Source organism: Megalobrama amblycephala, linkage group LG22 (genome assembly GCF_018812025.1).
Source record: "Megalobrama amblycephala isolate DHTTF-2021 linkage group LG22, ASM1881202v1, whole genome shotgun sequence".
NCBI lineage: Eukaryota > Metazoa > Chordata > Actinopteri > Cypriniformes > Xenocyprididae > Megalobrama > Megalobrama amblycephala.
This window is the reverse complement of record NC_063065.1, coordinates 31,915,586-32,032,652: the sequence shown is the minus strand read 5'-3', so window position 1 is coordinate 32,032,652 and position 117,067 is coordinate 31,915,586. Positions and strand designations below refer to the sequence as shown.

The 117,067-nt window shown below is 35.4% G+C and overlaps 3 protein-coding genes across 4 annotated transcripts; 2 read left to right on the top strand and 1 right to left on the bottom strand.

Annotated features, from left to right (window-relative positions):
* Positions 1 to 9,042: 9,042 nt before the first annotated feature.
* On the bottom strand, positions 9,043 to 25,739 carry acbd5a (acyl-CoA binding domain containing 5a). Of its 2 annotated transcripts, none has more exons than XM_048174510.1 (13): positions 25,596 to 25,739; positions 25,259 to 25,362; positions 24,796 to 24,916; positions 22,051 to 22,123; positions 21,830 to 21,947; positions 18,745 to 18,945; positions 18,455 to 18,649; positions 18,241 to 18,323; positions 16,114 to 16,330; positions 12,941 to 13,140; positions 12,793 to 12,852; positions 12,418 to 12,527; positions 9,043 to 10,453 (listed from the first exon to the last, which is right to left on the bottom strand). In XM_048174510.1, the coding sequence occupies exons 2-13, from the start codon at positions 25,338 to 25,340 to the stop codon at positions 10,441 to 10,443; spliced, it is 1,473 nt and encodes a 490-aa protein (XP_048030467.1). In that variant the 5' UTR covers positions 25,341 to 25,362; positions 25,596 to 25,739; the 3' UTR covers positions 9,043 to 10,440. The 2 variants fall into 2 exon arrangements, with proteins under 2 accessions (XP_048030467.1, XP_048030466.1); XM_048174509.1 differs by having other exon boundaries at positions 18,241 to 18,326; positions 25,596 to 25,738.
* A 1,825-nt stretch (positions 25,740 to 27,564) lies between these two features.
* Positions 27,565 to 106,594, top strand: abi1a (abl-interactor 1a). Its single transcript, XM_048175346.1, is given in 13 exon segments — positions 27,565 to 27,776; positions 51,820 to 51,987; positions 73,601 to 73,777; positions 80,192 to 80,206; positions 81,307 to 81,410; positions 83,335 to 83,475; positions 89,889 to 89,989; positions 94,503 to 94,547; positions 94,550 to 94,588; positions 98,211 to 98,408; positions 101,390 to 101,476; positions 103,694 to 103,879; positions 105,605 to 106,594. Coding segments are annotated over 13 exon segments (1,554 nt in total). The 5' UTR covers positions 27,565 to 27,659; the 3' UTR covers positions 105,781 to 106,594.
* A 3,168-nt stretch (positions 106,595 to 109,762) lies between these two features.
* On the top strand, positions 109,763 to 113,327 carry LOC125258218. Its single transcript, XM_048175113.1, has 4 exons — positions 109,763 to 109,854; positions 111,117 to 112,438; positions 112,877 to 113,020; positions 113,142 to 113,327. Exons 2-4 carry the CDS (start codon positions 111,470 to 111,472, stop codon positions 113,265 to 113,267), a joined length of 1,239 nt encoding a protein of 412 aa, XP_048031070.1. The 5' UTR covers positions 109,763 to 109,854; positions 111,117 to 111,469; the 3' UTR covers positions 113,268 to 113,327.
* The last annotated feature ends 3,740 nt before the right edge of the window (positions 113,328 to 117,067 follow it).

Below are 117,067 nucleotides of genomic sequence, written 5' to 3'. Positions count from 1 at the left end.
ATCATGGCAATATTGCGAGACTCATTTTAATCTCATGGCATGAGAACTCGTCACACCCCTAATAATTACACATCAAAGGTGATGAGAAGACTTTAAAAAGAAACAAACTAATGTACTCCTGGGGCCGTATTCACAAAACATTTTATCTTCCCACTAAGAGTTCTCCTAAATAGCAGTAAAAGTTTTCCTCAGCTGCTGAGACCAACTTTTGCTTAAGCTAAGAGTAAGGGCGGGGTTGACCTCGTTGCCATGGAGTCAGCAATTTAATCATAGAAATACTGTAGAATGAGGTGTCATGTTTCCATATTCAAATAAAGGTTTTAAAATACAAATGTTGCCCTATTAAAATAAATATTTTTTAATAAAAATGTTGCCATATTCAGATAAAGGTTTTAAAATGTAGGCTAAGTGTCGCTAATTAAACTAGAATATACAGTTAATTGTCCACCTCTTGGGTGTCTGCATCTCAAGAGAATGCAGAATTCAAGCGACAAATTATGTTTTATAAACAAAGTTTGGGAGAAACACATTCAAACGGTCTATTCAGCTCGAGAGGAGGAATATATACACAGATGAGAGCCGACTCGCCTATAGTTACTTTGACAGTTTTCTGCATCCCTCCGCCAACCCGCTCCTCACTCTCGGCTGGGGATACGGGGAGAACTTTGGGTTTGCACTAAATATCAAGCTCGGAGGCCTCGATCCCCTTGGACAGCACACCAAATACGCTTATTTTTTATTTTATTTTTTAACTCTATTCAATCATTTGTAAGTGTGAACTCATGAAAACCACTGCCACGGGTAAGCAGACAATATTTATTTATTTGTTAAAGATTTATTTTTCATCTCATCGTAGATTCAAGTCTATAAATCAAAATGTATTGCATTTATGAAGAAAAGGTTCAGCACCCATGGCTCTGTCACTATTGCCTCAATGATGTTCAGTGTCTTTGGGTGGATTAGGACTGTTTGTGATTTGGTCTTAGTGATTTAGGAGTCCTCTTGACTACTAACGTTTCACAGATTTAGGAGCTAGTTTTAGCACTAAAATGCTTTGTGAAATACTCTAGAGCAAAAATAATTTGTGTTATTTCGTTGATAATTTGTCATCATAATTTGTGTTAACGATATTTTTTTCCACGGATGAAAACATCAAATATGACAAGATCTCAGAGTTAAACTGTCATTAAAAAAATAAGCTTAATTATGTCAGATAACACTTAAGCAAAACATGGTCAGGTCAAAGTGTCTGAATAATTTTTGGTTACAAATTTTTATCAGTTTTACTGGTCGTCCACTGTATGAAGAATGTTTGGGTATAATATGTCACAGTTTACTTTATTTTGCTCTCCTCACTTACAGAAATGAACTATAGTGTCCTGAATCCACTAGTGAAAATATATAAAAAATATAAAAAATGTCTGAGTAATATATTAGCAGATAGATTATATATACTGTATCTGCTAAGGGGTATAACAAATCATGTAAAAATGTATCATCTTTTATTGGAAAATTGAACAACATTTTATCAAACTTTGATAACTGCCCTAATCTTTTAAACAACTGAGAAGATTCAAACTACATTTTATAAAAATCACCTGTCAAGTTTATGATATATTTTACATCAACATATGAGTCAAATTGGACAACTACAGGGACTCACCTTAAGATCACTCATTTAACAGTTCATCTGTTGCCAAAATTATGAAAAAAAAAAGAAAAAAAAAAAGACCAGACAAGAATAGAAAATTGAAAATATTCAAATCAGGAATGTCAGAATGTATGAAATGCATAGTTCGTGCATAAAAAAACAACAACACATTGAACGATGTCCACTAACCTGGCAACGTTTTTAAATTGGATTGGTGTTTATTCACTTTAGTGAAGTATTTCACTCAGTTCTCTGATTCACTACAGTTTAAAAAAAATGACTGTGTCAGATAAAATGAATCTTAATTATGTCAGATAACACTTAAGCAAAACATGGTCAGGTCAAAGTGTCTGAATAATTTTTGGTTCCAAATTTTTATCAGTTTTACTGGTATTTTTATTAAAAATAAAATCATGGACATGATTCGAAAAGGTTGTCACACTTGTATTGTTCGCGGTCAGAAATGACCGCACTGGAAACGAATGGAAAGCTAATTTCATCTAGTGGACACTTTTGGTACTGCGCCCAAACAAAGTCTTACTGAAAGCTCATTTTTTGAGATATCAACCTCAAATTTGGATCACAACTTGTTTAGATTTATGGTTTTGATTTTCTCATAGTTTTAGAGTAAAATATAATAATAATTCATTATTAATTAATTTCAGCGACTGAAATTAATTAATTGAAGTGACTGATGAACATGAGTGTGTCGATGTTTTTTAGTTCTAATATTCCAACCGACTACTAGTTTGGCATGTTTTCATGCATCTTGTCTTTCTGCAGAACTGAAGGATCATGCGTTCTTTGAGGGTGTGGACTGGGAAAACCTTCACCATCAGAGTATGCCCTTCATCCCTCAGCCCGATGATGAGACCGACACCTCGTACTTTGAGGCGAGAAACACAGCCCAACATCTCACTGTGTCAGGCTTCAGTCTGTAACACACACACACTGTATTAGAAGCGCTGATGAATACATATCCCACAGTCCTTCTTCCTTCTGTCTGTTATTCATATCAGATGTTTATGATCTTGAAAGTACATATGCAAAACAATGAGAAAGCATTCTGAATAGATTTGAGCATGTAAATGTCCAAAGCTTGTGGTTTAAAATCTTCAGTTATATTTGTTTGGAAGAAAGTAATATATATTTTTCAACACTACTGTTTGTTCGGTCTCATTAGTGCACGTTTAGATGAAGACTGCTGTTTTTAACTCATGTCTGACTGTCATTTTAACATGATAAATGTTTTAACCAGAGAATGATTCTGAACATGTTTGCTGCTTCAAAAACATCATTGTTCACGTGTAATTGTTTAATACCTACACAGCACCTTTAAAATGATTTGTGGTTTATAACTAAAGTCACTTACCTATTTTTAAGATGATTCTGATTCTGTTTCAAGCTTAATAAAATAAAATACAACTGTTGTATTAATAAATGAGCATTATTTGTTTATTATTTGATTTGGGTTCCCTCATTTTTGTGAAAGGGATACTACATCCCAAAAAATAGTTTACTTATCTTCATGCCATCCCAAATTCTTTCTTCAAATGATCACAAATGAAGATTTTTATTTTGAATCTGTATAATACGTGTTATACAGATTATAGAATTATATATTATATAAGTGTTACGGGATCCCTCAAGGTTGGAAAAAAAGCACAAAACGAACACGATGGTAATCCATACGACCAACTACAGGTGATGAATCACTTATGATGCGAAATAGGTGTAAGAAAAATACTAATATTTTAAACTTTATAAACCGTCACTTTCTTCCAACGGTCTTACACGGGTTGTCTGTCATGAAGGGGAGGGGCAAAAACACAGGGAATAAATTTCTTAATTCGTGATGATTAGATCTTTTTTTCTATCTCTGTAGACTAATATATATATATATTTTGTTTTTTGTCAAGGAGGTCTGGTAAAATTTTGTGATTCATGCTTGTGTGGGTGTCAAAAATTACCTTTTTGTACTACATTTTAGTTTTGATGTTTTTTATTTAATATTTTGTATTTTTAGGGTATTTTATGGTACTAAATTATATTTATTGAACACTTATGATCCATTTATTACCTGTTAACCACTTTTTGGGCATAGACTTTAGTTTGGTCTCATTTGGTCTCATAAGAAAATACTTCTTATAAGTAATACTTCTAAAATAAAAAATAGCACAGGTCCCACAGGCTTTTCTCGAGTGACCTGGATACCTTGCGGTGTTAACGAAAGGTTGCTTGGGGGAGCGGTAAGTCTCCAGCCCCCCTGGGTCCACTTGGACAGCATGCAGGGAAGGTGGCCTGGGGCAAACAGGCCTTAATTGGAGCCCAATTTTCTATGGGTGGTTAGTACCTCTCATGCAACAGCACATTCTGCACCATCCTACCTATACACTGATTACGTTTTTTCGGTTTCGTATTTTGGCCTCTTAGAATTGAGCAGGCTTTAGTTCAGAAGTCAACATGGCCAGCGGTTGTCCCTTGGTTGGGATGATGTCTGTTTGGTTTGTCTTGGTTTTTAGGGGGAGGAACTGGTAGAAGCTTGATGCTTTGTATCCGCCAGTCCCAATCTCAACCCATTGTGAGCTTTTTTCAGGTTCAGCAGTGATATCGGTTTGTGCTGGTTTCGAGGGATGTGAACTGGGGAGGTTGATGCTCTGCGTCCGCCGGTTCTGGCCCTCGACCCATTGCATGCGGGTTAGAAAAAATCATTTTTGGGCTAGGACAATCTAAGAAATGCCTTAATTTGGATTTCCAGGATAGGAGGTCTGCCAGATTTGTTTTAAATTGGTTGAAACCAGAACCCAACCATGTCCCTGTGCTTTTGGTCTAGTCCGACTAGCAATTGGGCATAAGACACTCGTCCCGGACTGATCATCCGGGATGGGCCGCCTCAGAGGAGGGTGTCTGGTGTTTGAAGGTCCGAAACACCCAAGGAGTCTGAGGTACACCACTGATGAGCGTCTTAAATATTTCCTTAAATATATAAGTTTTTGGGGGAGTAAGGAGAACAATACTGTTGCAGACAGTACCTGCTTTTAAATGAAATAAGAACAACAATAAAAATTGCTGGTACTGATACTTTTAGGTCAAGTTAGATCTAATGCCGTACCTACTCATACCCTAAACCTAACCATAGTAGCCCAGTGGGATTTGAAACCTAGTGTTTTTATCCCTTAGATCAATAGAGATCTAAGCCCGTACCTACACCTACCCTAACCCTAACCATAGTAGCCTGGTGTTTTTTTTTTTTTAACCCAGTGTTTTTAACCCTGAATGTTTAAACCCTTGGATCAATAGAGATCGAAGCCTTACCTACACACACCCTAAGCCTACCCATAGTGGCCCGGAATAAAATAGACCTGGTTGTTTTAGCCCTTGGTTAACTTACCCTAGATTGGTTTTAAGGATCAACCCAGATCTAATCCATACCTATTCTCTTCCTTAACCCACAGTAGTCTATTAAATTGATTCTAAGCCCAATGCCCATATGAGAGAAGCTCCAAGTCAGGAGGGTGGTATAGTCTAACAGGCATCGGCCCGTGCACTTCCTCAGTCTCCCTATTCCAAACCTTCCTAGACAGGTGCTAGGTTGGGGGGAGCTGTTGTAATTTTTCAACTCCTAACCTTAGCCAGAGCCATCAGTACTGACATACCATTAAACTCACTTGTGTCTTGACTAAGGGCCTCTCACTTTTTACTCAAACATTTATCTTTCGCCACTGGATTGTGGGAGGAATGCGATGCTGGGCTAGGATTATCTTGTGGCAACCCGAGGGCCACAGCCGGGTTCGCTGGTCTGGAACAGGTTCACTCAAAGACCTTGCATTCCTGGGTCAAGTTGGATCCACTTGGGTAATACACTGACTCGGGTATTGATTTATGTGAACAATAGTGCTAGGTGGAATGCGATGCTGGGCCGGGTTTGCTGGTCCGGAGCAGGTCCAGATGAAAACCTCACATTTCAGGGTCAAGTGGTACCTACCCTTAAGAATGCATACACAGGATCAGATTAGTGCATTTTTGCGAACAAAATCACTTGGGGGAATGCAATGCTGGGCCAGGCTTATCCGGCTGTGGCTTTCGGGTTATATGCTGGGTACGCCGGTCTAGAGCAGGTTCAGATGAAAACCTCGCACTTCGGGGTCAAGTTGGATCTGCTCTTGTAATACAGGCACAGGGTCCAGATTAGATTTGTTTGGGCAAACAAGAGTATTCAGAGGAATGCAATGCTGGGCCAGGATTATCTGGCTGGATGTGGGTAGTAGTGTTAGGACTATGGGGTTGCTTTGGTATTAGTTTTGCTATTATAACTGCTTATTAGCTTTACTTTATAATTAAATATTTAATTAATTAATTGATACTATTTTAGCTGGATCTGGTCCCCTTTCTAATGGTGAGTCTATTGTTTTGTAGGCTCAGTAGCTGAAATGTCAGCAGATCAAGACTTCAGAAAGACCATCAGGACCATCATCGTTTCACCATGCACAGGCGCTTCAGCTCGCAGACAGTCAAAATCGGCAGCCAGCTCGACTAGTGCAAATGGCAAACCAGATAGTGACGGGAGTCCAGTCAGCGCTCCCTAGCCTTAATACGAAGTGGCTGATCTTTGGAAATGCCAGAAATTGGCTGCATACAGGGGTGGACATCTTAAAGGATCATTATGAGGAAGCCTTGCAGGAGGCCAGGGCAGAATTATTGGAGACTTCACGGGTCCGTTGGGAAGAGGCGTGGCAGGTGGCAATTAGATGGGCCCGCCGCAACTTAAAGACTGCCCGGGAGGCTACGATCGAGCAGGCTACAACCACTGTTACGAGAATGATGACTAGGGAGGGTCCAAGCAGGGAAGATACTTCATTGCCAATAATAGGATTGAGGTAGACTCTTATCCAGGTGCAAATTTGGCCCAGGCTTATCATATTATCAAACACAAAACACCGGTGTCACTAGGGACCCAGCATGTGATCCTCTCGTTCGGCCTTAATAATAGGGAACAGGGGAACCCTACTATCTTGGGCAAGAGTGTGGAACAGTTCAGGGGGTGGCGTGCCAGACTTTTCCCTACGCGGTTCTTCATATCCCCTTGATTAACTACGATAAGACCCTGTCGGGGAAAGTGGTGGAGAACATCAAAACACTCAATAACATCTTTGAACAGACTGGCCACAATATTCCCCTGCTGCCATGGGAAGCATTCAAAACAGAGATGGATAAAATTCACTGGACAACGGCCATGGCAGAAGCAATGCTGAAACACTGGCTGGGGCATCTAAATTTACTGTAGGTGGGCCTTCGGGGCAGGGCCCTCTTTTGAACAATTCAGTTGTTAATTTATCCCAAGTTTTTCAGTTGTCCCCGGCACAGTTTCAGTTATTGGACAGGGGGTTATCTTTTGTTCCGTCATTTTCAGTTAGACCCTTTGATAGGGGATAGCCGTTTTGGCTGATCTGGGTAATTTCCACAAAAGAATGAAAAGGGCAGTTTTCTTTAGGTCTACGTCAGATTCGTCTCAAGCCCGTCCATTTTGTACCAGATCGGATTGGGTTCCCCCTCCCCAAGCCTTGCCAGGAGAAGTCTTTGACTTTTTTGATCTGAATTTGGTGAGTGTCCATGAGGTGGCCAAACCGGCACAGGCTCCGCCTCCTAATTTGTCGGCAAATGAGATTAAGGCCTTAGGTGAATTATCGCACAGGTGAGATATTATCAAGCCGGCTGACAAGGGCAGCGCGGTAGTAATTATGGACAGACCAGAGTACGTACAAGAGGCAGTTAGGGGATGTTAATTTTTATTCAAAGCTACAAGCCCCTATTTTTAAAGATACAATTCCCCAGATACAGAAGATAGTGCTGGATTTAGTTCAATAAGGTTTTATTTGCCAGCGACAGGCCAGGTATTTGGTGGGGGAATCCAATCCGAGGCCAAGAAGATTTTATTTGCTGCCGAAAGCCCTGGGACAAATGGCCGACCCAGTTTATGCCCCCAGGTCTCCCCATAGTCTCCGATTGTGGGAGCGAAAGTTATCGGGTGGCAGAGTTTATTTATTTTTATTTAAACCCCCTGTCCACTAAACATTTTAGTTATGTGAAGGACACTTATGATTTTTTGAAGAAGGTGAAGCAGCTGCAGGTGCCGTCAGAGGCCTTTTTATTTTCGTTAGATGTAGACAGTCTCTATACAAATATTGGGACTCCCCTTGGTTTGAACGTAGTGCGGGACTGTTTTGAATAATTTCCAGATGCCTCCAGGCCAGATAAGGCAATACAGCAGCTTCTTGAGACAACTTTGAGTTTGAGGGGGCTTTGGGGAAGAGATTCGCGCCATCTTATGCGAACATCTATATGGCACAATGGGAAGAAACACTGTTTCTCAAATTCCCCAAACTGCCACTTTGCTATCTCAGATTTTTGGATGATGTGTGGGGGGTCTGGCACCATGGCCTGCAGGATTTCCAGGTCTTCCTGCAAGTGCTGAATTCGCATCACGCCTCCATCAAAGTTAAATCAGTCATTGATAAACAAGCCATCGATTTTTTTTTTTTTATGGACACTACAGTTTACAAAGGACCCAATTTTCACTATATGGGACAGTTAGATTTCAAGATTTTTTTCAAGAAAACAGATACACACGCACTTCTACATCATCACAGTTACCACCCCCGCCATACCTTTAGAGATATTCACGCTTCACAATTCACAATTTCATGCTAACCCTGGCAAACACCATGGCGGGGGGTGATTTTTCACTTTTGGCCGCATATAAGTGTAACACCAACTTAAGGGATTGTTAGTCCATAGCCGGCTCCCTGGGGCCAGGGAATCTTGTCGGCGGGTCAGTAAGCCTCGTGTTATCAAGGCTTTTGGAGGCCGAGAGGTCTTTCTTCTGCCCAGGATCTCCTCAAAGACTGAAAATTGCATTTATATCATCAGATGCATTAAATGTGGCAGGCAGTATGAGGGCGAGACAAAAAATTCAATTAAGACACGGCTCCACCAGCATCAGTCCCTGATCCAGTCCGGGCGATCGTCATGCAAAGGACGGTCCCTGCTGGGACATTTCAGGAGGCATGGAGTTCAGTGTCTGCGGATCTACGGTCTGGAACATGATCGTAAATGGACGAAGGGACAGAGACTTTTTAGGGAGAGTTTATGGATTGAGAAATTAAATACCAGTTTTCCAAATGGTTTGAATGAACGAGTGGATCTTTGTGGGGGGTAGAGGTTTTTGTTAATTGATGGGGAATTACTCAGAGAATTTAGGACCAAGTTTGGTGTGTATCTTCCTAGGTACATTGCATTTATACAGTACAACAAATAAAAAAATATATATACATTTGATAATGCAAGTGCAAATATAGTGCATTAAATACAGTGCAAGATGGGAATAAACACCATTCAGTTTTTCAAAAGCTTTTAATAATGCTCAAGTCTAACATATTGAATGACAGTGGTGAAACATGCGCTGATCATATTTTTATGCCGTTTTAATAGAAACAGAAAAGCATCAAGAACCTCCTGCTCTACAGATGATTCATAGTAGTACAGACATAAATTATATATGCAAATGCTACATTACACTATAGTACAATTAAAATATAACTGTATATTTTCGCACATTTCTAATATACAGTTATTAAAGGAATTATTAACATTATTGACTATTTTACACAAACTACAATGAAACAACACACTTCTCAGTTAAAAAACAGTAAATGATTCATAATTATTAGTTTTAGGGCTCTAAACATTAGATATTATGTCACTGTCTTCACGTTCATCCAAAGTGCTTTACATTTCAATCTCAACCCTGTGAACGTAGACAGGTTTATGATTTCTCATGCACACAGACCTTGCAGTAACATTCAAATAATTCAGCACAGCCATAAATTAACTTTAGTAACGATGCAACCATGTTGAGATATGTGTGTAAATGTGACAAAATACACTGGACCCAAAAAATATTTGCACACCTGAATCACGCTAACATCCGTCTGAACGTCACTGCGTCTGCATCATGCTTTTCTCTATACTGTTTTTTTGTGAAATGTTCTTAAAGTGTGCTTGTTATTTTTATTTAAAATAAACTATGCTTGCTTTAATCTTCTGTATCTAATGCAGTGACATTTAGATATTTTAAATATGTTAAGGTCGGATCTTTCAGGAATCATGGGATATTGAGGGAATGAAGAACATCTTCTGACCCTTTCTATAAGTTTGCAAAGCAAAGGGTCACTTAAATATGCATGATTTTTTATTATTATTTATGGCTTGGATCAGCACCACAGATCACTTGAGCAAACGCCAAGTATAGATGTTAACATGTATATTAAAAATGTTACTAGCTTTAACAGATTTGCGGGTCCTGATTTGTTCCCATTACGGTTCAAAGCCCTGCTAAACGTGCCGAGATTCAGAGAAATGCACTTCTCATCAGTGCTCTACTCTTTGCTACAGTATTAATGACAGTTAGCAGCTATGTGCACAACACTGATGATATATGTGACATGAATGTTATAACTGGATTTTCATAACTACTATGAAAGATCGTAATTCTACTTTTAATTACCCAAATCAGAGATTTCTCGCTTAGTAAATTGTAAAAAAAAAAAAAGTACAAAACAAATCTTATAAGCTGCAATGCTGTACATTCACTCTGTCTTTCCGTGCGCTAATTGTTAAGAGTTGTCATCATCATCATAGTGCAAAAGCAGGAGTCAGAGATCACGGGACAGGCAGAGAAACGCCCTCCTCCTCCTAAATGCGTGATACGCTCTCCTCTGGATCCATTCCTTTCAGTTGATTCTTCTGCAACAAGATGAATATTGCAGTATTTTTATAAGTGATTTATCTGTGCATGTTTTTTTTCAATTCATGTTCCTCATAATCTTGAATCAGGATATCTTCTCCTCTCTCTTGCAGCATCTCCTCTGATGATGAGGGCGGGGCAACCTGTCACTCACATGAGATCCACCAATAGCAAACCACAACCATCCAATCAATTCCCCACAGACAAAAACAAGCCCTACATTTGTTCTTGTTTGAAAAGACTATCGCAACTTCTGTTTCATGCCAACTTTGCTCACATGCAAATTTGCCATCTAAATATTATATTTGTTCAGGAAATGTGCACAGTATTCATTACTGTTCAAAATTTTGGGGTGAGCAAGATTTTTTTTAAATGTTTTGGAAAGAAGTCTCTTCTGCTCACCAACGCTGCATTTATTTGATCAAAAATACAGTAATGTTGTGAAATATTATTCCAATGTAAATCAGCTGTTTTCTATGTGAATATATAGTAAAGTGTAATTTATTCCTGTGATCAAAGCTGAATTTTCAGCATCGTTACTCCAGTCTTCAGTGTCACATGATCCTTCAGAAATCATTCTAATATGATGATTTGATGCTCAAGAAACATTTATGATTATTCTGAACTCTTTCCCCACCAGCATTTTTTTTGGTAAAGTTGCCAGCGGCAGCATATTTGATCATTTTCACATAACTTTTAAGGCCCCCAGATTATTTAGTTGTATGAATACCTGAATGTGCAATATATCAAAAGAAAGAACAAGAACAAAGCAAACAACAACAACAAAAAAATGATTCTAGCTTCATGCATCCTTTTTTATCAACACTTGAATGTGGATGTTTCATTAAAAAAAAGCAACGTTTTATTACATTATTTTTATCAAAAACTACAATGTGCATTAGCAATGCTTTTATTGGTTGTTTTTGATCTGGAGATTGTGTACTCTTTCAGAAGATGCATAATAGCACCCCCTACTGTATAACAGTGAAAACATGGAAAGCATGAAAAATTCCGTTAAAATGTTAAATGAAAATTACCCCATGATTTACTCTCCCTCAAGCCATCCTAGTTGTATGTGACTGTCTTCTTTCAGACGAACACAATCAGATATATATTAAAAATATCCTGGCTCTTCCAAGCTTTATAATGGTAGTGAAGTGGGGGTGTGATTTTGAAGCAAATAATAAAAAAAAGCATCCATCTATCATTAAAATAATCCATACGACTCCAGGGGGTTAATAAAGGCCTTCTTGTTTGTTTTTTGTTTTTTTAAAGATAAATATTCATATTTAAAACTAACTATAATAACTGGCTTCCAGCAAATGGCCGTACACATCAATTTGCAGCTGAAGAGTGACCTCTGACCCGACGCATGATGCAATGACGAACGCAGAAGCACAAACGATAGAGCAAACAAAACACCGGTCAGAAATTAGAAGTCTAAAATGAGAAATGTTGGAGGAATTCGATATAAGAGAAGAGGAGCTTGAGTTTGTTGCACAGCCCTATAGTTTTTAACCGTGACAGTCGTCTAAGCTTACGATACTCCTACATCCTGCGTCACACATCACGTCACGGGTTACTCTTGTGGCGCAAGTTATCAAAGAAGCTAGTTATTTGAAATTATAGTCTTAAATGTGGATATTTTTCTTACAAAAACCCATCGCTTCACTTCCGAAGGCCTTTATTAACCCCCTGGAGTCGTGTGGATTACTTTTATGGACTTCAAAATCGCACCCCCTGCCCCTTCACTACCATTAAAAAGCTTGGAAGAGCCAGGATATTTTTAAATATATCTCAAATTGTGTTCGTCTGAAAGAAGATAGTCACCTAGGATGGGTTGAGGGTGAGTAAATCATGGGATAATTTACATTTTGGGGTGAACTATCCCTTTAAATTTTTTTTTTTTTTTTTTTTTAACTTTTGAAAAGTAAATATTGCACGCACAAATGACAGCGCTCACCTTCTCCTGCGCTGAAAATACAGCCGGATGAGCCACTGCACCACAAATGGCCAGATGACGGCAAAGGCCACAGTTCCAGGAGACACATCAAAAGGCCACCAGGATGGCTTCTGTATATAATAATAATAAATGCAAATATGTCAGCACTCATTCTATGACAATGGCATAGTCACATAAAATTAATAAAAATGATCTGGGAATGGCCCTTTTTATGAACAGGGTACAAAATAACATTTATACATGTATGCATTTAGCAGACACTTCTGCAAAGGGACTTACACTGCATTCAAGATCTTATCAGTTCATGCATTCAATGGGAATTGAACCCTTTAGTCTTGAAACTCTTATAAAAGCAGTTTATTATAAAGACTCTACCTTCTTAGTTTTATGTACAGGTGGAGACAGGTAGTCTGATGGCAGCGCTAAGGATCGGGCCTGAGAAGAGGAACATGACAAATCAAAAATGTTGTATTTCAGATTGAATCTGAGTTATCCTGATGTGATAAAGGTGACGGTTTGCGACCTGCGCGGCTGTCAGAGCTTCTAGCGTGTGCAGCCTCTCCAACACGCTCTGCATGTCTTCCTGCAGTCTGGCCAGAGCACAGATGATCTGTTCGTTCAGATCCTCCATCACAGGTCCACCCGTCCCCCAGCGCTCCCCGTCTCCCCCACTGCCCTGCTGCGGTCCTGCTGACCCGGAGCCAGACGCGGGTGACCTGGACCCTGAAACACAGGAGAAACATCTGCTCAGACAACATTCTGTAGATCATTGACAGATTAAAGAAACAAAGTTTACTTGAGAACTTCAGCTCTGTTCCAGAACCGGTAGGGAGGCAGCATTTTAATGTGCACTCTTAATCCAGAGGTCATTTTTTGTCAGGAAAAGTTTAAAATATTTCATTTAATTAACCCAATATTTGTGTATTTATATGCTCGTAAAGACCCTGATATGTTCACAGCAAAGTTCATTTTTGTTTTTCATTTGGGGGTAAAAAAGAAGTTTGAAATCTTTTTTCAGCAATATACTGTTAGAAAACATCCCAACACTGCTGAGATCAATGGTTAGATGAATATGTAAATATGTGCTGTGCTCTTTCCACTCAATAACAAACAACAAAAATGAGAAAACAGCAGTTAAAGGTGCAGTATGTAGGATTTCTGTCCGCTAGAGGCCTATTCAAAATTTTCAAGTTTGAGCGCGGAATCTTGGGACATGTGGTCTTCACCTCAACGGACAGTGCAAAAGAATAAGGATTGGACTCGGGCAGAAATCATGTTCATGGATGTGATTATTAATGTTACTGTAGTATGAAGCAGAGCAGGAGCGAGTGTTGTGGAGCTGAACGAGGAGCTGGAACGATGCCGCGAGCAGCGGGACTTTTATTATGACACAGTCGCCGGCGCCACTTCCGCTTTTCCGGTCATGAGTATGAGGTAACGCAGCTCTGTTTATCATATTAGATACATTTGAGAGAGTTGAAAATGATGTTATAACGTTACTCTGTGCGTTCGCTCAGCGGCTGCTGTGAGACACTGTTACACACTGCAGTAAGATAGATCGATTTTACAATATCATATTAAATGCTGGATGGCTTGTGTTGATAAATGGCATGGAAATAATTTTAAAACATTGTATGATGGAGAAAATGCTGTATTACTGTTACTAAAAATAAAGCTGCATCTGATTATGCTATGTTAGCTACTTCACAAAATAGTGTTTTTCTCTGAGGCATGGTAAAGCATGGTACTCGCAAAAAATCAAGAAAATTAGATTTAAACAATAAGACTAAACGTGTTGAGCTATATAACAATAATTAGTTTTATGTCTATAAATATATCAAAACAGTTGTTCCCTTGCCTATTAAAACATGTAAATATTAAAGCGTCTTTGGTGTTTCCATGGTTTCTACAAAATGAAACCGGAAACCGAGGGTAACGCGGGTATGACGCCATTGACAGGCGACTCCTCACACGTCCCGGAGCCTTGGTTAAAATTGCAATTTTCTCACGAATTACAGTTAGGGTTGGGTATCGTTTGAATTGTAGCGATTTTGATTCCAATTCTGCTTATCGATTCCCAGTTTTGATTGCCTCAAACTCCTTATTTATTGCTTATTAATAGTTAGTAAGGTAGTTGTTGTAGCATTTAAGTTTAGATATGGTGTAGGATTAAGGGATGTAGAATATGGTCATGCAGAATAAGGCATTAATATGCGCTTTATAAATATAAATAAGCAACCAATATGCAAACTAATAAGCAACTAGTTAAAAGTGAAAATTGATACTCAAGTGTTACCATTAATCCTTATTAAAGGTCCCATTCTTCGTGATCCCATGTTTCAAACTTTAGTTAGTGTGTAATGTAGTTGTTAGAGTATAAATAAAATCTGTAAAATTTTAAAGCTCAAAGTTCAATGCCAAGCGAGATATTTTATTTAACAGAAGTCGCCTACAATCGAACGGCCAGTTTGGACTACATCCCTCTACTTCCTTCTTTAATGACGTCACTAAAACAGTTTTTTGACTAACCTCCGCCCACAGGAATACACAAGAGTTGCGTTTGTAGAGTGTGTTTGTCACCATGTCGTCGAAACGCTGTTATTTTCATCCCGCAGTCCAATCACCGGGTCTGATTCCGGCTCAAATTGATAAGGTAAAATTAAAGACATGTTTACAATAACACTGAGCGCGTGCATCTCCACGTTATGGTAAGAGGCGTGACCTTTCCGGGCAAGATAAACTGCTGTCGAATCACAACACAGGAACCGCTGGCACAATCAGAACTCGTTACGTATTTCTGAAGGAGGGACTTCATTGAACAAGGAAGTCATCAGCCCGTTTTTATGACAGTGGAAACAGCGGTATACAGATAAGTAAATTATGTGAAAAATACTGTGTTTTTTTACACGCGAAACATGAACACATGTTATATTGCACACTATAAACACAATCAAAGCTTCAAAAAACCACGAAAAATGGGACCTTTAAAGTTACAAAAGTTATTCACTCAAGACCAGTCAGTGATTTTTTTTTTTTCTTTGAACAGTAATGACACAGATGACAGCATACTTATTAGGCTGCTGTCACTTTAAGACCGAATGCACAGATCCAATATACTGTCACACGTGTTTTCTTTCTCAAATCTTGCACTGCGTTACACATTACGTAATCACGTTGGAAAGGTCACGTGTGACGTAGGCAGAAGTACCGATCCAGTGTTTACAAAGTGAACGTGCAAAGACTAAGTCAAACGGCCTTTCCAAAAAAGATAAAACAACTGGATGCTAGTGCAAGACGAGCATTTGTGGTTAAAAAGTATATAATGTTTCTTTTTTTTTAGAAAATGTCCGATGGTTTCTCTAGATCAGACTCTTATTCCTCGTCTGGGATCATGTAGAGCTCTTTGAAGCTGCACTGAAACTGACCCGTTGAACCCCAGTGAAGTCCACTATATGGAGAAAAGTTTTCCTCAAAAACCTTCATTTGTTTTCCACTGAAGAAAGTGTGTATGCGTAAAGTGTTGTCAGTTTGGTCATCAGCTCTTAGCAGCGTGTGCGGTGGAGCGATGTTCTCTAACAAACTTCTTAAGTGAAGAGCTTCGTCATGAGTATATCGGGGACTAGCGTAGACAATAAAAGCAAGTTTGAAACAGAGCTCATATATGATCGCTACTGTTTTTGACTGCTTGGTTTTTACCTCTTCTCCTTCTGACCACAGAACTGTTACTTCTATTCACAGGAAGTCCCTGTCTCTGAGAACCTCCTCGGCTGCCCCGTCCATCTTCTCCACCATGCTGTACACCTTCTTCCCGTCCCAGCGGCTCCTCCTGTGACCTGACCTCCTCTGTGGACGACAGCCTGCTGTGCCTCTCCTCAGCCACGTCCAGTGAGTGGTTGACGTGTATCTCCGATCCCTGGTGTCCAAAACAAAAACACATGCATTGCTGACATTTTGCTGGAATTCTGGCAAACAATTGTTTCCTAAGAACTTGCGCAATAATATAATCCAGCTGGAAAACTTCTGGTGAAATGTCACTTGTTGGTGTGTCGGTATCTTCACTGTCCTGAGGTAGCTTTAACAGCATCAATAGTGTAATGCTCAGAATATAGTCAGGTCTAGTGTTAATTTAGTTATTCAAACGTAAGACGACATAAAAAAAGACATGTCTCAGTGTTCCTCCTCAGCGAAATTCAATTCAACCATCAGTTTTTATACTTTCGTGTGGAAAAAAGCATCAACACACAGTAAAGATTTATTGAGCACTTTAGTTATTCATTGAATAAAATGTTTGTTTTCACAAATGTGCTGAAATCATTGATCTTGCGCTGCACTGACTGACAGCTGCTGTGATTATAGAGAGAATAATGGAGAAATAATTCATTTTGAAGTTTTATTAAGTGTTAACAATGAGATGATGTGGTTTTTATAATCAATTAACACTGCTTTTGTCATTTTTTACAATATGGTCGATATTTTCAAACAATGCTAACAGGCTGATATCTAGCTAGCTAGCAAAAGGACAATCAAACATTTTATATTTAGTACAAGTTTTTAAAATATTACAACATTTTCCATGTTTTATAGCGGTTGTACCGAATGATGTATTAATGCATATGAGCAAGTGAAAACATGAATTTTTCAAATAGTTAAGAGGAGTTAGTTACTTTGCTTCATGACCATGTGGTCCTTTGCAGGTGTCTGAATGATGTCACATCCTGTCACATGATACTGACCACATGACTTGATCCAAAATGGTCCCTCTATATTAGTTACTCCGAATGACATCAATAAAATTCATTTTTCCAGACATTATTTCTCATAACAAAGCAACGACTTCCACACATAATTTAATACCATTTTCTATTTGATGTTATAAAATTATGCCAGAATATAAAATATAAACATGTTTTAAGATGTTTTAATCACAAATGAAATGGATGTATTGGTCTTTGGACAGTTAAACCGAATGACCTTTTGACACTTCAAAATCTTGCAAATGTAGCAAAATATAACTAAAACCTTTTGGATTCAATAAAAGAGATCAAGTTACACTACCTTACATACTTTGGATGTCATATCTTTGTTTTTTTATCATTTTGACACAAAAAAAATGAGCCGTCACATCATTGACCCTCACAAGAAAAGTTATTGTTTTTCATGAGATGTTGTGAGTACTTCATACTTCACCTTGACAAAATGTCTTTTTAAACCTAGTGATTTTATAATGTTTTCTATCAAATGTTGGATTTCCTACATCTTGAAATGCTCAATTTTACAAATGTGGACAATCTCAGAAGGATGAACAAATAATGTTTTTGGTCATCACATTAAAAATGACATTTAAAGTGCTGGAATAATGTTGTGTGTTTGTGTCTAATTACAGATAACGCGTCTCTTATTCAAATGTTCCCATTAGCTTCATCTTTATTGCAATCAATAAAACTGTTTATTAGCAAATTAGGCAAGTGTGATAACTGCATTAAAATATAAATACAACATTAAAAAGTCAATCATTGATGGTTTTGTGTCAATGTACAGAACGAAAGCTAACAGCTAAGCCAAAAAGCTGGCTTAACGAAAACCAGGAAGTATCCATGCATATGGTCAATATGGTCAAATTTGCATGGATGAAATCTGATATTGGGAATTTCACAACATGTTCAACAGAAAGCTGTTTGGTCATTGCTTCACTATTGACACACAACAGATAATGACCAACCTTTGTCCACAACATTTTGCCAAAATTTCACGAATGTGACCATACCTGTATCTGAACTTCTCAGCATAAAGTAAATTATGTTTAGGACATAAAAATCTGCTTACTTCTTCTCCACCAAACTGGTCGATAGAGTCACAGTACACCTCGCTGTCCGAATCGCTGGCCACATGGTGAGAACTGGACACATCTTCTGTTTCACATGCAAGACATTGAGTCTTTAAGAATTTAAGTTCAGACAACTACTGATAGTGTGTTCAGGATCTTACTTTTAAAATAATGCATGAAGTCTTAGTTATGTATATAACTCTTTTTCCTCACCTTTGATGTGTGTGTTGAGCTCTGTGACGTCTCCGTCATGGTTAATGCTTTCAGGGTCTTCTTCCGACTCTTGCCTGTTCAGATCAGACACAGACCCGTGTGTCCCATTGGTAAGGACTTTATGTTGACCGACATTGCCGTTAGATACCGGTCCTTTAAGTCTCCCTGTAGAAGACCTTTTCTTCGATTGTGAGGCTAAAAACAAGGTTGTTAACAAAGCAAATGTATTATTATTACATTAGAGTAGCGCTCACCCACAACAAAATAGCATCTTTTTTTTTTTAAATTACCTTTTTTCACCTCTTTAACCTCCTCTTCTTCGTCTTTCTCTGCTTCTTCCTCCTCATTATCATCTTCCAGCTCTATTGATTTAGACTTTGGCGTTTCTGCTGCTTTGACGGAGTAACTGTCCAGGCTGCCGTTCATCTCCATTGTCCTGATGATGCTTTTTGTGACACTTTTGGGTGGTGAGGTTAGCATGCTCCCGAAGCCTGGCCAAAAACAACAAGATGATGCTTTGACAGGCACATGACAGGCACACTTTCTAAAAGCTCTGTTCTATCGGGAAAGTAAATCTGCACCAGTAACACTACGACCCTGTAGAGAACCCAGCAGTCTACAGTAATGACAGCAGTGAGTGAACGACTGAGGCGTCTAAGGAAACTCCTGGACTACGGCACTATGGACTATGGGCACTGGGAGAACACACTGATATTCACTTGCCTTCAAGTTGCCTAGCAAATCTTTCCAAGCGGGCTGAGCATGAAACAAAGGGGTCATTAGTTAATTAATGTAAACAAGATGATATAATTATCTACATAAATGCTACAGTTCGTACGGTTTGGGTTGTGTTTTTGTTTTTTGAAACAAACACTTTATTTATTTGATCAAAAAATTAAAAAATAGGAATATTATTACAATTTAAAACTTTTTTTTTTTCTCAAAATTAATATATTTAAAGTGTAATTTATTCCTGTGATCAAAGCTGAATTTTCAGCATCATTACTCCAGTCTTCAGTGTCACATGATCCTTCAGAAATCATTCTGATATGATGATTTGATGATCAAGAAACATTTATTATTATTATCAATGTTGGAAACAGTTCAGATTTTTGTGAGAAGCTTATGTATGGAATCCCAAAGCTGCCACAATAATAAATAAATACATAAATAAATATACAAAGAAATGCATTTATACTTTTACTTATTTATTTATAATTGTATTTTTTTTACACCTTTTTATTTTTTCATTTATTTATTTATACATTTATTTATTTCCACATTTATTTGTGTGTATATCATGTATTTGTCTACAATTATTTCCACATTTTTATTTTTTTTAATTATATATTATATACATGTAAGAAATGTACATATATAAATGTAGAAATAAATACATGTAGACATAAATACATAAATACATGTGGAAATAAATAAATGTATAAATAAATAAATTAAATAATTGTGGAAAAAATCCAATTATACATTTTTCTTTACATTTCCTTAAAAAAAAAAAATTATATATATATATATATATATATATATATATATATATATATATATATACAGTACAGTCCAAAAGTTTGGAACCACTAAGATTTTTAATGTTTTTAAAAGAAGTTTCGTCTGCTCACCAAGGCTACATTTATTTAATTAAAAATACAGTAAAAAACAGTAATATTGTGAAATATTATTACAATTTAAAATAACTGTGTACTATTTAAATATATTTGACAATGTAATTTATTCCTGTGATGCAAAGCTGAATTTTCAGCATCGTTACTCCAGTCTTCAGTGTCACATGATCCTTCAGAAATCATTCTAATATGCTGATCTGCTGCTCAAGAAACATTTATGATTATTTTCAATGTTGAAAACAGTTGTGTACTTTTTTTCAGGATTCCTTGATGAATAGAAAGTTCAAAAGAACAGCATTTATCTGAAATACAAAGCTTCTGTAGCATTATACACTACCGTTCAAAAGTTTGGGGTCAGTAAGAATTTTTGTTTTTATTTTTTTGAAAAGAAATTAAAGAAATGAATACTTTTATTCAGCAAGGATGCATTAAATCAATCAAAAGTGGCAGTAAAGACATTTATAATGTTACAAAAGATTAGATTTCAGATAAACACTGTTCTTTTGAACTTTCTATTCATCAAATAATCCTGAAAAAAAATATTGTACACAAATATTTTGTACAATTGTACACATTAAATGTTTCTTGAGCAGCAGATCAGCATATTAGAATGATTTCTGAAGGATCATGTGACACTGAAGACTGGAGTAATGATGCTGAAAATTCAGCTTTGATCACAGGAATAAATTACTTTGTGAAATATATTCAAATAGAAAACAGTTATTTTAAATTGTAATAATATTTCACAATATTACTGTTTTTTACTGTATTTTTAATTAAATAAATGTAGCCTTGGTGAGCAGATGAAACTTCTTTTAAAAACATTAAAAATCTTAGTGGTTCCAAACTTTTGGACTGTACTGTAAATACATGTGGAAATAAATAAATGTATAAATAAATAAATTAAATAATTGTGGAAAATTGTTACATTTCCTTAAATATATATATATATATATTTGATTTATTTATTTATTATGTGTCCATACTGAATAAAAGCATTATTTTTTTCAAAACCTATTGAACGTGTGTGTATCAGTGTACGCAAACAAAATTATTAAAATATTAAATAGTCATATGCATTATTTTCTATTGATCTTTCTTCGTACGACAATGTAATTATTATAAAACTTCAGGCTTTCTACACGTAACTGACATTTTTACACGAATGAAACCATTGCTGTGAACAATTTCTTCATTTGATGTGGTTTTTTCAATTTGATTCATGTTTAATTTGAATTGATGCTACATCTTCATTACTTCTGATTCATAAGAAAACATTTTGAGGATTATTATATTTCAAAGAAAAGTCCAGTTATATCTCACACCAAATTTTAAGGGGGAAAAAAGGATATTAAGCCTAATTTAGAACTATAATTTTTGGCAATGTGACATTTACATGACAGTTAGGCACATTTTCCCTCAAAATTCTCATTACCATAATCCAACAAATTGAATGCTGAAAATGTCTGGAATTGACACATTTTTTTTAATTGCATAAATTCTAAAATGATTATTGACTAGATTACATCCAGACTCCATTGGTGACCATTTAAGGACTGTTTGTGAGTGATCTGAACCATATATTTCCATAATTTTCATAAAATTTATGAAGTAGACATCCTATTCAGAAGTAGTATGGCCAGTTTGGCAGCATTTGATTTGAATTCAATCACATAAAACACACGGAAAGAACACAGATGTGAGCTGTAGCTCGAGAGGGCACTGTTGGTCAGTTTACCTGTGCTCAAATCGGACACTTGCGTTATCTTCCTCTTTTCATCCACGAGCTCGTAGAACGGTCCAATGACCTGCAGAAGCTCCTCGACCTCGTTCGTCACAGGCATACTTTCCAGAATCTGTTCAGCGAATTTAAAACCGCGTTACAACAGAGCTGAAACACAAACAATCACATCACATACTACACTCTCAATCACTGCTCAAGAATCCAAAACATAATACCAGTTTCAAGTCATCCACGTAGGCCGCCATCGCCTCCTCTTTTGGCATTTCCCCAAGAGAATTCCACGCATCCCTAAACACAAACACCAGGAAAGAGTCAGTGATAATCTCCATGTCAACACTGATGTTGTCAGTATCTCTAACAGCAGATTACACATTTTAAAGCAGCTCACAGGACGAATGTATAAAAGATGGAGGAAGAAAAACAGCATGAACCATAATAAAATGGAAAAACATCTCAATGAATCATCTGACTCTTTATCGGTTACATTAAAGGTTTTCGACAGAAAAGAAAGTTTTTTGCAGAAGTACAAATGCAGAACTTTCAGAGTGATATTTCAAAAAGTTACTAATAATAGGAATCAGATGTTACTGATACTGATCTGTTATCTCACTGAACTTTCATCGGAACAACAGTTCACTTTCAGTAGATCATTGACACTGGTCTAAATCATGTCGACTCATAAGACCCCAGAATGACAGTCACAACTCTTGAATGTTTTGGAGCACAGACTTAAGCTTAGTCTTTTTAAAGACACTTTGCAGATTATTGTAGAAGTGAACAAAAAATTATGAAAGTCAAATAGAAGTTTATGAAAATGTAAAAAAAATAAAATAAAAAAATAAAAAAAATAATATATATATATATTTGATATAGAATATATATTTTACAAAACATGTTTAACTCTAAACCTGCAAAAAAATCAAGCCAAATTTCCAAATTTGAGGTTGATATCTCAAAATATGAGCTTTTAGTTAGATTTTGTTTGGGCGCAGTACCAAACGCTTCCACTAGATGACAGCCAGACTCCATTGATGACCATATAAGGACTTCTATTTCCATAATTTTCATACAATTTATGAAGTAGACATCCTATTCAGAAGTAGTATGGCCAGTATGTGCGCATTTGATTTGAATTCAATCTCTAACAAACGCATAAAACACGTGGAAAGAACACAGACGTGAGCTATTGCTTCTTTTACTCAAAAATATAGAATGGATGTTGAACTCTTGGCATGATTTCCCAAGTTCATTGCTATTTCAAAATAAGGCTCTGAACACGCATCGCCTTATGAGTCTGAAAATATTCTTGTTGCAAATAAATTACTGTTCCTCTGTAATTTGTATTGAAAATCAGACACAAACTTGAGTTTGTAAGCTTTCAAATGATGCACAGATTTTCAGTATTACTTTAGGTTTAGACTAAGATATTATTGTTTAAAAGGTGTCCATTATTATGATTTCAATTTTTTTTTTTTTACTTTAGTTAGTGTGTAATGTTTCTGTTTGATCATAAACATCATCTGCAAAGTAACGACGCTCAAAGTTCAATGCAAAGGGAGATATTTTGTTTTACAGAAATTGTTTTTTAAATGGCTGGTAGAGACTACAACGAGCTTCATCCCTGGTTAGTGACATCACAAACCCCAAAATTTACATAAACCCCGCCCCCGAGAACACACAACAAAGGGGGTGTGGCCATGTTGGGCTGCTTTAGAGAAGAGGAAGAGTTGTTGTAGTAGAGTGTTGTTGACATGCCGTCATTTTACGCCGGACTGCTTCACAAACGAGGGTCAATTCAACACAAAAGATGAACATGACGGCACATGCTAGTGGATGAGTTGAATCAACTCCACAGCAACTACATAAATTTATCCACTAACCATTCAGAAACGTCCAGTTTCATTCTAAAAGTTGTAACTTCTTCCTGAGTCTCTCCATCAGTGTCGACTCCGGTTTGAACAATGTAAGGCTGAACACTTTCGTCATTTTGGCTGCGTGAGATTCTCCAGCTTTGTTGTTGTTGAGCTGTTAAAGCTCCGCCCTCTTCTGGAAAGGGGGCGGGAGCAGCAGCTCATTTGCATTTAAAGAGGACACACACAAAAATGAAGTGTTTTTGCTCACACCCAAATACGGGCAAATTTGACAAGCTATAATAAATGACCTGTGGGGGATTTCGAGCTGAAACTTCACAGACACATTCTGGAGACACCAGAGACTTAAATATATAATGGCAAAAGTATGTTATTTTAGCACCAAGTGGAACTGAAAAAAAATATTGACTTTTTTTACTGATTTACCAAACACTCCCGTTCCACAAACTTACACCATTGGTTGAGCCATAAACTAATGTGAAGGGGAGCTCAAGCAAACAGAGCAATGTTTACACACTTTAGAAAGTCAAATACTTTTATTAAATTGGTATATTAGAAACTATTTTCAAGAGGATCGATTATGCTTTTTTCCATTTTCAGCGTTCTTCAGTGTGTAATGTTGCTGTTTGAGTTCCAGTTCTTCTCTATATCAGTGTCAGTGTTTCTGAACTCCATCTTGAGTTTTCTTCACAATATTCCTCATTTAAATAATTCATATGCAGAATAAAGGGGCGGGGCCTGATTGAGTTAGTTAGCAGTGTGCTGAAACTGGCGGTTATGGTAAGGGGCGGGACATTTCCCAAACACCAATCACAACACACTGCTTCAGCCGACCAATCAGAGCACATTGTGCTTTTCAGAAGGAGGGGCTTCATAGAGACAGGAACTAAACAGAGCGTTACTGACAGACTGGGAAGAGAGGAGCTGCAACAATGGAGAATATGTGGGGAAAAAAGTGTTTTTTGAACGTTTAAAGAATAAAAACCTATTCAAGTACACCAAAAAACTAAAATCAAGGCCTCTTTTAACATTTATAGCTAAACATTTCTTCATAAATGTAGAAAAACGGACATTCAGCAGGTTCAATACCATTTGGCTTTGCCAACGGGGTCCCAGAATCCCGGTCGAGGGATGTTGCAGGGGCCTTGCGTCGCTTGCTTGTAGTAGCTGTAAAATTTCAGCATCATGTCATTGGAAGGCTGAAATGAACCTGATTGAGAAAGTAAAATAATTTTAAAACACCAAATCAACAAAATATAATCCAATATTAGATCTTTTCAGAAAAGAAAAACAGCATTTGGGGTAAATTAACTCTACACAGAAATTCCACAAGCGTGTCTTTAGCATGTTGTCATATGGTAATGAATCACGTGATGCTATAGCACCAGTCACACACATTAATGGCACACACGACACGACCTACTTCAGTCCTAAACCCGCTGCATGTGGGCTAATCGCGCTGACCACAAAAGCCCGAGATCATTTGTGATTTAATGGTCAGGTGACAGTAGGTGAGGGGTCATTAATAACACACTGTGACCGATCTACTCACCGTTTGAAGGCAAACTTTGGATGACTTTGACAGCAGCGTTGAACCTCTGCTCGCAGACTGGTTTGTTGTCACCCTCCATCATGACAGCAAGATCTGGATCAGACCTACATGACATATAAACCGATTAATGTGACGACAAACCTCATTACAAGCTCATAAATATGCATATGTAGAAGTAAACAAAGCCAAAAACAACCCATAATGTCCCGACAAATCCTGAAGGACAAGTAAGACATGGCTGAAAGTGCACCGAATACTATTTAATGTGATATTTTACATCAAATAGCTTTAGAAACGATCGAAACGACGTTAAAAGCGCGATAATTTAATACTTTACCATTTGCTGCTCTAGCTGCTGTACTGGAGAGACTACGACCTCATCATACAGTCCTGACAGTCAACATACAAGCCTTCCTTAGTGTGTTTACTGGGAATTGTAGTTTTTTTTAGAAAACGACACTGCAGAAACGGCATTTTAATCCTACAAGTACCATAATTCTTTGCTTTCACGCGTAACATTCTGGGTAATCACCGAGGTAAGCTTTCCCAAGGGGGTTTGTGACATAAAAACAGCACCCGATTACGAATTTTAAAACTGCCTTGCAATATTTTGACGCGTATTTCTGAAGAAAAATATGCGTTTAATAATTTTATGCGCAAAGGTAATGCTGTAGCACTTCATGAAACGCATAAAATCGTTACTAAATGAATCGTACAACTACAAATCCCAGCCTTCCATTCGCTCAGCAACAACTGATAGGTGACGCTGTGACGAAAGCGAGGCCGTGGGTAATCTGAGTCGTTTTATAGAATCGGTTCTTTTGAACGAACCGAACCGTTTAAACGAAAGAAGTCACTGATTCTTTTGCGTCAATACGTAATTACGTCATTACGTGTCCCTGACATCCTGGCATTTCATTTTTGTTAAACTACATGTAGCCACGTTTCTGTTTATTGGTATGTTTTTTTTTCCTGAAGTTATTGGGAAAGGGTTGTATGTTGTAAATACTTTAATGCGGATTAAATTAAACTCATATGAATTTACATCTAACTTTTTTCCAGGTTATAACCGAATTCGTGCTGATTAATCTGTCATCAACATATTTAGAGTATGTTTTGTAATATTCCTGCTACTCGATTCACTCCAGCTCTTGAGAGTTATTACGAGTCTCGGTTCAAAGATTCAGTGAGTCAAGTGACTCGAGATTCAGATTCTTACTGCATACGAATCGTTTAAAAAAAACAACAACATACGAATCGTTCAGTCCTGTTTTGCGAACCGATTCATTAAAAAGATTCGACTCCGACATCACCACCAGGGCTGAGCTTGAGCTCTCATCAAATCCTAGAGACGAGGAAATAATTATTTTATTAAACTAAGAAACAATATTAATTTGATATATAAATAGCTTATTAAAGAAAAATACATTTTAGATTAATATATTATTTTTATTATGCAATATTAAATTTAGTGTATTTATTTTAATTGTATTCATATAATAAATGTATATGTATATAGTTGCTTTAAATATTCATTAGTAGAATTTTAATTTAATTGATATATCATATTTATTAATGCCTTTTCAAAAAATTAAGTAAAAATATTATTAATGGAAAAACATTAGAAGGATTTATGTATTTATGATCTGGTAATTTATTTGTTTGTTTTTTTGTTTATTTTATTTATTTTTATTATATTCATATAAGGAATCTTTATATGTATATAATTGCTTTAATTAAAAATATATTTTAATTAAATAGTAGTAAAAGAAACTATTAAATTACACTAATAAATATTTAAAGCAATTATATACATATAAATATTTTTATAATATGAATGCAATAATGCAATAAAAATAAATAAAATAAATTGGATAAATACATAAATCCTTGTCTTTTTGATTTAATGTTTCTTCCATTAATCTTTGTTTATTTTTTACTTATTTTTTTTAAAAAAGGCATTAATAAATATTATTTATTACTTTAATAAAATCATTATTTTAATTAAATAGTAATAAAAAAATAAATTAAATGAAACAAAATCATTATTTGTTTTTGTTTTTTTATTTAATTTTATTGTATTCATATAAGAAAAATCTTTATATTGCTTTAAATATTTAATAATGTATTTTATTTGAATTTTTTTTTTCATACTATTAAATAATATATATATAAATAAAATTAGTTTCATTTGAAAATCTCGAATCGTTGACTCGAGATCCAGATTCATACTGATTCATATGAATCGTTTAAAAAAACATACGAATCGTTCAGTCCTGTTTTTGCGAACCGATTCATCGAAAAGATTCGACTCCGACATCAGCAGCAGGGCTGAGCTCGAGCTCTCAGTCAAATCCCAGAGAGAGAGTCGAGGAGTAGAAGCTCTGCGGAGACATGTAAGATGGCAGAGCTGCAGATGTTACTCGAGGAAGAGATTCCTGCCGGGAAACGAGCTCTTTTAGAGAGTCACCAGAACCTCACGAGGGTCGCGGATTACTGCGAGAACAATTATGTTCAGGTAAGCGCGCGCGCGTCTCTCTGATCCCGGGGATCTGGACAGGAAATATGGTTGTAAAATGGAAAAGCTGGGACGAGACGCTCGTGGGAGAACATTCAGGGCGAGCTTGATCTTATTTAAGTGGTTTGTAGATCATTTGTGTAATCGTGTTGGGGATTTGTGGCGTTTACACTGAGGGTGTGTCTAGATTCGGTTTAACTTATGAAGTTTGCTCTTATCCTCCAGAATCCTCTCAAACTTCAGAAAGCAGGATGTGAGATTTGTCTCGTCTTCAGGACGACACGTTTCTGGCTACAATTAGACTCGAAACTCGTTCAACTCATTGTGTTTTCTTACACTTGATGTGAGAACTGGATTAATGTGTCATTTAGTCGTGTTTTATGGATCAGTTTCTCATCAAATCTGCTTCCTCAAAGCGCTGAACTGAACATGTTTTAATGCTGGAGCTCTAAAATCATGTCAGACTATTCGAGTTTATTGAGACATAAAACTGAGTACAAATAACTGATGATAAATATCATTGTACATCCAACTGTTAATATTTAAATATTTTATATTCATTAATTTGATATATAAATAGTTTGGTAAAGATAATTTTATATGAATATATTATTGTGATATTCATATTTAGTCTATTAAGTTTATTAATTAATTTTTTTTTTATTAAAATAATAAACAATACAAAAAAAATAAAAAGAAAATAAACATTAATGAAATAAAAAAGAGGATTTATGTATTTTTATTTTTTGTTGTTTGTTTTTTGTCCAGTTTATTTAATTTAATTTTATTGTATTTATATAATAAAGATATTTATATGTATATAATTGCGCTAAATATTTATTAGTATACATAATGTATTTTAATTTATTTTATTAAACTAATTAACGATATTAATTTTGTATATGAATAGCTTATTAAATAAAAAAACATTTTATATTAATATATTTTTTTATTGTAATATTAATATTTAGTTTTTATTAAGTTTATTGTTTTATTTTAATTGCATTCATATAATAAAAGTATTTAAATGTATATAATTGCTTTAAATATTTATTAATATAATGTGTTTCATTGAATTTATTTTGTATTACTATTTCAAACAATTATTTTATTAAACTAATAAATATTTATCAATGCCTTTTAAATAAATTAAGTAACAAATAAACAAAGATTAATGGAAAAAAACATTAAATCAAAAATATATTTATGCATTTATGATTTTTTTTGTAAAATTTATTTTATTTATTTTTTATTGTATTTAAATACTTGCTTCAAATATTTACTAGTGTAATTTAGTAGTGCAATTTTTATTACTGTTCAATTAAAATATACTTTTTTCAAGCTAATAAATAATATTTATTAATGCCTTTTTTATTAAATTAAGTAAAAATTGTATTAATGGAAAAACATTAAATAAAAAAAGAAGGATTTATGTATTTATGATCTGGCAAATTATTATTATTTTTTTTAAATCCAGTTTTTATTTAGTTTTATTATATTCATATACATAATGTATTTTGTTCATACTATTTAATTAAATTATTTATTAATTTATAAATTATAACTCATAAATTATATATTTTTTTTATTTGAAAGAATTTGACTTTTTAAAAATGCAAGTAAAAATAAGCATGCATAGAAAAAAATGATTTGAATTCATGCATTTATGATCTGGCAAATGATTGAATTGAGCATTTATCAGTATGACTGGGATTTTTCTAAGAGTTCGAACAGGATTGACATTTCAACAGCGTTTAATGATGCTCAAGAGAGTTCAGTGCGCTCCTGAATTACAGCCTGTAAGGAACATTTTTTTAAAAAGTGACACTCTGTAATCATTTGCGTCAGATGTTTGCAAACAACCTCACATTTAACCCTGTGTATTTCTCGAAGGAAACAAAACCTGTCAGACTGACCACAGGTGAGATCTGCCACACCAAACGACACAATCGAGATGTTTATCAGGGTTTAATTGCTTTGCAATTCCTTCAGAAGAAGTTGCTCGACAGGTAGCGCCACATTTGATGCAAAAGCTGCCCGTCAGGTTTGATGTAAAATGGCAACCCTTTCATCCACATGACCGAGCACGCTTCGAGTCGCACCGATACTACAGCAGCGACCGCAGAAGATGATGACTCGCATGGGAAACCAATCACCAGGTCTAGTGTTCAAGTCCCAGCTTGACGGTGTGGCCTGCAGGCACCATGTGGCTTTTTTCCACCCAGTCTACATCATGCCTGAGCGCAGGAAGAAAGCACTTCCTGTGAATGACTGTGTCGCTGCGGTGATGCGGCAGCAGATGGTGGGAGTGGGTCTTTGTAACCAGGACAGCCACTGCCCCACTTTCTCATGTTCTGTGTGTGTGTGTGTGTGTGTGTGTGTGTGTGTGTGTGTGAGGCATGTGAAGCATGTAAGGAGTGTCGTGAAGTCGATCGTCTCCTCCAGGGCCAGGGCAGGTCGCGCTGCTGTTTCCAGCCTGCATGTGGAAATGTTGATCTTTCTCTGTCTGGATTTAATCACGATGACATTCTTAGATTTTATGTTTTTCCCAGAATCCAAATAATGTGTCAGAGGAATCGTTGATTTACTCATCATCATGCTTGTTCCAAACCCTTATGACTTTCTTTATAAAGTGGAACACAGAAAGGAGAAGTTCAATGAAAGTAGACTGCGCTCTAAAAAAAAATACTGGGTTAAAAATAACCCAAGGTGGGTAAAAAAAAAAAAAAATGGACACCCCCAGCAATTGGGTTGATTTAACCCAGCAGTTGGGTTAAATGTTTGACCCAACATGCTGGGTAGTTTTATTTAACCCAACTATTGATTAAAAAATAATAAAAAATGAACATTTATTAATGATTGTTCACCTTTTGATTATATTGTTTCCTCTAGTAATTATGTGTCTGATTTTTAATTTCCAACATATTTTGAGTTCATTTTAAGCAATAATTTTAAACAATAGTTGAGTTAAATAAAACTATCCAGCAGGTTGGGCAAACATTTAACCCAACCGCTGAGTTTGTCTATTTTCAACCCAACTTGGGTTGTTTTTAACCCAGCATTTTTTAGAGTGGCTGTCAAACTCTAAAAAACATATGCTGTTTGGTCATGTCAAAAGACAGTTAAAGGGTTAGTTCACCCAAAAATGAAAATAATGTCATTAATTACTCACCCTCATGCCGTTCCACACCTGTAAGACCTTCGTTCATCTTCAGAACACAAATTAAGATATTTTTGATGAAATCCGATGGCTCAGTGAGGCCTGAGCAGTGACATTTTCCTCTCTCATGATCCATTAATGCACTAAAAACATATTTAAATCAGTTCATGTGAGTACAGTGGTTCAATATTAATATTATAAAGTGAATATTTTTGGTGCACCAAAAAACACAAAATAACGACTTATTTAGTGATGGCCGATTTCAAAACACTGCTTCAGGAAGCTTCGGAGCACAAATGAATCAGTGTGTCGAATCATGATTCGGATCGCGTGTCAAACTGCTGAAATCACGTGACTTTGGCACTCCAAACCACTGATTCGACACAAAAGATTCATAAAATTTGAAATCGGCCATCACTAAATAAGTCGTTATTTTGTTTTTTTGGCGCACCAAAAATATTCTCGTGGCTTTATAATATTAATATTGAACCACTGTACTCACATGAACTGATTTAAATATGTTTTTAGTACATTAATGGATCTTGAGAGAGGAAATGTCATTGCTCAGGCCTCACTGAGCCATCGGATTTCATCAAAAATATCTTAATTTGTGTTCTGAAGATGAATGAAGGTTTAGGGGTGTAGAACGGCATGAGGGTGAGTAATAAATGACATTATTTTCATTTTTGGGTGAACTAACCCTAGAATTATGCTTTTTCAGACAATACCTTTCATGTAGTGTGTAATATAGCTGTTTGTGAATGTAAAAATATAATACGTAAAAAATTTACACTTTACTGCTGTCCAAAACTGACAGTACTCCATATTTCTCTTCTTTCGAAACTGTACAATAGTTTTGTATAGCAAACAGACTGAAAGTACTCAAATAAATTAAGTAGTTATGCTGAATTTTGTCATTGTGTAGAAATGAGCAGCCTGGACATTGTGCCAAACTTATCCTTTTGTGTTCCACGAAAGAAACTAAGTCAGGATTTGGAAAGGCATGAGTGTGATTAAATTGTATTTTATTTATTTTAAAGGGTTCATATCATGAAAATCTGACTTTTTCCATATTTAAGTGTTATAATCAGGTCCACAGTGCATATACCAACCCAGCAAACGTGAAAAAGAACATCCCAGTAACTTTGTTTTAGTAAGGCTGAACACCGTTACTGACAATCCTCATTTTGGCTGCGTGAGATTCTCCAGCTTTGTTGTTGTTGAGCTGTTAAAGCTCCGCCCTCTTCTGGAAAGGGGGCGGGAGCAGCAGCTCATTTGCATTTAAAGGGACACACACAAAAACGGCGTGTTTTTGCTCACACCCAAATAGGGGCAAATTTGACAAGATATAATAAATGATCTGTGGGGGATTTTGAGCTGAAACTTCACAAACACATTCTGGAGACACCAGAGACTGATATTACATCTTGTGAAAGGGGCGTTATAGGTGCCAACTCAAACTGTTCCTTTGAGACACTTACATTTATGGAAATGCAAGTTGCATTGCTTCATGCATGCATTAAAGTAAAATCTCTGGTGTTTAATGTTTTTGTATAATGTGTTTAAAATACCCCAGAGCCCAATTTGCATGTTTGGCCAGCTCTTTTGGAATGCAAGACGGCGTGCTGCTGTAACCTCTGTGGACAGGTTGACTTCTGACAAGGATGCATTAATGAACACAAGCCATCTGGCTTAGCGAGAGGACGCAAACCAACAGAAAGCACTCGTGAACAGGTGGTGGACCGCCACTGCTGTGCGCACAAATATGAAATTGATACACGTGTTAAGTATAGTGAAGCAAGTGCTCTGGTACTAAAATGTGTTGATGTTTCCAGCAGTCGTTTTTAGGTTTTTTCCATCTCCTGACTGGATTTCTGTGGAGTTTAGGTTCTTGGCCAGCTCAATGGCACTTGTTAGCAGTCTCTCAGCGTTCTGCCCTGCATGACTCAAGCACTGTCTTCAGCAAACCAAGTGCACTGCAGACTAGGGTTTCATATAATAGGACAAGTGTGAAGATTGCTGCCCACTGTTCCAGCAAGGCTTCTCTGTGGAGGATGTTGGGTATTGTGTACAGAACAATAAGTCTGATTTTATTGTGATTATAAAGGGCCTACAGCAGAACTTGTGAAAAGACAGTTATTATTAAAGGGATAGTTCACCCAAAAATGAAAATTATCCCATGATTTACTCGCCCTCAAGCCATCCTAGGTGTATATGACTATCTCAGACAAACAATCGGAGATATATTTAAAAATATCCTGGCTCTTCCAAGCTTTATAGTGGTTGTGAAGAAGACAGTCCATAAGAGAAGAGGAGCTTGAGTTTGTTGCACAGCGCTATTTGTTTGAACCGCGAAAGGCGTCTAACCTTACGATGCTCCTACGACTTGTGCAGTATGCGTATCAAAGTTTTTTTAAATATGGATATTTACAAAAACCCATCGCTTCGCTTCAGAAGGCCTTTATTAACCAAGCTTGGGAGTGCCAGGATATTTTTAAATATATCCCCGATTGAGTTTGTCTGAAAGAAGATAGTCATATACACCTATGATGGCTTGAGGGTGAATAAATCATGGGATGATTTACATTTTTGGGTAACTTATCCCTTTAAGAGAGACACTGAAAAATGAAGCACTAGATTTTTCTAGTTGACTAGTAGTTAAGCTATTAGTTGACTGATCGCACGTGTACATTAATAAGCCATATAAAGCATAAAAATTTGGGCTGGGTATTGATTCAGATGTCCCAAATTGATTCGATTTCGATTCACAAGGTCTCAATTTGATTCGATTCTTGATTTGATTTTATGATTCGATTCTCGTTTTTTGATTCAATTAGCTTAATTCAATACATTTTCACATGCCCCACCACAAAAACATAATAAATTAAATGAAATAGTTATTGTTTTTGTTGTTTTTGACCCATGTATACTTATGTTGTAATAAATAAGTTTATGACAACCAATATTTTAGATATCAGGGAAATTTAACAATTCTCGATTCAATTTGAGACCACAGCTAAAGCTACTAATATAAATTTCAAAGATTATTAAAGACAAGTAAACTGTCATAAATAAAAAAGAACAAATAATTAAACTACAAGCAATAGCACAAATAAATAAATAAATATAATAGAACAAAAATACAAATGAAATAATCAGTGTCAAGTCACCTTTTATTTATATAGCGCTTTTTACAATGCAGATTGTGTCAAAGCAGCTTTACAGTGATAACTGGTACATAGTTTTGGCTGCACAGCAGCTCTTAAAGAATGGTGTCAGTGCAGGCAGATCAAAAGCACTGTTGAATAAATGTCAAGAATACTGTTGAATATCAAATGTCAAATCAAATGTCAAGTTTATCAGTGCTTTTAAGGTTTTTCAGGTAGGTCTAACAGTAGTTTTCAGGTACATAAATTGAATGAAGTAATCAAATGTAAAATAACAGGTTAATCTTTATTAAAGTTACAAAAACGTTATTCATTAGTCTTTTGTAGTCTGAACATTAAAAACAGACAGCTGCAAGAATATTCGGTTTCTGTCACTTTAAAACTAATGCACGGATTCAATAATGATGCACGAGTTCTATATTTACTGCTTACTGTAACCGACTATGTTTACCCAGATACTCCTAAAGGGGGGCATTTTAAGATAAATTTGTGTGAATTTGTCCGTTTAAGCGCAAATTGTCCGTTTTAGCACTGAATGAATGAAAGAGTCCCCGACCCGCTGTAACATCACGTAAGGTAAATAAGAGGATGACATCTAGTGGAGAATACTAGTAATAAGATTAACGACAATCAGATAATACTATGTTTAGTGTTTGCGGAAATAAATGCGGAAAAAAATAAATTCTTGGCTTTTGAGAATTGATAACAAATCAACCACATTTTAAAAAAAAAACAGTTAATCAAAAAATCTTTTTTTTTTTGGCCCAGCCCTAATAATAATGAGGCTTTAATTTTCTTTATATAATACGTAGCCTAATCAGCGCACTGGCAAAAGTAATGACTATGAATGTGTCGTGAAAAAAACGGCAAGGAAACGGTCTAAATATTAGATATATTTCTCATGTCTGTGAGGCAAGTATACAATGAGTTTTTTGACGTGCTCAAGTTCACAGAGACTGAGACAGTAAAAAGCACATCCTGTTTGTTTTCTTTATATTACAAAGGCACAACATTTTCTTGTTATTTTGAGTTTACACAAAGTTTTGAATGATGTATTACTCTTATCTGTATGACCAAAAAATGAGTTTTTTTTTAAAGGTCCCGTTTTTCGTGTTTTTTTTAAGCTTTGATTGTGTTTATAGTGTGCAATATAACATGTGTTCATGTTTCGCGTGTAAAAAACAGTATTTTTCACATAATTTACTTATCTGTATACCGCTGTTTCCACTGTCATAAAAACGGGCTGATGACTTCCTTGTTCTATGAAGTCCCTCCTTCAGAAATACGTAACGAGTTCTGATTGTGCCAGCGGTTCCTGTGTTGTGATTCGACAGCAGTTTAGCGCTCCTTGCCCGGAAAGGTCACGCCTCTTACCATAACGTGGAGATGCACGCGCTCAGTGTTATTGTAAACATGTCTTTAATTTTACCCTATCAATTTGAGCCGGAATCAGACCCGGTGATTGGACTGCGGGATGAAAATAACAGCGTTTCGACGACATGGCGACAAACACACTCTACAAACGCAACTCTTGTGTATTCCTGTGGGCGGAGGTTAGTCAAAAAACTGTTTTAGTGACGTCATTAAAGAAGGAAGTAGAGGGATGTAGTCCAAACTGGCCGTTCGATGTAGGCGACTTCTGTTAAATAAAATATCTCGCTTGGCATTGAACTTTGAGCTTTAAAATTTTACAGATTTTATTTATACTCTAACAACAACATTACACACTAACTAAAGTTTGAAACATGGGATCACGAAGAACGGGACCTTTAAGTTGTTTCCAGGAAAAGAAAATGCAAGTGATCGCGCCGGCGCCTCTTGCAGTAAGCGCGTTATAGCTCAGCTCCCGCACTCTGCACAAACACGGATATGTGCCTAATATTAACGCACATTTATCTAGGTTAACATTAACAATAGGGAGAGCGGCCATATAAAGTGGCTAACATTAGGCTACTACTTTACATTTTACGTTTTAAATGACAAGTCATGTTTGAGGTCACATCACCTTTTTGAGGTCATTCTTGACCCTCTCGAAATGTTCCCAAATTTTGGATTTTCTTCCTGGACCAGCATTGTTAACGATCTGTCACATGTGTGACTTCGGCCAATTTCTGTAGTTTTTTATTTTCTGTGACTAACTGACTGATTACAATTTAGTCGACCAAGCCTCTTTTCGTCGACAAATGTTTAGTCGACTATTAGGGGGCAGCCCTAGTAAAAACAATAAATGTAAATATTTTTTGTTGTATTTCTGCCACAAATATAGCCTTTGATGCTGATATGTCAATGAAAAATGTAATAAGTGCTGTTGCTATGAGGTTGCTATGGTGTTTTGGTGGTTGTTTAGTCTTTCATATACTGGTCCCTATTTAAATCCCTCTTTCAATGAAATCTATAGGATTTCAATTTTGTCATCCGCCCAGTAAATATAGTATTTTCTTTTTTTCCACAATAGTATCAAACACTAATAATAAAATGGACAAAAAAAAATAATACTTTTTTACATAAGTGTTCAACCACTGAAGTGTGACCAATCAGCTTGCAGAATAGATAGTGACCTGGATTCATGTTTGCCCTCATTGGCCGATGTGGTTTTTAAATCATTTCCTTTGAGAAGGACCTCAGTGCCAGTGCTGTGAGAACATATAGAGTTCTCATTCTCATAGATAAAAGTTGTAAAATACTCCTGAACCAGACTGAGGTTATGTGTGTTTTAGCTTTTCTAATCTAGCTGTTTGTCCTGTGGCCTTCATAGGTGCAGCTTGTTTCTCAGTGGATGAGTCAGTGAGTCTGGATAAGGGTGGTGCCATCCAGGGCAGATTGCTGTATCATGGGCTCTGTCCTTCTCAGCCTGGGCTTAGATTACTATTTTTAATACAGATTTGATAACTTCCTCAACATATTTTTAATTGTCTGGCCACTGTGGCCAGACCACCGCTAACTTTGACTGTTTTACATTGCACAAACATGAAGTACCATAAACTTGCTTCCTTTTTAGACAGACAACACTGAAAGGAATGATATATATATATATATATATATATATATATATATATATATATATATATATATATATATATATATATATAATGCACACACACCACTGTGGCTAGTGGTTTTCCAAAGTTACTAACCACTCAGCATATTCACTGGCCACAATTTTGACATCGATACCATGTGGAAAAACTGCCATATAGATATTTTTGATATTATCTCATAATTTGCATTAGGTTTATTAGGCTGCTGTCACTTTAAGACCTGACGCACGGATCCAATATACTGTTAAACATGCGTTTTCTTTCTCAACTTTTTCTTTTTACTGGCTGTGTTTATGTGAATACTCGCCAAGACCAGCATTTTGACATTTTGTGTGTGTTTGACTGTTTAAGCGCAATAAGCATTGAAAAAGAACTCAATTTAGTGCTGAAAGGCGGCTTTATGTGCACTCACTTTGGGTGTGAGCAGAAAATCTATGTGAATGAGTAAAATTATGCGCAATACGCGCAATCCCACATCCAAAATTCAAGTCCTGTAACACCATCAATATTCATCCATGAGCAAATGAAACAAGTGAGTGAGGGGAGGAGGGTTTGTGTGTCGACTCGCTGTCAGAGAGATGAGAGAGAGAGAAAGAGCAGCTGATATTCTGTGTCTATTCTTTGGAAAATGAGTATTTTGAGATATTTCAGTCTCTATGTATCGAAAAATCAACATTTCATCGCTCTTAATATATTATTTGATGCCTTTTTAAAATCCTATAATTAAAAAATGTATATATTATAAAATTCAACCCAACAAAGTGGCTAGTAGGAGTGACTGCGTTACACGCCGCATATATATTAGTGCTGTCAAATGATTAATCGCAATTAATTGCATCCAAAATAAAAGTCTGTTTACATAATGTGTACTGTGTATATTTATTGTATATATAAATACACACACATGCATGTATATATTTAACAAAAATATTAGACTATAAATATTAGAATTATTTTTTTTTTCAGTTTAACACGTTAAAATATGTAACGCAATTAATGCAGCATCAGTTTTTTTCTGTCATTACGCTTTTATTCATGCAAATGATTTTAAATCATTCAAGCACCACAAGACAAATGAGAACGCGCTGTCTGTGAATGTCGTGTCATGTGACATACTCGACTCGTGTGCACAGAAACGGACGCGCTTGAACAAACAAAAACACACCGGATTATGTCAATGTCCATTTTGAGTATCCTCATGAGAGCAGTCATAAATGAGTTAAATAACGTCTTAAATGAACTTGTGAGAAAATAAGACGCGCGTCAGATCTGCGTCATGTTCGGCAGTGACAGCTCTTAAAGTGACAGCAGCCTAATAAACCAGTTGATGAGATGTCTGTCATTAATGTTCATCAAAGAACAAACATAACAGAGAAAATTGTAGCTTTAATACGGATTAATCTATATTTCATTTATAATCTATGCAGTGAAGACTGTAAAGAAAAAACATCAGTACCAGTATTGGTATCATTCATAAAAAGATGCCATTAAACAAATCTTTAAAATGTCTTTAAATACTGATACTGATACTGATAAATACTAAATACTAAATACTGTCTTTAAGTTGTTTCTACATTAATTGGGAGAGTAACTGTGAAATTATGACAATATGAAAATATTAAAAACTCCAATGATTTTAATCGCAATATACATATATGGAGTCTCACAACTCTGGTCTAATGCAATGATATATGAATTTAAATGTAGCAATTTAAGCATCCAACTACTTTTTGGGGCCACTGTATGCTTAAGTTGTGCCTGAATCTCATTGAGGGTTGCCATGGAAATGGACACAATAACCCCGCAGATGTCTCTGTTTACAGAATCAAGGTCAGAGGCTAGTGCAGTTATCATGGGAGAGACGAGACTTTACCACCGCTAGCTCAGCTCCGGCTAACATATGTCCTGGAAAGTGGCGTTAGCATTGCTCATGCCAGTACCTAGATTACGCCACAAGACCATAATCCTTTTCTCGCTGGCATCCTCTAGCAAAGCCACATCAGTAAATCCTACAAATACTCATTATTTTTCCTGGAGGAGATCCTCAGCTGTCCCTTCACCCAGGCAGTGTTGCGGAGCAGTATGCTCTTGGGTGGGAAGCGCTCTAAAATGCCCCTTCCTGTGATCAGACACAGCGATTACAGTGGCTATAACAGATTAAAGAGCCGTCAGAGGCCTGTAATTACAACCCTGCTTCTTTGGCCTTGACTTCCATCTGTTCTTTTGCTTGAAAGAATTGACACAAAGGACACACAGTTTGAACTCTTTAGAAGGCTATGAATAAAATGTAGTTGTTGTTTTTTTTCCCTCCTTGACTATGAGTTCCATATTCTGCATATTCTCATGAGCCATAAAAGCCTGATCAAAACAAATATGTATCTATCTATCTATCTACCTATCTACCTACCTATCTATCTATCTACCTATCTACCTACCTATCTATCTATCTATCTAATATAAAAACTCCATCCATCAGGTCCAATAAACGGTTCCATCCATCCATCCTTTTGTCTGTAGGTCCAATAAACGGTTCCATCCATCCATCCTTTTGTCTGTAGGTCCAATAAACAGTTCCATCCATCCATCCTTTTGTCTGTAGGTCCAATAAACAGTTCCATCCATCCATCCATCCTTTTGTCTGTAGGTCCAATAAACAGTTCCATCCATCCATCCTTTTGTCTGTAGGTCCAATAAACACTTCCATCCATCCATCCTTTTGTCTGTAGGTCCAATAAACACTTCCATCCATCTATCCATCCATCCTTTTGTCTGTAGGTCCAATAAACACTTCCATCCATCTATCCATCCTTTTGTCTGTAGGTCCAATAAACACTTCCATCCATCTATCCATCCATCCTTTTGTCTGTAGGTCCAATAAACAGTTCCATCCATCCATCCTTTTGTCTGTAGGTCCAATAAACAGTTCCATCCATCCATCCTTTTGTCTGTAGGTCCAATAAACAGTTCCATCCATCCATCCATCCTTTTGTCTGTAGGTCCAATAAACACTTCCATCCATCCATCCTTTTGTCTGTAGGTCCAATAAACACTTCCATCCATCCATCCTTTTGTCTGTAGGTCCAATAAACTGTTCCATCCATCCATCCTTTTGTCTGTAGGTCCAATAAACAGTTCCATCCATCCATCCTTTTGTCTGTAGGTCCAATAAACAGTTCCATCCATCCATCTATCCATCCATCCATCCATCCATCCTTTTGTCTGTAGGTCCAATAAACAGTTCCATCCATCCATCCTTTTGTCTGTAGGTCCAATAAACACTTCCATCCTTCCATCTATCCTTTTGTCTGTAGGTCCAATAAACACTTCCATCCATCCATCCATCCTTTTGTCTGTAGGTCCAATAAACAGTTCCATCCATCCATCTATCCATCCATCCATCCATCCATCCATCCTTTTGTCTGTAGGTCCAATAAACAGTTCCATCCATCCATCCTTTTGTCTGTAGGTCCAATAAACACTTCCATCCTTCCATCTATCCTTTTGTCTGTAGGTCCAATAAACACTTCCATCCTTCCATCCCTTTTGTCTGTATCAATAAACCTTCCATCCATCCATCCATCCTTTTGTCTGTAGGTCCAATAAACACTTCCATCCATCCATCCATCCTTTTGTCTGTAGGTCCAATAAACACTTCCATCCATCCATCCATCCTTTTGTCTGTAGGTCCAATAAACAGTTCCATCCATCCATCCATCCTTTTGTCTGTAGGTCCAATAAACACTTCCATCCATCCTTTTGTCTGTAGGTCCAATAAACACTTCCATCCATCCATCCATCCTTTTGTCTGTAGGTCCAATAAACACTTCCATCCATCCATCCATCCTTTTGCATCCATCCATCAATCCTTTAGTCTGTAGGTCCAATAAACACTTCCATCCATCCATCAATCCTTTTGTCTGTAGGTCCAATAAACGGTTCCATCCATCCATCCTTTTGTCTGTAGGTCCAATAAACACTTCCATCCATCCATCCATCCTTTTGTCTGTAGGTCCAATAAACACTTCCATCCATCCATCCATCCATCCATCCATCCATCCTTTTGTCTGTAGGTCCAATAAACACTTCCATCCATCCTTTTGTCTGTAGGTCCAATAAACACTTCCATCCATCCATCCATCCTTTTGTCTGTAGGTCCAATAAACGGTTCCATCCATCCTTTTGTCTGTAGGTCCAATAAACAGTTTGTTCCATCTATCCATATTTTTGTCTGTAGGTCCAATAAACCGTTTCATCCATTCTTTTGTCTGTAGGTCCAATAAACAGTTCCGTTTAGAAAAATTCAGTTTTTCGGACTATTATTTCATATTTCAGGCTTTACAGGCTTAAAAAGATTTTCCAGATTCTGGCCCCTGTTCTCATTTACTTTCATTGTTCAAAGGAGCAGTGTGGGCATTCATTATAACATTTCCTTTTGTGCTTCATGGGGGAAAAAGTAATACAGGCTTGGAACAGAATGAGTAACTGATGAAAGAATATTCATTTTTGGACAAACTAAGCCTGTGAAGGCTAGATCACACTGCCTTAATGAATACCAAATTGGTTGAGTCAGTGTGGTTAAACCCTGGTGGCGTTTGTTGGGTTAATGTGAAAATGACAGTTATGTTTCCTGACATTCTAAATCTGACAACCAGCAGAATGTTTGTGGCGAGTTTGTTGGGACAGTGTGAACTGGCCTTAAGCAGAATGATAAATGCAAAATATATATTTTTTAAAAATGACTAGTTGGTGGGTTGCCTGAATGACTAATTAGGGGCCAAGCACCGAAACTACTGCTGCTTCTTCTTCCTCTTCCTCTTCCTCTTCCTCCCCACCAACTTTCCAAAGTTGCACTCACAATTTTTACAAAAATTGAAACGGATCATCTTCAGACCATGCTGACAAATAGTAGTGGAATTCACATTGATTTCTCAAAACATTTTTGAAAAACGCGCAAACGAATTTTATGTAGAGCTTGTGAAATTAGACATAAGGCTGTATCTCCTCAACACTTTATCGTACTCAGACCAAACGTTCTTGTCTAGTTTTTACCTAGGAAACTCGTATTTGCATGTGAAGGCAGCATTAATTGCTACTTGCAGCTATTGTTTACTAATTGGCTTTAAAGGGATAGTCTAAATAAAAAGTCTTTACTTTTAATAAAAAAGTAATTTACTCCCCATCATGCCCAGATGTATGTGATTCATTATATGGACTCTTTGAGTCCATATAATGCAAAAGTGAAATGACAGAAAAGAAAAAAATAGTAGTAATATACCAATAAATGCAAAGGGTTATCAAAAATATAAGATGTTGAATAACTAATTGACTAGATTAGTATAATAGTGAGCTAGTCTCAGAGCCGAGGTAATGGAATGCAACTACAACCACAAACACAAAGTCTTGGATGTGTCATATCCCCATATCCCTCTTCCTGTCAGGAGAGCCAATCAGCGTCCTCACAAGAGTTACGCAGTGTTAATAAGGGACATTCCTAACATTTTTTCACCTGATATTCCGAGTACATTTCCCTCAGGATATTTATTAGAGCGGCGTGAGCTGGGCTGTCAGCACTACAGGAAATCCAAACAAACCTCCACATTCTGCTCTCCAAGAGGAGAGTGTTTTGACTTGTTCTTCAGCATGAAGATGAACTCAACGTGAGCTAAACCTTGAGTGTTTTACCAAGTGAATGTTCTTCTAGGCCAGAAAGGAATTAATTCTAGTTTCATTTAAGCATGCCAAGATACTCTCGCCACCGTCCAAGACGGTACTATGCCTCAGAGCTTATTATGTCCAACAAAAGTGTCCAAAAGAGCTACTGTTCCTTCCTGTGGTCTCCTCCAGTGTGTTGGGTGGAGTGTCTCTCCTGATACTCTAACTCTTCTCTAGGGAGGAAACGTAGGCTTTTCCTTCCTGTGCACTCAGAACTAGGATCAGCCTATCTACCCTATGCTTTGTTTTATGAAGTTGTGGAGATGAAACTCTCTGGTTGAAACTCTCAACATCTGGTTGATAGATGTTCGACTGGTTGAAACTCTCTTAACATCCTGATAGCAATCAATAATAGAAGTGGTCTAAATGTTAAAACATGTAGTCTCAGGACCAAAAAATGTTCGTCCAGTCATTGCATTCAGTCCTAACTACCTGTCAACATATGTATTTCCATACCTCCGCCCACCCTGATTGCGCAGACATCACACGTCATCAATGTGTCCTGTAAGGATATGCAGAGTTGTAGACAGACGTCAGTCACAGAGAGCCACAAACAGCAGCCGACTTTTACAGTTCCTCCTGAACCAAAACAGTGAACATATGCTGCGTTCACGCCACGTTGTAACCATTAGATGGAGCTACCCGGAGCGGTTCACATCCTCAGACTCGGATTTATGCGTTTCTATGTCAACACTATCAACTCCGAAATGAATCTGCAGCAGTCAGGTGGTACAACTAAGTTGTTGAAGTTCATTATTATTGTAATGTTTTGTGCTTTGAGACATGAGGTTTAACGCTGTAGACTTTGTTTGTTTTGGAGGAGGTGTGGCTTTGGAGACGCTCTGAAGGGAGGGTGGGATCTTATTATTGCTAGCCTCTCTGAAATTGCCTACCCTAAATTTAAGCTAGGACTGCAGTGGTTACTTGTAATGGTAATGTTCATCAAGACTTATGATTGGTCAAATAAATCCCTTATGTTTGCTCTTATGTTCTGTCATTAAGTACACACTCTCAGACCTTCATTCATCTTCAGAACACAAATTAAGACATTTTTGATGAAATCCGTGAGCTTTTTGGCCTCTGATAGACTCCAACTTTATGACCACTTTCAAGGTTAAAATAGTGAACGTGACTACAGTGGTGCAAGCGACGAATACTTTTTGTGCGCAAATTTCAGTTTTGGGTGAACTATCCCTTTAAATAATTTGTATTTCCTTAATGAAATGATACAAGGAGACATTTACAAGCAAAACGCTTTAATTTATTACTTTATTACTTTTTTTATTACTTCCAGCTTCACATTCAAACATGAGGGAGATAAAATATGTATAAAATATGTAAACATTGTCTTGATTCATCAACAACAGATAAAAGCCGTCGCTTTACATAAATACGCAGTATTCACTGATTGTGAAATGTTCTGAAAACTGCGTTCACATTCATTTAATAAAATAATTTTGAAGTTTTCACTTGATTTGAAGCCTTTTGAAGTTCAATAATCCCATTAAACCGTATCGCGATTCCTCTTTTCTGCCCCCAAATTTAAGACCTCTTAAAATGATAAGACTTTAGTTATACCATTAAAGATATTTAAGATTTTTTTTGTTATTGCCCATTGTTCAACAAGGAAGAGTTTCCTTTCTCCTCTCCACCTTCTGCCTTTTCTTATCTCAGGGTGACCGTGGAAGAGATAAAAAGAGATTTTTGCCTTTGTCTTCTGGGAGTTTGCCTTTCTTTCTTGCTTCGTGGGAAGTTTTTGGTGATTTCTGAAGATGCCAATCAAACATTGTATCTGGGTGAAATGTCCTTCAGATAACACTGTTTTTCCAAAGATCTGCCTGTTTAGCCTTGATGGGCTAGTGTGAGATTGGTGCATTATGGGTCCCACAACAAGGCCAGAAGGATATTGATGTTTTTGTAAGGGCAAATATGGAAAGAAATGTAACAGCTGGACCAGAACAAATGACTCCGGTTGTTGACAAGGCCATTTCTGTTACGCCAACACACATTCGCCTTATCAGCTCCCACATTCTGGGGTCTTGAAGAATCAGATCCATGGGCCAATGTCAAATAAGATTGGTGATGATGATAAAGAATTCTTTTAGAAACTTACTTTTAGTATTCTCGTTGCTTTCATATGGTTTAGAAAAACGCTTCCCATTTTAAAGAAAAGTTTCAGTTCAATGTTTCTAAAATGGTGTCATGTAACCATCATAAACACTATCGTTAAAAAAGTGTCTTCTGCTCACAAAGGCATTTATTTGATCCAAAATACACTAAAAAAATGTGAAATATTATTCCAGTGTAAATCAGCTGTTTTCTATGTGAATATATAGTAAAGTGTAATTTATTCCTGTGATCAATGCTGAATTTTCAGCATCATTACTCCAGTCTTCAGTGTCACATGATCCTTCAGAAACCATTCTAATGTGATGAAAGTTCAAAACAACAGCATTAATCTGAAATAGAAAGCTTTTATAACATTATACTGTTCAAAAGTTTGGGGTCAGTAAGACTTATTTATTTAAAAATAAATAAATAAATAAGGAAATGAATGCTTTTATTCATCAATGATGCATTAAATTGATCAAAAGTGACAGTAAAGACATTTATAATGTTACAAAAGCTTTCTGTTTCAGATAAATGCTGTTCTTTTGAACTTTCCTTTCATCAAAGAATCCAAAAAAAACCTGACATTTTCTTCAAACCAAAAAGTGCCCTACTTATGTACATTACATTTAGCCAGATGTGGACTATGAGATTTACAGATACATCATAGGTATAATTCAATCAACAGATCAGCCATAAAACAGAATAATACCAGATTCTGATAACAGTCCAGACTGGAAATGGGCCAAATGTTCTGTTTAAGAGATATGAGATTACAACCTGCCTTTATATGGTATCTTTCGATCCTTTTTAAGTTGTCTGTGGAGAATGCTGGATCCTATTCGCACATCTTGTTCAGCACCATTAAAATGAAGTCTGAATCTTCTTACAGGGTTTAAAATGTTCAGCTTAGAGTTGGTTTTCAGCTACTGAAACTACTGTGGACACGCATTTATTTCCAACCCTTCCAGTATGTGTGAATTCAATGCTTCTTAAAGCAAGACTATGGGAAGTGCATCTCTAGTGTAACGACGTCCATTTCTCTTGCCAAACACTTGCTAAAAATAGCATGACTTTTGTCCGAAGAACAGCTGTTCCAGTGGAACATCTGTAAAACAATATTATTGCATACCTTCATCACATAATTTACAATGGGGAATGCCTGTAGAGCTGCCGTGTGTAAATGTCTTTGGTTGTACAGTATGTTGTATTTAATACAGAATTATCTGTCTTCTCTATCAAACGGCCTTTGCTGTTTTAATGTTTTCTGGAGGAAGCGCTTCTTCTTTCTTTCAGGCAGAAAATCTGGTCCATATATTCCTTACATAGAAGTTTATATTTTAACATGTGTTAAAGCAAAAACGTTTATAACTGATAAGCTTTGTAAGTTTTTTTTTTGCAATATTTTATTCATTTAAAAAGTATAAACAGGCTTGTAATTAACGAAATGCAGTTTTATCTGCACGTGCGTCAGGTTTTGAAGTTCTTTCTCTGAAGGCCTTGCATGATAGATAGTTTACCTCCGTGAGATCATGGTTTACCACAGAGGTAGGCCAATTCGAGAACTGAGAAAATACCACATATAAAAACTGAGTTTCAGTTCTGTGCGGTTGTGGTTTGAAAGGCAGATTTCATCATTCTGTTTGTTTCAGAGTTATTTAAAATCTTTGTAACTGAAACTTATATATATATATATATATATATATATATATATATATATATATATATATATAACAAAATTTTCCATGTTTTATAGCGGTTGTATATGTATGGCTGTGATATATGGGTCATTTATGAATAAAGTTTTTAAAAGCATAAAAAAAAAAACCATAATGGAGATATAATTAATTTTGAAGTGTTAAGTATTATTAAGTGTTAGATTATATGGTTTTAATAATCAATTAACATCGCTTTTGTCATTATTGTTGTTGTTGTTTTTTTTTTTTTTTTGTTTTTTTTACAAGATTGACAATTTGTCACCAAAAACATCATTCGGTTTAACCAAAATTTCAGTTTTACTGAATGACACTTTTGGTTATACCACATGACAGTATTTTCAAACAATGCTAACAGGCTGATATCTAGCTAGCTAGCAAAAGGACATTCAAACATTTTATATTTAGTACAACTTTGTAAAATATTACAACATTTTCCATGTTTTATAGCGGTTGCACCGAATGACCTGATGTTTTGGGACATGCGTATGATCAAGTGAAAATATGAATTTTTCAAATAGTTAAGAGAGAGTTAGTTACTTTGCTTCATGACCATGTGGTCCTTTGCAGGTGTCTGAATGATGTCACATCCTGTCACATGATATTGACCGCATAACTTGATCCAAAATAGTCCCTTTATATTGGTTACTCCGAATGAAATTCATTTTTCCGGACATTCTTTCTCAAAACAAAGTAACGACTTCTACACATAATTTTAATATAATTTTGCACTATGTTGATATATGATGTTATAAAATCATGCCAGAATAAAAAATATATATACATTTATTTATGTTTTAAGATGTTTTAATCACAAATGAAATGGCTGTATTGGTCTTTGGACGGTTAAACCGAATGACCTTTTGACACTTCAAAATCTTTAAAATACCTTCATATGTAGCAAAATATAATTAAAAACTTTTGGATTTAATAAAAGACATCTAGTTGTACTACCTTACTTACTTTGGATGTCATATCTTTGTTTTTTATTATTATTAAGGCCTTTGGACCAAAAAATTACCCGTCACGTCATTGACCCATATATATATATATATATATATATATATATATATATATATATATATATGTATATATATATGTGTGTGTTCCCCAATAATGCCATTTAATTTTGTTTAATTGTCTGATAACTAGGGGTGTGACGAGACAGGTATCTCACGAGACGAGACGAGACCAGATTTTTACACACTATTTTTAAGAAATCCTCAATGGCGAAATACACGACTAGAAAAATTTCTGCACGTGTATTTGAAATGTTTTAACTAATCATTTTGTAATGAATGTCATTTCAGTTCTACTTTCTGAGTATGAATTATCATATGCAGTAAAAGACAACAATACTCAAGCACTGTAAAAGGTTTTGCCACTAACTCAACTGACTGACTTCTCTTCTGTATGATTTCAGTCTCTTCAGACCTTACTGTACATGATTTATGAGCTTCTGCAACCTTTGACCTCCTAACTGAACTCCTTTCCACAAACTGATCATAGAAATAAAAACAGTATAAGTAAAAATGGTAACACTATACAATTAGGTCTCATTTATTAACATTAATGTATTAACCAACTTCAACTAACAATGAGCAATATATGTGCTACAGTATTTATTAATCTTTGTTTATGTTAGTTAATAAAAATAGTCATTTATTGTTAGTTCATGATAGTTCACAGTGCATTAACTAATGTTAACAAATGAAACCTTACTGTTTGTGCTTATTAGGATTAAGAGAAAACTGTTAATCATCTTTTATGGTAGCCTAACACTTTACAATAAGTGCAACCATAATCACACTCTCTCAATATTCAAATAAGACCAAATTTTTCTCTGATACAGAGCTAAGAGATGGTTACAACTACACTGCCCAGCCTAAAATAGCTTTCATATTGAGAGATATTTGCATTTATCAAGGAGCCGCTTTCAAAATGCGGGTATTGAAATCGCGTTTGAATGCGCGCTCGCGTTTACTTTCACTTTCAGCGATCGCGCGTAACTCGGTAAATATGGAGCGGCGGTGACCGTTATCCAACTTAATTAAATGTTTTTTATTTAAATACAAAGCAAAATGACAGTGGAGGCGTAATGTAAATGAAGCGGTGGCATATTCTTTCCTAATCATCCTAACACTCTGTCATGGCAACATCACGAGACTACTTTTCGCCTCGACGAGAAATCTCGTCACATATTAGTCTCGCGAGATCTCGTGCCACGAGATCTCGTCACACCCCTACTGATAACCCATATAAAGAACCAAAATACAGGAAAATTTGTATTTTATTTCAGCTTTGGACAGTATACTAAATACATTTAATTATAATATATAAAAACATACTTTATTATCATTATTATTAATAATGTTATAAAATATTCATGCAATTATATTTCTAGTTGTTTTGCAATCTAAATGTATTTTCATTGTTTAACGTCCTTTATTTGTTTTGAAATGTGTGATGTTATGCTATTTGTTTTTAAGATTACATATTAAGATTTAAGATGAACTGGTCCACAATAGAATTTGACTTTATGATTTACTGGACAAGGTTTAAGGATTTTTAAACATACTTTTTACTCAATTTCTACCCAATAGAGGGTGTGAATGTGACATCACCATTGACCGTTGTGAGTGCGGTTACAGCATTGGTTTTCAATGTGAATGCCACGAAAAACACACAAAAAGCATTCAAAATGGAAAAGAGCTTTGTGATTTGATTGTACAACTAGATTTGACAAGAAATCTGAGGTATATTTTTACAGACTGCTGAAAGCTACAGAAAAAAGAAGCAAATGGATCACTGCAATTCACAGAAACGGCTGGATTTCAGGCAGCAAAACGTGGATTTGCAGTTATCATTTTGTTTCAAAATGTTAGAACTTGGGGTAAAATCATACCCTATATATTGTATTATTATATTACTGACAACTCATCAATTAAATATTTACCATCTTGTATTCAGCATAATTGGGTGTTTTTAAATGAACACTGACAAAAACTATACTAATTTTAGGGCTGGACTATATTACGATATTGCGGTTGTGGTTTGAAAGGCAGATTTCATCATTCTGTTTGTTTCAGAGTTATTTAAAATCTTTGTAACTGAAACTTTATATATATATATATATATATATATATATATATATATATATATATATATATATATATATATATATATATATATATATATATATACAGTACAGACCAAAAGTTTGGAACCACTAAGATTTTTAATGTTTCTAAAAGAAGTTTTGTCTGCTCACCAAGGCTACATTTATTTAATTAAAAATACAGTAAAAACAGTAATATTGTGAAATATTATTACAATTTAAAATAACTGTTTTCTATTTGAATATATTTCACAAAGTAATTTATTCCTGTGATGCAAAGCTGAATTTTCAGCATCATTACTCCAGTCTTCAGTGTCACATGATCCTTCAGAAATCATTCTAATATGCTGATCTGCTGCTCAAGAAACATTTAATGTGTACAATTGTACAAAATATTTGTGAACAATTTTTTTTTTAGGATTATTTGATGAATAGAAAGTTCAAAAGAACAGTGTTTATCTGAAATCTAATCTTTTGTAACATTATAAATGTCTTTACTGCCACTTTTGATTGATTTAATGCATCCTTGCTGAATAAAAGTATTCATTTCTTTAATTTCTTTTCAAAAAAATAAAAATAAAAATTCTTACTGACCCCAAACTTTTAAACGGTAGTGTATAATGCTACAGAAGCTTTGTATTTCAGATAAATGCTGTTCTTTTGAACTTTCTATTCATCAAGGAATCATGAAAAAAAAAGTACACAACTGTTTTCAACATTGAAAATAATCATAAATGTTTATTGAGCAGCAGATCAGCATATTAGAATGATTTCTGAAGGATCATGTGACACTGAAGACTGGAGTAATGATGCTGAAAATTCAGCTTTGCATCACAGGAATAAATTACTTTGTGAAATATATTCAAATAGAAAACAGTTATTTTAAATTGTAATAATATTTCACAATATTACTGTTTTTTACTGTATTTTTAATTAAATAAATGTAGCCTTGGTGAGCAGATGAAACTTCTTTTAAAAACATTAAAAATCTTAGTGGTTCCAAACTTTTGGACTGTACTGTGTATATATATATATATATATATATATATATATATATATATATATATATATATATATATATATATATATATATATATATATATATATATATATATATATATATATATATATATATATATATATATATATATATATATATATATAATATAACATTGATAAAAGTGATCACTCAGATTTAGACCTACCTATTTTGTATTTATATGAAGCGTTCACACGTAGATTTGTTTTATGTATTTCCCCGCCGTCAAAATCAGGCACATCTAAATGTCAGGAACTGGCAGCTTATCCAGACATTACTGTAGCATTGGGTACAGTCACACTGGGTTGGCTCGCCAACTACCTCAGCAAACTCGAATTAAACTTTGATACGTTCCCAATATCTCACGTTTGACTTCTTTTACTCTGTGAATTGAGAGCAGCGGTGCTGAGTGCACATTCTGCAAGATAAGAAATTTGTTGTGCATGAATCCTCCGCCATGGTCTTGTCAGTCATCCCGTCACTTACTACAGTACGTAGGACTCTGCAGCTCGTGTTGGATGAGCTGGATGGGATTGAAGCAACCGTTATCTAACTGAATTAAATGTTTATTTTTATTTTTATAAAAAGCAAAACAACAGTGGAGGTGTAATGTAAACGTAGCAGTGGCATATTCTATCCTAATTTCACCCTCACGCTCCGTCATGGAAATATCACGAGACTGCTTTTCACCTCGACGAGAAATCTTGTCACATTTTCATCTCGCAAGATCTCATCACACCCCTAGTTGCAAACTTTGTCAAATCCAGTGTCTTGATCATTACTTTGCTTACTGTAGCACCATGTAAACATGACTTTGTTTTCCCAAGACTGATTAAAAACTTGTGCAGTTTTCCAGAAGTTACCAGGCAGTCAGATTGGAATGGATGCTTTTGTTTGCAGCATACTGACTGTGTGTGGGACTGTGTATAGGTTGCTGTTATTGTGAAAATGTGCATTAAAAGGTTTTTCTGACCTTGACCCGCAGGCACAGGATAAGAGGAAAGCCTTGGAGGAGACCAAAGCCTACACCACCCAATCCCTGGCGAGCGTGGCCTATCAGATCAATGCCTTAGCCAACAATGTCCTGCAGCTGTTGGATATCCAGGCCTCACAGCTGCGCAGGATGGAGTCCTCCATTAACCACATATCTCAGGTCAGAAATTTTCACTTTTGATATATCTCTCTCTCTCTCTCAATCTCATTTCCATTGCTTTGTCCTAGTCTGTCTAGAGTTTTAATTAAGCATTGTCTGTCTCTCACAGTGACTGACTAGTTAATATCTGTTTTCTGTTCACCTCTTTTTTTTTGCCCCTCTTCTTCGTGTATGCGTTTCCATGCGATCATCATGGAGACGTAAAACTCTCCCACGGAGTTCTTCTGTAAACCTCATGCTGTCAGTAAGTCATTACTGGCTTCAGTCAAACCCACTGGCTGCTGGTGCCAATATAAAAAGCTCTGCAACCTATGGCTGTAAGAGCGTCATGTTGATATTTAGAACAACACTTATTTGATATTGTTGAGACATGCCATCATATAAGATTTTCATCATATAGCCTATACCGGAGGTCGGCAACCCGCGGCTCTAGAGCCGCATGCGGCTCTTTAGCGCCCCCCTAGTGGCTCCCTGGAGCTTTTTCAAAAATGTATTAAAATGGAAAAAATATATTTTTTTTGTTTTCATGTGGTTTATGTAGGAGGACAAACATGACACAAACATTCTTAACGTTTTTCAATGCTGTAAAAATGTGTATAATAAATATTAAATTTCAACATTTCTGTCAACGAAGATTTGCGTCATAGCGATCGACGTCACTTTCCCGCCGAAAGCGCGCTCCCTCAGCTGGACTGATTGGCAAAAGAACTGCTGCGTGACTGGATTTAATAGAGGAAACTGCGAAAACGCGAGTAAAAACAAACGAATTACACTAAAGGTTGGACTCGAAAGTGTTTCTTACAACTTGTCAAATAAACCTAATCCATGGATATTGACATGTAGCCAGGAGTCGTGTTTCCTGACATTTATATGTGCCTGATTTGACGTCGAGGAAATACATAAAGCAAATCTGCCTGTGAATATTTTATATAACTACAATATAGGTAACTTAGGTTTAAATCCGCGTAATTACTTAACGTTATATCAATGTTATATATATCGTCATATTGTCCATCCCTAAAACATATAGTTTTATAGTATAGTTTTTGTCAGTGTTTATTTTAAAACGCACAATTATGCAGAATATAAGATGGAAAATATTTAATAGATGATTTGTCAACATAATATATAACAATACAATATATATGGAATGATTTTACCTCAAAATCCAACAATTTGACACAAAATGATAACTGCAAATCCATGTTTCTCTGCTGGAGTCCAGCTGTTTCTGTGGATTGCACCGATCCATTTGCTTCTTTTTTTCTGTAGCTTTCAGCAGTTTTTAAATATATACCTCGGGAATACCTCATTATGTATTTGTAGCCTATTTAGTCATTTTGATAGTAGGCTAATATAGCTAATATACACTTACAGCCTGTGTTGCCTTCATATAAGGCTTATATAAGGCTTTTAATTTTTTGCGGCTCCAGACAGATTTGTTTTTTGTTTTTTTGGTCCAATATGGCTCTTTGAACATTTTGGGTTGCCGACCCCTGGCCTATACCTATTTTGAATGGTTTGAATGATCAAGGTTAGTTGAGTAACAGCAAGTAACTGTAGTTGTACATCAGGACTAGAGAATCACACTTGATTCATCATTTGCTTCAATGCTAACTGCATTACAATCTTTTATGGTCCTAAGGTCATGTGTCCACCAAAGCGTTTTTAGCCAGCTGAAAATGCCTAGCTGTGGGCGCTTGTTTCTTTCAGTTGAGACGCTTTACTTGGTATGATACGGAATATCAGTGGGAGTATCTCATTTCACAGATAATTTGTTTCTGTATTGTTTCTATATAAAAATGTTGATACAATGTAAAAGAATTTGCTCTGGCTCTTGTTTTAAATGATTTTGCTCCATTATTATGCTGCTTGTTGTCTTCTGTTGACGTTGTACAAGCAGAACGTGCCGGTTGGTCGGTGTTGTATTTGTCCCGCCCCTCCTCCCCTGTGATTGGACGGCTGGGTAAAAAGTGACAATGATGAGCGCTGCGTTTTACCCAAAGTTGAACATTCTTCAACTCTCGGTGATTGGTATAAAAACCGTTGACCGTTGACCGTTGAGCGCTTCAGCGTGAAATAGAGGGTATGCACGTGACGTCACCGTCGGCCGTTATGACTGCAGTTACGCCCACTGAGTGGCAAAAGTGGCAGCATTGGTTTTCAGCGTGAATGCCGCGAAAAACACACGAAACGCATCCAAAATGGGAAAGAGCTTTGTGACTGACAGTACAAACAGCTTTGACACAAAATCTGAGGTATATTTTTACAGACTGCTGAAAGCTAGAGTAAAACGAAGCAAATGGATCACTGCAATTCACCGAAACAACTGGACTCCAAGCAAGGAAACATGTTTTGCAGAAACATCATTTTGTCAAAATGTTGGATTTTGGGGTAAAATCATACCCTATATATAGTGTTGACAACTCATCAATTAAATATTTACCATCTTATATTCGGCATAATTGGGTGTTTTTAAATAAACACTGACAAAAACTAAACTAAATTTAGGGCAGATTTGCTTTATTTATTTCCCCAGCGTCGAAATCAGGCACATATAAATGTCAGGAAACACGATTCCTGGTTGCATGTTAATATCCATGGATTAGGTTTATTTGACATGTCATAAGGAACACTTTCGAGCCCAAACTTTAGCGTAATCGTTTGTTTTACTCGCATTTTCACAGTTTCCCCTATTAAATCCAGTCATGCAGCAGGTTCGTTTGCCACTCAGTCCAGCTGAGGGAGCGTGTTCAGGCGGGAAAGTGACGTCTATGCATACTCTCTATAGGTGCTCAGCGCTTCGCTACACCCTGGGTAAACTTTGTTTTTTACGCATATGCTTGCATACATGCACAGCCTTGCAAAGTATACTTCACTTGACTCGTACGCGTACACAGCCGTTCGACGCATGCACAGTTTTGAGCAATCTCTCGCCATGAGTTACAACCATAGACTGTAAAAAAAGATGGACGACGCGACGCCGCTTCCTTCCATTGTATTGAACTGAAGCCAAAATGGGCTGATGAATGGGCGCTGACACGTTACGCAATACGTCAAAAAAAAAAAAGTTTGGAGCCTGGGCATGCGCAGAAGGAATCGTCAGTGGAGCCGGAGGCGGAGTCGCGATATCAAACTTCCGCCCCAGACGACTGCATCATCATTCATGTATTTTAAATAGACTATAAAAATTATACACAATTTAAAAGTCTACCTATAAAATAATAGGCTATTCTGTTTCTAGAGCAATAATATTTTTGAAACAGCAAATTCAGTAGATAAAATCAATATAATATGCCACTAGAAACAACTCTTAATCGTCAGAAACGGTCCTGCCATTTTAAATCAAGTTCAACTAACGTTACAGGAGATCGATTGCTGTAATTAGAGTAGGCTATCATTAGTTTTGTCCTGCTAATTATTATTTTATACCCATAAAAATAATAAGTAACTGCCAGATAACGATCACCTGCTTTTTCCCGACATGGTTAACATTAGGTGTGTTATCTTAACTAATAACATTTATTAATTAGCTTATAACGCCCACATTTAATGTTACAGAAAAAAAGTTCAGATATCCGTCAGATCCTGTAGGTCGGTTAGTACAGTTTACTGCTGAACAACTCATTTTGTTGGTGTTAAATAACAAAGAAATCGAAAATTAACAGTTAGTTAATACATCTTCAATCTCCCCTTGAAGCTCTGACAGTCCTCAGACAAGCTGTCAATCAACTTCGAATCATGACGACACGCCCCGTTTTTATAGCATCAAATTGCTAGCTAAAATCTAAATCATCACAAAAACGAACAATTGAATATATATCAGCGTGATAACAACTACCTTAAATGATCAAAACCATCTTTCAGAAAGTTTTATTTGAAGCAGAATTTATTTTTAAGTTTTCACTGAAGTCTCATTCGACTGCATTGAGAGGGCGGGGTTTATGACCTGTACTGCATCCAGCCTCCAGGGGGCGATCAAAGAGCCCGCAGCTTCACTTTTCAGGATGTATGAGACACACCCGGTTACAACCCATGTAAATATCTTTGTATTCTTTCATGCTAGAGTTGTACAAATGATGGTCGTCTATATAGGCCTCCATTGTCGCTGTAGCTTGCATGCGTTCCGCTCTGTTCTGTTTATGCAGTTTTTCTTTGACTACCTTGTGGGTATGAAGGGCACGGTTGCAACCTTGTGCAGTAAACTAATTACTGCAAAAAAAAATTAAATGCGCATGTGCGACCTTCACATACAAAGTATGAATTTTACCAGGGGAACCCCCCCCCCGCCCCGAAACACGATTAGGCTTGTTTTGAGTAACAATTAGCAATAGATCTCTTATTTGGCAAATACCAATTCTGTTTTTCTCACCCTCATAGCACAAACACTGCCCACTGTGAAGTGCTAAACCTAGAGTTATTAGACTGATATAATCTGCCAATCATATTAGAACTTTAATCAGCAGGTGTTGATGGGATTAATTGCCGTACAGTGGAGTGTATTTTCAGGTCTCGTCTCCATTCATATGAGTTGTCTGGGAATCACAGTGGGCTTTATGAATGGCTGTAAGACAGGCTTATTTACAGGGTCAACAGAGGCCTGTTCTCACATCCAGTTCTTCACACACACCCTCCACTTACAGTGTCAATCAGGATTCTCTCCAAAGATGGAGATGAGAATAACAGGACAGTTATGTTGAAAACAGGGTGCTGTCTGTGAGAAAGCTTTCTGTTGTAGCGTGTTGTATTAAAGTTTGGGGGAAAACTTACTCAGTGATGGATGAATCAGTCCACAAAAAGCAGAGATGGAATGGTATGCTTTGCTTGCTGCCAATCCCACACACACACAAAACCTCAAGTAAACTTCCACAAATATTGAAAAGAGCACGGTGAATTTCTAAGGTTATCGTGGGTTTGTTGCACAGGATTTGCAACCCATGCCATCATGTGCCATTGTCAAATGCTACTGCACACTATATCACCAATGAGTGGCAGCTCATGTGTTGCGTACTGTTAATTGAGCAAAACCTGTCAACGCCATAGTTCAGTAGTGCCAAATCTTATTCTTGGAGGGCCACCTTCGGAGATTAATAAAATACCCGAACTAGCTAATATAGGTCTTCGGGATCACTAGATACTTCCAGGCAGTTGTTTTGGAGCTAAACTCTGCAGGACAGTGGCCATCCGGGAGCTGAATGGAGCAGTGCACTGTAAATTAAAGTTTTATTGAGCACTTTAGTTAGATTCATTGAACAAAATGTGAGTTTTCACATAAGAGTGTCAATCATTGATGATTGAATCATCAATTGCTTTCTTTGTAATTCATTCACAAGAAAAGTTATTGTTTTTCATGAGATGTCGTGAGTACTTCATACTTCACCTTGACAAAATGTATTTTTGAACCTAGTGATTTTATAATGTTTAATATTTATTCAAAAGTGAAACTGAGTGAAAAACTATTACAGGAAATGCCTAATAAATGGTCCTCTGCTGCCATTTGATGGTTATAGTATAATGTCTTTTTTATTTTTAAATAAGTGTTTTCTATCAAATGTTGGACTTCCTACATCTTGAAACGTTCGGTTTTACAAATGTGGACAATCTTAGAAGGATGAACAAATAATGTTTTTGTTCATCACATTAAAAATAACATTTGAAGTGCTGGAAAAATGTTGCGTGTGCGTGTCTACCATTAGCTTCGTCTTTATTGCAATCAATAAAACTGGTTTATTGGAAAATTAGGCAAGTGTGATAACTGCATTAAAATATAAATACAACATTAAAAAGTCAACCATTGATGGTTTTGTGTTGATGTACAGAATGACAGCTAACAGTTCACTGGAAATACCCAAGCTGGCTTAACAAAAACCAGGAAGTAACCGTGCAAATGGTCCACTGGTCACTCATGTCATAGAGGCCACGTGTTTAAAGTTTCTCACTCCTATATTTTAGACAAACTGAGACATATCAATTGATCATTCAACTCTGATAATTGTAGTAGCTCCAGAAACAAACTGTAATACTGTAGCCTCAGTGCTGATTGCTGCAGATCAGTCATGACTGCACTGTTCCTACTGGAAGGTGACTAATGGCTGTAAAGTGGCTCTAATCTCTCGGCTGAGGCACACCCAGAGCTTTGCTGACAGAGGATGTTTCCATCTTTACAGCATTTCTCACTCTTCCCTCTTCCTCTGGCTGCCTATTAGACAGACCGCACTGCCAGCATGTGGCCAAATTAGATTAGAACATCAGTGCAGCAGACTAATGGGCCAGCATGCCAGGTCTGGAGTTCACTGTTTTCATCACAGATCTGTACTGAATATTTTGAGTTGTGTTATCACGAATTGGAGCCGGCCCTGACCCTGAGCGTGGGAGGCTGAAGTGCTGCTACCTAGACCAGTGCATGAAGTGGCTGCTAAGAGACTGTGAACAGTCAGAGCTTTGTCTGGCCAGCTAAAGACTTGGCAACACACTAGGAGTCTCATTTTGCTGTTTTCTCTCTTCATAGCTGCAAGTAAATCCGTGTTTGTCTGTTGCATCTGAGGGACTACAGAGATGACTAATTAAAGGAAGCTCTGAATGGAGTTCTGAAGCAGCTTACTTAGAAATGGTTCCATGCGTATCCCATCAGCGACTGGTGGAGAAGCCACCTTAGATGACCTTAGAGGACCTTAGTGGGCCCCGTTCATAACTAGGCTTGGGCCAAGTCAAGTCAAGTCAAATTTATTTATATAGCGCTTTTTACAATTGGTAATTGTTTCAAAGCAGCTTTACATATTAGAAGCACAGAAAAAAGAGAAGTGGTTAAAAATAAGCTGTACAAGCAAGCGTGGTAATATGTAACATATACAAGATGGTGCTACATTAAGCCAATGTCGGCTGACTCCCAGGGGTGGAAAAAAACCCCTAGGAGAAAAACCCAGCGTGCTAACACTGGGGAAAAAAGTCCTAGGAGGGAAAAAACCCCTTGGAAGATATATATAATATATGTAAATGGATATGGAGATCAAAATCTAAATTATACATTTTTATTATAGAGATTAAAAATAGATTATATATAAATATATGTAAGCGGATACAGAGATTTAAAAATCTGAATTATAGATGCAGCCAGAACTGGATCTGTAGGCCCATTGTCTCCTGGGCTACGTTGTAGTCCGGTCCAGACACAGGTTCTCCATCTGATCTGGATACGGCCTGGATCCAGCACCCGGCAAACCTCAGGATAAGCAGAGAGACTGATATTAGCGTAGATGCCATTCTTATTCTGATGTACAGGTATATCTAGTGTTATAGGAAATGTTCTCGGTTCCGGCCGACCTAATTATTGCAGCGTAACAATCCTTTAACGGATTTGAAAAAATGTTAATGTATTGATAATGTGTTATGTGTATGCAAGAGCAAAGAGATGTGTTTTTAGTCTAGATTTAAACTGACAGAGTGTGTCTGCTTCCCGAACAATGCTAGGAAGATTGTTCCAGAGTTTAGGTGCTAAATAGGAAAAGGATCTGCCGCCTTCAGTTGATTTTGATATTCTGGGTATTATAAAGTCCCACCCTGCATCTTTTTATTACTTGCTATTAGGGGTGGGCGACATGACCAAATTCTTATTTCACAATAACGAAATATATCATGATATGTCAATAGTGCTAAATATTTACATGCCACGATATACACAAGATCTCACAATCTCATAGACATTTTATACCGTGGTAATGATATATATCGTCTTTCTACCCAGCCCTACTTGCTATTTATACCCTATAATTTATGGTAGAAATGGGTTGTTAACGTTGTTCCTTGTCGTCTTGAAGCTCCATATTGCAGCTTCAATTTTTGGTGCTACTTCTTGGTGATACTTTGGAGAATTTATTGATTGTTGTCATTTATGCGGCCTTCCAGACAAAGTTGGATGTGGGAATATTCCTTAATTTCCCACTTCCGATTTCAAAACATTCGTCATGTTGCGTTCTAGACAAAGTGAAAGGTGAGAGAAGTTTAATTGAAATTTCCCAATTTTCTACCTCAAAGAGTTTCCATCATGCTGTGTTCAAGTTACTCTTGAAGTCCAACCTTCAAGAGTAAGTTGAGTCCAAGTCAAGACAGAGACCTAAAGAGGGTCTGAATGATTCAGACAGTGTAAATATGCTTTCTTTTGGGGCGAATGAAGCCTGGTTTTGAATTAAAGGTGCCATTGAACGTTTTTTACAAGATGTAATATAAGTCTAAGGTGTCCCCTGAATGTGTCTGTGAAGTTTCAGCTCAAAATACCCCATAGATTTTTTTTTAATTAATTTTTTTTAACTGCCTATTTTGGGGCATCATTAACTATGCACCGATTCAGGCTGCGTCCCCTTTAAATCGCGCGCTCCCTGCCCCCCTGAGCTGTTGACTATAATACAGTGCATTTACAAAGTTCACACAGCGAATATAACCCTCAAATGGATCTTTACAACATGTTCGTCATGCATGCGTCGGATCATGTAAGTATAGTATTTATTTGGATGTTTACATTTGATTCTGAATGAGTTTGATAGTAGCTAAGCTGCAGCTAATGGGCTAAAGCTAACATTACACACTGTTGGAGCGATTGATATAGAATGAAGTTGTGTTTATGAATTATACAGACTGCAAGTGTTTAAAAAATGAAAATAGCGACGGCTCTTGTCTCCGTGAATACAGTAAGAAACGATGGTAACTTTAACCAGATTTAACAGTACATTAGCAACATGCTAACGAAACATTTAGAAAGACAATTCACAAATATCACTAAAAATATCATGTAATCATGGATCATGTCAGTTATTATTGCTCCATCTGCCATTTTTCGCTATTGTCCTTGCTTGCTTACCTAGTCTGATGATTCAGCTGTGCACATCCAGACGTCCTGCCCTTGTCTGATGCCTTGAACATGGGCTGGCATATGCAAATATTGGGGTCATACATATTAATGATTTCGACTGTTACGTAACAGTCAGTGTTATGTTGAGATTCGCCTGTTCTTCGGAGGTCTTTTAAACAAATGAGATTTATACAAGAGGGAGGAAACAATGGAGTTTGAGACTCACTGTATGTCATTTCCATGTACTGAACTCTTGTTATTCAACTATGCCGAAGTAAATTCAATTTTTCATTCGATGGCACCTTTAATGTCATGCGAACTTGGCACAGACCATGAACACCAAGACCATGAAAATATGGTATTAGACTCAAGACTGGAGCCTGGTCTCGAGTACTACAACAGTGCTACCATCCCTGTTTTTCACCAAAGTTGGGTTTTATTGTTTTATTATCCCAACTTTACAAATGGTCCATGCCTATCCTTGAGTTTTTTTTCAAGTAGGAAGTTAGAGAATTCCAAGTTTTGAGTTGTCTGGTCATAGCCTCTAATGAGCTAAAAGCTTTGTTTTGTGATGCATCTCTAACTATTATAACCAAAGTGCTAGTTTTAGTGCACATGGTACTTGGCTGCAGAATTCCTACCATGCAGGGAAGTTCTTCATTCTTGGTTGTTGCGTGTGAAGTGTAAATACTTAGCCCCCCACTTTGAGTTAACAAGATCGACTACAAATTATTTTGGCCTCTCTCTGTCTTCATCTCCCCTGACTGTCTGCCTTAGTGTGCTCTTGGCAGTAGAGCTTCATCCAAACAGGAAATGGAGTTCCAGAGATGAGATTGTAGGGAAGACCTGCTCCCCCTCCGTTTCCTGACAATAAAGTTTGGCCAAACTGTGTCATATGGGAATGAGATTATGTGTGAATTGTGACAATTAAGTAGGGGGCAGAGGGTTCAATCACGTGACTTTTCCCAACTCCATGACCGACTGGACCTCAAATTTAACCTGCTTCCCACACAACCTACAACAAGTCTCTGAAACTTCTTATTCCTGCTAGAGATACAGGGAGCAGTTCGACAAATCTCCAATGGATTTCCCAGTGGGAAGACTTCAATGTATTTGGAAAAGATCAAGTTCCTTGCATTGGGGTGCTGTTTAGACTATCCCCGTAACATGATTTTGACCTACAGTGGTTTGATCCTGAAGTGGAAGCCTCTCACGCAATTTGTGCACAAATCATCTGTCTGCATTGGCAAGTAGAAGAAGACCGAGACACATTTAGGGCCTAGTATCATTTTAAGTTCTCAGTTGAAGGGAAGCTACCCTTTGTCGATTCCTCAACGTTTTACACTTGATTGTGTCTAACCTGGGCATATAAAGCTTGTGCACTTGAATTTATTTCCCAACAGAAGTGACATGAGATTATATTCATCTCAGCAGATTATGCTTGTTTTCGCTGTTCACTGTTTTTAAAGCTTAAATCCTTCTTATCAGAGTATTTTCCTATTTTCTTCTATAGTAATGAAAAAATTTAGATAGTCCATTAAGTCTGTTAAGCTTTCCACTGAGTTGTAGTGGATTTTTTACACATCTTGTGTGGTTAAAGGCTCAACTTGTATGCACAGATGTATGTAGATGTTTATTCAACTTGAGGTTAATTAATAGTTTTTGTTGTTGTTGTTATATACAACCAAATACGTTTTGCAATCATTTGCAAAGTCAAGGCTTAATCTTGAAGAGGCTTCTCATTTATATTTCTCACAGTAAATGTTCATCTGGCTCTCTGCAGAGATAGCTGCTCTCAGATACTCGTGGTCACCCTGTCGGAGAGAAGCCAAAGCCAGATGGAGCATAACACAGCCGTAAATCTGTGAAGGGAGTGCCTGTCCTCACCCTTCAGCTGTGATCGTAATGTTGTTAGTGAGCTGCAGTCTAAACTAACCGAGCTGCATCTTTGCTTTTAATCACCAAGCGTTTCCGTTTAGCGCTGGGTGTGCGACAAAGAGCCGTTCCACATGTTCTGTTGCATGCGTGGTTAGTTTATTCCTGCATTGTATTGGTTGTGTGCTACGAATGATGGTTCACAAGCCGTTAAGCCTGTGGGGCTCCAATACTTACAATGAATAAAAAAAATTGGCTACTAACCCAAAGATCAGGGTGTGGTCCGTTTCTCATTTCAGAAATAATCATGTGGTTTTGCGCTATTATTAAATGCTGGCATGGCAGTCCTATTGACATAACCGAGTGTAACCATGGTTGTGGGTGTGTGTTGTTTAGGGTGTGTGCTAAAGGCCACTGTTGCTCAGCCCTTGTCTACAGATATGCACATCACGTCTGTCTGTTTGTGCATAGCTGGCTTTTCCGGAAGCCATGCCACCCCTGGGTCGCTTTGTTAAACTGCTGAAACGGCTTCTTTTTTTTTTTTTTTTTCCTGTCAGATGCTGAAGTGAAACTGTCTCTCTGACTTATATCACAGTCTCTCTCTTTTTGTCTATCTTCTCCACAAAACTCACTTATTTGTATGCTGTTAAATTTCAAATAAATTTCACATTGAGGAATATTAAATATATGGTCCTGTTGTAGATGTGCTGTTTACTTACTATAATAACCAGTAGCACATAATAAGTAGATATACTGTAAAATAAAGTGCAACTAAATATATTTCCAGTTATTTTTTGGAACTCTCACATATGTCCAAGGTTTGACAAAAATGTGTTATTACTTTTGACTTCACTGTAAACCCGAATAAGATTGAAAAAATTGAGGTAATCAGTTTCATCACATTTGAGTTATGATGTTCCCAATTTTAAGTAAGCAGAACTATCAAGTTTTGAGTTTGTAGTACTCATGAATGTTAATTTCTCGTAACTTGAAGTACTGAGTTAGTTGTACTTATACATTTTGATAGCAATTAACATAAAAGATTTAGTTAATAAACTTATTTATTTGAGTTCTTGCAAATCGAATCTGTAAACCCTAATAAGTTGTCAGAACTCAAAGTTGAATGAGAATTTAAGTTGAGAAACTCAAAGTTTAAGTAGGATTTTTATTTTGTACTTCTGTATACATTTTTATTGTTCGTAACTTGAAATATTTGAGTACACTAATTTATACATTTAAATTAAAATTATCAGGTCATCTCAATGTAAATATTATAACAAACTAATTCAGAAAATGCCAACTTGCTAATTTGCTTACATGTTAATAATAGCGTGGTTTAGCACTTTCTGAATGAGTACAACAACTTAAAATATTTAACTTAGTTCCTCTCAAACCAAGCCGCATACACCACTTGTCAGCATGACGGTAACTCTCCAAAAAAAACATTAACAGGAACTCTTCTAAATTAGCATAACAAAACATTAATCACTACTAAATCTCCCTTACCATTAACCTTGCACAAAAAAAAAAAACATATAACACTTAATTTTAGCATTCACTCTCAATTTAAAGTGCCATGGGCAAAGCATGCTGGGAAATAGAAATCCCAGCCCAGTTTCAGTTAAACTTAAGTTTAAATTAAAAGAAATGAGTTCATACAACTCAAAACAATGAAACAGTTCAGTTTACTTGAAATATGTCAGTGCCGTGAACTCAAAATAAAAAAAGTTCTAAAATACTATTTTAAGATTGTCCTTCTCGAACCAATGAAGTATTTTGAGCGTTATCGTTTACAGTGTTGATTGTTATATCTCATGACATTTTTATAGTCATTCAAATGAAAACTCGAAAATAGTATAAAAGTTTTTAATAAATGAATAAAAATAGTACATTTCTAAGAAATTGGATACAGATTGTTTTAAAATATATTTTTTCTTGTTGTTTCTGTCAAACAAAATGAAAGTATGTCATTGACCCTTCAGTAAAATCAAGTTTGGACACAATCTGGTACACAAGGGCTGTCTTTGCGTACAGTATATGTGTTTTTCCTGTGAATAGCACATGCAGTTTTAGCATGGCTACATGCATGTCAGGTCAAATATGTGTCTTAGTCAGAATGCTCCTTTTAGCAAGTTATTAATGTCAACACACTCAAACTATTCAAAGGTGCTTCAACCGAAAATCTTCTGTCATTTACGACAACCATTTAAACATAGCGCATCAGTTTCTATTTCAACCATCTTTGCATGTATGTGGCTTCTCTCTCTGTCACACTCACTCTCTCTCTCTTAGTATGCTTGTGTCTATCAGAGCCAGTGCTCTCACTCAAATGGTAATGAGAAGACAACATTTTTAATGCAAAATAACACAAGTAACTAACATGCAACTTTCCATACAAAGAAACCGTTTTCAGCAGCAGCTGCTTATTATAATTACAGATTCAGATAATTACTGCTTGCATACTTGATCCCCTTCCTACTGGTTTAAGTCTTGTTGTGAACATTTGTGCCCAGCAGTGCTTAACATAATTAACGAATCCTTAAGTACTGTTGTTGTCTCAGCTGCATTAAAAATTGCTGATGTTACCCTGGTACTCAAAAAGCGCATCTTAGATTTGGATCAATTAAATAACTATCAACCTATATCAAATCTTCCTTTCCTGGCTAAAGTTTTAGGAGTTGTAGCTTTACAGTTGCTTAATCATCTTTCTGTTAGTTTTCGAAGATTTCATAGCATTGAAATGGCCCTGGTTAAAGTGACTAATGACTTACTTTGGGCCTCTGATGCTGGATCTCCCACTATTCTTATTCTCTTAGACATTACTGCCACTTTCATCACTGTAGATCATACTCGTTTACTGAATCGCCTTAAAATAGTTTTTGGTATTTCCAGCACCGTCTTAAACTGGTTTAGATCCTATTTGAGATAGTTTGTTGCTTTAGGGGAATACAGGTCTGATATTGGGTCAGTTTCTACTGGCGTCCCTCAGGGCTCTGTTTTAGGACCCTTACTTTTTAGTCTTTATTTATTCCCACTTGGTTTTCTCTTACAAAATTTGGGTATTAAGTATCGCTTTTATGCCACACAAATCTATATTCATGAGGCTATCTCATTGCTCTGTGCAATATCTAAGCCTAAACTGTAGGTATCAAATGTGAAATGCAGTGTAAACATTGTTACATGTTAAGTAGTTTTGTTTTACATTTGATTTACTAAATATCTTTGTTCTGTTGATTGTAATTTGTTTTAATTTTACTAATGATTCAAACTTTTAATTTATTATTTATTTGACAAACACTTGGGCTATATTTCATTGTTTTAATATGTTAATATATTTATTCTTTAAAAAAAAAGTGTGTTCAGTTTTTGCTGCGGTTTTGAATAAAAGAATTTTACTTAATATTGGTATTGACTGCTGAAACTGTTACGGTGACAACCCTACTGGGGATCATTTAGGTCACACAGATCACACCCTTTTGACCTCAGAAGTGCAGAGAGAAGCAAGTTTGGTGGCAACCATTCTTTTACTGTCGAGCAGTTTTAGTAAGCACCCTCTTGTTGTCTTCTGTGGGTGGTGAAAGACCCTTGAGCAAGAAATTGCTCCAGGACCGTGCCTGCAGAAAGTGTACATTGAGTTTCTTAAGATAGGAAATGATCTTCTAAGTGACAGATAACACAGTAAAGGCTCTTTCACATGATTCTCCAGTGAGCTCAGTGTGAAGTCACTTCATGTTGAGATGATGCATCTTAATACATCCTGTTGTAAGACACATACTAAAAATGAAATCGCTATGCGATTTAGTCGCAAATGAAATTACAAGTGAAGTGCGTGTCAGTGGGTTTTTACGTGCAAGTAGATCATTATCAGCCGGTGTTTCCAGTGTCTCAGAGTAGATCGCAGTAATGCGTTCTCTTCATCTGATCTGATTTTGGGTCACTTTAACCTGCATTTGGGAACAAAACATGCGTCAACCATCTTCCCATACTTGCAGTGAGAAGCACTTAAAGGTGCCCTAGATTCAAAAATTGAAATTATGTCGGCATAGTTGAATAACAAGAGTTCAGTACATGGAAATGACATACAGTGAGTGTCAAACTCCATTGTTTCCTCCTTCTTATATAAATCTCATTTATTTAAACGACCTCCAAAGAACAGGCGAATCTCAACATAACACCGACTGTTACGTAACAGTCGGGATCATTAATATGTACGCCCCCAATATTTGCATATGCCAGCCCATGTTCAAGGCATTACACAAGGGCAGCCAGTAACGTCTGGATCTGTGCACAGCTGAATCATCAGACTAGGTAAGCAAGCAAGAACAACAGCGAAAAATGGCAGATGGAGCAATAATAACTGACATGATCCATGATTACATGATATTTTTAGTGATATTTGTAAACTGTCTTTCTAAATGTTTTGTTAGCATGTTGCTAATGTACTGTTAAATGTGGTTAAAGTTACCATCGTTTCACGGATCACAGCCTCAAATTCATTCAGAATCAAATGTAAACAGCCAAATAAATACCATAGTCACATGATCCGACGCATGCATGCATGCAGTATGCATGACAAACACTTTGTAAAGATCCATTTTGAGGGTTATATTAGCTGTGTGAACTTTGTTTATGCACTGTTAAAGGCAAGCGCGAGCTCCGTGGGCGGAGAGCATGAGCAATTAAAGGGCCAGCAGCCCTGAATCGGCGCATTTCTAATTATGCCCCAAAATAGGCAGTTAAAAAAAATAATTAAAAAAAATCTATGGGGTATTTTGAGCTGAAACTTCACAGACACATTCAGGGGACACCTTAGACTTATGTTACATCTTGTAAAAAAACATTCGATGGCACCTTTAACAAAAGAGAAGCTTTAAGGGCTCCCTGCATTTTTCCATCAAAATAAAAGTTTGATGGTTTAAGACAGCTATACATGGGCGTCCGAACCATTATATATCGGTGGGACAAGACTCACCCACTTTTTAAGACTCACTTTTACCATCTCTAATTCAGCGCATATGTCTGTTCACTTTTTAGAGCGCCGTCAGTCAAATCTATTCGACTTGAGGAATGCTTAATAAATTAAACTCCATTCCACGTTTTAGCTACAGCCTTGACTTCCACGCTGCTGCTTCCTCAAATCCATTCCACTTGGCCACTATTTGCACCTCAGTGTTGTTGTACATTAAGTGGTATGCAATAATAACATAGTGGAAATGATTACATTTATTAAAATTATTAAATGGATCCCACATTATTGGGACAATAAAGCCCTCCCTACACCTAACCCTGTTCAATAAACATTTTATTATTAAACACACTTTATTAAAGAAACTTTATTTCTACTTTTTGAAAATTTTCTTCATATTTATTGAAAATAAATACCTTTCCGATCAGATATGTGATGGGAAAAGGGAGTAGAGCGAGTTTGGCAAAGGCAGATGTATTATTATTATAATAATAATAATAATTAATTAGCTGCAAGCAGCAATTCGGGGCCAAGCCCCAGTAGGGGCAGTAGCGCAATACGGAGCAGGAAGAGCAAAAACAGCAGAAATTGATTACATGCAATCTGGTTCAGAAGGACAGGTGGATGAAATGAAAATCAATAAAGTCGGAAAAACGGAATGAACTAAAATACTTGTATCATTGAAGAGGAATAAAGATAGCACAATCCTTATTTGGATAAAAAGGTATCAAAATGACTCATTACCCAATTGTATAAAGGAACCCCAACGAGATTGTGCCTCCGGGTCCAGCCATTTCTCATCTCATTGCACCACTGTTTGTTTCCAAAGATATTTGTGAAAATGAACTTGAAGAATTCTTATAAAGCACTTGTATTTAAGCTGTAGTGCCAGAGCAGGAAGAGGAAAAACAGCAGAAAATGACATAAGTAATTACGGGCAAGAATCTGATAATTTAGATGAAATGAACTGAAACAAAAAGCATTTTCTATCCAAGCTAATCAAAACACACTATTTTATAAAACCGTATATTCGAACCCACTAACTTCGGTGGGCTCTTCAATAATGGCTTTATCTTTGAGGATGCACATTCAACAGACTGTGGAAGAAACCTGAGATTCACAAAAAAGCATTTAGAGCTCAGATTCAACTTAATGAATGAAGCATTTAACTTGCACCAATTAAAGAGAATGACAGACATATATCGTCTGATAAGACAACAAACACAAGCAAGGTCTTATTGGGAATGGTACACAAAAATCCATTCAGATTTCTGTGCGGCTCGGTCCAAATATAAACAAAATTGCAGAAAACATAAAGCATATAAATGCTCCATTCTGATAAGCCAGGGAATGACATAAAGCTACACATTTTGGAAGTGTTTTCTAATGGTTTTGCACATTACATCTGCAGTGTGCGCTGTGTTGAAACTTCTCAGGAGTCAGGTTACATACCAATTGTGTGAAGATATGTCGTTTAAAAGTTATTGCTGAATTGAACGTAAAATTTATATTGAAATTGTTTGCATGAGCAACTGCAGTTTGAGGGTCAATGAATGCTTCCATTGGGAATAAGCGGTTGGATTTGAAGGAGGAGTAGCGAAAAAACAATGCTTTTCATGGCCGCTGTAGGGCGGAGACTTTATTTGAATAGAATCAGCATAAGAGACGAATCAGATTACTAAATTGATTTTTCTAGAGCAAATGGTTCAAAAGTTATAAACTTTAGAATGTTGAATTTTTGAACTGGTGGTGGCTTATTGGTCCTAAACTCCAAAATTGTGATTTCTAAAACAAACAAGTGTGCCAAATTTCACATTTTCTCATGTTCCGTGTAGGGCTGCCATAGACTCCCATTCGGGAGGAAGAATATATTAAAAGTAAAACGTACAATTACAATAGGGGCTAGCCCCTTTGGGGCTTGGCCCCTATTATTATTATTATAATCACAATTTTAATCGGAAAAATTGCAATTATATTTTTCCACCCCAAATTGTGCAGCCCATTAAAGTTTAAAGATATTTCTTGGCACTTGTATTTAAGCCCTGACATAAGTAATTTCTGATAATTTCTGAAATTTTCTATGCTAATGTATAAGGTGAATAATATCTTCAGAATGAGATTTTTAGAGCTCAGATTCAGACATTGCACCAACAGACATATATCGTCTGATTCTTATTGCACAGAAAATATAAAGCAGAAAACATAAAGCATATAAATGCTCCATTCTGATTGGCTGGCTAATACGCAGTGTGCAGGAGTCAGGTTGCGCTGAATTGAACGTAAAATTTATATTGAAATTGTTTGCATGAGCAACTGCAGTTTGAGGGTCAATGAATGCTTCCATTGGGAATAAGCGGTTGGATTTGCCAATGCATGTGTAGTTTATTTGCTACCAGATTGACCCACCCTTATCCTAAAGTGAAAAACAAAACAAAAATACAACTGTGTTTTATATATTAGTCGGTAGTTATTGGCTAGAATAAGCTGCAATGTGGACCAGACTTCATGGCAACTGTCAAAACTCTGGCTTCACAAGACTAGAGCAGATACGGTCTTGCCAAACTCAGATGACCTACTGTGATTTGTAATTAGTTAGATCCACATGCTGATTAGCAATGTGTGAAAGCCATTCAGGGCTCAAGGGATGAATGTGAGAGTGATGGAGTGTGCATTTGAACTGTTTTGGCAGCAGAGTTGGCCTTCAACATATGATGTTGAAATACTCCCAGTTTGAAACCAAGCAGGCATTTCGTTGAACTCTTGTCAGTCAGGAGAACGCTCTCAATACTTGATTCCAAAACAATGGCACACGTCATTTGGGGGGTTTTTTGAGGACCTTTGATAAAGTTGGACCTGCACACATTGTGCAATATGCAGCGCACATTTCAGCACGTCTATTTTTCAGCTCACAGGAAGGAGATGAAGTCAGATTGTGCTGCCCTCCCACTTCCCCCAACTCCAGCTGCACTGCTGAATGTACAGCTCAAAAAAGAGCTACTGCTTTTTTCTAAAGTCTACTTCTATTTTTCGTCCATCCACATTTACAACTGGAAAAAACCTTGTCTATCTGTTTGTTACAATGGACTCTAGTCCATCCAAAAGAGATTTTCAAGAGGATGTATGAATTGAGTAATTAGGTTTAATATATTATAGATTTAGTAAGCATTTCCGAAAAAGCATTGCATTACCACATGCGCCCCCTTCTGGATTGGAGTGTGGATCGACTGACTTCATGCACCGAACCTTGACAGCTGTGTGTATAAATAAAGAGCTCCTGTATCTAATATTACCCCAGTATTGAACCCGTGTCTTTTGAGATGATTAAGTAACAAGCAGATGAATTTAAACTTTAGAGGTTTTAAAGAAGCCTCCTTCTTCCTGATGTTGAATAGGAGCCGGAGCTGCTCTGGCTCCACATCTTTGAGAAATGAATGGGATCCTCTGTGTTTCTGCATTGCAGACACTGCTGCCCTTTCATCTCCAACAGAAGGCCTGCCGCATCTGCTCTGAGCCTCTCGTGTGCCAGAGAGAGCACTGTGAGAGAGACTACAGATCAAGCAGATGGCAATAAACATTTTAATTGGTGCTGTATGGTGTGTTACTGGTAAACTTGTTGCCCATGAAGCCTAATTGAGGAATCTATAAAGTTGTGTCTTTATGGGGAACTGAAACCTCAGCACTACTGAGTGATGCAGGGCTGTTCAGATAAACACCCAGAGTTCATTGTGTCAGCCCTTTATGACAGTGATTTTGGCCTTTGGGTGAACTGTAGATAGAATGAGTTGAAAACATTATATGCATCTTTTTAAGCCATTCATCAAACATAAAATATAATGACATTCTTCCAATATTTCTCTCATATTCTTCTCAGAGCTTTACGTGATCACATTAACCACTTTCCTATGTCTGTTTTATGTTAAAGATGACAAATGAGTTTCGTAGAGAGTGGATTATTTAGGACAGCGTTTCTCAAAATGAGATCTCAGTGGGTCCATGGAAAATTCCTGAATTGTGAACAAAAACATAGGGACCTATGACTTCCACAGTGTGAAAAACGTAGACAGAATTGTGCAATCTAAAAATTTAATTGTCAAATGTCACCAAATTTGGCAAATTTTGGATTAATAAGTCAAATGTAGGGCTAAAGTAATTCAAATCACTGCCGGGCTCCAGACTGTGACAAAATAGTGGCATTTTGCGACCTTTTTTTCTTGTCTGTGCACCACCACGTTGCTCAAATGATGAAAGCTGCCATTTCTGTTGCACATAATGCATTTGAGAAAAATCAAATGGCAAAAGAAACGAAAGCGTAACAAAACCGCACTAGGTCCACTAAGCGTGGACCATTTATCAGCTCGGACAATAATAAACAGCATGTTTTTACATTATTCATTTCAGTGTTCATGCAAACCTTTGGGAGTGAAATTCAAGCACTTTTCAAGGACTTTTTGTGTGCTTCACACTTTTTCCAGCACTTCAAATCACTAAATATTATCCAATTTTAAAGTTATTTCTAATGTGATTATTTGTAAAACTAAAAGTTTAAAGATGAAGGAAACAAACTTTTATTTAAAAAGACATGAAATTAATTATTAGACTTTTCCACTCCCTAATATATGGGGAAAAGTAGGAAAAGTCACAAAGTCTCATGAAAAACAAAAACTTTTCTTCAAATTGAGACTGAATTACACAGAAAGCACACAAAGAGCGCTCATTTTATAATCACTGAAGCTGTTGGTCAGTTCAGTATGGTACATTTAATAAGAGTATAATATTTACATTTTTCCCTATAAAAATAGGTTTTTGCATGTTACTCTTCTCAATAAAAGTTAATTTTATGTACATCTCAATTCAAGCTCAGTGCTTTACTGTCACATTTCCCATAAATAAATGTGTAATTTTATTAGTAACTGCACTTGTTAATGCAAAACAATAGTAATATGATTAAATTATCTTTATGATAAACCCATGACACTGTACAGAAAATTCGCCACAATCAAAACTCGCCAAAAGATCTCATTAGCTCCGCCCACTCCCATGAAGCCCCACACCTCAGAATACTTCACTATTTGTATATATACTGTGCAATAAACTTGAAATATATTGTTATATTAATATAAATATATTGATCAAAGTCTTGTACCTTTTTGTATTTTTGTCAGATTTTCAAATACTTTTTTGCGTCAACTCAAATGAGCTGGTTGGCTTTAATCTCCAAGGCAGAAATTAATGGGAAAAATACTTTTTCTGCTTCTGAACGTTGAAAATTGGCAAAAAAATGGCTGCTGAGGCTGAAGCTTCCATGCCATTTTTTAAATGTATCACTTAAAGTAATGTTTTTATCATGCTGTAGTATGTCTGGCAGACTTCTAATGCTTAGAATGGCAAATTGAGACACAGCATGTGATTTTTGTGCCCTATTAGTTTGAAAAACACAGGCTGCCTGGTGTTTTATACACCGTTAGGGGTATTTTTCTCTTTTAATGGTGTCTCTTTAAGGTCAAAAGTCTTTCACTTCTTCACAAGCTCCTTTAAAACACCCGGAGGATGTCTCGCCCAGCAGGGTACAGACACTGCAGTGAATCACGCCGCCGAAGAAACCCTTCCGTGTCCGGCACTTAGAGCTGCACACCGCTCTCAGCATCACCACACTAATTTCGCATTAACAGCATGTCACGCTTACGGTCTTGTAGCCTGCATGTGTGCACGGTCCGACTGTCTGGCATATCAGATCTTGTCTCCAAAACCTCTGTGAAGAAGAATAGCATTCACCATAGTTCATTTTCCATAGTGTGTTCCAAAGTAGAAAAAGGGTTAAGATGCTGGAGATACAGCTGTGCTTTATGACAAGCATGTAATCAAATCATAGACTGGGTTTCTGGACACTGTTGTCAATCTTTCCTCTTGTTTTTGTCTTGTGACTTTATTAGACGGTGGACATCCATAAGGAGAAGGTCGCCCGGCGAGAGATTGGCATCCTGACAACAAATAAGAACACATCAAGGACTCATAAGATCATCGCTCCACCCAACATGGAGCGGCCGGTGAGGTACATCAGGAAGCCCATCGACTACACAGTACTGGACGATGTGGGTCATGGAGTGAAGGTAAATACAGCTTTTAAATCTGTATCCACTGCTTCCAACTCTTTTATTTATATTTTTAACCATTTCTTTATTTGTGAAATGCTATAATAGGGATTACAGAATGAAGTTGCAATCTACAGTATAAATCTGTATATTTTACACATGTTTTTTTTTTCCATATTCATTTTCTTATTTAGTAAATATTATGTAAAATGTCAATTTAATTTCAGCAATTGTTATGCATGTGTTTTAGTTATCTTTAAATAAGATAGTGTGATATCTAGGGTTGTCACTAACGATTATTTTGGTATTTGAGTAATCGGTCGATTATTTTGACGATTAATCAAGTAATCAGATTTTTTTGTGGTGGTAAAAATACTGATCAATAGCCTTTAAAATGACTTAAATACATAATAACAACAATGAGGCAATAATAATAGGTTAAAATAAAGTACTAAAAGCAAGTAATCATGTGGTTTTATTGGACAACACTGTTAAAATACATAATGTCATATACAAAATATAAACATTCAACTTATGTACATTATGTATTTTCACAAATTTCTGCAGAGGGCGCTAAAGGTCTGGTGATTGTTGTTACACTTTACAGCACAATCAAATCCTTGTTTAAAGGCACAGTAAGAGATTTTTGAAAAGATGCTATTGAAAGTAGATCAGACCAAGCACCACAACAAACTTGCAGCCAATCAGCAGTAGGGGACGTGTCCATACATGATAGCTCACTCTCTCTCCTCCCCTATCAACAGTAGGGGGTGTGTCCACTCATGATGGGGAATGAGAGAGTGAGTGAATCAGCAGTAGGGGGCGCGTCCACTCATGATGGGGGAGGAGAGAGTGAGCCAATCAGCAGTAGGGGCGTGTCAAATCATGATGGGGGAGGAGAGAGTGAGCAAATCAGCAGTAGAGGACATGTCCACTCCACTCATGATGGGAGATGAGAGAGAGCAAATCAGCAGTAGGGGGCGTGTCCACTCATGATGGTGGAGGAGTGAGCCAATCAGCAGTTGGGGGTGTGTCCACTCATGATAGGGGAGGAGAGAGTGAGCCAATCAGCAGTAAGGGGGTGTGTCCACTCATGATGGGAGATGAGAGAGAGCCAATCAACAGTTGGGGGTGTGTCCACTCATGATGGTGGAGGAGAGAGTGAGCCAATCAGCAGTAGGGGGTGTGTCCACTCATGATGGTGGAGGAGAGAGTGAGCCAATCAGCAGTAGGGGGTGTGTCCACTCATGATGGAGGAGGAGAGAGTGAGCCAATCAGCAGTAAGGGGGTGTGTCTACTCATGATGGGAGATGAGAGAGAGCAAATCAGCAGTAGAGGACATGTCCACTCATGATGGGAGATGAGAGACAATCAGCAGTAGGGCGTGTCCACTCATGATGGGAGATGGAGGAGCAAATGAGTAGGGGGCGTGTCACTCATGATGGTGGAGGAGTGAGCAATCAGCAGTTGGGGGTGTGTCCACTCATGATGGTGGAGGGGAGGAGCCAGATCAGTGAGCCAATCAGATGGAGGAGGAGAGAGTGAGCAATCAGCAGTAGGGGGTGTGTCCACTCATGATGGAGGAGGAGAGAGTGAGCCAATCAGCAGTAGGGGGTGTGTCCACTCATGATGGAGAGGAGAGAGTGAGCCAATCAGCAGTAAGGGGGTGTGTCCACTCATGATGGGAGATGAGAGAGAGCAATCAACAGTTGGGGGTGTGTCCACTCATGATGGTGGAGGAGAGAGTGAGCCAATCAGCAGTAAGGGGGTGTGTCTACTCATGATGGTGGAGGAGAGAGTGAGCCAATCAGCAGTAGGGGGTGTGTCCACTCATGATGGAGGAGGAGAGAGTGAGCCAATCAGCAGTAAGGGGGTGTGTCTACTCATGATGGGAGATGAGAGAGAGCAAATCAGCAGTAGAGGACATGTCCACTCATGATGGGAGATGAGAGACAATCAGCAGTAGGGCGTGTCCACTCATGATGGGAGATGAGAGAGAGCAAATCAGCAGTAGGGGGCGTGTCCACTCATGATGGTGGAGGAGTGAGCCAATCAGCAGTTGGGGGTGTGTCCACTCATGATGGTGGAGGAGAGAGTGAGCCAATCAGCAGTAGGGGGTGTGTCCACTCATGATGGGAGATGAGAGAGAGCCAGTCAGCAGTAGGGGGTGTGTCCACTCATGATGGAGGAGGAGAGAGTGAGCCAATCAGCAGTAGGGGGTGTGTCCACTCATGATGGGAGATGAGAGAGAGCCAGTCAGCAGTAGGGGGTGTGTCCACTCATGATGGAGGAGGAGAGAGAGAGCCAGTCAGCAGTAGGGGGTGTGTCCACTCATGATGGAGGAGGAGAGAGTGAGCCAATCAGCAGTAGGGGGTGTGTCCACTCATGATGGAGGAGGAGAGAGTGAGCCAATCAGCAGTAAGGGGGTGTGTCTACTCATGATGGGAGATGAGAGAGCCAATCAGCAGTAGGGGGCGTGTCCACTCATGATAGGAGACAAGAGCAAATCAGCAGTAGGGGGCGTGTCCACTCATGATGGTGGAGGAGAGAGTGAGCCAATCAGCAGTAGGGGGTGTGTCCACTCATGATGGAGGAGGAGAGAGTGAGCCAATCAGCAGTAAGGGGGCGTGTCTACTCATGATGGGAGATGAGAGAGAGCCAATCAGCAGTAGGGGGCGTGTCCACTCATGATAGGAGATGAGAAAGAGCAAGAACCAGAACCAAACCAATTTCTCCTTCATGTCTCCTTGCGCTTGAAGTGACACATACACACAAAATGAAGTCAAAATACCAGTTTCTGCATGTAACCTCATAAACACATTGGTTATGAAGTACTTAAAGTTTTCTTTAAACAATAAATAGAAAGCAAAGTTATATGTGTCTCCCCCCCCCATCCGAAAAATGAACTGATCCGTGACTCAGTAACCACAATATGATCCGATCCGTGAGTTCTGTGATCCGTTGCACCCTAATCGGCTTTATATCAGCCCTGCTCTCTAAGATATCGGCCATCAAAATCATTATTGGTCGACTATTAGTTAGTAAACTCACCAGCTGAGACCGTGCTGGAGTTCAGAAGTCATGTGATAGCTCTGTCTGATTACTTATGTCTTTTAAAATCGAGTATGAAAGTTAACGGCAAAATGAGCCGAATGAGATACCGTGTTGACAGCATGCGTCTGTGTCGTCTGATGTGCTGAAATGTAAAAACATTTGACCCAGTGACATCATCACCCTCCATCTGTGGTTAATCTGGCAGGATTGTGAGAGTCATGGGCGTTCATGAGGGATTAGGGCTGAAATGAGCGCCTGTGACCCAACAGCCAATCGATTACAAGCATTTATAGGATGAGCCTCACGCATAATCAATATTAATGTATGTGTTGTTTACATTTATTGGGGTTAAGCCTAACCGCTGTTTGTTTGTTCAGCCATATTAATGTACAAAACTCTGGCCTTGTTTCAGTGACCAGGAAACAAACTCTTGCCTCTTGTGTTCACCCAGACTGTTTATTTGATCAAAAAGTCCAGCACTGTTACAGTGCGTATGCGGTCACAGAATGTCCTGGCAGTGTTTTATTACACCTGTGATGTCGTTCAGTAACAGAAGCCATAACCTTGAGTCACCTGACGGGGATTACAGCGTCTTCAGCCAAATTGACTGAGTTTGCAAAAGATGAGATTTATTTTCAATGTCAGTTGACACTAAATCTCGTCAGCGGCCGCAGGAATGCAGAGGAGTTCTCAGATGGTTTTTTACTAGTTTATTTTACTTCCTTTCCCTGTTCAGGAAAAATATCAGGATCCTTTGCCTGCTCATATATCTGTTTCAGTGAACATTAAGCGCTTTCGCAGTCTTAAACGCAGGATTTTGGCGCTGTCAGAGTATGATACATTAAACCTTTTTTATTGTCTGGCTGAGGGAGGATTTCTGCTCTCGACTGATTCCGCAGAGAGCTAAATGAACACCGCATGTATGTTTGCTTGATGGGTTGAATCTGATCCTGCAACTGAAGTTGTGCAAGATTCAGGGGACGTTTAAACGACAACTAAAAATGTAAAACTATATGCGTTTTGGCCACTTCGGGGACCTGAAAACAGGTTTCCAACTGCAAGTTTTTGAAAATAATACCGTTATCGTGTTCATGTAAACTACAAGAACATGAATTTGTGAAAACGGTGACTCAGTCTGTAGGCGGGTAATGTTTCTTTACAAAGTGGCATCGCCAACTACTGGCTTGGCAGCAGAATACAGCTGGTTTTTTATTGTTTTTGCAGATCTGTGTTTTTTTCTGTACGCAAAACTTTTCAAAAACACCAAGGAAAAACGTTTCCGTTTTTACTACCCTAGAATCCAGTGCCATTTGAAGCCCAAATGATCCTATTGGCTGAAAGACCTTTTGAATAGATACTCTATTGAGTGCCTGATTAGAAATTCTTCACCGTTTTCATGTGTGTTGTGAAATATATATAATATATATATATATATATATATATATATATATATATATATATATATATATATATATATATATATATATATATATATATATATATATATATATATATATCGGTTAAAGTTTTTAAATTCTGTCATAATATATAACCAAATCTCAAAATAGTCACATTAGATGTTTCTACTACTGATTTGGCATACTTCTACTAGGATAGATTTTTCTCTTTTTTTTTTTTTTTTTTTTTTTTAATTTTTGTTTATTTATTCTTTTTTTTCATGTTTTTATCTAGTATATTTATTCTTTTTTCATTTGTTTTTTATTTGGTTAATTTCTTGTTTATTTTATTGTTGTTTATTTGTTTTGGTGTTTCTGTTTGGTTTATTGTTGTTTGTTTATTTATCATTCAATTTATTTATTTTATTTATTTTTGTTTATTTGGTTTATTTATTTTTTTAAAGATTTATTTTGGCATTATTTACTTTTGTTTGTTTTTTATTTGGTGTTTATTTTGTTTACTTTTATTTATTAATCATTTGATTTATTTTATTTGCTTTTTATTTATTTTTTGTTTGGTTTATTTATTATTTATTTCATTTGGTTATTTATTCATTTGTTTATTGGTATTTTTTTATTTGTTTTTATTATATTATTTGGTTCATTTATTCATTTTATTTTATTATTTAGTTTGTTTTTATTTGGTGTTTATTTTGTTTTTTATTTATTATTTGATTTATTTATTTTGTTTTTTTTATTTGTGTTTGGTTTATTTTTTTTATTTGGTTTTTATTTAGTTTTTTTTTTTTGTATTTTATTTGGTTTATTTATTATATTATTTGGTTTATTTGTTTATTTAATTTTATTATTTATTTTGTTTTTATTTGGTGTTTATTTGGTTTATTATTATTTATTTATTTATCATTCAATTTATTTTATTTGGTTTATTTTTTTTAAAATGTTTATTTTTAAAGATTTATTTTTGCTTTTATTTATTTTGTTTGTTTGTTTTATATGGTGTTTGTTTATTTTGTTTATTGTTATTTATTTATTTTAAGTTTTTTTTTAAAGATTTATTTGTAGCGTTTTTGCCTTTATGGAGATAAGAGACAGGAAGTGAAGTAGGAGAGAGAGGAGGGTGGGATTGGGAAAGGTCCGCGAGCCGGAACCACGTTACATTTCGGCGCATTGCCCATGATGGCTCTGACAGTGTATTTATTTTTACTTTTGTTTATTTATTTGTTGGTTTATTTACACCTTATTAAAAGCAATAGGGTGATGATGTGCCTCACATCATCCTTTATACTCACAATATAGCCTGGCCTCAAGTGCCTTATTGCTGAAGCTCAGGTTTCTTTATTTCTGCCTACTTAATGTATGAGCATTGTCTGGGTTACTTTTGCCCTCATTGCTCATACGGGACAGCACATTAATAATGCCACACTCTGCATGTAGTGCAGAACAGTCACAAACACAGCCTCCGTTGTGAGGAGACGCTTTGCCACTGCAGTTTCTGCAATGTGGACTTCAACGTTTCTGCGTGAAATCAGCATTTTAGTACAGTATTTAATACGTGCATAACTAACTTATGTTCATGAAGAAGCTCATATACATCTTGCCATGCATGTACGGCTTTTGTGTGCATGAAAAGTTTGGGTGGGAAAGGTGCAAAAGCACTACAGTTCAGACCCAAATAACACAGTATGAAATGAGACCTGTGGGGGGGGCGGAGGGATGGATTAATGTCCGCTTCAGACCACTCAATCAAAAAAAAACAGGAAAAAGCATTTTAGCATCGGCGCTCTCAGCTCTAGTGCAGTAAAATGTAGGTTTAGAGATTTAAAGTGCTTTTGTCCTGCTTCAAGAGCTCTGAACTGAGACATGCCAATTGTTGACGTGCCTCTCTCTCTCTCTTTCTCTCTCTTTTTGTCTTTATCTCTTGTTCTATAAATCACACTCTCTCTTTTCCTGCCCTCGCTAGTGGCTTAAAGCCAAGGTAAGTGTACTTGAACCCATGACCCCTCCTGCTTTAGTCTATCACTGATCAACTGATTCAATCTTCCCTGTGATCCTCTTACATATTCATATTCCTGCATTCATCCTTTCCTCATAACTCGGCCTGTCACGATTATTCATCTGGTTATTCAAACTAATAAAGGAAATCATATTATATTATATTATATTATATTATATTATATTATATTATATTATATTATATATAAAAATAATACATTTGATTATATACGATTCCAAGTAAAAATCATCAGTACATGTGTGATCGTGACAGGCCCACTCGTCATGTGCAGTAGTTGTAGATCAATCCCATCATAGCTGTATTATTTAAAGATTATTACATGTTTTAACAGTAAATCATATTCATATGCGGCTGAAACACATTGTGTAATTGAAGTATTTGGGCTTCTGTTATTTTTTTTGCACTTTATTTACTGTCAATATCAGGTTTTTAGTATATATGATGGTGGTAAAGCCAGGTAAATTTTTGGATGCAAGAAAGTATCGTCAAAAAATGTACTCCATACATATAAATGATGCATAAAATATCTAAACATTTAGTTTTTTTTACTTCAACAACGCTTTTGCATTTTGTTAACACTATTTACCATAATTATATATATATATAGTGACACAATGAATTAGTTAAAAAAAGAAAATAAATGTATTTGGTAAACAAAAGCGGTAAAAACAGCTATGTAGTCCATTTTTCTTTTTATTATAGATTTATATTATACTATGGTTCGTAAGTTTCCACACTACATGTAGTTCAAATAGTTGTAATTTGAGATTGAGATAATTGTGAATGAGCGTGCATACACACCTTATCTTTCATTAAAATACACACTTCAAATCTGAGGTTATGGAGAATAGGTCCGTTTTACGCACATATTCCTCATATATTTATTATATATTCATGAATGAAGCCCTTTTATTGCAGTAGCAGACTGAAAGTTTGGATGAAATGTGTTGTTTTGTCTGGTAAAGCCCTTTTCTCAGCTCTGTTCCTTTAGTCTTATTTGTGTAACCTGATGGTCAAGCTCTGGTCAGATACTCAAACTGATGTTTTGCTTGTCCAATCAGCAACACGGGAACAATCAGTCAATCAGAGGAGGAACTCTCTCCAGGACCAATCCCCCGACGCAGAAACCTCCCAGCCCACCCATGACGGGACGAGGCACTCTGGGGTAAGATGTGATTTTTATCATATGCTTCAGTGTGAGAAGATGACGACGTTACTGAGCAGTATGATATGGAAGCTTGTTTCTGGCATTAAATAAAAAATAAAAAAAATTCTGACTTTATATCTCGCAATTCTGACTTTATAACTCGCAATTCTGACTTTATAACTCGCAATTCTGACTTTATATCTCGCAATTCTGACTTTATAACTCGCAATTCTGACTTTATAACTCGCAATTCTGACTTTATAACTCACAATTCTGACTTTATATCTCGCAATTCTGACTTTATATCTCGCAATTCTGACTTTATATCTCGCAATTCTGACTTTATAACTCACAATTCTGACTTTATATCTCGCGATTCTGACTTTATAACTCGCGATTCTGACTTTAATATCACGCAATTCTGACTTTATAACTCGCGATTCTGACTTTATATCTCGCGATTCTGACTTTATAACTCGCGATTCTGACTTTATAACTCGCAATTCTGACTTTATATCTCGCAATTCTGACTTTATAACTCGCAATTCTGACTTTATAACTCGCAATTCTGACTTTATATCTCGCAATTCTGACTTTAATATCACGCAATTCTGACTTTAATATCACGCAATTCTGACTTTATAACTCACAATTCTGACTTTATAACTCGCAATTCTGACTTTATAACTCGCAATTCTGACTTTATATCTCGCAATTCTGACTTTATAACTCGCAATTCTGACTTTATATCTCGCAATTCTGACTTTATAACTCGCAATTCTGACTTTATATCACGCAATTCTGACTATATCTCGCAATTCTGACGACATCTCGCAATTCTGACTTTATATCTCGCAATTCTGACTTTATAACTCGCGATTCTGACTTTATATCTCGCGATTCTGACTTTATATCTCGCAATTCTGACTTTATAACTCGCAATTCTGACTTTATATCTCGCAATTCTGACTTTATAACTCGCAATTCTGACTTTATCTCGCAATTCTGACTTTATATCTCGCAATTCTGACTTTATATCTCGCAATTCTGACTTTATATCTCGCAATTCTGACTTTATATCTCGCAATTCTGACTACATCTCGCAATTCTAACTTTACATCTCGCAATTCTGACTTTATATCTCGCAATTCTGACTTTACATCTCGCAATTCTGACTTTACATCTCGCAATTCTGACTTTACATCTCGCAATTCCGACTTTACATCTCGCAATTCCGACTTTATATCTCGCAATTCCGACTTTACATCTCGCAATTCTGACTTTATATCTCGCAATTCCGACTTTACATCTCGCAATTCCGACTTTACATCTCGCAATTCCGACTTTATATCTCGCAATTCCGACTTTACATCTCGCAATTCTGACTTTATATCTCGCAATTCTGACTTTATATCTCGCAATTCCGACTTTACATCTCGCAATTCTGACTTTACATCTCGCAATTCTGACTTTACATCTCGCAATTCCGACTTTACATCTCGCAATTCTGACTTTACATCTCGCAATTCCGACTTTACATCTCGCAATTCTGACTTTACATCTCGCAATTCTGACTTTATATCTCGCAATTCCGACTTTACATCTCGCAATTCCGACTTTACATCTCGCAATTCTGACTTTATATCTCGCAATTCTGACTTTACATCTCGCAATTCTGACTTTATATCTCGCAAATCCGACTTTACATCTCGCAATTCAGACTTTATATCTCGCAAATCCGACTTTATGTGAGAGAAATTAGATAAAAAGTCGCAATTACCCTTTTATTTTTTTTATGTAGTGCTGGAAACAAGCTTCCATATACATCTATCAGACAATAGTTCGGCACCGATGACAGTTTTTGGTAGCAAATTTGGAAATCATATATCATTAGTTTTGTTAGTAATATTTTTTTTTCTGTTTGTTTTAAATGCACATACAGACGTAACACTCCTTATAAAACACTTGAGCCAGTGAAACCTCCAACCGTGCCCAATGATTACATGACGAGTCCAGCTCGCCTGGGCAGCCAACACAGTCCAGGACGCACCGCGTCTCTCAGCCAGAGACCGAGAACCCACAGGTAACATTTTCCCTGTGAATATTGGTGCATAGAATAGTAGTAAAAAGACCAAAATAATCGAAGAAAATATTATAACAACTTAAATCTATCTATCTATCGATCTATCATTCTTTCTATCATTTTGTCTATCTGTCTGTCATTCTATCTACTGTATCGTTCTATCGTTATACCTATCTATCATTTCATCTATGAATTTTTCACATTTTTAATATATTTTTTTATTATCATCATCATTATTATTGTTATTAATATCAATAAAATAAGTTTTTAATTTAAAGTTTATTTAATTTAATCTGAGTAATTTTGTATTCCTTATTTGTCTTTGTGCCTGCAGACACTGTAATATGTGCGAGGGCTTCTCTAATGAATCAGAAATCTCATTTTCTCTCTTAATTCGTCTTTTTCCTCTAGTCCTCTCCCACACTTTTCCATCAGCCTCCACAGTTTTATTTTTGAATGTCAGAGCATATTTGACTTCCTCTAGGGGATTTAACATTCGCTCATGTTCTTCGTGTTGCTAACGTCTAAATGACAGGCCTGATCTGGGTGTTTCTGAACGTTCCTAGCGTGCGATCAGTACTCTTCACACCCACTCATCTAACATCTGTAAATAATGTCATCACACCAACCCACACCTCAGCCGCACTCCAGACCGGAGGGAATAACCCCTCATCCCACCCTCCGTCAGGACTGCAGCGCTTCATGCTGAGATTGAACGGCCTCATTAGTTAATGCTCACTGTGATGCCATAAATAATACACAACGTTTCATTTGTGTAAATAGTGGCAACACAACGCCAGGTCTTGTGAGGGTGGCCTGCTGAATCCATCAAACGCTTGTCTTAAAGGGAAAAATGAATGTTGTTCCAAACCTTCCTCCGTAAAAACACAAAGTAGACATTTTGAAGAATTATTATACTGGTAAAATAACAATGACTGTAGAATGCAGAGGTGCAAAAAGCACCATGACGGTGCAAGTGTTATTTAACTACATACAATATTGTTCAAAAGTTTGAGAAATTAAGAAAGTAATATTTTATTCATCAAGGATGCATTAAAGTGACAGTAAACACATTTAGAATGTTAAAAAAGAATATTTCAAATAAATGCTGTTCTTTTGGAAATATCATTCAAAATTGATAATAATCATAAATGTTTCTTGAGCAGCAAATCATCATATTAGAATGATTTCTGAAGGATCATGTGACACTGAAGACTGGAGTAATGATGCTGAAAATTCAGCTTTGATCACAGGAATAAATTACACTTTAACCCTCTGGTGCTCTTCGGTCATTTTTAACCAAACAATTTTACGTTTTGTTTTTTAGAATGTTTTACTTCATCGGAATGTTACGAAACTTGGTAAAGGTTTTGGCACTTGCTATGTGAACAAACAGAAAAATCATGGACATGATTGGAAATTATTTTAAATGGTCTAAAAAGAAAATAGTGACACGTGCTCCTCGTGGTCAAAAATGAGTGCATTGGAAATGAACGGGAGACGGATTTCATCTAGTGGAAACTTTTGGTACTGCGGACAAGCAAAATCTTACTGAAAGATCATTTTTTGAGATATCAACCTCAAATTTGGAACGCAACTTGTTTAGAATTATGGCTTTGATTTTCTTGCAGTTTTAGAGTAAAATGTGTTTTTAAAAATATACACTACCACACAAATTTTGGGATTGGTAAGATTTTTAATGTTTTTAAAAGAAGTTTCGTCTGCTCACCAAGGCTTAATTTATTTAAGTAAAAATACAGTAAAAACAGTAATATTGTGAAAAATTATTACAATTTAAAATAACTGTTTTCTATTTGAATATATTTGACAAAGTAATTTATTCCTGTGATGCAAAGCTGAATTTTCAGCATCGTTACTCCAGTCTTCAGTGTCACATGATCCTTCAGAAATCATTCTAATATGCTGATCTGCTGCTCAAGAAACATTTATGATTATTTTCAATGTTGAAAACAGTTGTGTACTTTTTTTTTCAGGATTCCTTGATGAATAGAAAGTTCAAAAGAACAGCATTTATCTGAAATACAAAGCTTCTGTAGCATTATACACTACCGTTCAAAAGTTTGGGGTCAGTAAGAATTTTTATTTTTATTTTTTTGAAAAGAAATTAAAGAAATGAATACTTTTATTCAGCAAGGATGCATTAAATCAATCAAAAGTGGCAGTAATGTTACATTTATAATGTTACAAAAGATTAGATTTCAGATAAACACTGTTCTTTTGAACTTTCTATTCATCAAGGAATCCTGAAAAAAGATATTGTACACAAATATTTTGTACAATTGTAAACAATAAATGTTTCTTAAGCATCAAATAATCATATCAGAATGATTTCTGAAGGATCATGTGACACTGAAGACTGGATTAACGATGCTGAAAATTCAGCTTTGATCACAGGAATAAATTACACTTTAAAATATTTTCAAATCGAAAACAGTTATTTTAAATTGTAATAATATTTCACAATATTACTGTTTTTACTGTATTTTTAATTAAATAAATGTAGCCTTGGTGAGCAGACGAAACTTCTTTTAAAAACATTAAAAATCTTAGTGGTTCCAAACTTTTGAGCGGTAGTGTATATTTCATATAAAAATTTAAAATAGTATTTTTGAGCATTTTTCATAACAATAAACGATAACAATAAATTCTGTAATTTTTTTCTAAGTTAAATTTTTAAAACTATTTCACTTCAGCAATAATCTGCCAAGTGTCCACTTTGAAAAGAGACCAAAATTAAATTAGAATATATGACAGTTTAAGTTGGAAATTTCATTTTCAGGTCTATGCTCAAAAAGCAAATAAATGGATTATAACTATAGCATAAATATAATTTACTACCATAAAATCCCCTAAAAATACATAATATTAAATAAAAAAACATTTTCAAACTAAAATATAGTAGTCATGTGAAGCGCACCAGAGTGTTTTAAATAAAAATCTGATATTTTTTCAATATTCAATATTTTTATTTTTGTTTCTAAATGTAGGCTTGTTGAGTATGACAGACTTTTCAAAAATTTTTTTAAAAAAATCAAACACTTTTGAATGGTATGCTTTTGCTCTGTCCTTGGTCATTGTAGTTGTAAGATAAAGAGTGAGAGAACAGAGATTCATTGTTTTAACTTAATAATAATAATCTGAATGCTGTTATCAAGTACTGATGTGTAGAAGACAGTGTTTATCAACCACTTTGATTCCTGCAGCGTCAGCAGTTTGTCTATGCACTTCTGATGTGTGATTATGGTGGAGTATGATTTCATGTGTCCACCTGAGCCATTATCTGCTCTCCAGAGGCGTTCGCTGCTGCTGCTTCAGCTCTTTTTATGCTGCCTTCATCTAAACTGACTCAAGTTCTTTAGGTTCCCGATGCATTATGGGTTACGACAGTGTCAGTTAACCATTTTATTTCTCTAAAAAGGTTACATTTACAGATGGATCTAGTGATATGGTGAGGTTTAGTAGTGATTCTTTTTACCTCAGACGACCCACAGACCAGTTAGTTTTGAAAAGATGCACATTTCTAGTTAAAAATCGGATCATTTAACTCGATGTCAGTGTTTAGACAGTGGAGCTGCGATAATGAGATGTCCTGCAGTGCGGCGAGGAGCCCCTGCTGCTCTCTTTCTACATGGACACACAGCAGAGGATCATGGCTGATCTCTAAAGCTGTGCTCATGTGTGGGTGGAACTGATGCAATGATGTTCATAGCTCCACAGTGTTGAATAATCCACGATTGATCTGTGTTGAACGTACACGTAACTACGTATGGCTAATGTGTCTCGAAGCCAAGTGTGTATTTAGGTCACTTTACCATGTGATGCTCAGAACGGAGCACTAGCTTACTTCTCACTGAATACTACACAGTGTACTGTGTTCTGCTTACTGTGCTTTTAAAATAGTATGTGGAACAGTGTGCATGATGTGATTCAAACAGTATATATGTGCCGCGTGACTCACACACTGTTCGTTCACACTCTGACGCCTCATGATCCAGTATTGAGTATTCGGGAATGCAAAATCCAGCAACGATCTTCTCAAACTTGTTATGAAAAGCGCTTAAGCGTTTCTTGTCAACAGAAGAGAAGCTTTAAGAGCTCGTTGTGGTTTTTTGACAAAATAAAAGCTTTATTTGAGAATGAATAAATTAAGACAGACCATTGAACTGTAAAATAAAACTTGGATTATTATTATATTTTTCTTAAATGGACATATTTTATTTTATCTTAGTCATTTTTTTACAGTGAAATATTACAATAATATTTATTATTTTAATTTAGTATTAGTAAAATGAAGAAATTAAGGCAGACAGGTGTACTGTAAAAATAAAACTTTTATTATAATTATTATTATATTTTTCTTAAATTATTATAAAAATATTTATTATATTTTTCTTAAATAGTCATTTTATTTTACAGTGAAATATTACAATAGTAGTATTAATTTAATTTAGTAATAGTAAAATGAAGAAATTAAGACACAGTTGTACTGTAAATAAAAAGTTTATTATTATTATTATTATATTTTCTTAGTCATTTTCTTACAGTGAAATATTACAATAATAATAGTTATTATTTTAATTTAGTATTAGTAAACTGAAGAAATTAAGGCAGACAGGTGTACTGTAAAAATAAAACTTTTATTATAATTATTATTATTATATTTTTCTTAAATTATTATAAAAATATTTATATTTTTCTTTGTCATTTTATTTTACAGTGAAATAGTACAATATTAATTTTTTTTTAATTTAGTAATAGTAAAATGAAGAAATTAAGACAGTTAAATAAAACTTGTATTATTATTATTATTATGCATTTTTTATAGACATTTTATTTTACAGTGAAATATTACAATGGTAATATTTATTAATTTAATTTAGTAATAATAAAATGAAGAAATTAAGACAGTTGTACTGTAAAATAAAAAGTTTATTATTATTATTATATTTTTCTTAGTCATATTTTTACAGTGAAATATTACAATAATAATATTTATTATTTTAATTTAGTATTAGTAAAATGAAGAAATTAAGGCAGACAGGTGTACTGTAAAAATAAAACTTTTATTATAATTATTATTAAATTTTTCTTAAATTATTATAAAAATATTTATTATATTTTTCTTAAATAGTCATTTTATTTTACAGTGAAATAGTACAATATTAATATTTATTATTTTAATTTAGTATTAGTAAAATGAAGAAATTAAGACAGTTAAATAAAACTTGTATTATTATTATTATTATTATTATTATTAAATTTTTATAGACATTTTATTTTACAGTGAAATATTACAATAGTAATATTTATTAATTTAATTTAGTAATAATAAAATGAAGAAATTAAGACACAGTTGTACTGTAAAATAAAAAGTTTATTATTATTATTATTATATTTTTCTTAGTCATTTTCTTACAGTGAAATATTACAACAATAATATTTATTATTTTAATTTAGTATTAGTAAAATGAAGAAATTAAGGCAGACAGTTGTACTGTAAAAATAAAACTTTTATTATAATTATTATTATATTTTTCTTAAATTATTATAAAAATATTTATTATATTTTTCTTAAATAGTCTTTTTATTTTACAGTGAAATAGTACAATATTAATATTTATTTTAATTTAGTAATAGTAAAATGAAAAAATTAAGACAGTTAAATAAAACTTGTATTATTATTATTATTATTATTATTATTAATTTTTTCTTATAAACATTGTGAAATATTACAATAGTAGTATTTATTAATTTAATTTAGTAATAGTAAAATGAAGAAATTAAGACAGACAGTTGTACTGCAAAATAATTTTTTATTATTATTATAATTATTATTATATTTTTCTTAAATAGTCATTTTATTTTACGGTGAAATATTACAATAATAATTATTATTTTAATGTAGTAATAATATTTATTTGATTTACAGCACAATTCTATTAATACTTAATATTGATATGTATTAATATTAATCTTTATATTAATATTTTGCAGTCAGTGATATATTTTAATATCTTTATAAACATTTTAACAGAAAAATTGCACTGATTTTGTTGTTGTTTTTTTGTGTTGTTGTTTTTTTCCAGCCCTGTTAATGTTTGTTTTGTTTTGTTTTTCACAAATTTTTATTTTTGTGTAGTAACATGTTATCTTCTGGCAGTCTAATCAAATGTGTTGAGATAAAGATCACTGTTGATATTTCCTTCACATTGCATTGTGGGATACAGTACTCCTCAAAGAATTCTCTGTTTTGGTAAATGTAGTATATCAACCAGGTGTAGAAATAATGCACATTCTACACACAGCATGCATACTGCATACTTCAGAACTGATATGATATGTACGACAGTACGCTAAGAACTGTATCTGACTTCCTGTCGCTCTCTTTATAGTGGCAGCAGCGGAGGAAGCGGCAGTCGAGAGAACAGTGGCGGCAGCAGCATCGGCATTCCCATCGCTGTGCCGACTCCCTCCATTCCCAACTCAGTCCCAGGTGAGCTGCAGCCCATATTCAACTGCCCTACAGGTTATGGCCGACTTGAGAATGAGACGTACTCTCCACATGTGGGTATTTAACGCTGCAGTATATCCTGTTCTCCAGAGTGAGAAACGGAGTTGTTCACCGTTTGCCTACAGCTTTCATGGCCTGATTCTTCCAGCTGAAGTAGGCCACTACGCAGCACAAGGACAGGTAGAAAGAGAGAGGAAGTAGGGAAACTCTATAGGGTGGTCTGTCTGCAGAGAACAGGGAAAAAAGAAAAGAGTTTACTGAGAAAAAAGGTCCCCCCCCCCCCCCCCCAACCTCCTGAATCCTTACAGTCACCATAGCAACACCGCATCTGCACCTCTGATTACCTTTTCCTGGATTAATGTTATTTAGTGCTGACAGAACTGTCCTTGTACCCTTTTATTTATCTGTTGTGTATTTGAATAATAAAATGTCAGGTTTTTCCTCTAGGTTTTCTTGTAGGCTATTCTGGCATCCAAAACCTAGTGAGCTACCTACTTAGGCAACACTTTAAGGCATCTTAAACGCATTTTGGCATATATTCTAAACTTTTTAGCTCTCATTAGGCAGCATCATTACAAACTCAGTGAAAAATGTAATCCAGGATGGCGGAGAGAGTTGAGGGAGTGCATCATTCAGTACTGAATATTTGATAAACATGAAATAGTTTATATATAATAAACAGGTTGATCAAAAATATCAGTTCAGATGAGTTGTCGAATTAAAATTTTTTTTTTTTTTTTAGCTTAGCAACAGGCTAAAGTCGAACTATTTTAAGTATTTAAAAAAAAAAAAAAAAAAAAAAAAAGGTCCAATTGAGTGCTGCAGGAGTCATAAAAGACGGAAACGAGTTAACCCTCTGGAGTCTGAGGCTGATTTGGGGCCTGGAGAAGTTTTGACATGCCCTGACATTTGTGCTTTTTTCAGTTGTTCATAAACATATTAATGACACAAGTGTCATTACACTGTATTCAGCACAAACTAGGCTACCATAATATGTGAGGAACATGTGTGTACATGTTTGTGTTTTTGAAGGAATAACGTTTATGCGTGGTTACTGAAAAAACAAAAAACTTAAGTCACTGATATAAGGCCAATAAAAGTATATTAAATCTGTGTTCACAAGACTTTTGGGTATTGAAGGTTGTAGACTAGAGTTTTTGCTTCAAAATTATGTAAAAATTATGCTGACTACTCTTTCATTTATAACAATATACTGATTTAGTTTTTGTAAGACACTTTTTGCCAAGAAACACGGTATGCGAGGAGGCGTGAATCTCCATGAATAATGGCTCATTCTCACCTGTGAAGACAAAAGAATTGAATAGTAATGACCTGAAAAGACTTGCATATTAATGAGGCATTTCAGTCAGGTAGGCTGTGAAAAAAAACTTCTGTGATGTCTCAAGCTCATCATGGTATATGAAACATACAGAAAAATTTTATTACAATATAAAATAATGGTTTTATATTATACTTTAAAATATAATGTATTTCTGTGATGCAAAGAGTCTAAATATATAGGCTTTTAGTTTAAAAGCATGCACATTTGGAGAAATATAGGATTCTCATATGTTTATGTCAATTTTCTATACAGAGGAGTTATTTTTTATTTAATATTCATTGTTATCTCTATGAGCGCTGGTGTTTGCAATTCATACTGCAGCCGGAGGGCGCTCTGTGCATTTTAGTCCACAAATTCACCTAAGAAGAAGACGATATTCCATGAATGGTGTTTACCAATTCATACTACAGCCGGAGGGCGCTAAAGAAACAAAAACTCACTTAAAACTTATCAATAGAAGAAAACAAACAGGAATTTACTGAATGTCTTCCAGAGATCGCTAACCATGGCTTTTTCATCCAGATAAACAATTTTCAAGGCAATAAATACACGATTGAGATGATGAATGCATGTGTTGTCTCTGAATTTGCCTGTGAATAGCGCTGGCTCCGTGGGTGTGGCCGCATTAGTGGGTAATGAGCTGAATCACGGACTTCTGACATGGCTCTCTTTTCATACAGATTACATAAACACAGAATGTTTGTTTTCGATTTGACTTGCACGATTTAAAACCTGACATTTCAACGTTTTGTTAGACATAAGTATGAATTTTTTGTGATTAGTATTCACTAAGTTACACTTCATTTTCTGAGAACTATCAGATTGGACTTCGTTCAGAGGGAGATGAGAGATCACGCATCATGTTAGTTTTCTTTATTTTACAAAAAGCACAACATTTTGTTTTTACTCTGAGTGTATACAAATAAAAGGAGATATTCTATAGTTTCAATTGATGTATTACTTATGTCTCTATGACAAAAAATGACAGAGTATTTTAAGTCTGTTTTGCTGCAATGTGAAAAAAAACCTGCAAAACGCGCCGGCGCGTTTTTAGACCTCAGAGTGTTAACATTTTCACCCTTCCGGTTCCATTGTACAGAAGTCACTGGAATTTTTTAATGGTTAAATGCCTGAAATAAGGCCTGTGATTAACAAAAGCTCTAGATATTCTCACATTTTATTCTACAGCATAAAATATATCAGTAAAACCCCATTTTTTTTTTAAAGCTTTAAGTTAGGGCTGGGTATTGAGACAATTTTCACGATTCGATTCAATTACTATTCACATGCTTGTGATTTGTTACGATTGCAATTATTTTGGATGTAGTATTTCAGTTTCAGTACATGACAAATTTTCTAGAGGAAAAAAATAACTCCAATTCTGTTTTTTTATTTATTTATTTTTAAATATAAACATTTAAATTGCGGCTGTCATAACTGATTTATTCAAACATGCATTAAATATTGAAGAACATTAAAAATTATAATGAATATGTAACGGTGCATAGCTATATTTATCAGAATGTTGCTTTCTAGAGCACTTTTTCTAGCTGACTAATGGGTTTATGGTTACTGAATATGTTTTTCTGAGGTAAATGTGACGTCACGTGACATTGTTTACAAGCTGTTTTATTGACGTCTTTCCGAGGTTGAAGCACTGATTGAGCGATTACACGAGACATGATACGGATTTCAGTAAGTTGTACTGTATATTTTAACATACCTTCAGATGTTCATGCATGTTTATTTCGCTGTAACTGGTATTAAAGCTGAGGAGAGGATGATCACATGCTTCTCTTTAACTGAGGCGCTAAAGCGATCTGTCACGCCACATTAAACAGCGCCAAAACGGTATTTATTTATTGAATCTCATAATAAGATGGACGTCATTTGAAATCTGAGACTTTGCTTCATATCAAAAGTAACAAAGCACAAAGATTATTGCGATTTATTTATTACTAATCGATTCTTGGGATTTAAGAATCAATATCGGTTCGTAAAAATGAGAATCGATTAAAATCGAGAAATGGATATTTTTTTTACCCAGCCCTACTTTATGTGCCTTAATCAAGGAAATTCACAGGAAATTCATCTACTCACTAGTCTGCTTTTACTGCCTCATTGTGTGTTTAATTGCACTCTTGCAAACTATTCTAAAGCCCTATTCAGACGGGACCAGTTTTCCAGGGAGAAATTAGAGAAATTTGACGATTTACAGATGTAAAATCCCGTCTGAATGCGAATGTCTGTGATTTCTGATCATTTTTATATACTAACTCTTTTAACAATGCTTTTTGACCTACATGAGCTACCGTATGCACACTAATCTTCCATATACTTTCATTTAATTTCAATATGTATAGCATCCGACGAAAGAGCAAATGATCAAATTAACAAATAGTCATATTGCAGAAATTGTGAAGACTGGCCAATTTCACTGCTCACATATGTGGGTTTATTATAAAAAGCCACTTGTGAAGTTTACTTGCATAGGGTTTTAATAGTAATATATAATTATAGCAATACATTTATCGATATATACATAGTAAATGATGCATGTAAACACATCACATGAGCTTCTGTAACACCCACATCCAGAACACACACACTCTCTCCCTGTAATAAACACAAAGATGTTAGTCCTGCCTGAATCAGTCCATGAAATGACCGACGTCGAGTGATAAGAACTGTAACTCAAAAACTAGTGCCATCCAAATAGGGCTAAATTCAAACTTTACAGCTTGTAGATTTGAAATAAAGATTAAAAAAGTGTTCATTTATGAAGATATATTGGTGTGAGAATCATAAACAGAGCTTTTTTCTGCAGTAATCCAAATGCCGATGCAAAAATCATATTGTGTTTTTGTCTTGGGAACCGGTTGCTTGTCAAAAATGTCACTCTATATAACGAATCTGTTTTACCCAATGTTTGTTTTTAGCGTTTTTAGCGATAGCTTAGCATCAAACTCCAGTGGAGTCGAGTTACTTCCCATGTGGAATATTTCAAATCAGTCACTTATGAGGATATGGGATGGTTAGGATGTCGATGTAGACAGTAAGGCAGCTCACTGGGTTTTGGAATACAGCTTAAATTTTTGTGCGATGAATCGCGCTCAAGATGTGTTTTCTCTTATGTGACGTTCTGACCCGCAGTCGCACCCTCATTGGCTCCTCCCCCAGCCCCTCCTCCTCCACCCCCCTCCCCGGTCAGGGTCCACCAATGCCAGCCGCTGCTATAGGTGAGCCCCTCCCCCAATCCCATCGCCACCCGCACAGCGTCTGTTCCGGGCGACACCGGCGTCACCGTCCACCTGTCTGTCTGTGGGTGTCACCTCTGGGGATGTTGGTGGTGATCATTGTTGTTTTGGGTGGTGGTTTTGTGCTTAATCAACCAGTTTAAATCAACGTACTGTGGGGAAGTCTCTGAACTGCCTGGGAGTATTTCCCATAATTCACAAAGGATGTATGGGTGGACTGTTAGTGTTGTTTAATGAGGACAAAAATCCTGTAGACTTAAAGGGTTAGTTCACCCAAAAATGAAAATTATCCCATGATTTACTCACCCTCAAGCCATCCCAGGTGTCTTCTTTCAGACGAACTCAATCGGAGATATATTTAAAAATATCCTGGCTATTCCAAGCTTTAAAATGCTAGTGAAGTCCAAAAAAATTCATCCATCCATCGTAAAAATAATCCATAAGGCTCCAGAGGGTTAATAAAGGCCTTCTGAAGAGAAGCGATGGGTTTTTGTAAGAACAATATTCATATTTAAAACATTATTAACTCTAATAACTAGTAACTAATAACAGAGGATAGAGTCCACACCACAAGTATAATGATAATGTCAAAGAGGAACAATGTTGCTGGAATCACTTTAGGAACGATTGTTTCTAGATGATTAACGATGGCGCTCTGGGAGTCTATGGCAGCCCATAGAACCGCTTGCGGGAAAGTTATGAAATTTGGCACACAGATAGAGGACAGTCCCAACATTAAGCACACCAATTTTGGAGTCTCTAAGTCAATGCCTCTAGCGCCACCACGTGTCCAAATTTTCACTCATGTTTATGCTATATAGGGCCCTATGAAATCCGTTTTATTTTTTCCCAAATTCCGTTTTTTCCGTTTTAATTTTTCAGGATTCCGTTTTATTTATTTTTTGACTCCATTTTAATGGTTAAATTAAATTTTAGTAATCAAAAAGCATGTCTAATTAATTGAAATAATGAATCTTGTCCAATTTACCAACAATTTAATAAAAGTTTAACAAAAAAATTAAATTTTAATTTTACCAAATTCTGTTTTCTGGATTCCATTGTAATGATTTAATTCCATTTTAATAATCAAAAAACAACAATACTTATTAATAAAAAAATATATATTTTTATGAATTTTTTTTTCAGAAGTTCTGTTGTGTATTTACATTTTTCTGGCAATCAAATTAACGCATACCATTTAATTTATCTTTTAATCATGAAATTAAACTTTTTTTTGTCAAACAATGTGCTGCACAATAGAGCTTTACTGTTAAAACATGGAAGAAACACTGACATTATTGTTTAAAAATATATTTTAATAATTTATTGTTAAATTAATTTATCTAAATTCTACTGTACAACAGTAATATGTTTCTGTCAAGTTAAATCGAACTTTTATTTTGACGGTTTGCCCAGAGCTTTGAGTTTCTCTGTGTTTATGACGGTAGTTTTCTCAAACGAAGCGGTTAAACGCTGATGAAGTGACTTTCAGAGCAGCTCTGGAGATGAATTCATGCGTTCATATAGTGAGGCGACAGAGGACGAAAACACCGCGAGCGTCGCATGTGCTTCAGCGTGCGTGCGGTAAATGAAACCGCGCTTCCGCATCATTCATTTCAGAGTTACACAGGCATGCAGGATTCATGTTTAAATAGTGTTTTTGCGGTTTAATATTCACAGACACTAGTCTATATCGCGATTTAATTTAAGTGTACTGACCTGCTTTTAATTCGTTCATCAAAAATTTGACAAATTCCGTGACATTCCGCATTATATAGTAAATTCCGTTTTTATGAATGGATTCTGCGATTCCGTGATCGCGGAAATTAAAGGGCTCTAGCTATATAACTTTTGAACCATAAGGGTTAGAAACATTTTCCTAGGCCTTTGTTCCAATTTTCACAAAAATGTAACCAGATAATCTTCAGACCACGCCGACAAAAAGTTGTGGAATTCAAGTCGATTCGTCAAACCGTTCTCTAATAACATTCAAACAAATTTTATGTAGCGCTTGCGAAAATAGACGTAAGGCTGTATCTCCGAAATGCTTTATCATATTTGGACCAAACTTGGTACATGTCATCACAAGCATGACCTGAGGCTACATGCTCCGTTTCAGCACAGCGCCACCTACTGGTCTGAAGATATGCAAAATTATAACTTCTGAATGGTTTACCCAAAAACCATACAAGTAGGATCGTTAGATTTGGGGTGGCATGCAGAGTTGAATGATATCCAATGATATATGATACCTGGCCCAAATCTAACCTAAAATTGAACAAAACACAAAATTGGCTGTTCATATACACCTGAACTTGCTTTTTCTGCAAAATTTCACAGTTTTACTAAAGTGACCACACCTTGACATGGAGTATCTCAATCTGTATCTAGAAACCAAAATGTTATAGAATCTTGAGGGTGGGCTCTGTTGACTCAAGCCAGACTTAGAAACTGCATAGCAATGCCTTAGCAACCACCCTCAACACCAAAGCGTTATGTTGGTAAGTTGTCAGAGACTTCCTCACTGGAAGATGCATCGTTTTCCTTCAACTTTGCATCTTCCAAACATCATGTTATCCTATTGCTTTTGTTCTTCTTTTGTAAGTGCTTTGGATAAAAGCTAAATGCTTAAATGTATATCATATCCCATAATTCTGTTCATTAGACTGAACACAGTTGGAATGAGATGTTGGTATGGTGTTCATATCATATGTCACTGCTGCCACAGTGATGTTTGTCCACGGTGTTTGTTGTTCGCTTCGTTCCGCCATCCCTATCAGGGAGACCGTGTCTCTCCAGGGCTTCCCTGTTATCTGTCCCTGTCAACAGGAAATGTTCCTATAGAGGAAATCCCATTTGGAGAGTAAACACACGCAGGACTATATTACAAACACAACTTCAGTATGGTACTCTTTCTCAGGGCCTTTTCTAACCTGGTGCATTTCATTGCAGGTCCTGTTGTAGTGTTGGATAATTACATTGCCATTGTTTGTAGTTATTGAAGCAAAATGTGTTTTCTGAGTTTTCATCTGACGTTGGGTTTCTCAAGCCCATTTTATGTTTTTATTTTATTTTTCCTGGTGAATCTGGTGAAACATGTTCAGGTCATACTTAAGCCCAAAATCAAAAATAATATAATATGTACAAATTTTTATGGTTTTCAAACCTGTATGAATTTCTTTCTTCTGATGAACAAAAAACAAGATATTTTGAAGAATATGGGTCACTAAACAGTTGATTGGCCCAATTGACTTCCATAGTGTTTTGTTTTTCCCTACTATGGAAGTCAATGGTGTTTGGTTGCCCATATTCTTCAAAACATCTTCTTGTTTGTTCATCAGAAGAAAGAAATTCATACAGGTTTGGAACATTTTTTGGTGAACTATCCCTTTTAATCCCGATTAATCGTTTTGACAGCACTATAAAAAAGTATGAAAAGTATAAAATATGACCTGGAAATGTGCTTGACGTGTTTCGTTAGATTCACTCTTCTTTCCTCAAATGAATCTGTTAAATCATTCAGTCTCGGGAAGCTTTCCTGTGATTCACTGTCCTCTCCTGGATTTTCTCTTGTCTCTGCACCTTCTTCTCTGGGCTCGAACAGTCGTGGCTGCTGGGCCAGGTCTCGGGCCCATCCCCATGTCCCAGTTCGGCACGATATCTCGGCAGATCTCCCGACACAACTCCAGCACCTCCTCCTCCGTCTCCATGGTTTCTGCCACGGGTACATACCGCCGAGCCCCGTCCGTCTCTTCCCAGTTCTCCCTGCAGCAGCCGCACGTTAACGGGGGAACGAACGCAAGTAAGAGACGAAGAACGAATATACAAACTCACATCAAACAGTTTTAATTCATGTCAAATTTAACTTTATCCAAGCATCATAAAACCCAGTTATTTTGTCTGTGGAGAAGGGAACAGCCTGTCTCTTCCCGCAGGTGTGCGGCCGTAATGTCATTAAGAGCGGAAAAGCCTCAGATTTATTAGTGAGAGCGCTCCTGTTTATGAATGGAGATTTATTGTCGTCGACGCATTAAAGCCCAGATTTTTAGAGCGAGTGACGGTCATATCAGCGTTAATAACTCACACATCATTCATGCATTCAGGGAAAATATCCTGCTCATTTGGACAAACTGGCCACTATCACACCGTCTGATCAGGGATTATATTAGTCTGACTGTGCAACATTTTGTTTTTGTTTGTATTTTTCTGAGGTGTTTGTCTGCGGTTAGTGGTGGGCGAAATAAGAACAGTTTTTTTTCACAGCATTTTATTTTGGTTGATGATGATATACACCACCGTTCCAAAAGTTTGAGGTTAGTACGATTTTTTTTTTTTTTTAAGAAATTAATATTTTTATTCATCAAGGACACATTAAATTGATCAAAAGTGACAGTAAAGACATTTATAAGGTCACAAAAAGATTTCTTTTTCAAATAAATGTTGTTCTTTTGAACTTTTTATTCATCAAATAATCCTAAAACTAAAATGGATGAACGTTTCCAACATTGATAATAATCATAAATGTTTCTCGAGCATCAAATCATCATATTAGAATGATTTCTGAAGGATCATGTGACACTGAAGACTGGAGTAATGATGCTGAAAATTCAGCTTTGATCACAGGAATAAATTACAAAATATATTTATATTTATTAATTTTAAAATATATTAAAATACAAAATATTTTTTATTATATATTTTATTTTATATATATTTTATTATACATTTACAAAATAATTATAGTAGTTATTTTGATTAAATAAATGCAGAAATCTTACTGACCCAAACTTTTGAACTGTAGTATATATTATGATATACAATACTTTTTATTATTTTTTTTATTATTGTTATTATTACTTTTTCACTGCAAAGTAAATGCCTTTCACATTTTTTTATTTATTTTTGAAGACTACATTGCAATGAAACAAATATATTCTATATTCAAATACCTAAAAATATCTGGACATTTTTTGTTCAAATTGTTTTACGTTTAATTTAAATATTTTTAAATTTGAACATTCAGGCCTAAAAAAAAAAAAATGGGATTTTGATATTGATTAATATGTTTGTAGTTATGGACTTTACAAATATACAGTAAACTAAAAATTGTTCAGACATTTTTGATATATTTGATATATTTTCACTAGTGGGTTCAGGACACTATAGTTCATTTCTGTAAGTGAGGAGAGCAAAATAAAGTAAACTGTGACATATTATACCCAAACATTCTTCACACAGTGGACTACCAGTGAAATTGATGAAAATTTGGGACCAAAAATTATTCCATGTTCCATTCCTGACAATGTTTTGCTTAAGTGTTATTTGACATAATTAAGATTAAGATAATTATAACATAATTATTATGATTACATTATTAAGATTCATTTTTTCGGACAGTTTAACTCTAAGATCTTGTCATATTTTATGACATTTTTAAACTATAGTGAATAAACTGTATTAATAAATTAAATGTTCAAGGTTTCTGAATAAATTTTGGTTTGACTATATATATATATCCGATTTTTTTTTTTTTTTTTAAGAAATTAATATTTTTATTCATCAAGGACACATTAAATTGATCAAAAGTGACAGTAAAGACATTTATAATGTTACAAAAAGATTTCTTTTTCAAATAAATGTTGTTCTTTTATTCATTAAATAATCCTAAAACTAAAATGGATGAACGTTTCCAACATTAATAATAATCATAAATGTTTCTTGAGCATCAAATCATCATATCAGAATGATTTCTGAAGGATCATGTGACACTGAAGACTGGAGTAATGATGCTGAAAATTCAGCTTTGATCACAGGAATAAATTACAAAATATATTTATATTTATTAATTTGAAAATATATTAAAATACAAAATATACAAAATAAAAAATATACAAAAAAAAAAAAATATATATATATATATATATATATATATATATATATATATATATATATATATATTTTTTTTTTTTTTTTTTTTAAGCTTGATAAATGTTGAAATTGATAGTTTTAATGTAGATTGTATATTTAAACATATTCAATATTATTCCATGTTTTTTGTTTGTTTATTTGTTTGTTTGTTTTTTTGTTTTTTTCAAGCATGAATCTTCAAATTTAAAACATTTAAATTAAATGTAAAACAATTGAGCAAAATGTCCAGATATTTTTAAGTATTTGAATATAGAATATATTTGAATATTTTTTGCTAAATGTTTCATTGCAAAGTAGTCTTCAAAAATAAATAAATAAGTTGTTTCTAAATTAATTTGGAGAGTAACAGTAAAATTATTACAATATAAAATATTAAAAACTCCAATGTTTTAATCACAATTAATTACAGGTATATACACGCATCGAATGATTACACTTTATTTTAAGGTGTCCTTGTAACAGTGAAACTATACAAACAAGTACTGAGTAATACTAATTAACTCTAGGGTTAGGGTTAGTTGCTTATAATTATCCACTATAGTATGTAACATGTAACTACGTCACATGAAAGTGTTACCGAAAAGTCCAGAATTCATTGGTCAACAGGTGAGATCACTGCTGATGTATCAGTTATTTGAGGTCGAATCACTGGAGAGAAAGTCATGTTCAGTCTGTCTGCATCTATACAGGATTCCTCTTCCTATAGGACTGCTTTCCCACCTTTATTATGGGACTGATGTGTTTCTCTTCCTGCTTTTTTCTCTTTCCTCTTTGTCTCTCCTGCTCTTTGACTGTGTGTGTGTGTGTGTGTGTGTGTGTGTGTGTGTGTGTGTGTGTGTGTGTGTGTGTGTTCAGTGTCTATGGCCCCGCCCCCTCCGCCCATGCCCCAGCTCACCCCACAGATTCCTCTCACAGGGTTTGTGGCCAGAGTTCAGGAAAACAGTAAGTGTGACGGCCACCTTTCCCAGCGTGCCTCACTCCAGCATGTGCTGCATGAGCTTCACCTCATCTCGTGTCACCCGTCTGTCTGTGCTCCAGTAGTCGTCACAGTCTGTAGCGACTGCAGGTCACGCGTATTGCCATTGTATGATCACAGCAGATCCACATCAAGCCTTTCCTGACGCCTAAAGCCTGACAAACAAAAGTGTGTCACACATTTACATAAGTGTGTATTGCTTTATGTAACCTAAAAGAGGCTTACCGGCGGTTTGGGGCGAGATCTTACCGTTCTGTACTTGAAAGGCTCATTGTTTGTCTTTATTCAATGGCGATAAAGCGTGTCTCGTATATACACTTCCCTGTGTGTGATAGAGACACGGGTTCATGGGGTACGTTTGTGTACGGCTTTTTGTTTGATTTATTCCCAGCGAGCTTCAGGTAGGGCTGAGCCGCACTGATGCACCATGGGAAGAATTTAAACCTTTTAACTGGCCCAACTGGAATACTGCTGACAGTGATGTTCAGTGCAGGAGAAGAAGGATGGGTTGATGAAGAAGATCTCTTAAAATGCTACAGAGTGGTTTTTGCTGCCCTCTCGTGGTGCATTCTGGTACTGTGAAGAGTTTCTGAGATTTTATGTGTCATGTAGGCGCAAGTTTATCTGAAATATATACAAAAATGATAGAAAATTCTTATACTTTTGATATAAGGACCCCCAAAATATGATGACCTCCTTCTTAAGATATAAAGAACCATTTATATTGTGTGAGAAAAATGTTAGGTGTCATATTATAATATTATTATTATTATTATTTAAAGAAATTATCATGACAATTATTCACGACATTCATGAATAATTAGACATAATTGATTTTTTTTTTTTTTTTTTTTATCAAGTTACTGTACTGAAGCCAAATAATTAATGAAATATAAAGAAATATTATCTGGAAAATCTTCCATTTTAAGCTGACAACATATTTTTTTGCCTACTGTTAATTTTGAGATAAACAAACATTTAGGCTTTTTTAATTATTTTAGTATTATTTTACTACTTTAAATACTCTTAAAGTATTTATCAATCTTTTTAATGGCTTTTTTTATTCTTTTGTTTTTATTTTTACATATTTATACACATATTTACAGATATATTTAGAACATTTTATTTAATACCTTTTAAATATATTCATTATTATTATAAATTTATTAACATCTATTAACATGTATTTTGTTTAATTTAACACATACACATATTGACAGATATTTATTAACATATAACTAATTATATTTCATTATTATTATTATTAATTTATTAACATCATTTTATATTTGTATTGATATTATTATATTTTATTAAATTATTTTATTAAACATTTTTTATTTATTAATGTAACTTTTAATTGAAATAACAATCTATCTTGTTTTATTATAAGAATTAGTATTATTTACCATTTATTTTATTTATTAAAATATGTAACATATTTTTTAAATAATCAACATGTAATGATTTAAATTATTTTTTTGGCTTATTATTAGTAGTATTAATTTATTAACATTTTTATTAACATATTTGTTTTTATTGCTATTATTATTATATTTTTGTTTATTTTTATTTGTTAACAATTATTTTTACCATTGTTTTGTTTATTTTATGTAACCATTTTTAAAATTATTGTTTTATTTATTTTATTTTATTCAATAATTTTAGTATTTCAACTTAGTTTTGGCCAAGACAACATTTCTAATTTTTGTTTAAGTTTTTATCTAATAATTTATCTAATTCCATTCAGACTTTAGAGAGCAAACTGTAATGGAAATACAAAATGTTTTAAAATTGTTACCTTTTTTTTTCTTTTTTTTTTCCTTCAAATCCCACAAACCCCCTTTAGTGTCATTCTAGTTTGAGTGTTTAGTGTGTATAGTACGTATTATGAGGAATGATCCCATAATATTTCCATCGTTTAGCTGTCTGTGTTCCATGTAAATCCGGTAAGTATTCATATCCATGAGTTCCTTCATGCATATTCATTCATCTCTGCAGAGTGTGTGTGTGTGTGTGTGATCCAGCACCGGCATGACACTCGTTTCTCCGTTGATCATGTGACCTGCATGTGTACTAACCCGTCTGCATGAGAAGTGTGTGTGTATCAGCGTGAAGCTCGTGGTTATTAATGTGTGTGTGTGTGTGTGTGTGTGTGTGTGTGTGTGTTTGATGGTGTCCAGTTGCAGATACCCCGACTCCGCCTCCTCCCCCTCCCCCTGATGACATACCCATGTTTGATGAGGCTCCGCCTCCACCGCCGCCTCCTCCAGTCGACTATGAAGATGAAGATGCCGCTGTAGTGCACTACAGTGACCCCTATGCAGACGGAGACCCTCAGTGGGCCCCGAAGACCTACATGGAGAAAGGTGAAGATCTTCATCTACCAGATTAATCTGCAGCAACACTAGAGATGAGGACAACCGCTCATTTCATTAACATTTAGACGGTTATTTTGTAACTATCTAGTCTAAAATCAGGAAAAGCTTCTTTAAGATGTTGCAACTGTTCAAGAGTCAAACTACATTCATAATGTTTCTCCTGTAGTCTGATATATAATTTCACACCGTATTGTCTCTCCTATCCAGTCCTATAAGAAACCTTAATTGTGATATACTAGTTTGACACTAAAGAAAACAGAAATGTTTTGTCTAATGATCCTTCAGATCCTCCCTCATCTTCCTCATCTTCCTCCTGAACCGCCGCGAGTGAAAACCAACGCAGACAAAATCAAATGAGTTTTTCTGCTCTAGATACACACTTTTCAAAATAATATATTCATTTTAAAATCTAACATTAACATGACAGTCATTAAAAAACAACCTTTTTTAAAAAATATAAAGAAAACATTAAATGTGTAACAAAAAAAGTAAACGACTGCAGCAGCAGACTCAAACAGTCTCACAAATTATCATTATCATGCATCATTATATTGGTATTAACATTTACTTTTATAGCATTTAATATACATATATTTATAACATTTTATTAAAGTAAATTTTCATTATTATTAATTTTTAACATATATTGATAATATTAGTATTAATTTATTAACATAATAACATGTATTTTATTTTTTACATTCATACATGTATTTGCTGATATATTTCTAACATTTTATTTTCTAACATGTAACTATTTATATTACATTTATTATTATCATAAATGTATTAACATTTATTTTGCTTATTTTAACATACACATGTTGACACATTTATAACATTTTATTTATTAACATAACTAATTATATTCTTCATTTTATTATAACATGTCATTTTATGTTTGTATTGATATTATTTTTATTTGTTAAAATATTTTTATAAACTTTTTTTAATTTATTAATGTAGCTATTTATTGAAATAACATAAATCTATATTGTTTTATTATTAGAACTAATATGATTTACCATTTGTTTATTTTATTTATTAACATGTAATATATTTTCGAAATAATCAACAAGTAATGATTTAAATATTTTTTGAAATTATCATTAATTTTATTAACATTTTTACTAATGTCGTTTATATTTTTATTGCTATTATTATTATTATTATTATATCTTTATTTTTTATTTTTATTTAATTATTTTTACCATTATTTCATGTATGTAACATTTATATTTTTGAAATCAACATGTAATGATATATTTATAAAATTAGTAGTAGTAGTAGTAACATTATTTTATTTTATTGTTATTTTATTAACATATATTAACTATTTATATATGAAGAGTTCCATTGCAAAAACCCCATCGGACATCTTTCCTCAAGCATTGTTTACCAGGCTCCAGTAATTTCACTTTAATGGCAATGAAGGTTATTGGTCTCTTATTGAAATGCATTATTTTCAAAAACGTCACTTTAGTCAATTCATTGGTATTTAACAAATATGACTGTCTTTGTTTTATTTTATTTTTAAGTCCATCTCTGTGGACAACAAGACACAGTAAAACATCCGTTTCTGTTTTACAGCAGCAAAAGGAACTAGAAATAATACAGCTGTGAATTAAACACGACTGTCGTTCATCATCATCACACCCTTGACGTGTCACACAGTTACTGCTTTAATAACTAATAAAGTATTAATGTTTGCAGTGGTGGCGATCTACGACTACAGCAAGGATAAGGACGACGAGCTGAGCTTCATGGAAGGAGCCATCATCTACATCATCAAGAAGAACGACGACGGCTGGTTCGAGGGCGTCTGCAACGGCGTCACGGGGCTGTTCCCCGGAAACTACGTGGAGTCCATCATGCACTACGCCGACTGAAGGACCTGAAATCATTTATGTTTGTTCCTGATGAGAATCTCTGAACTTTACTGTGTGGTGATGGTCAGTGTACATAAAAATGAATGTCAATCACAAGTAGATTTTCTAACTGAAAGTCGTCCGATTATTTGAGTTTTGGATCTCATAAACGAATTGATTTTAGTGTTTTATCATGTCGTCGCCCCAAAGTGTATCAGAATCTTAACGTAAAGCATGCATACAAAAATCAAATATGTATCGTAACCTAAACGTTCAGTTCCACTCAGCTTCATCTTCGTATTATTTACAGAACACTTTTTATTTTTAATATAGGCGTTTGTAGACTACTTGTGTTTATGCTCTAATTTTTATTATCAAATTTTGTATTAATTTGGATGACGAATGCGAAGCACAGAACTTCATTTTCCCTCCATGACAATATTTTTAGTTAAAGCCACGATGATTAAAGTATTTGCTACGATGAACAAACATGAACTGTGTGTCGATAGGCTGTAAGTATCTCGATCTCTCTAATCAGTCGATCACAACTCTTCCCACGCTGGACTCTTGTCATGTGACCGCGTGAGCTTATGTTCCAGCACTGAGGTCAAGGGTCGTCAGGTTTCAGGAGTCTGAGAGCGATTCATCGACCGCTGTCAGTCATTCAGGAGTTTAAAGATAATTCATGCCTTCAGACTTTATTTGTCGTACTGAAACATTTGAAGTTCAACTCAATCCCATCTGCGCTGAAGCTCGTCTCGGCACGGAGTTTGTATTTATAATGTTAATTGAAATTTAATTGTACAGTCTTTTATAATAAATCATTCTATGTAAAGCCTGCGTCTGTTCATTTACTCTCACTTTTTAGAAGGATGTAGAGATTTACATCATACCATCATATGCACAGAATTTCATAAAAAGCTACAAAATGGAGCTGAAAGGTCAATAAAAATGACCTCAGGAGGTCAAACTGAGTCATCTCTGAGATCTGCAGGTTTTTCTTTAACCCTCATGCTTCTGAATTTTGCATTCAATGCAGTTCCCCAAAAACATTACAAGGGATAAATATCTGAATTTATGATTTATAAAAATGTTTTTAACCACTTTTTTTAAGACTGTCCCTCCCCGCACCTGTGGGACATTTACCATTATACATTTATAACATTAATATCAAAGTCTAAACCTAATATTAACAAACTATATATCATTTGAAAGCTTCTAGTTTTCATATTTGGTGATTTTCAAAAGCAATAGAGAATCAGCAAGAGATGTGTGATGCTCTAACACACGCTTTGATTCTTTCTGTGTTTTTTCATGTGTTTCAGGGACTGAATTCAAATCAAATATTAACTTTACAGCACAAACTTCTTCTGAATAGGAAGTCTACTTCATAAATGTGTTGAGAATTATGGAAATATATGGTTCAGAATCAGATCACTGAAGTGGAAGTCCTTATATGGTCACGGTGGAGTCTGGATGACATCTAGTGGAGAAGTTTGGTACTGCGCACAAAATCTCTTACTAAAAGTAGTTTTTTTTTTAGATGCAAACTCTTCACCTTTCAGTGTGAACTCACCTTTTTGAGATCAAAATAGGTCACCTGGGATTTGCATAGATCCAATGAGAAAGTGTTTTATGGGAGGTAGGGGGGTCTTACAAGGATAAATAAAGAACTGGTTGTTTCAATAAGTGCTACAGTGTTTCCTTTACTCTTTACTTTAAAATTACTGTCTATAATGGGTAATATTTGATGTATCTGAGGTATGAGATGTGGCAAACTGTATTGCAGTCTAATCAGCCAATATTGTCTTAATTATCCTCTATAGCATTTCGTTATTTATAACATGAGATTTTAACCAAATGTTGATTTTTGTTAAAATGTTGCAACAATATGTTCATGTTTTTGCGTGAAAAATTACAGTTTCGGACATTAAGGGATTGTTTAATTTATTTTTTATTACCCTGTAAGTAACTACAAATGAGCATGTAAAGCAAATAACTTTTTTATTTAGCTTTGATTTTCTTGAAGTTTTAGAGTTGAACATGTTTTGTGAAAAAATGCTGTTTGATTTGCTATAGAAATTAACCTGAACTCATTGATGTTAAACTGTGTTTGATTCTGCTGATCTAATACTCAAGAAAGCTTGAAATATCATTAATATTCAAACCTTTTCTGAAGAAATACTAGATGGATATACATTACCGTTCAATATGGAAGCTTGTTTCTGCCATGGAATATATATATATATATATATATATATATATATATATATATATATATATATATATATATATATATATATATATATGTATATGTATGTACATATATATAGGCTATATATGGGTCATTCTACAGAACTGGTTCAAAGGTGTTTTTCCACATTTAGTTTGTATGCAATAAATATCCAAGGTACACATTTCTAAAATTGTGCAGTTAATTCTCATATTGTATTTTGGAATATTTTTCCTCTCACGACCGACACACAATAATAAATAATTTAATAAGAAGGGTTACATTGATCTATTAAGATTTCTTTACATCTACATTGTAAATATATATTTTTTTTTTCACAGGCAAATCAATAAGAATTACAATTTTAACAATATTTCAAGTGTGATTTATGAGATTTGTTGTATTTTGGATCCAGTCTTTCTTTATAAAAGTCATAAAGTTTATCAAACTGATTTCAAAGTGAAGGATTCATTAGTTTAATAATATAATAAACATTGATCCAAACACTATAATAACATGTCATGCAAAGAAATATATTACAAAAATATTTTAGTACTTTATAGTAGTAAAATGGTAAATATTTAAAGTTAGACATATTTGTGTAGCATTTGTTCCACCATCTTCATGATTTTTACTATAATATCATTCTTCTATAACCCTCTTCCCCATAATGAAATATATATTAAATTAAACATTTTATTTTTTTTTAACTCTAGTTGTGCGGTAAAATTCACTTTAAAGAAGATCTACATTTCTCATTTTCGTTCATAGAGATAACAGATCATTCCTCATGCTTTAGATGATTTCATGAAATTACCACTTTTTCCATTTTTCCCGTCGTTATCGGGAGCGCGCGTGAAGCACAAAGACTGAACTTTACATAATAAATTATAGTTTAATTTCAAATACATCGCGAATATGGACAAATGTGGATTTGTGCCGAATGAGAGAGGTAGACGTTACTTTCAGTTTTGCTTTAGCTAAATTAATTCGTTTTAGCTATATTTTTTCATTCTTGTTTTGTTCTGAATATAGGGTTAAATGTGAAGTTAGTTGTGGAGTGAAGGGAAATAAACCTAAAGTGTTTATATGTACCTATAGTTGCTTATTATTTTTGAATGTAAACATTTGGACATTCATATAACGATTCTAAAATTCTTCTTGTATTCAACCCTCTTTATTTTCCTCTTTTGAAATAAAAAATATATATTACATAATAAACTGTGCATATGCTATTTAATCATTGAATTATTTGTTCATTAAATGACAGGCCTAATTTATTTGGTAAGCTGCATCATATTTGTGATTTTTTTTTTTTTTTTTTTTTTTTTTTTTTTTTTGTTATTCGTCATGTACGAAAGATTTTGACAAAAATCTGGCTCGTATATTTATGATATCATTTACTACTTTCTTTGTTCAGAAATGGAAGTAATTTAAAATGTTATTTGTGTGTTTTGTTTGCCATATTTTTAGCAGTGGCTACAGAAAAACTACAGCTCCGACGGACAAACACCTCATTCATATATAAAATTATGTTATTAAATTGTAGCTTATATAAAATTATTTTATTTACAAGTTTTTATATATATATATATGTGTGAATAGTCTGTATCAGAAATGTTTTATTGTAATATCTGTTATGCTTAATAAACTGTTTGATCCGCAGCTTCTCTTGCTCCCATTTATTCTCCAGCTTCAAATGCTAAAATGAACATAAATAATAAACAGCGCTAGTGTTTGTATGATCAATCATTCATTACAAATGTTTAGTCTCTGTTTGTGTTTGAACTGCATGTTCGGAATCTCACTGTGACGTCACTGTGATCGAATGTTCGCGTTCTGTAGCGAGTCGGAGAGTGATCGTGAGTACATGCTTTTTACTCAGGGTTTGGGATATGAATTTTAATATTTTTATAACTTGGAGAAGAATTTGCTTAAACAGTGGAATGTTATCGCCTCGATTTACTGTACATTTAGATAAACAGGCATGATGCTATAGTGGAGGTTTGTGTGGAAATGGGAGGCTGATATGTAAATCAATAATGATCAAACTAATTATATATATATATATATACATATACATATATGGTTATATAGCTTTGTTGTTATATATATATATATATATTTTTTTTCTGAGCAACAATTAAATATATTAAATTAAATATACATTAAATTAAAAAATTAAATTAAATATACATTTTTAGCATGATTTACAGAAGACACCCATTAAAATGTCATTCAGTGTAACAATCTTGTCATGGATATTTACAACAAAAATATATTTATGCCTATTAAAGACTAATTACTTTTACCCCGAATGCTAATAACTTGTAATTTTACATTTTTAAACTTTGACACTATCCTAGGTTTTGCCCATTTGTCAGCAAGAAATTTTTACTCATTTAAATGCATCAATATTTACTACGCTCACTTATTCTTTTATATATTTTAATACGTACAGGTCAGAATAAGTGTGTTTCAATTTTTACATAAATATAAATATTACACTGAATGACAATGGAACATTATTTCACAAACATTTTGACATTTTATTCTCCCAAAACTTATTTGAAACCTTAAAAGTAGATGTTTTACTTGCATTTAATGAGCTTTCTGTGCATATAAAATCACTTTTGTACATTTCTATTGATGTGGACATCTGTCTTTGACCCATATATATATATTCTGTATATGCATTGTTGATAATTTATATTTCATTGTTCATTGTCATTGTTTTACAACCATAGTTAACATTCTCCTGTCTTAAAGGGATAGTTCACCCAAAAATGAACATTTTGCCATCATTTAATCCCCTCAAGTTGTTTCAAACCTGTATAAATTTCTTTGTTCTGCTGAATATATTTGGAAGAATGTTTGAAGCCAAGCAGATCTCGCCCCCCATTGACTATCATAGTAGGAAAATATATACTATGGTAGTCAATAGGGGGGCAAAATCTTTTTTATTTTTGGGTGAACTATCCCTTTAACATTCACCAAGCGTATGCTGTCAGTGCGAACACAAAAATTGTGCTCCACACGAACGTCCGTAGACCTTCTGATGACAAAAATCGCAGAACACGGGTTTACTCTGGCCTCAACTCATCTCTTTCTCTTTCTTTCATAGTGTTTCACAGACATAGATTGAGAAAAGTATTGTTTGTCTTTCATCATTGAATTCAAAATCAACATGAGTGTGTCATCCATTCCCACCATGTCGTCGTCTGAATTCTCGGATGAGCTCGCCACGGCTCTCGCTGAGGGACGCTGGTGGGCCATAATGGAGGTTTCAGACCCCATATCTGCGGAGAATGAGAATGTTTCCCCCACGGCCAGTGGGGGGAAACAGTGGAGGCTGGGGGAACTTCATGCCCCACATCCCTGCTTAGTGGTGCATCTGAGAAGGCTTGGAGAAAATCCAAACAATCTGGCTTCACAGATGAATCCATTAAGTCTACAAAGCAGTGGAGGCAGAAGGCAATGCCTGAGAAGGGAGACTCCACCTCATCCCCGGTGTTCATTGGTGCACCTGAGAAGATCCCAAACTCAGATGAAACACTGAAGCCTACGAAGAAGAAGAAAAAAAAGAAGAAATCAAAAAAGCCACAGGGGGCACCTGTATCTGAGACGACTGAGGGGAGAAAACCCGCCTCATTTCCGGTCTTCGGTGATGGATCGGAGTCACCGCAGTGGAGGCAGAAGCCACAAAAAGCACCTGACGGGTCCTCACAGGGTGCAAGTGTGCTCGACAGGTCCCAAAAGAACTCAAAAAAAGGGGACCTCACCTCATCCAGTGATGCATCTGAGAAGCCTGAGTTTATCTCAGTTGCATCACTGAATGCCAGAGACAAGAGGAGACAGTTTAGGAAGAAAAAGCAAAAAGCAGCTCCTGTGCCTGTTGAATCCCCAGAGGAACCAGCTGTTCCCATCGGGTCTCAACAAAGAGGTAAACTCAAGATCCCTGATCATCTAGTTAGGCATCTACAAAAGGCCTCTTCTGATCTGGGAGCACCTTTGGCTGCTGGATCCCAACAGGCGCAAGAAACTCCTACGTCTCTACAGGGAGCACCTGTGGCACCAAATGGAGCCCCGAAGAGGCCAAAACTGAAAATCCCTGAGCCGTTGAGACGGGAGCTGCTCAAGCAGAAGCCTCTAGCCTCTTCGGTTCAGGGATCGTCTAATCCTGCAAAGTCCAAACAGGACAGGACTCCAGTGGGAGCAGCTGGGACCCGACAAGGAGCAGAAGTGTCCGCGGAGTCTCCGAAGGGTGCAGCAGCGTCTTCCGCTCAGGGTGGACCCATGCCCTGCAGGATCACAAAAGTTGCACATGTGCTTTCTGGGACCCCACATGGAGCACATGTGCCCGAAGGTTCCCCACAACAGGAAGAAAACTTCAAGTTCCCAATGCAGTGTAGGGAACAGAAGATCCCACAGAGAACACCGACTTCTGTAAGTGCCTTCAATCTCTTGTTTTTACTTATTTTAAGATTTATATATATACGCCCTTTTCACAAGATGTAATATAAGTCTCTGGTGTCTCCAGAATGTGTCTGTGAAGTTTCAGCTCAAAGATCATTTATTATAGTTTGTCAAATTTGCCCCATTTGAGCAAAAACACGCCGTTTTTGTGTGTGTCCCTTTAAATGCAAATGAGCTGCTGCTCCCCGCCCCCTTTCCAGAAGAGGGCGGAGCTTTAACAGCTCAACAACAACAAAGCTGGAGAATCTCACGCAGACAAAATGAGGATTGTCAGTAATGGTGTTCAGAATATATTGGTTCTCTATTCAAAATTTCAAAAGAATATATAGAAAGATTCGTCTTTAGATTGATCAAGAAGCACTCATTAAACCTGCCCAGCGTTACACGATTATATCTGTTCCTCAACAGGGCGATGCAGGTGTGGACCGGACACCTCCACAAAAACTATATGAGCAAATTTACAACAAGGTGCAGCTGAAGCTTAAACTGAGGAGCCAAAATCATCAGCTGCACCAGAGAACCTGTTCCCATCTGAACCGGAAAAGAGCTCTGGTTAGACTCTCAGTTTTACTTAGATTTAGAAATTAAACATCTGGGACGATAGTATCCTTTTTCAACTCAGATCCCTGTAAATCTGGTCAGAGTCACATGATTATGTGTGTTTCTTCAACAGGACAGTGCAGGAGTGGATCAGTCTCCTCCACCAAAAAAGCTGCGTTTGGACCAACAGTCGGAATCAGAGCAGATTGATGATTTATGTCGCATGTTCGCCAAATTTCTTGTGATTTCACATATTTAATATTTATACTGTTTACATGCTTTATATGAATGCATGTATAATAAAAGCATATAATATAAACTGTGTATTTATTATTGTCAATATAAACAATTATTATTGTCAAAGACAACAAACACACTGGTGTTATATAAACAGATCAAAGGATAGCATTCTAACAACATATATAATTCCTATTTTACACAATTTATGGCTGAAGCTAATATAACACAACTGATTAACTATTTCATTTACATCTACAATAGCCTACATCCCAAACATCATCAGATAAAGGTTTTTTCTTACGATTTTATCTCTTAAATGACAGATTCAAATCCAAAGCGATAACCTTGTGAAAATATTCACTGGCCATTGTGTTCTTTTACCCAAAATAACCCAAAGACTTTTTTCTATACTTTACTTTTATCAGTGGACATTTGTATACAGAAAAAAAGCACACTCTGGGTTAAAAACAACACAAGTTGGGTTAAAAATGGACAAACTATTGTTTAAAAATGATTATACATCTGGATTAAAATGAACCCGATTTCATAAATGTTTATTGTTTAATTATCATCTATTAAACTTTTTAATAAATGTTAACTTTCAACCTATTTTGGGTTCATTTTAAGAAACAATATAGTCATTTTTAAACAATAGGTGAGTTAATTAAAACTACACAGCAGGTTGGGTCAAACATTTAACCCAATCACTGAGTTTGTCCATTTTCAACTTAACTTGGGTTATTTGGGTGGAAGGATTCTGGTGGTGTCTTTCTATAGGTTTATAGTTACTTTACGGTCTTATTTTAAGTGCCATATAAAAATGTCACACAGTGACGGTTTTGATTAATAAGGTTTGCATGACCCCACAAAAGACACAGTGTATGAAGGAATCAGAATGCATGAAACGGTTGCAGAATGTAACTGTAAACAGAATGCAAACCGTACATTACTACGGTATATATCCAGCAGTGCTGGACTGTGTCAGAGCTCTTGGTTTGATAACATTTTGAATATTGATGGTGGTGAGTTCGCTGAGGAGTTCTTGAGATTTCAGGATTCCCCCATTCAGACAGACAGGACTTGGTCTTGGATGCCCCGAAATATGTGATTGTTTGGAAAATTTGATTAACTAAAGTTTATATTGGTTTAATGTGCCATGTAGGCACAAGTTTATCTGAAATATATACAGAGATGATAGAAACATAATAGTGTAAAAAGCAAATTCGATGTTTTCAACCTCTTTTGATAAAATGACCCCCAAAATATGATGAGATAATTTCCTAAGATATAAAGCCAGCTGTAGATTTTCATGTATAAAGAACCATTTATATTGTGTGAGGAAAATGTTAGGTGTCATATTATAAATAATATTAATTAATATTTTATTATTTAAAGAAATAATGATGATAATTATCCATGATATGAATATAATTGATTAAATAATTGAATAATTGGACATAATTGATGTTTTTTATCAAGTCACTGTACTGGAATCAAATAAAATTAATGAAATATAATTAAATATTATCTGAAAAATCTTTTATTTTCTACCTACTGTTATTTTTGAGATACAGTTTTTTATTTTAGTATTATTTTATACTATTATAGTATTTATTAATCTTTTTAAAGGACTTAATTTTATTTATACTTTTGTTTTCATTTGAATTTTAGTGCAAGTTTTTGTAATTTTATCAGTTTTCTATTTAATTTTATTTCGTTTTATTTCATTATTTATTTATTTTTTCTCAATAATTTTAGTTCTTCAACTTAATTTTATTTCAGTTTGTGGCCAAGACAACATTTGTAAATTTTGAAATGTTTTTATCCAATATTTATATATATATTTTTTTTTTCAGAAATATTGTTTCAATTAATAAATACAAATAGTTTTAGCTTTAGTTAACAATACCAACTTTAGTTAAAAGTACCAACATTACTAACAAAATTCATTTCATTATTTCCAACCAGACTGCAAACTGCATGGAAATACAAAATGTATTAAATTGTTAAAAAAAGAATATTTAATATAAACATTTTTATAATAATAAAATATAAAAATAATATAAAAAAATGCTTATTTTAATTATTTTTTCCAAATATGGCTGCCGAGTGAACAGACTTTGCTTTTTTTTTTAAATGCTTTATTCAGTAACAAAACACACAACAATTAAATAAAAATAACAATAATACAAAAAAATTATAATAACGACAGCAAGAAAATCACTTATATATACAAACCCGATTCCAAAAAAGTTGGGACACTGTACAAATTGTGAATAAAAAAGGAATGCAATAACTTACAAATCTCATAAACTTATATTTTATTCACAATAGAATATAGATAACATATCAAATGCTGAAAGTGAGACATTTTGAAATGTCATGCCAAATATTGTCTCATTTTGGATTTCATGAGAGCTACACATTCCAAAAAAGTTGGGACAGGTAGCAATAAGAGGCCGGAAAAGGATCACCAATTCCCCCAATGCTGCGGACAAAAATAGTGGAGCGATATCAGAAAGGAGTTTCTCAGAGAAAAATTGCAAAGAGTTTGAAGTTATCTTCATCTACAGTGCATAATATCATCCAAAGATTCAGAGAATCTGGATCAATCTCTGTGCGTAAGGGTCAAGGCCGGAAAACCATACTGGATGCCCGTGATCTTCGGGCCCTTAGACGGCACTGCATCACATACAGGAATGATACTGTAATGGAAATCACAACATGGGCTCAGGAATACTTCCAGAAAACATTGTCAGTGAACACAATCCATTCGCCGTTGCCGGCTAAAACTCTATAGGTCAAAAAAGAAGCCATATCTAAACATGATCCAGAAGCGCAGGCGTTTTCTCTGGGCCAAGGCTCATTTAAAATAGACTGTGGCAAAGTGGAAAACTGTTCTGTGGTCAGAAGAATCAAAATTTGAAGTTCAAAATTTGAAGAAAATAAAAAGAGTAATTGTGACTTTTTATCTCTCAATTGCATGTTAAAAAGTCATAATTCTGAGAAATAAACTCGCAATTGTGAGATAAAAAGTTGCAATTATTTTTTTACATTTTTTTATTTAGTGGTGGAAACGGGCTTCCATAATAAACTGAAACCAGTTACCTGAACATGATTTCACAGTGGTTTGACATTTGAATATTGATTTTTAGATTAACAATCAAGAGTAATCATGAACCGTGTTCACACTTGAGTCAAATTCATCCATCTACAGCGACGGTTATTATAAAAACACATTATTACTGTAGTTCAAAGTATGTCTGAAAGGATGAGTTACCTCTGTCATCATTTACTCACCCTTATATTTTAAAGTCACATTAGAATAGATTAAAAAAAATACTATTTTATATTTTTAAATATCCGAGACATGATTTAAATGGGCTGTATGTAAGAATTTTCATCTATTAATCACTTTTTTATTGCCAATGTGTGAACAGCAGGTAACAAAGCTTATGAAATGTAATATCTAATAAATGTAAAATGTAATATCTAATAATTTTGTATTTAACTCTTCAGATTTGAGAAATTAATCTCCATTTTTCATACGTTTCATTAATGTTGAGATGCCTAAACTGACTTTGATTTTAGGTTTAAGCTTTTTTAAAAAACTTTTTTTATTTGGAGAAAATAGTAAAGAACTTTAGTTAGTTTAGTTTAATTTGGCTAGTTATAGTCACTGACCATATAATGGAAATTATTATCGACTGTATCTATATTATCGGATAAAATTTTAATATCAGTAAAAAACCAAACATAATGTTAGTGATGAATGAAGCTCACATATTAAGTCTATTTTTTACATAGACTACACAAACT

What these genes read in the sequence shown, in the direction of transcription:
- acbd5a (XM_048174509.1), bottom strand. Translation starts at nt 25,340, where the DNA reads ATGATGGAGGGTGACAACAAACCAGTCTGCGAGCAGAGGTTCAACGCT. An exon ending in ACGTGGATGACTTGAAACTG is followed by an intron (nt 21,948 to 22,050) that starts GTATTATGTTTT and finishes TTCGCTGAACAG; the next exon opens with ATTCTGGAAAGTATGCCTGT. An exon ending in CTGTACATAAAACTAAGAAG is followed by an intron (nt 12,528 to 12,792) that starts GTAGAGTCTTTA and finishes TATTATATACAG; the next exon opens with AAGCCATCCTGGTGGCCTTT.
- LOC125258218 (XM_048175113.1), top strand. Translation starts at nt 111,470, where the DNA reads ATGCCTGAGAAGGGAGACTCCACCTCATCCCCGGTGTTCATTGGTGCA. An exon ending in CACAGAGAACACCGACTTCT is followed by an intron (nt 112,439 to 112,876) that starts GTAAGTGCCTTC and finishes GTTCCTCAACAG; the next exon opens with GGCGATGCAGGTGTGGACCG. An exon ending in TGAACCGGAAAAGAGCTCTG is followed by an intron (nt 113,021 to 113,141) that starts GTTAGACTCTCA and finishes TTTCTTCAACAG; the next exon opens with GACAGTGCAGGAGTGGATCA.